Raw genomic sequence first — 144,179 nt, forward strand, 5'->3', positions numbered from 1 at the left:
GCATCGGAGAGGGAGGGAGTGGGCGGCGTGGTTCCAGGCGGCGGAGCGTGCGCGCGTGGGTGCGGCGGCTCGAAGCAGCGTCGGCATCAGGGCGGGCGAAGCAGCTGCGGCATCGGGGCGACGTGGGCATGGAGCGGCCCGGGATGCGGGGGCGGGTGTCGCAGCATCAGGGCGGGCGACGGCGGTGCCTGGCCGCGGCTGCCGGCGGCGCCTTGCGACGTGGACGCGGAGCGGGCCGGGGCGCAGGGGCGGGCGGAGCGGCATCAGGGCGGGCGGATCACAGTCGTGGCCGCATCGCCACCCACGCCGCCCGAATCCCTTGATCGAGAGCGGAGCCGACGTGGCCTAGGGTTTCCGAGCCAGTCCGGCGCTATGGTGGGCTGCTCTCGGGGCCCCCTACCCACCTGGATGACCGCTGCCGCCACGCAGGTCGACCTGTTTGTTGGCGTAACGCCTTCACGTCAGGGCTCGTCCTCTCCGTCCCCCTCTTCCTCGGGTCCCACTTGAAAGCTCTAGTTTGGTTTTGATGAATTGATAAAACCCTAAGTGCTAACCTTAGTTTATCAAGTGATCATGAGATAGGTAGCACATTCTAAGTGGTGAAAGCAAGTGAAGATCATGATATGATGATGGCGATGCCATGATGATGATCAAGTGCTTGAACTTGAAAAGAAGAAAGAGAAAAACAAAAGGCTCAAGGCAAATGTATAATTGGTAGGAGCCTATTTTATTTTGATGATCGAGACATTTAGTGAGTGTGATCATATTTAGGATCGATAGCCTGTACTATTAAGAGGGGTGAAACTCGTATCGAAATGCGGTTATCAAAGTGCTACTAGATATTTTAACTCATTACATATGCATTTAGGATCTAGTGGAGTGCTAACACCCTTGACAATGTTTGTGAAAATATGCTAACACATATGTACAAGGTGATACACTTGGTGGTTGGCACATTTGAGCAAGGGTAGGAACTTCACCGGTGGAGCGTCTGTCCGTTGAGTGCGGACAGTCCGAAGGTGCCACCAGGCACCCTAGACAGGAAAGACGAAGGTCACTAGAAGTGACCGGACGCTGGCCTCGGTTGGACCGGCGCGTCCGGTCAATAGAAGCTGCACAGACGCTGGCGTTGGTCTTCGACCGAACACAGACAGGGTGCGTCCGGTCCAGCTGACGTGGCAGCGCACAGGGGAGTCGCCGTGTGACCGAACGTTGGGTGTGTCTGGTCGAGCATGAACGGACGTGTCCGGTCGTGAAAAATCGTCTCTGGATGCTTACTGGAAATGACCGGACACCGGGGCTCAGCGTCCGGTCACTTTGAGCTGCTTGCGTCCTGGTCGTCATTTGACCATTGAGATCGGGCGATCAACATTTGAAGAGAGGGGACACGATGGCACGCATCGCGTGACCGGACGCTGAGGTCCAGCGTCCGGTCAATATGACCGGAAGCGTCCAGGTCACCCCGCTTGTGCCCAGTGAAGGGATACAACGGCTCTATTTCATGGGGGCTTCTATTTAAGCCCCATGGCCGACTCAAGCTCACTTCTCTTGGCCATCTGTATTGACATAGCAACCTTGTGAGCTTAGCCAAAGCCCTTTTCACTCATCTTCATCATTGATTCATCATCTTTATGAGATTAGGAGAAGAATCCTAAGTGCATTGCTTGAGTAGTTTGTATCCTAGAGGCACTTGGTATTCGTGTTTCGCTGTGGGATTCGCTTGTTACTCTTGGTGGTTGCCGCCACCTAGATAGCTTGGAGCAGCGAGGATCGTCGAGCGGAGGTTGGTGATTTTCTCCGGCTCCTGATCGTGGTGACTGTGAGGGGTTCTTGACCTTTCCTCGGTGGAGAGCCAAAATATACTCTAATGAATTGCTCAGTGGCTTGTGTGATCCTCATCTTGTATTGGTTGTGCGGCACCCTATTGAGAGTTTGGCGTGTGATGCCAATTAGCGCGTGAACCTCCAAGTGAGTGAATCGCCACAACGAGGAGTAGTTTGCCGGCAAGCAAGTGAACCTCGATAAAAAATCATTGTGTTCATCATTTGATTCCGAGGTGATTGGTCTTCATTGGTATTCATTCTTGTGATTGATTGGTTCACTCCTCGACACGATGGTATAAACAATTTGCTCACTCTCTTTATATTACCGCAAACTAGTTGTCAAGCTCTTTAGTGCAGTTAGTTGTGAGAGCTTGTTAGTTTGGTTAGTGTGGCTCTTTGGTTAGCCTTTGAGAGCACACTGACTTAGTGTAGCAACATAGCTATTGTGTAAATAGAAACTATATAAATTAGAATTGTGGTAGGTGGCTTGCAATTTTAGTAGGCTAGCGCAACACTTGCTTCGCCTCATAATTGTCTAATCGGTTTGTTAAGTGTTGTTGTAGAAATTTTTATTAGGCTATTCACCCCCCTCTAGCCATTAGGACCTTTCAAGTGGTATCAGAGCCGAGGTCACCGTGATTTGAGGCTTAACAACCTTCGATGTAAAAATGGCTCAAATCAACAACACCAAAAAGCCACCCCAATTTGATGGCACAAATTATCCATATTAGAAATCAAAGATGACCACACATATCAAGTCAATCAATAGAAGAGTGTGGAAGGTGGTAGAAACCAAAATTGAGATTGATGATCCGAAGAATCCCACCGTGGCCGAAGAAGTGCTTCTCCAAAACTAATGACATTGCTCTAAGTGCCATTCATGATGCAATTGAATGAGAGAATATTTGAGCAAATCAAGAATATTGAGATGGCTCATGAGGCTTGGAAGAAGTTGGTAGAATCATTTGAAGGCACTCAAGTCGTGAAGGGATGCAAAGGCATACATTCTCAAAGAGAAGTTTGCAAGCTTCAAGATGAAGGAGGATGAGAGTGTGCCGAAGATGTTTCATAGGCTTCAAGTGCTTGTCAATGATCTCAAAGTACTTGGAGAAGAGGTGAAGGACAAGGACTTCTTTCACAAGTTCTTGAGATGCTTGCCTTCAAGATTTGGCACATTAGTCACTATTCTAGTGAGAAGTGATTTGGACACCATGACACCAAACCAATTGCTTGGGAGATATAATGACCGATGATACATATAGAGATGATGATGAGAAGTAAGAAAAGAAGGAGAAGAAAGATGACAAGAAGGATGAGAAAAAGAAGAGTGTGGTATTCAAGGCCACATCATCCAAGGGACAAGGCAAAGCTAGATACATCAAGTGAAGATGATGGTTCATGGGATGATGATGATGATGAGAAGATGGCTCTCTTTTGTCAAGAAATTTGGCAAGTTTATGATGAAGAAAGGGATACCATGCTAGAAAAAAGAAATCTTCATCCAAGAACAAGGAAGAGTCAAGAAGGTGCTTCAAATGTGGAAAGCAAAGATCATCTTGTTGCTCAATGTCCATACAATAGCGACAATGATGATGACAACAAGAAGAACAAGAAGAAGGACAAGAAGGAAAAGAAAGAGAAGAAGGACAAGATGACCTTCAAGAAGAAGAAGGGTGGTTCATATGTGGTCACTTGGGATAGTGATGCTTCCTCAAGTGATGATGATGATAGTGATGATGACAAGACCACCAAGAAGAAGGCACTTACAAGCATTGCAATCAATGAGAAGCATTCTCTCTTCGACACTCCATCATGCTTCATGACTAAGGCCACTAAGTTACAAAATTGTGATGATAGAAGTGATGAGGAACATGATAATGAAAATGAAAATGAAAGTGATAGTGATGATGATGAACCTACTAAGGATGAACTATTTGACATGCTAGAAGATGCTAAAGAACACTTTGATATCAAGAGAAGGGAATACAAAAGCTTGTATAAGGAACTAAAAGCCCTTAAGCAAGCCTTTGATGAGCTCAATGTATCTCATGAGAGGCTAGAGGAAGCCCATGAGAAGCATGGCAAGGCTCACAAAAAGTTTGAAAAGGCTAATTCCTCTTTGCTTGATGAGCAAAATAAAAAGAAGCATGTTGAAACTTGCAATAGTAGGCTTAACTTGTGATATAATTGATGAATCATTATCTATACCTATCATTGTTGCTCCCTGCTAACCCTTCTTGTAGTACTTCTACTTCCACCTCATCTAGTAGTGATGGTCTCACTTGTGATACCTCACTAATGGTTGAGAATGAGAACCTCAAGAAGGAGGTCAATAAGCTCACTCACACCTTGGCTAAGGCCTATGGTGGTGAGGACCGCTTGCTTATGTGCTTGGTAGCCAAAGAGCTTCTCTCTACAAAGAGGGATTGGGCTATACCTCCAAGAAAAGCAAGGCGGCCTTTGCTCCTCACAAGACTAGTTTTGTGAAGAACAATGGTCGGTTTTGCACTAGTTACAAGCAAGTTGGTCATGTAGAGCAAAAGTGCATGAACAAGAAGTCACAAGCTAATGTATCCTCCATTAAGCTTGATTCTTTCTATGTACTTACCAAAGGTGTAAATGGTGTAAAGGCTAAGTTCATTGGTAAACCATGGATGGGCTCAAAGAAGAAAGTCATTTGGGATACCAAAGAGCTTAGTGACTAACCTTCAAGGACCCTAAGCAAGTTTGGGTACCTAAAAAGTAATTGATCTTCTTTTATAGGTCAATTACAAAGCCGAAGGAAGGCATTGAGTTCTTGATAGTGGGTGCACTCAACACATGACCGGTGATGCAAGAATGTTCAACTCAATCAACACCAATGGCAATGATGGTTATGATAGTATCACATTTGGTGACAATAGCAAAGGCAATGTCAAAGGACTTGGTAAGATTGCAATATCAAATGACATGAGCATATCCAATGTGTTGCTAGTAGAGAGCTTAAACTTTAATTTGCTATCCGTGGCTCAATTGTGTGATCTTGGATTCAAATACATATTTAGGGGTAGATGATGTAGAAATCATAAGTGTAGATGGCTCTAACTTGATCTTCAAAGGCTTTAGATATGAGAATCTATACTTGGTTGATTTCAATGCTAGTGAAGCTAAATTATCCACATGTTTGTTCACTAAGTTTAGCATGGGTTGGTTATGGCATAGAAGGCTTGGTCATGTTGGAATGAAACAATTAAATAGATTGGTTAAGCATGACTTGGTTAGAGGCTTGAAAGATATTGTGTTTGAGAAGGATAAGCTTTGTAGCTCTTAGTCAAGCCGACAAACAAGTTGGAAACATCCATCCTAAGAAAAGCATGATGAGCACTAGTAAAGCATTTGAGTTATTACACATGGATTTGTTTGGACCAACACAATACACTAGCATTGGTGGCAACAAATATTGCTTTGTGATAGTGGATGATTATACTAGATATATATGGGTATTCTTTCTAGTGGACAAAAGTGATGTATTTGCAATATTCAAATCATTTGTCAAGGGCATTCACAATGAGTTTGAAACAACCATCAAGAGAGTTAGAAGTGACAATGGTAGTGAGTTCAAGAACACTAGAATTGATGAGTTATGTGATGAATTTGGAATTAGACATTAATTCTCGGCCAAGTATACTCCACAATCAAATGGCCTTGTTGAGAGGAAGAATAGAACACTCATTGATATGGCAAGGTCTATGCTTAGTAAGTACAATGTGAGTCAATCTTTTTGGGCCAAAGCTATCAACACTGGCTTGCTATTATAGCCACCTGTCTCTATTGTCACCCATTGAAAGAGAAGACATCATATGAGCTCTTGAATGGTAGAAAGCCCAACATTACATATTTTTAGGTCTTTGGTTGCAAATGCTATATTTTGAAGAAAGACACTAGATTGGGCAAGTTTGACAAGAAATGTGATGAAGGATTCCTACTTGGATACTCAACCACTAGCAAAGCATATAGAGTTTGGAATTTGAATAGTGGCACTCTTGAGGAAGTTCACGATGTTGAATTTGATGAAACTAAGGGTTCACAAGTAGAGAATGAGAACTTGGAAGATGTTAGAGGCATTCAACTTTCAAATGCCATGAAGAACATAGATATTGACGAATTGAGACCTAGGCAAGTGAATGATGATGAAGATGATCAAGTACAAGTGCTCTCTAACTCAAATGTGCAAGATGATACAAATCAAGCTAGTATAAGTGGCTCTCATGATAATGAACAAGATCAAGTGGCTAGTACATTATCTCAACCTAATGATTAAGCAAGTGCAAGCAATCAAGTTCTAATCCTCCAACCAACCAATGTTGCAAGGGATCATCCATTGGACACTATCATTGGTGATATTTCAAGAGGTGTGCAAACTAGATCAAGATTAGCTTCATTTTGTGAGCATTTCTCATTTGTGTCATCCTATTGAACCAAAGAAGATAGATGAAGCATTAAAGGATGTTGATTGGATGAATGCTATGCATGAAGAATTGAATAACTTCACAAGAAATCAAGCATGGGAATTAATAGAGAGACCAAAGGGACACAATGTGATTGGAACCAAATGGGTCTTTAGAAACAAGCAAGATCAAGATGGGATAGTAGTAAGGAACAAAGCAAGATTGGTAGTACAAGAATATACACAAGTTGAAGGTCTTGACTTTGGAGAAACATATGCCCCGGTTGCTAGATTGAAAGCAATTAGAATCTTGCTAGCCTATGCTTGTGCCCACAACATCAAACTCTATCAAATGGATGTTAAGAGTGCTATTTCTCAATGGTTACATCAATGAAGAAGTATATGTTGAGCAACCTCCCGGTTTTAAAGATGACAAGAAGCCCGACCATGTGTACAAGTTGAAGAAGGCATTGTATGGCTTGAAGCAAGCACCTAGAGTATGGTATGAGAGATTGAGGGACTTCCTACTCTCTAAAGGGTTCATGATGGGCAAGGTTGACACCACCCTTTTCATTCAAGAAGATTAGAAAAGATTTATTTGTATTACAAATCTATGTTGATGATATCATATTTGGATCAACCAATCAAGACTTTTGTGATAAGTTTGGAAAGATGATGGCTAATGAGTTTGAGATGTCCATGATTGGAAAGTTGAGTTACTTCCTTGGTCTTCAAATCAAGCAATTGAAGAATGGTATATTTGTGAGTCAAGGCAAGTATATCAAGGACATGATCAAGAAGTTTGGCATGAGTGATAGCAAAGCCATTAGTACACCAATGGGAATAAATGGTAACTTAGATAGTGATGCAAGTGGAAATATGGTGGATCAAAATTTATATTGGTCTATGATTGGAAGCCTACTCTATGTGACCGCATCAAGGCCGGATGTCATGTTTAGTATGTGCATGTGTGCAAGATTTCAATTCTCACCAAGAGAAAGTCATTTGAAGGCTACAAAGAGAATATTGAGGTACTTGAAGCATACACAAAATGTTGGTTTGTGGTATCCAAAAGGAGCAAAGTTTGAGCTAGTTGGTTACTTTGACTTGGATCATGCGGGATGCAAGGTTGAAAGGAAGAGCACATCGGGCACATATCAATTGTTGGGAAGATCACTTGTTTTATGGTCATCAAAGAAGCAAAATAGTATTGCATTATCAACCGCCGAAGCCGAATAAATATCCGTCGATAGTTGTTGTGCACAAATACTTTAGATGAAGGCCACTTTGAGTGACTTTGAAATCAAGTTCAAGAAAGTGACATTGCTATGTGACAATGAGAGTGCAATCAAGTTGACCAACAATCTGGTTCAACATGCAAGAACAAAGCACATTGATGTCCGCCACCATTTCATAAGAAATCACCAACAAAAAGAGGATATTTGCATTGAGAGTGTAGGCATCGAAGATCAACTTGCCGATATATTCACCAAGCCATTGGATGAGAAAAAGGTTTTGCAAGCTAAGGAATGAGTTGAACATATTAGATTTCTCAAATATGTGTTGATGCAACCCCACTCATATGACATGTCTTATATTAATAAGCTCATTCATGAAAATCAAATGATTTTGATGATTGTATGGTACCACTATTGCTTCTATGCTTATTTTGATCTAGTGGTAGCATATGACATGTTTGTGGGCTTGTAAACCTAGTGTTTGATTAGAAAATGAGTTATAAGTGTTTAACTCAACATGGTACAAGATAACCCATATTTGGAGGTGTGAAGAAGCTTATCCTTGGATCAAACCGAGTTAAATATCTTTGGAAAATGATCTAGATTGGACTAAATTTGGAAAAATGATCCTCACCCCATTGATTGACATTGATAATCTCAACCTATCTAATATTTTAAATCTTTGTGGTCATTTGATGACAAAGGAGGAGAAATAGTGCACAAAGATAGACAACAAAGGGGAGAAAAACAAAGATATTAGTGTACTAAGATAATGAAAAGACAACAAAGGGGAAAAACTTGACATAGGGGGAGAGATACGACAAAGGAAAGGGGATCAATTAAAATTTTAAGCACACAAGTAGGGGGAGCAAGCTCATGCATTTGAATGGTGCATTTGAATGTGCATTTCATATGTTTGCTTGCATGGCACAAGTTTCAAATTTCAATATCCATGCTTGTATGGTGTATGCTAGTTATAGGTTTGAATGATGAAATGAAAAAACTAGCATGTATAGGATATCTAATGATTTGATTTCCAAGTGTTTTCAAGTGGTATCAAGCTAACCATGGTGCTAAGGATGGTATAATGGTGCACTCCGATTGGTATCACGCTTCAAAGGTCCATCTTTTATACCTTAACATTATTTGGTAGACATTGTCTCCTATATTTCCTATCTAAGGATATGTGCAAGCTTCAATCCAAACTCTTAGCACATATGTAGGGGGAGCAATTGCTACCATGTGGAGTTCATGAAACTTGTCCATATCCTTTTACACATAGTAAATATGGTTGGACAAGCAACATGGATTCAATTGAATTTCAATTCATATCTTTGTGAAAGGGTTGTTATCAATTACCAAAAAGAGGTAGATTGAAAGCTCTAGTTTGGTTTTAGGTGAATTGATGAAATCCCTAAGTGCTAACCTAGTTTATTAAGTGATCATGAGATAGGTAGCACATTCCAAGATGTGAAGCAAGTGAAGATCATGACATGATGATGGCGATGCCATGGTGATGATCAAGTGCTTGGATTTGAAAAGAAGAAAGAGAAAAACAAAAGGCTCAAGGCAAAGGTATAATTGATAGGAGCCATTTTGTTTTGGTGATCGAGACATTTAGTGAGTGTGATCACATTTAGGATCGATAGCCATACTATTAAGAGAGGTGAAACTCGTATCGAAATACGGTTATCAAAGTACCACTAGATGCTTTAACTCGTTGCATATGCATTTAGGATCTAGTGGAGTGCTAACACCCTTGACAATGTTTGTGAAAATATGCTAACATATGTGCACAAGGTGATACACTTGGTGGTTGACATATTTGAGCAATGGTAGGAAACTTCACCGGCAGAGTGTCCGTCCAGTTGAGTGTGGACAGTCCTAAGGTGCCACCAGGCACCCTAGATAGAAAAGATGAAGGTCACTGAAAGTGATCGGACGCTGGCCTCGATTGGACCGGCATGTCCGGTCAATAGAAGCTACACAAACGCTGGCGTCAGTCTTTGACCGGACATTGGGTCACCTGTGACCGGACGCGGATAGGGTGCGTCTGGTCTAGCTGACGTGGCAGGGCACAGGAGAGTCACCATGTGACCGGACGCTGGGTGTGTCCGGTCGAGCATGACCAGACGCATCCGGTCGTGAAAAATCATCTCTGGATGCTTACTGGAAACGACCGAACGCTGGGGCTCAGCGTCCGGTCACTTTGAGCTGCTGCGTCTGGTCGTCATTTGACCGTTGAGATCAGGCGATCAACATTTGAAGAGAGGGGACACGTGGCATGCATCGCGTGATCAGACGCTGAGGTTCAGCGTCCGGTCAATATGACCGGAGCGTCTGGTCACCCCGCTTGTGCCTAGTGAAGGGGTACAATGGCTCTATTTCATGGGGCTTATATTTAAACCCCATGGCCGGCTCAAGCTCACTCTCTTGGCTATTTGCATTGACATAGCAACCTTGTGAGCTTAGCCAAAGCCCTCCCACTCATCTCCATCATTGATTCATCATCTTTGTGAGATTAGGAGAGAATCCAAGTGCATTGCTTAAGTGTTTGCATCTACAGGCACTTGGTATTCATGTTTCGCTGTGGGATTCGCTTGTTACTCTTGGTGGTTGCCACCACCTAGACGGCTTAGAGCAGGGAGGATCATCGAGCGGAAGTTGGTGATTATCTCCGGCTCCGATCGTGGTGATTGTGAGGGGTTCTTGACCTTTTCTCGGCGGAGAGCCAAAATGTACTCTAGTGAATTGCTCGTGGCTTGTGTGATCCTCATCTTGTGTTGGTTGTGCGGCACCCTATTGAGGGTTTGGCGTGTGATGCCAATTAGCGTGTGAACCTTCAAGTCAGTGAATCGCCACAACGAGGAGTAGCTTGCCGGCAAGCAAGTGAACCTCAGTAAAAAATCATTGTGTTCATCATTTGATTCCGAGGTGATTGGTCTTCATTGGTATTCATTCTTGTGATTGATTGGTTCACTCCTCGACACGGCGGTATAAACAATTTGCTCACTCTCTTTACATTACCGCAAACTAGTTGTCAAGCTCTTTAGTGTAGTTAGTTGTGAGAGCTTGTTAGTTTGGTTAGTGTGGCTCTTTGGTTAGCCTTTGAGAGAGCACTAACTTAGTGTAGCAACATAGCTATTATGTGAATAGAAACTATATAAACTAGAATTAGTGGTAGGTGGCTTGCAATTTTAGTAGGCTAGCGTAACACTTGTTTCGTCTCATAATTGTCTAACCGGTTTGTTAAGTATTGTTGTAGAAATTTTTATTAGGCTATTCACGCCCCTCTAGCCATTAGGACCTTTCATCACTCCGGCTGCAGGGGCGAACCAGGAGCTCAGGATGTTTCGAGCGCGTGCTCTCTGCCGCCAGTGCCGCCTTCGTCTCAGCTATCATCGTCAACCCTCTAGATGTCGCCAAGGTCTGTTCCCCAGGGCACTCACTCCCTCACTCACTTAGGACTCTCCTCCTCCCCCGAGAGTGTTTGTGTGCATCCGCTTCGGCGTCTAACGCGTTTCCTGTGTCTCGATGCAGACGAGGTTGCAGGCCCAGGCGGTAGGGGGGCTATACCACCAGCCTGCCTAGATGGTGGCGCTTGGCCCAGACGCGTGGTTTGAATTTGACAGTAGCTAACTCAGTGGCTGATCTCTACTTCGAGTGCCAGCGTGTAGGTTTTGTATTTTGGGTGACTAGATCAGTGAGGAATCCAAAATGGAGCTTGTGTTTATAGATGTCTATGTGTAGTGCTAGGCTGCTGTCATGGTCCCTGTGGGATTGGCCAAGTCAATGGTGTGATCCAAATGTTTGTAGCTATGTTCATCTGCCAGCTATTGTCGTTTTGCTTGTTTGGCATGCAAATTTTAGGACATGGTTTTTGTTATTTTCATGCTTGTCCAGGAAGGCGGGTAAGGAATGACATGGATTGGTTTATGTTTGTGCTAGTGATCAGTGGGCTGCTCAACTAACCCGAACCGGGTGCATTGCGTAGACTCTTCTTAGTTCATGTCCTTCAACTGCTTGTTCAACAAGTAGGTTTGGATACTTGGTTAGTTCGTCAGGGGTGTTCAGTTATTGCACAATGCGGGATTTGGCTGCATTTTGTTACTTTTTGGTAGATATACTGATTATGTTATTTATCTTGCTATAAGACCACTGGGTACTAACTGTAGTGCTGATTGTTAGGATGAGGTATGTGATGATTCTGGCCATGCAACCAATTTTAGGACTTGTGTGTGTAGACAACCCATTTTTTAGTTGATATAGATGGTGTTGATTTCTTAGTTAAAGCTATCGTCTTTGATGACCTCGCTTGTTTTTATTGGAAAACTACAATGCCTTTTATGTTACAACAAAATTTCATTTCTAAAAATGTTGTTGGTGGTACTGTGTTAGTTGTCAACAGTCCAATTCTGTGGCAGAACCGCCTGAAATAGCACACTTACGGAGGCGCTCGTCTTCCACCAGACACTAAGCACCCCGAAAGCGAGCTACGACGAGCGGTGTCCGCCGGGCACACCCCGAGGGAGAACCCGAAAGATCCATATTTTTCCCAAGGATCCAATAATGAGAACGAGTTACAACACAAGTCCATTTCATACATCAGAGTTTCTTAAAAAGTACATTATTACAATACCAAATACTAGAGTGTGGAATGAGAAACAGCGGAATTTAAAAATATACATCTAGCGATAGGGACGAGGATCCGTCTGAGCCCACCAGAAGAATCCTCCACACAAGGTACTTCTCAAGCACCACCTGCAACAGGGGTAAATAAACCCTGAGTACACAATGTACTCACAAGACTTACCCGATGAGAATAATTTCCCGACTCCAAGGAATTTGATAAGCTTTATGGTTTGTTGGTTTGCTTTAGCAGAAAGCAATACTAATAGTGAGTCCTTATTTATGTATTATTATTATCAGCCATATTAAGTTATCATCTAGCCAGTCTATATAAGCACTTGTTCTACTTTCAAGCAAGAGTTGAGCAATCAGTTCTGTTCTTCTCCTTTCCACTTTCAGTTCTTACTACGGTGCTAAACACGAGACAAGCCGTACCTGATCTCCCGGCGATTCATGAATCAATATGCCCAGCTGGGTGCCCCAAAAACACACGCCCCGCTTGTACCCTAAGCACAAGCAGGACTAACCCATCACTCTCCTATCCTGGGTGTCTAGGTCCCCATCCAAACTTGGACTCCAAGCCCCCACTCCTAAGTCTTGGACTCAGTGTGGTGCAAGGACCTCCACCATCCTCGCCTCCAATTAGTCGGTTCGGAAAGAGCCGGATCCGCGATAAGAGAGCAACAAGTCTTCTCTGCGTCCATACCCAAGTATGCGCTCGGGACAATAAATCTGTGACTTGCCCACGATGCCTTATGCAACGACCGGTACTTAATTGACATAGACAGGGAAAAAAGTGTAACCGAGCTATGCCCTGTTGGCCGCAGGACACAACCCCTCACACCCACCAATACCCAAACCATATCCCTGCCCGGTCACCATTTACCTTTCCATCATTTTATCATGAGTGATCATATTTCATCACCTATGTGCGAGTAACGGCAGGTTACTCACGCTACCGATATCCTGAGCATAGCAGTTACTCGACCTGTACTAGTAGGACTCATTGGTAGATATATTTATGCAGGTAGTTTCCATAAAATGCCTATAACTTAAATGCACATCACATATATATATTCAGTAATCATAAAAATATGGGTTATGCACCGGGGCTTGCCTTGGGCAGGTGCCGGGTCAGCAAGGTCAGTACCAATAGGCTCCTAGGCTTCCTCGATAACGTCGTCGTATTCTGGCTCACCGATGGGCACGAAGTATACCCGTTCGTGATCTACATGAAATGATGATGCAATGCTTAGGAATATAACAACAACAACTCTTAAAATAACAGTACATCGATTTAACTAATAAGCTAGTGCTACCGACAACGAGGCTAAACTATCTGATAACAAGTTTGAAATATGACATTCGTTATTATTAAAGCAACTACCGATATTCTTACTCCTAATACTGACTTACGATATATTCGATAAAGCAAGTGTAATAACTACTTTATTTAGCAACCCATTCTAAGGCTATAAAATTTACAGCAAGTACCTAATATCCTATTGAACCTACTGTAAAATTTTCAAAGCTAAAACTATTGCCGATTTGCCACAAGAATTCCTACAATTATTAATCTACCTAATACTAAGTTTTCTAATTAGAATTTATGAGCCAATACCCGCCACAGTTAATTGCATTCTAACTGTACTAACAAGCAGATGATATTTTTGCGAACCTAACAAAATTTGTCTCACGATTTTTGGACAACTATGCAATTTACTACGATTTATTGAAGTTGGATTCATAACTAAAATAAATAAACATGTCTATTCTCTGGAATTTAAGAACCCGAAATCTGGCCTCGCTGCCCAACACGCGCTGGTTCGGCCCATCCTGCCCGCGCGCGCCAGCAGACCACCGCGCGGCCCACATGGAGGCACGGCCTAGTCGGCCAACGGCCCACGACAGGGGAAGGCCTACGCACGCTGACAGTTTCGTGGAAACGCCCCCGAACTACTTGACATTTACCGCGAGTGCTAAGACACTATTTACCCAGTCTAGGCTTTTACAGATACGCCCTCCGAACTACTTGTCCTCTCACTGGCAACACCCCTGTGGCCACCCGTGCACACCGGCACGACGGGGCTGGCACCGGCGACCCACGCCGGCCACCCCATGCCCCCTCCCAAAATAACGAGCTGAATCTCACCTATGCGCGAACACAAGTGCAGAGCGGAGACAACTCGCACCAGGACGTCGCAGCAGGCTCGGACCACGATGGTGGGCACCCTGCAAGCACGGCGACGCCGTTCCAGTGAACGTCAGCATGGCCGGGGCAAAGCAAGTAGCAGACGAGCACCAGTGACTCACCACGAAACCGAAAGACACGATGACTTGACCGGAGATGGCTCAGGCCGAGCCGGCCACGTGCGTGTGATGTGGTGCGGCGGAGCACGGCAATGGCACGGCTATGCCAGGGGCTGCTCTATGGTGGTAGGGCCTAGGCTGTGGCGAGCATGGTGACAATCAACTGGAGGAGAGGCTAATGGCGTGAGGAATTGGGCCGAGCTGCCTTGGTTGCTTGGTTAGCCGACGGCGCAAGACACCATGGTCTTATGGACTCAGTAAGCGGCGATTCAAAATTGGAGCACAGGACCGAACTACAGACGGCGAGGTGGGGTCGGTAGGGCTGCGGCTATCTGGCGGAGTCGAACATGTGGTCAATTTGAATCCAGACGCCGCTACCTCGGTGAATTTGATAGAAGCGTCTCGGCGACCATGGAGACAGCGGAGGCAGGGGGGTCCTATCATGGTTTGGCTTGGTCCATCTGCGGTGTCAACGCAACGAGCCAACACACCACTACAGGTGACAGCGGGACATGCGGGACATGCCCTAGACGGCTGTCCACACGGCCATTGCGGTAAGACGACGAGGCACGGCATGGTGCCACCGCAGCGGGTAGCGCCAGACAATTGACGCAGTGTGATGCGACACGGAGGGGATGGCAGAGCAGACGAACGTCCTTCGAGCGAGCAGCCAAGGGAAATCAGCGGTCAGTACCGGGCGTGGCCGCTGGCGACATGAATGCGGGACCCGGTGCACCTACGGCCAAAGCGAGGTAGGGCAAGGTTCGGTAGAGTTTGGTCGACGGCCTGGGCGTAGCACAACAGCCGGTGAGATGACCCACGCGCCAACGAGGCAGCAAATGGCCAAGGCAAGAGCGCAGGGTCAGTGCGCGTCGTCGTCACAGCGGCATGAGGACGAGGACTGCGCCTCGGCGTGCAGTGCGAGCCAGCCGTGGCGATAGGCGAGCAGCAGCGGCAGTCATGGCCGACAGTGAAGGCAGACGGCCTTGGCGCGCAGTGCCAGAGCCATGCGCGTGCATCGGTGGGGCGGTGGGACGTGGCGGGCACGGCAGTGCGCTGGCAAACCAACAGCGTGCCAGGCCAGTGGTGACCGTGCCCAGTGCCAACTCAAGTGATGTGCACGCTTTTTAAAGTAAGTAGAAAACTTGTTTGCAAAGCTACGAACGCCAAACTACTTGTTCGATGCGCAAGAGGGTACATCAAGCTATCAATCGCAGTAGTGACATTGCGCTATTTCCTAAGCCGATCGTTCTACAAAACTGGCCAAAGTCAGCTTCGTCGACCTTCTTTCAAGCCTACACGAATGGGCGTCGTTCCCAACGGTTTCGCGTTGAACCCCAAATCCGGCCTACTCGATGTTCTAACCAGCTATCCTAGTCCGCGATCGCACACATTCCATCGCCGTTAGCCAAACGTTCTATAGCATTTTTATTGCGACAACAATTCGATCAGAATACTAAACAGTATTATATGAAACGTAACCTTTGTCTCATGTTTCGTATGAATGTTTCAAGTGCCGAACATCGATTTATAATTCATGTCATACACATATGCACCTAATCATGATGCTCATGAAATGTTTAGCAAAACAGTGCAATGTAACACCGAGGGTGTTACAAATTCCATCCTCACGGCTTTAACCCTCAAACTAGTGTATTAGACTTGAGGATTGTTGCTGATGTGTTTTCAGTGTTTCCAGATCCTATCTGAATTCAGATGCTCTCCTTCATGCACACGTGGTCTCGTATTAGGAAGTGAGCCAGTTTGTCCTCCTGATTGCTTCCAGTACAAGGGAACACTTGATGTATTCTTGAAAGTGGTCAGAGGAAGAGAATCAGGAGAGAGCAGCAGTTAGCCAAGTCATAGTTGTATTGGTGTACTTATTTGTTGATGTAATCATTACTAACCAACCTGTTCAATGCTTTTCAGAGGGAGGGGAACAGGAGGACGAACAGAAGGAAGGATAGCTAGTTTGTTAGGTCTCTAGGTGGTCCTTGAATGAGATGGATGTAGCTTTTATGCACATGTTTACATGTTGCAGACTTGTTTCTTTTGTGGATATGTTGACATGGTGCAGTTGCTTTTGTGGACATGTGACATGGTGTAGACTTGTAGCTTTTGTGGACATGTTTTTTTTCACAACTTTTGTGGACATGTTGACATGTTGTATGGTAGACTTTGAAATGCTGTGGTTCTCCATGATTTTTCTTATGTGTTTTATATGTGCTTCATATTGTTGTCATGATGCTAGCAAAATATAGCAAAGGTGCTGCCAAAATTTTGAATATTTATCAATATTAAATCTGAGTTCAAATAATTGCAAGTTGTGCCAAATATGTTTGACCAAATTTAATCAATTGTCAGCATACAATAAAAATGCCTAATTCTAAATCAGGGTAAAATCACAATTAGGCATAACAAACAGGGGCAAAATCGCATGAGCATTCATGTCCTTTTGTACAAAGTTTAACACAGTTAGGGGTGGATGACGGAGCAGGAGCAAAGTGGTGCTTCGTTTTGAAATTATAGGGGTAAATTCACAAAGCCAAAAAAATAGTGGCAAAATCACAATTTCGATACAAAATAAGGATAAAAACGCAAGAGTCCCTTAATTTTAATATGTACTAGTTCCTGACATCCCATTCAAGTGTTGCACTTTTATGGTTTGCAACTAGAAAAACATTATAGTATCTACAGATTGCTGTTTTGTTTGAAAGCAAAATATGTTTGGTAAAGCCATGTGCAAACGATTAACAGAAGTTAGCCGGTGGGGCTCTCCAACGGGGCGTTTTGTGTTGTGTCACAAGGACAATGAATTGTTTCCTCATCAAGAAAAAAGGACAAGGAGCTGTTAAGTTGGCACCAAAGCTCGGTTGGATTTGATTTGAGTCGTCTCAGCTCACGGATAGGAAATTCTCACAATTTCAGCCGGCATTCACTGTACGCGTATGAAAAACACTGTTTACGCTCTCGCAAATTCCTCTAAATTCATCCATATTCCTCTAAATTCCTTCAAGCGAATAGGGCACAAAGAAGAAAGTCCCAAACCAACCTTTTTCTTTTCTCCTCCACTTCCGGTTTGTACCCACAGACAGTCAGTCCCATGTCCCACATAAAGAATTCAATTGCAAAAATTCGTGAAAGTGTTGCCTTTTGGACAGCCACACCTAAAAGAGTAAAGAAATTTGAAGAGATTGCTAAGCATGTCAAGGTCAAAACTGAACACAAATTAGGTCTTGACTGTAAAACTATGTGGAATTCTACCTACAAGATGCTTAGTATTGCTTTACCTTACAAGGCTGTTTTTAACCGTGCAACACGTGTTGAGAAGCTATTTGATTGTGCTCCTAGTGAAGAAGAATGGGAATTTGCTAGGGAAGTGGCTGGTAGGCTCAAGTTGTTTAATGACATTACTGAAATATTTTCTGGAACAAATTATGTGACTGCAAATATTCAACTCCTAAAAATTTGTGAGGCTAAAGAGCAGATTAGACAGTGGGCTGTTTGTGGCAATCCTATTATAGAGCAAATGTCATTTGAAATGATAGTGAAATTTGATAAGTACTGGAAGGAGATTCAAGGACCAATGGGCTTGGCCACTATTCTTGATCCTCGGTTTAAGACTGATTTCTTGGTTGGGTTTCTTGAGACCCTTACTGGTCAGTCACATTTAGAGTGTTTAGAGAAAGTTAGTGAGGTGAAAATCTCTCTATATGAATTGATGAAGGATTATGAAGTGGAAGAGGATGAAGATAACACAGAATCAACAGCTGCTTCACTTGTAAATTCAGGTGTTCTATCTACAATTAGTCCACGAGTTGCTAGTAGGAGACCAACAGCAGTAAGATTCAAATCTGAGCTAGATAGGTACTTGGATGATGAGTTGGTCCCAATCAACACTGAAAACTTCAATATTCTTGATTGGTGGAAGGTGGCTGGGACACGTTATCCCACATTGAGGAAGATTGCAAGAGATATTTATGCTATTCTAGTTACTACAGTTGCATCTGAATCTGCTTTTAGCACAAGTGGAAGGGTCCTTAGTGAGCATCGCAGCCGGCTTACTCCAGAGATATTGGAGGCCTTAATGTGTTCACAAGATTGGCTTCGAAACAAATACAAAGATTTATAAGTTGTTCTAATTATATATCATTATGAACACATTTTTCTATTATCATGATTGCTAATTCATGTTTTGCAATTGTTTTTTAGGTGACAATGAAGAAACAGCCACCTTTTGGACTTGTCTTCAAGAGATACAAGATGGCGTTGAGGTATTATTTGAAAATTGTTAATTGATAATGCATTGTAACTCTTTTTGTTGCCACAAAATTGAGGATCTATATATCTATTGACTATTGTTGCTTGCTGTATGCAGGGACTTGCACTCCTGTGAGTTTGAAGCTGGAGCTGTTCTTTTGGCAAGGCTGAACTTTATGACGGCCAAGGGCCAACTAGAGGTGGACTACAGATGGCAACGGAGAATTTATGAATTTGTCCTGTGCCTACTATGTTTGTTCTTGTGTGTATGTGCCTGTGTGTATGCTTATGTACTGGACACCTAGACCTGGATGCCTGGACAGTGAACACCTGTGTTGGCGTGTGTTGCTGGAACTATGTTGCTAGATTCATTAGACTAATGAGTATTCCAGGATTTATAAATCTGTGATCTTTTATAAATCTATGAACCTTTGCTAGATTTATGCAAGTGTGAATCTGTGAACCTTGCAAGATTTATGCATGTGTGTGTTGCTGTATGCGGGGACGGGGATCCCCGCAGGGACAAAATCCCCACCAGGGATCGGGGATGGTGGAGGAAGGCTCCCCGTGGTTGTTCGCAGGGACGAGGACGGAGAAAATTCCCCCCGCGGGGACAGGGATTGTGGCTTATTCCCCGACGGGGAATTCTCGTTGCCATCTTTAGTCCCACACATTCTCTCTCTCCAACGACCAATGTATGTCTGCCTGCCTATCTCGATTTGTTTACTTAATATAAATTACTTATTATTTTGCAATCAGTCACTTTATTATCAATAGTTAAAGACGAGCGCCGCATGAAGACGGGAAGGTGTGGTAGAAAAGCTGGATTTCCATCTCCTTGTTGTTGGTTATGTTCAGTTGTTGATTGAGATTTGAGAGGAGGGGAGTAGAGTACTAGGGCCTTGTTTAGATTGCAAATTTTTGCAATCTGGATATGGTAGCACGTTTCATTTGTATTTGACAAACTTTGTTTGATTATGAACTAACTAGGCTCAAAAGATTCGTCTCGTGATTTACAACCAAACTGTACAATTAATTATTTTTTTATCTACATTTAATGTTCCATACATGCGTCCAAAAATTAATATGATGAAGAGATATTAAAAAAATTTAGAATTTGGAGGTGATCTAAACCGGGCCTAGAGTGAGAAGGTGGGCGTGGAATTTTTTCCTCCAACCATGTCGTTCATGTAGTCATGTCCACCAACACGCTAATCTAGTACTACTAGATCGATCCTTCCTGCTAGTAACAGTAACAGCAGCAGAAGCTGAAGCAGAAGCAGCGCAGCTGCTTTGGGTTTGGGGGCGGGCGAAAAGGAGCAGCTAGCTGCTGCTGCTGCCTTGCTCCCTTTCCCTCCCTGCGCCTGCGGTGGCGGTGCCTGCGAGATAGGGGGGCCGGAGGACCTCGCAAGCCAACTTCCATGGCTGACGCCTTCTCCGCCGCCGCCGCTGCTCTCCTCCTCCACGTGCACTTCCACCTGCTCCGCTTCCTCTCGCCGTCCGCTGCGCAGCCTGGTGAGCCGCCCTGCCGTTCCCATCCATCCCCCATTCTCTTCTCCAAAGATTCGTTTTTTTCTTGTTGTTTTGTTTACGGCGGCGCCGCCCTTTCTCTACCCAGCTTTACGCATTCATACTCATAGCCAATGTCATGGGTGCGAAATGTTCCAGCTTCTCCAGGAGATTTGCGAAATTGCAAGCAGATGAATGTGCATATCCACCACACTGACCCCCTGTTTGATTTTGGGGTCCCCTTAATTAGGCCTCGTTTAGTTCTAGGTGTAAAGTTTTGGGTGTCACATTAGGTGTCACGTGGAGTGTTCGGATACTAATAAAAAAACAAATTACAGAATCCGTCGGTAAACCGCGGGACGAATTTATTAAGCCTAATTAATCCGTCATTAGCACATGTGTTACTGTATCACTTTATTGTCAATTTATGGACTAATTAGGCTTAAAAGATTCGTCTCGCAAAGTAGTCGCAATCTGTGCAATTAGTTATTTTTTTAGTCTATATTTAATACTCCATACATGTGTCCAAACATTCGATGGGATAGGGTGTAAGCTTTTGGAGGAGGAACTAAACAAGGCCTTAGTTAGTTTGCATTCCATAAATGATACTAGTAGTAAATCTAAGCTAACGGAGTAAGCAACTAGCTTGGGGACTTGTGTGTTCTACTAAATATAAACCTCACCATCTTTAATTCAATTTGCCCCTTCCCATCCTGCCCCTGCAGGTTTCATCAGCTTGGACTGCAGGGGAGCTCGTGATCACACAGATGCCATCGGGATCCAGTGGACCTCCGACGCCACCTTCGTCTCCGGCGGCGGCCAGACCGCGCAGCTGCTGGTCCAAAACGGCCTGCAGCAGACCCAGCAGCAGCTGACCACCGTGCGCTACTTCCCCGCGGACAACAGGAAGTACTGCTACACCATGAACGTCAGGAACCGGATGCGCTACCTCGTCAGGGCCACTTTCCTCTACGGCAACTTCGACAACAGCAATGTCTACCCAAAGTTCGACATCTCCATCTGCGCGTCTCCCTGGTCCACCATTGTCGTCGACGACGCCACCACCCCCGTCGTTGAGGAAGCCATTATCTTGGCTGCTGCTCCCACGCTCAGTGTCTGTCTCTCCAATGCCAGCACGGGACAGCCCTTCATCTCTACTCTCGAGCTTCGACAGTTTAACGGATCGCTCTACTACACCACTGATGAGACACGCTTCTTTCTTGGACTGTCTGCGAGGATAAATTTTGGCGCAGAAAGCAATGATTCAGTGAGGTACTAACACTGCACAACTCCGTCCATACTCATGCCTTTACATTGTACATAGGCTTCACACCTGGCCACAGTTATAAAATAGAATTCTATGTTAATTAAAAAAATATAAACTTGAGTTATAACCAGAACTGCATTTTGTTTCATGCAAACAAATAACAGAAGAGTGTTCCTTTTCTTGTTCCACAGATACCCTGATGATTCATTTGATAGAATCTGGGAATCTGATTCTGTGAGGAGAGCAAATTACCTTGTTGATGTTGCTCCAGGGACTGAAAGAATATCAACTACAAAACCCATATTCGTCGGTACCAATGAAGAACCTCCTGAAAAGGTCATGCAAACAGCAGTAGTTGGCCAGGATGGGTCCTTGAACTACCGCCTTGATTTGGAAGGTTTCCCAGCAAATGCTTGGGAAGTCTCATATTTTGCAGAAATTGAAGATCTGGCACCAAATGAAATGAGGAAATTTAAGTTAGAGGTCCCATGGCATGCCAGCACTCAGTAAACCAACTGTTGACGTGGAGGACAATGCTCAAGGGAAATATCGTTTGTATGAACCAGGCTACACGAATTTGACACTTCCGTTTGTTTTCTCGTTTGGGTTCAGGAAGACGAATGATTCTTCAAAGGGACCTATTTTGAACGCCCTGGAGATTTACAAATATGTCCAAATTACTATGGGATCACAAGATGGTAAGCAAATTGTGCACGGTTTTGCTACCTTTTCTTTTTCCTAGCTGCAACAACCCCTTATGTTTCTGAATAAGAAATCCACTTTGGGACTGAATTGGTGTATGCAACATTGACAGCAAATATCATGGCCAGCATGGTATCACGATATTCACAGGAAGGTTGGGCACAAGAGGGTGGTGATCCGTGCTTACCAGCATCATGGTCCTGGGTGCAATGCAGTTCAAAAGCTTCTCCAAGGGTATTCTCAATGTATGACAACCATGTCATTCTGCCCTCAATTTTTTGCCTTCCTTGATGAAATAGTATTTGACACCTAATAATTTTTTTTTTCTTGCAGCACATTGTCTGGGAAGAATATCACAGGAAGTATCCCTGTGGAACTGACAAAGTTATCAGGGCTGGTTGAGCTGTAAGGACTGAGTACTTTATTTTTATCTTGTCTAAGTATTTGGCTTATATTGTCTGATCAACTTATGTCGGTTAATGCAGAAGGCTTGATGGTAATTCGTTTTCTGGCCAAATTCCTGATTTCAGCGAATGCCGTAATTTGCAGTATATGTGAGTTTCCAGTTTTTTTGATAATATGTTATTCTGAAACGATTCTACTAATATACGGTGCTTTTCTTCATTCTAGTCACCTTGAGAACAATCAGTTAACTGGTGAATTGCCATCTTCTTTGGGAGATCTACCTAACCTGAAAGAGTTGTAAGTTAAACATCCTTGTGTGCACCTTGTCTTAATCTCTAGACTTTGGAGATCACTGTATAGTATTTCTTCAATTTATTTTCCTTTGACTTTTTAAATTTGTATTCAATTCTTACATTTTTTTCTGCTCAAGAAACAAAAAGACAAATTGATGTTAGTGATTTAGGCTTTTTGATGTGAGTACATCTGTGTGAGGATCTTTATGGAATAAAAGTACCGCTCTTATTATGAACTAAAACTTATGCAGGTATGTTCAAAACAACGAGCTGTCTGGGCAGGTTCCAAAAGCACTTTTCAAGAGAAGCATTATTTTGAAGTTAGTATCCTGTCCTTAAAGTAGACTATTAATTTCAGATCATGCTTTTGAATACTAATGTGGCTTGAAAGCCTTCACTCTTCAGTGACATCAAAATGCTTACATATGTAGATCAAATAGCTATGCTGTTCTTAGAATGGTCGCATGACTTCCATATGTTCTAAATTGTTACATGCCTGCAGCTTCTCAGGCAACAGTGTCCTTCACATAGTAAGCAATGGCATTAGCCACACCATAATAATTGTTATATGTGTGGTGATTAGAGCAATTGTCTTACTGGGTGTTACTATTGTATGCTATTTCATTACATGTAGGAGAAAGAAGAAATCTCATGAAGGTACACACTCTTTAGCTCAATTGACATATCTGATATTATGCTAGGGCATGCAGTGATTCTTTTGCCATCTCCAGACACTGTTGTTATTGCAGCACCAGCAAAAAAACTTGGTTCATATTTTAGTGAAGTAGCTACAGAATCAGCACACAGATTTTCTTTCTCTGAAATTGAAGATGCTACTGACAAATTTGAGAGAAGAATTGGCTCTGGAGGCTTTGGCATAGTATACTATGGGAAGTTGGCTGATGGGAGAGAGATTGCAGCCAGACTTCTCACAAATGACTCCTATCAGGGAATCCGAGAATTCTTGAACGAGGTTTGTTCTCATACTTCACCACATTTGTTAAAAATATTTGCATAACCGGATAAACCCTTCTGTATATTTTTATGCAATTTTCAATTATGTCAGCCTGAAATATGGACCTTAGTGTTCTTGCATATATATAGCTGACTAACATCTTATTTCAGGTGACATTGCTTTCCAGAATACATCATAGACACCTGGTTACATTCCTTGGTTACAGTCAGCAAGATGGCAAAAACATATTAGTGTACGAGTTCATGCATAATGGGACACTAAAAGAGCACCTTCGTGGTAAGTCCACATCCAACTGGTGGTAAATCTACGTTGTATGATCAAAGACAAACTGTCAGTAGGTGGATAGTTATTCTGCCACAAGTTTTGTTTCTGGTATATAACTTAAAAGAATGCTTCTGTTGTACTGTTGATTTTATTTTACATCTTTTGGAACTGCAGAGCATTCACAAATGCTTAATTAACTGAATTCAAACATGAAGTTAGATCAGATTCTGCTTAATGATAGACAGGCTTTTGTGTATGACAGATAACTCTAGTTTAGCTCTCAATTGTGATTCAACCCTAGCAGCAACATTAAGTGTTAGATGATAGCACCCCATGGTCAATAGAGAAAACATATTTTTCGCAAAAAAAAAAAAAGAGAAAACATATACAAATGAGGGTAAACTTTTGGTGGTGTTTCACAGGAGCTGATAATGTAAAGATGACTAGCTGGCTGAAGCGTCTTGAGATTGCAGAAGATTCTGCAAGAGGTTTGTGGTCTGCTGGTTTCACAATTCACTAATTGTATATTGAATATGGAGAAATTAGCCACACCAGGGTTCTGATTCTGAATGTGAAATGGCAAAAATCAGGTATAGAGTATCTGCACACAGGATGCTCCCCAACAATCATCCATAGAGACCTGAAGAGCAGCAACATTCTCCTAGACAAGAACATGAGAGCAAAAGTTGCAGACTTTGGGCTATCGAAACCTGCAGTGGATGGGTCTCATGTGTCAAGTATAGTTCGAGGAACAGTGGGATACCTGGACCCAGAGTAAGGCCAAGCAATCTGACTGAGGTGTTTTGTATCATTCTGTTTCATCTTCTCTTACATTCGATTTTGTTCTGGTGTGGTTAGGTACTATATCTCGCAGCAGCTGACAGAGTAGAGCGACATCTACAGCTTCTGCTGGAGCTCATCTCTGGCCATGAACCAATCTCGAATGACAACTTTGGGCTCAACTGCCGTAACATTGTAGCGTGGGTAAGAAGAGAATAGTACTAGCATCAGTTTTGCTTCCTGTTCCATCAGTGACGTTTCTGCTGAAGCAAAAGCAATGGATGTAAAAACTGAAGTAAACGGATGAACCTGGCAGGCCCGATCGCACATCGAGAGCGGGAACATCCACGCCATCGTTGATGAATCGTTGGACAGAGGCTATGACCTGCAGTCGGTGTGGAAGATCGCGGAGGTGGCGATAATGTGTGTGAAGCCCAAGGGTGCGCAGAGGCCTCCCATCTCGGAGGTGCTCAAGGAGATCCAGGACGCCATTGCCATCGAGCGGGGACCCCAGGAGATGCAGCGCTCTATCATCCAGCAGCAGTTGCTCGTGTCCAACAGCAACAGGTCCATGGGTGGTGCCTCGTCGTCCGCGAACAACAATTCAGGTAGTACTTGGAGCAGAACGGAGCATCCTTCGACGAGCTGCTCATGCGGCCGGGTCTCAGATGAGATGAGAATATTGCAGCAATCCTCAGCCTTATTTGTATGTATGTATGTATGTATATGTACCTACGTATGTATGGACTATGGGTTTCCAGTCTTGAGTCCGTTTCATTCAGGTAGCTACCTACTCATAGATTGAGAACCACTAAGTTGTATGTAGAGGAAACCATCTAGCTCGAGAACCACCCAGTCCCTGAGCTGTATGTAACGCGTAAGGATTTATTATGTTTAGCTAACTGGGGACTAAGGGAACAAAGTTTTGGCAGGCAAATCGAAGCATAGTGTTTGTTTTTAAGAAATGTTAGGGGATTTTTTTTTGTTTTTTGTTGAAACAAATGAAGTAATGCTAGCAAATAAACCAGTGCAGTATCGTATATTATTATACCATGGGTAACACTGACAGATTATGACTTTCCTGTAAACCGTCACCTCAATTCCCTTAATTAACATAAACTCAATTCCCTGTGCAAAACGCATGTACTCGCCAGTCAACTACCAAGTTAATACAGCCACCGATCACCAAGTTACTACAAACACCGACCAAAATCATCATGTACAGACACGAGAAATCAAACTGCCATCAAGCCAAGCCCACCTAAGCTTCTGTCACACTACACCACATTATAGACATCTCTCTATCTATTTCAGCTTCAGCTGCTTTGTTCTTCTCGGCACATAATCTTTCTTTTCACTCAAGCTTCTCAAATCACAGAGGAGAATGAACCTGATCATCAACAAATAAACCAAAAGGAAGCTCAGTTTTCAACTTGTTTGTGCACCAGTACATAAAACACCTGCTCTCACTAACAAAAAAAAAACTAAATGGCATGCATACCTGGTAATTTCAAATGGCTGGACCAAAACTCAGGTTCATTTTGATCAATTCCAATAGCAATAAATACTCGTGTACCAGCTCATAAGCACAACACCGTTATCCACCTCATGTATACTATGTGTTGTGCAATCAATTACTTCCACAAAATGCCCCAAGTTAGAACATGTCAGCTCAAAGTCACACATTATCCCAGTAGACAATCACATTCCAAAGGCTCTGTTATAGATATCATTTGAACCCAGCATGTGCAACTTGTTCGCTTCACTTGGATATAATATCCTCGACATGTCTGACATAGGGGTGTTATTCCCTTGTCTCGAATCACTCCACCCATCCCAGTGACCATTTCTAACCTGTGAGTTTCTGGGTTGTTGAGGAATTTGCACATAAGGGGATACAGGACCATGGTTCTGAGCTAAAAATCTGGATACCAGGTAATTATCATTCATATGGTTCAAGCCATCCTGCATAGGGTCTGTGAATCTCAGGTTTTGATGAGACTGCACATTTGGCTGTACATGTAACTGAAACCTTGGATCGCTACTTGCTGGCTGCGACTGTGCTTGAAAAGCAGGAGAATTTTTCATCTCCAGCCCTGAATCGCCAATTCCAGGCATCAGCCCTTTGCCCACAGCCAATATAGCAGGATCATCAAACTCCATATCACTTTCGTGCCTTCCAAACTGAGATTGGTAATGATTACTGTTGCCACCCAAAACAGTATCCCGGAGAAGATTGTCTGTGAAGAACCGCAAAAGGCATGAGAAATCAAACTAGTTATAGGAAAATAAGAAAAAATACTGAGACAGGAAACAAACTTTGGTATGTTGAGCCATATGACTGATTAGACCCATCCTGTGATGAAAATCCAGAAGAAAATGCAGAAGGAAATCTAGAAGGGGGATTAGGGCCATCCTGTGATGGAAGTCCAGAAGAAAATGCAGAAGGGAACCTAGAAGAGGTATTAGGTCCATCCTGAGATGAAAATCCAGAAGAAAATAGAGAAGGCAGTCTAGTAGGGGGCTTAGACACTTCCTGAGCTGAAATTCCAGAAGAAAATGCAGAAGGGAAACTAGGAAGGGGGATAGACCCATCATGAGACGAAATTCCAGAAGGAAACCCAGGAGTGGGGTTCAAACTATCCTGGGATGGAAATGCAGAAGAAAATCCAGGAGGGGGGACTCTTGCTGATGCTGAAAATCCTGGGGGTGCAGATATTTTAGACCTCGATGTACCTGAGAAAGCAAATTCTTCGTAAGCACATAAACTTATCACTGGTAAACATAAAAATCACATAATAAGCACCAACAGATCAACAATCTATTTGCATGAGTCAGAATATCTTTACCAATACTGAATGAAAAATAAGTGCAGCACACAGAAATAAGTTCATTCAATTACAGTACCTATCATTCAATTTTTTTTTTTTTGCGATTTACAGTACCTATCATTCTGCTCAGTCAGGCAAAGTAGTGAAAAGGTATCATAGTACTCACCAGCAGTTGCCATATCTAATACACCAAGAGAGTTGCTATTGGAAAAATCATTTTCCAGAGATTGGAATGCAAGGCCATTCTGGTAAATATTTCCTCGAGAATTCTGGGGCAGCAAACTGAAATTCTGCTCAGTACCAGTACCACAGTTTCTGACAGATGAATCTAACAAGTTTCCTTGGTTATCCTGTCTAGCAAATGAAAATCTGGACTCTTTGCTCCCAGTTCCTGATTTCCATGAAGGCGCAGTGAAATGGACATCATTATTTTCAGATTCCCTAAGCATCCTAACAAAATTGTTAGCAGTCGAATATGAATCATCCCACGGATTAAACTCTGACGACAACATATCAGAAATTATTCTGCTCTCATCCTTATTTACGCTTATGGTCTTGTCAAAACTTCCTATACTATCTGAACCCATTGCTCTATGCTGATGACTTCCTATTCCAGGATGTCCAGAAACATTACCATGTGTATATACAGTCCCTAGCCCATCTTGACCTCCATTTGGCAAGACATAAGTGTTATTTATTGAAGAAGAAAACCCCGTCTGTGAAGCAGCTCTAGTGCCAATCGTCAATGCAGGGTTACTTTCTGTATCATTCCACAACAAATTATCCAATGTACTAGGAAATTGGGCAAATGACGAATATGATGGTTGCTTTGAACCATCCAGTAGTCTACTATGAAGTTTGTCAGTGAGCATTGAAGAATCTACTATATCATTTAAAGGAGTCACACTACAATTTTGCAGCTCTGAACTCCAATCAAGACACTTATCAGAACTATATTGACAAGATAGAATAGTATCCTTATTTTCTGAAGGTAAGACGAGCTCATCAAGATTGATATGAGATTGGTCTTTGTCAAAATTCTGATCCATGGGCACATCAACAGATGTGCATGGCATTACATCTGATTGTTGATTTCCTGCCATACTCTGAATATCATTGTTGCCACCTAAGTTTACTGAAGATATTTGAGCAGATAGCTTCTCCATGTCAGTGTTCCTGGATCCAATATCCTCCAATATTTTCTCCCCAGCAGCATGACTAGATTGGCAGTCTACGACATTTGAAGTAGGGCTTTTGGGAGTAATATTGGTAAATGAGTGGTCACCATCACTCGTACTTACATCTGATTTAGATATTGCTATACTTGATACAAAATCTGAAGGACTTTTGCTGGTAATATTGTTCATTGTTATGTCTTTCTTAGATAAAACCAGTGGCTTAGATGCTGGATGGGTTAGCTCGCCATTTTCATTTGCAACTTGATTTTCATCGCTTCCTTTTGACATCCCATCTGATACTACAATGTCATGGTCATTCCAAGCTGAAGGTATTGTCGAGAAATCTATGTCCAGTGATGATAGAGCTTGTGTTTCCTTTGAAATACCAGGCTTATACGGCTGCAAGGTTTTAGACTCTTTTTCTGACACTTGCTGTCCTTCAGACATTTTTGTTGCTGTACTTGTATCATCATTCCACGAAGAGGGTGTTTTTGTACTGGAAATTACTGAAGAACTTGAAAATGGATTACTCTGTGATTCTGATTTAGGTTTTGTATGAGATTGTGATGATGTCGCCCCAGTAACTGTTGCCCTGGCATTCAAATCACGCTGCCCCCTGCACATAAAAAAGGGGGAAAAATCAGTAACACAGTCCTCAGCTTCAATGCATAGCAAAAAGGTAGCAGAAGACTTTTAGAGGAACCATACCATGAGGCAGCTGGTGGAAGTGTGGACCTCCCAGAACTACTGTTTGGAGGTGAAAGTCTGGGCTGGTTGGTGGTATTCTGCACAGATGGTGGCCAGTTAATGGAGTATGTAAGCCAAAACATGATGAAATATCAGCGATTAAACCTAGACTAGAAAGCAGCATTAAGTTTTAAAAAATGGCACGTCTTCCAATGCACTTTGAATTTTCAGCATAGAGAACATACAAGTGTTCCATTCTTGAATGTATGCTTGGCTGAAACCACCGCACTGTAAGAGAAATCATCTCCTGGAGGAGGCAACACAGTGCCTGTACGTCTTTGTGAAACACTAGATGCCATCTGGGGGACTCTAGTCCTGACAGGAATGTAGAAGAGTGAATGAAAAGTAGCAATTGAAACTATCAAAATTGTTTTAACACAAAGTTCATCAAAGCAGTACTTTAATAATATAATAAAACATCCACATTGAAGCACGCATACTTTTTTCTAAATCAACTTACAAAGAACACCAACAGCTTATACATAATAAAATTTGACAAAGGGATGAGTTCATCAAAGCAACACTTAATATAATACGCATCCACATTGAAGAAGACACATTTTTGTAAATAAACCCACAGAGAACACCAACAGCTTATACATAGTAAGACTTTGCTTGTATGGCTTCAAGGGACTAACTATTATATCCAAAAGTGGAAAATAATTTTTTTTTCAAAAAGGCAATGTGAGTACAAGTAGTTTAGACAGAGAAGGAAAGTGATAGCCAGGACTAGCACATGACTTAGGGCTAAAATGGATAAGGAAGCAGAACAAGAAACTAAGGTTCCACAACATATGTTAAAATAGCTCAGTACTACCTCGTATATGCTGAGATGATCTCATCTTTAGTAAAACTATCCTCCTGACCGCCTACATCATGCAAATAGAGACAATCTGGATTCCCACATGTCTGAGAAAAGACAAGAAACATTCAGGATAAGTGAATAGGGTAGTAGAGTAAGTACCAAGTAAATGAAGATATCAGAACGAAGCAACAATTGTACCATGTTTCGCAGCCATGCATGGCAATACTTCGTGGTACCAAAGCATGCCCTGCAACAGTCAACAACCATTTGAGTTACTATGTTGTGCAAAACTTAAAGAAGAGAACAAAGTATAGAAACTCACCTTAACACTTTCCCTTCCAAGACAAAATTGTGTACAGCTTGAATACACCGGATGGCCTCTTCTTCTTTGGCATAAGTAATATACCTGTACACATTTGACAAGAATCCATCATTGCTTAAGCAAGAGCAGAAATTTTGTATCTAACTCTTACACAAAGAGAACCCTCCCTACCGTCACAAATAAGACGTCCACAGTCAATAACGTATACCTTTGACTGCTAGTTTCCATTGCTTGCAATAATTACAAAGTACAGAAATATCATAACATTATGCAACTACTATTCAAGACAGATATGCTCATTTCATTTTCACATATTCAATCTAACTATGTCAAGAGGTGTTGATGATCAATGTTTAAATACTTAAGACTGCACACAGCGTGTCGGGTATCGATATTAGGGATACCCAAAGCAAGGAAGTTAGCGCCCACGCTGACTTCCACGGATGACTCGAGACGTATTAAAAGGTCTCGCCCGACCCCAAGGCCGCGGGCTCCGTCTCGCCCGACCCCGAGGACGCGGGTTCCGTCTCGCTCTCGCCAAACCCCTTGGGTGCAGGCTTCGTCTCGCCCGACCTCGAGGCCACAGGCTCCGTCTCGCCTGACCCCTTGGGTGCGGGCTCCGTCTCGTCCGACCCTAAGGACGCGGTTTCCGTCTCGCCCAACCTCGAGGACGCAGGTTCCGTCTCGTCCGACGGGGACCCATAACGCCGCCAACCACTCTAGGTCTAAGCGTATGGGCCTGGGTCAAAACTCTGACGCCAGGGAAGAGGCTGGCACGTCTCGATGTAACCCGTGGCCATGACGGGCCATACCTAGGGATTCACATCAAGAACAGTGTCGGGCGTGCCGGTGCTGTTCAGTCTAATCCTCGTACGAACGCTGACAGGCGCGTCAGTTCACCACGACGTCCGCCGGGAGGAGTGGAACGCCATGACTGGCAGATGACGCCTGCGCATGGCGCCAGTGACGAACAGGGCCACGACATGGAGCAGTCCCTGTTGACATCTACAGGATCGGCGGGACCCGCATGAAGGAGAGGAAGGGCCTGGCAACCCTGGAAGCCTTCTCTCTCTCGTTCTTCTCCTTTTCCTGCTCTGTAACCCGCGCTTTCCCTTCGCCTATAAAAGAGGAAGCGGGACGCCCCATGAAAGGGGAGAACTGAACACAAGAGCATGACACGAGCACACGGCTGAGCGGCAAGCGAGCTCTCAGCACCCGTTCACTCCTTCCACCAGAGACTTGGGATCCTCTCCCTCTTTCGCCTGTTTGTAACCCCTACTGCAAACCAAGTGCCGGTAATACGAGCAGTAGCGAACTGGACGTAGGGACGTTCCGCCCGAACCAGTATAAACCCTTGTGTCCTCCGAGCACACCAACCGAGCCAAACGCGCAAATACAAATTTACTCGTCCGTGGTCCGAGAACACCGACATAGCGCAAAAGATCACTTATCTGTGACTCGAGGGAATAACTTGTTGCGACAACGTGCAAATAACACCAATGGTTCTTAAACAGTTTAGGACCATGATTACTATATCCTCAACAAATCAGTAGGTAGCATAATCTCTTTAGGGAAAAACTAATTGGTTCATGTAACAGCATGTACATATAAGGATAGCTAAACCAAGGAGTAACAGCAACATATCAACACATGCAAGAATTATGTAGATAACGTAAAGATGAGGAACAGTGTGTGTTCTAGAAGACTAGAACTCTAATTTCACATGTTCTTTAACAAAGAGACCACTCAAATACAATCCATATTAGACGTGTTGCAAGCATGCAAATTTTAATATACACAGCAATTTCTACACTAGAAAAAAAAAGCACCCTAACTCCATTTTGGTTAATGCCTTAATGACAATCCCTAATTCAGTTATGTTTAATTATAAACAATGCATGTTTCTGGCACATGTACAGCAATGTTGTGACTAGAGTTCGAACAAGTGATGGAGACACGGATGACTTCCCGATTAGGATAGGACTACATCAAGGGTCAGCTTTGAGCCCTTATTTGTTTGCTTTAGTGATGGATGAGGTCACAAGGGACATACAAGGGGACATCCCTTGGTGTATGCTTTTCGCGGACGATGTAGTGCTAGTTGATGAAAGCCGGACAGGAGTGAATCAGAAACTGGAGTTATGGCGGGAGACTTTGGAGTCCAAAGGTTTTAGACTTAGTAGAACTAAAACTGAGTATATGAGATGTGACTTCGGCACTACTACTCGGGAGGAGGAAGATGTTAGTTTGGAAGGTAAGTAGTGCCTAGGAAGGATACCTTTCGATATTTAGGATCAATGCTACAGAGGGACGGGGATATTGATGAAGATGTTAGCCATAGAATCAAAGCAGGGTGGATGAAGTGGCGGCAAGCGTCTGGTGTCCTATGTGACAAAAGGGTACCACAGAAGCTAAAAGGCAAGTTTTATAGGACGGCGATTAGACCTGCTATGTTGTATGGTGCAGAATGTTGGCCTACGAAAAGACGACATATTCAACAGCTAAGTGTCGCGGAAATGCGTATGTTGCGTTGGATTTGCGGTCATACAAGAAGGGATCGAGTTCGGAACGATGATATACGTGAGAGATTAGGGGTAGCGCCAATTGAAGAAAAGCTTGTCCAACACCGGTTGAGATGGTTTGGACATGTGCAACGGAGACCTCCAGATGCACCGGTGCGTAGTAGAATCCTAAGTCAGGATGGTAACGTGAAGAGAGGCAGAGGAAGACCGAAGTTGACTTGGATAGAGGCAATAAAAGGAGACTTGAAAGGTTGAAATATACCCAAAGACTTAGCCTTAGATAGGAGTGCTTGGAAGACAGCTATTCACGTGCCTGAACCTTGATTGCTTCTGTTGGGTTTCAACTCTAGCCTACCCCAACTTGTTTAGGACTTAAAGGCTTTGTTGTTGTTGTTGTTGTTGCTGCATGTTTCTGGCATAACACATTTTCTCTTCTTTTCTTCTTTTTGAGGCATGCATAACACAGTTTCAGAATACATCCAGACACTTCCTTGGGATTTCCAAGAGAAATCACCCAGAAACAAAAAAGCACATCCTAGGAAAACAATATAAAGTACTCAACAACAACAACAACAACATAGTCTTTCAGTCCCAAGCAAGTTGAGGTAGGCTAGAGTTGAAACACACCAAGAGTTCCAAGTCACGGTTCAGGCACTTCAATAGCTGCTTTCCAAGCACTCCTATTCAAACATAGATCTCTAGATATATCCCAAGCTTTCAAATATCTTTTTATTGCCTCCCCCCATGTCAATTTCGGTCTTCCTCTACCTCTCCTCGTATTATTAGCTTGGCTTAGGACTCCACAATGCACTGGTGCCTCTGGAGATCTCCTTTGAACATGGCCAAACCACTTCAACCGATGCTGGACAAGCTTTTCTTCAATTGGTGCTACCCCTAGGCGGTCACGTATATCATCGTTCCGAATTCGGTCCATTCTTGTGTGACCACAAATCCATCGCAACATACGCATTTCTGCAACACTCAGTTGTTGAACATGTCGAATCTTTGTAGGCTAACATTCTGCTCCATACAACATAGCCGGTCTAATCGCTGTTCTATAAAACTTGCCTTTTAGCTTCTGTGGTACCCTCTTGTCACAGAGAATGCTAGAAGCTTGCCGCCACTTGATCCACACTACTTTGATTCTATGGCTAACGTCCGCATCAATATCTCCATCCCTCTGTAGGATCGATCCCAGATACTGAAAGGTATCCTTCTTAGGCACTACTTGACCTTCCAAACTCACATCTCCCTCCTCCTGTGCAGCTCCGCCAAAGTCGCATCTCATGTATTCAGTTTTAGTTCTGCTCAATCTAAAACCTTTAGACTCAAGGATCTGCCGCCATAACTCTAGTTTTCTATTTACTCAAGGATCTGTCGCCATAACATACACCAAGGGATATCCCCTTGTATGTTCCTGGTAACCTCATCCATTACCAAGGCAAAGAGATACGGGCTTAAGGCTGACCCTTGATGAAGTCCAATTTTAATCGGGAAGTAATCTGTATTACCATCGTTTGTTCGAACACTAGTCACAACATTGTTGTACATGTCCTTGATGAGGGTTACGTACTTTGATGGGACTTTATGTTTGTCCAAAGCCCACCACATAATATTTATATCTTGTTCTAACCGCTGTGTCCACTAACTCTCTTAACTTACCCGTAAGGGACCCTACATTCCAGCTACCTAAACGGATCATAGTTGGCTCGACTAGCTTCCTTACCCTTCGCACCCGCCGAGGTAGGTGTGAGACCCTTGCTCATTTTGCACCACACCCGAGCACCGATGTGGCACGCCACTAAGGATGCGATGACCTAATCCTTGCTCACTTGACATCGTGCCCAGATCGCGACACGGCGCGTCACGGGGGTGACGACCCGACCCTTGCTCATTTAACACCATACCCGGGTTCCAACATGGCGCGTCGCTAAGAGGGTTACGCCCCAACGGGATTCTTTTGGGTTTCATCTCCATAAAAGTGGCTAAGTTTTTACATTGGCTCGCCACACCTAACACAACCCTCCTCCTTTACCAGGGTTTAGGACCTGCTATGCTGAGACACAAAAAACGCCCCACCATACACTTTATTAAGAGATGAGTTTCATCTATATCTGCACATGCAGGATTGGGTTCTGAGCTTAGCCCAGAAACAGATACCTTGCATCTATATGATTTTTTGAATTTCACGCCAATAATACAATACATATCCTAATGTTGGCCATGAGGATACAAATGTTACTTTCAAGCAGTTATGCAAATCCGTAAATCACACTGCTAAGTAATTCAGATTAAACTTAAATGACTGAGCTACTTGCAAGGATATGGACATAATATCACATTTTCACCGAGATCACTAGAAAACCACATAATAACAAGATTGAAGTCTGAATTTACTTTCTTATAATACCAATGGTCCAGTATTACAAGGAAGCATTAGAAACTTGAAACATAAGATTGCATAGAAAGTGGATAATTATTTGATATACCATTAGGCTAATTGACCAGTACTGAAAGTAGAAATCTAACTGTATATGAAGTATGAACAGATCATGTGTTAGTCGCTGAATTCTCACTCTTGGTAGTAGCAGAATTCTTACTCTCATCGAGAGAGGATGACACTAGGAGTTGGGGCAATTTCCTGGTTTATTTCTCACACAAACTCACACAAATGCCATGCCAACCCGAGGGGTTAGAGATACATATTTATAGGCTGCTAGCCAGCCAAGCATATGCCAAGATGCTAGTCTAAGATGTTGTCCTCTAGATGCTAGTCTAAGATGCTGTCCTAGATGTTGTCCTATGCTGTCCTAAAAACAGACCATGCAGCCACAAAGACCATATGACCAGCACAGCCCCACAAAGACCAGCACATGAGACTTATCCCATCATTCTCCCCCTAAGTCTTGTGCGTCGTCTTGTGGGAAAGTTGAACCATCCCGGTCCTAGAGCAGAGCTCAAGGAACTTGATCCTCCCAAGGGGCTTGGTGAGCAGGTCCGCAAGCTGGTCCTTGGTGTTGATGTAGCTCGCCTTGATGCACCCTTCCTCCAAACAGCCTCGGATGAAGTGGTACCTCACCCGGATGTGCTTGCTGCGTTCATGGAAGACGGGGTTCTTTGCCAGGGCCAGAGCGGACTTGCTGTCCACCCTGAGCTCCACCGCTCTAGTGTCTCTGCCGAGGAGATCAAGCAGTCGAGCGAGCCAGAGCGCTTAAGTCGAAGCGGTGGAGGCCGCTATGTACTCGGCCTCGCAGCTGGACAGGGCCACCACCTGCTGCTTGACCGACTGCCAGCTAACGAGGCACTTGCCGAGGAAGAAGAGGATCCCGCTCGTGCTCTTGCTGGTGTCGATGTCGCCGGCGTGGTCGCTGTCGCTATACCCGACGAAGTGTGCCGCCCCAGGGCACCTAGGGTAGCAGAGGTCGTGGTCGAGAGTCCCCGCAACGTAGCGGATGATCCTCTTCACAGCCTGCTGGTGCTCCGTTGTCGGTCGCTGCATGAACTGACTAACGTAGCCGACGGAGAATGCCAAGTTCGGCCGTGTGTGGGCGAGGTAGCGAAGGCTCCCCACAAGACGCTGGTAGTGCGTAGCGTCCACCTCCTCCGTCGTGCTGTCGCGGCTCAGCTTCAGCCTCTCCTCCATCGGAGTGAGAGCTGGGTTGCAGTCGGTGAGCCCAGCTAGCTCAACGACGCGCTTGGCATAGGCTGTCTATCGAAGCGTGATCCCGGAGTCATCCTGGTGCACCTCGATTCCCAGGTAGAAAGAGAGAGGCCCCAGGTCACTCATCTGAAAGGTGACCTTCATCTCTTCCTTGAATGCCGCCACCTCCGCATCCTTGGTGCCGGTGATCACCAAGTCGTCAACGTAGACACCCACCAGCAGGGCATTTCCTCCACTGCCCCGTCGGTAGATGGCCGCCTCGTGCGGGCTTTGCTCGAAGCCCATCCCCTTTAGCGTGGAATCCAGCTTGGCATTCCACGCCCTCGGTGCCTGCCGCAAGCCATAGAGGGCCTTGCGCAGGCGGAGCACCATGCCCTCCTTACCGGGGATCGCAAGTCCCGGTGGCTGGTGCACGTAGACCTCCTCCTTCAAGTCGCCGTTAAAGAACGCCGACTTGACGTCCATGTGATGAACACGCCAGCCCTCCTGGGCAGCTAGCGCAAGGAGGAGTCGCACGGACTCCATCCGTGCCACGGGAGCGAAGGCGTCGTCGAAGTCGAACCCCTTCTGCTGCACGAAACCTCGTGCCACCAAGCGAGCCTTGTGCTTGACGATGGCGCCGGCTTCATCCCTCTTCAGCTTGTACACCCACTTAAGGGTGATCGCGCGGTGACCACGAGGAAGGTCAGCAAGCTCCCAGGTGCGGTTCTTCTCGACCGCATCCATCTCCAACTGCATCGCGGCGCGCCATGCCGCGTGTCTCTCGGCCTCTGCAAACGACCGAGGCTCGCCGTCTTCACACGCAAGGTGCAACTGCGCCTCCAGGTCGTGAGGCACCAGTCCCGGCACCGGTTGGTCGCCGAGAAGGTTCTCTCCATCATACGGTACCGCAACGGCTCGCCGTCGTGGTACACGTCGATGCCCTCCTCGTCGTGAGAGAGCGGAGTAGCGAGTCCAACCGGGCTGTGCTCGACACGAGCTGGTGTTGAAGTAGACGCGCCCGGAGAGGTGCCTGTCGGTGCTGGAGTGCGTGGCGATGCCGGCTGTGGTGGAGCCAGCGAATAACTCATCGCAGCCGGGGTCCTGGCTGGAGAGCGTGGTGTTGTCGCAGTAGCAGGCGCCGGGGTCGGTGGAGGCTCGGGGACTGGGGTAGACGCGCTCGCCGAAGAAGAGCTGCCTACTCCCCCAGCTCCCTCGAAGTGGACGTACTCGACAGTGAAGTCGTCGTACGTCGGAGCCGAGCCGTCGTCCACCGCCTTGTCCCACGCCGATCCTCGCCCTTCGTCGAACACAACGTCGCGCGCCGTGCGCACACGCTGTGTCTTTGGGTCGAGGATGCGGTAGGCCTTCGAGCCCTCCGCGTAGCCGATGAACACTCCCGGAGTGCTCCTGTCGTCGAGCTTGCTGATGTGGCCAAGCTCCTTGGCGAACGCGAGGCAGCCGAATACCCGCAAGTGGGAGACCGCCGGCTTGCGCCCTTGCCAAGCCTCGTACGACGTCCTGCCATCGAGCGCCTTGGTAGGCGAGCGGTTGAGGATGTAGACGGCCGACACCACCGCCTCTCCCCAGAAGACAGCCGGCATCCCCCTCTGCTTGAGAAGGGCCCGAGCCATCCCCACAACCATCTGGTTGCGCCGCTCGACGACGCCGTTCAGCTGCGGGCTGTACGGCGCGGAGTAGTGGCGCTGAATGCCCTCATCAGCGCAGTACGACGCGAATTCAGCCGCCGTGAATTCGCCGCCGTTGTCGGTGCGCAGCACGCGCAGCTTGCGGCCGCACTCCGCCTCCGCAGCAGCCTGCGCGCGCCTGACGGCGTCCGCAGCCTCTCCCTTGCCGCCGAGGACCATCACCCACATGTAGCGGGAGAGGTCGTCGACGAGCAGCAGGAAGTAGCGTCGTCCTCCCAGTGTGGCCGGTGTCACCGGGCCACACAAGTCCCCGTGCACAAGCTCCAGCCTCTCCTAGGCTCGAAAGCTCGCCCGCTGGGGAAAGGGGAGTCGCCTCTGCTTCGTCAACACGCAGACGTCGCAGAGCTGCTCCACATGGTCGAGGCACGGCAGGCCTCGCACCATCTCCGTGGCACTGAGCCGCTTCAGGGCCTCGAAGTGAAGGTGCCTGAAACGATCGTGCCACTGCCACGCCTCGTCGTCCCGACGAGCAGCGAGGCAGAGGGGTTGTGCCACCTGCACGTTAAGGACGTAGAGTCGATTTGCGCTTCTGGATACCTTGGCAAGAAGGCGACGACGGCGATCCCAAATCCTCATGACTCCATCCTCAACCACCACGTGCGAACCGTTCTCATCCAGCTGTCCCAAACTGATGATGGAGTTCCTCAACGCGGGGATGTAGTAGACTCCGGTGAGCAGCCTGTGCTCACCAGACACGGCGGTGACGGAGCCGACGCCCTTGATCTCCACGCCGGAGGCATCCCCAAACTTGACGGAGCCTCGGACGCTAGAGTCAAGCTCGGTGAAGAACTCCCGTCGACCGGTCATGTGATGGGTGGCGCCGGTGTCGAGGCACCACCCATCAGTCTTGTCATTGCCGGAGCTGTCGCCGATGAGGGCGTGTGCTTTTGGCTCATCAAGGTGGAGGAGAGCCGCTGCGGCCGGTGCCGCTGGAGGTAGCTCGATGCTTGCATGTGCCATGAACAAAGCCGGCTCCTCCTCCGCCTGTGCGACGTGGGCCTGGCCGCATCGTGGCTGTCGACAGTCCTTGGCCCAATGGCCAAGCTGGCCGCAGTTGCGGTAGGCGTCGTCTCGTGCCGGCTTGTGCTTGCCGGCGGCGCCGCCCTGGGCGCCTCTGCGGGCATCACCCTCGGCACGTCCTCGCGCCCCGGCCTGGGCGTCTCTGCGCGCCTTACGCGGCTTGCCGCGCTTGCGGCCGCCTGTCACGGAAGAAGGCTCCCCCTTCTTCCGGTCACCTTGGCAGGCATCCCACTGCTCTCGAGTGAGAAGGAGCTTCCCGCCAGTGGTGATGGGCCCCGAGAGACTGTGGCTCATCGCTGTCGAGGACCTTGAGGCGACCTATCGCCTCCTCGATTGACATCGTGGAGAGATCTAGCAGAGACTCGATCGAGCGGGCCATCTGCTTGTACTTCTCGGGGACACATCGGAAGAGCTTTTTGACAGCTCTCTCCTCGCCGTAGGTGTCATCGCCGAACTGCACCATCTTCTGTAGCAGAGTGTTGAGACGGAGAGCAAAGTCATCAACATCCTCACCTGGCTTGAAGGCCAGGTTCTCCCACTCCTTGCGAAGTGCCTGCAGTGTGGACTTGCGGGCGCGGTCGCTGCCGATGCGTGCGGCAGCGATGGCGTCCCAAGCCTCCTTGGCAGTCCGCTTGCTGGTAAGCGAGAACTGCATCTCGGGCGGGACTGCAGCGATGAGGGCATCCAGCGCCCGTCGATCTAGATCGTAGTCGACGTCGACGTACCGGACTGCCTCCCACATGTGTCGCACCTGGAGCTTTACCCTCATCACCGCAGCCCACTCGACGTAGTTGGTCTTGGTGAGGGTAGGCCACCCACCGCCAGGACCGACGTCCCTGACAACAGCCTGGAGCCCGTGGTAACCACGGTACCGATCCGGGGAGAGAGAGCCGCGCTGCCTGTGAAGGCCACGCTCTCCATCGACCCGTCGGTACCGATCCGGGGAGAGAGAGCCACGCTGCCTGTGAAGGCCGCGCTCTCCATCGACCCGTCCGCCACCGCCGTGCGCGCCTCCTCCAGGAGCGCCACCGCCGTGCGCGCCTCCTCCAGGAGCACCACCGCCGTGCGCGCCTTCTCCAGGAGCGCCGTCGGCGCGTCCGCGCCTGTCTAGGCTGCCGCCGCGCTAGTGGGCGTGCGCAGCTGCCCACTGCGCCGCCCGCGCTCGCGCTGCCTCCCTTCCCAACAGCTTGAGGTCAGCGTCGGCGGTGTCGTCAGCAGAAACGGAGCTACTGATGCTGCCGCGCAGAGCCTCGACCTCCGCCGCCGCCGCCGCTTCCGCCTCCGCTCTGGCTGCTGCCAGCCTCGACGCCCTTGCCGCCGCCGCAGCGGTCTCTGCCACCGCTCGCTCGCGTTCCTCTGCCGCGGCAAGTTCGGCCTCCTGCCGACGCCGCGTGCTCGAGGCGACCGAGCGCTGAGACTGCCCTGCGGACATGACGCGCTACCAGGGGGCTGCTGCGTGGGGAGAGGGCTGCTTCAGACGAGCTGCTGCTCGTTTGCGCAGAGGGAGATGAGTGAGCAGGAGAGGTCGGAGCTGCTGCTGCTCCTAGCTGGGGCTGTTGCGAGGCTAGAAAAGAAGATGAGCAGGAGATGCTCAGGCTACAAGATAATACGGCTCTGATACCACTTGTTAGTCGCTGAATTCTCACTCTTAGTAGTAGCAGAATTCTTACTCTCATCGAGAGAGGGTGACACTAGGAGTTGGGGTAATTTTCTGGTTTATTTCTCACACAAACTCACACAAATGTCATGCCAACCCGAGAGGTTGGGGATACATATTTATAGGCTGCTAGTTAGCCAAGCATATGCCAAGATGCTAGTCTAAGATGCTATCCTCTAGATGCTAGTCTAAGATGCTGTCCTATGCTATCCTAAAAACAGACCATGCAGCCACAAAGACCATGTGACCAGCACAGCCCCACAAAGACCAGCACATGAGACTTATCCCATCATCATGCATGTACAACGTACGGTTCAGAGAGACATACACACTAATATTGCTGTTTGCTGATGCCTGAGAGGGAGGCCCAGTCGGACGGGAAACTGAAACCTTCAAAACTTTCCCATATTGACCAAAGTATTCCCTGCGCTCAAGTACCTAAACAAGAAATAATAGTAGAGTTGGTATGAGAAGTAAAATTTAAACATATGACACACAACTTGGACAAATCTGGATGTGAACTCACGCTCTCATTGCATAAATGCGCAGGTAGCCCAATTATGTACACCAGATTTCTCTGGATAACCCTGACACTAGCCAGATGTTTCTTAGATTCTACGGTTGACATTGCTGTTGGTGGTGGTGCTGCCTTTGGCTTAACCTTTTGGGTCTTGTGCTTCTTCTCTGCATTTTTCTCTGCCGCTGTCCTGCTTCCATCATCAATGTAAAGGTAAGTTTGAGATACCTAGTGGCAAGGTCAGCTTTCACAGATGGCTCTACCTATTCTTATTTCCCATGATATATAAAAGGGTAATCAATCGCAAATATTGTCGTCAGTATGTTGAAGTAAAACAGAAATTGATTGTTAAGAAGAGAAGCATTGTGACAGACCTGTCACAAGTGGCAGCCATCTTGACGATCCTGTCCTTGTCATAGCGTGTGCGGCATGCAGGGCAGCGGCCCTCTGTTTCCTCCTTCTCAGCCATGTCTATGATGTGGTGCCAGCACCAAACACAAATCTGCAGAGTTAAGTGGCAGTTATTATTAGATGATGGTGCACAGCACAGGCAAGGCGGGCTGCAATCTGATTGATATGATAGGATAGGATACGGTAGGAGGAGGATCCGTAGACATACATCGTAGCCGCATTTGCATGGCTTGAGCTGCTGGTCAGTGATGTCCATCTCCTCGGCACAGAGCGGGCAGGTGCGGTCGCCATCGTCGCTCATGGTCGTCCTGGTGGATTGGAAGTCAGCCAGCGTGAGGAGAAACAACCACCCAAGTCCCAAGTATTATGCATGTGGAAGAATAAGAAGACGGCCCAGACTCGAACAGATAAGACATGAATCAATCAATCCTTAAGGTACAGTATCAGGAACTTGAGATCCCAAATATCGGGGCACTTCACAGGATAAACTGATACATGGGAGACTGATTGAAGTGTAGAAGACACAGAGGGCATCGAACGTTGCCCGATTCTAACAAATCAGCCATCCAACTTTAAATCTATCGGCAGAAACATATGACAGTCCTAAATTCCACCGGATTGCTCTGCTACGGGGATACACGACGGAGTAATATTAACAACAGCAATGATGATTACAGAAGAAGAGGACGGGGCGGCGAAATCGCCATGAGATTGTAGTGAATCGAGCCAAAAAGAGGAAGTGGAGTAGCGGGAAGGAGAGGAACTCACATTGGAGGGCGGGCCGGGGGTCTCCGATTGCACGATTCGCGGGAGCGGCAGGGAACCCTAGAGGGAGAGGGAGGAGTGGGCGATTGAGATGGCGACGGCGGCGGCGGCGGGATCAAGCAGGAGAGCGAGCGGATTCAAGGTCGGATGGCTGGGCTCCGACTTGTTCCTTGTGGTTGGGGTGCGCGGGCGCTGTGGACACGGAGGAGGAGGAGGGGGGCGATGCGGTGTGCCTACGATGTGCCTCTGCCTGCGCCTGCCGGGTGTGGAGGAAGAAGGGAGGGAGGGACACAGGGCTGCGCCTGCGTGGTGGGATCCTCTGTGGCCTTCCTTCGCTGTGCACCACCGCATTCATCCTTCCACCTTCCTCCGCTACAGTTCTTTTACATGGTCACATTCCATACACATGGTTATTACTTGTTATTACAGTTAAAAATTAGCCTAAATTAGCTATGATCCGATAGCTAGTTTGCTAACAACTAGTTGAAAACTTAGCTAGAAAGACTAAGCTAACTTTGGCTAAATTTTAGCTAGCTAGCAATTATCTTATCCCTTGTATCCAAAGCCCTAACACTGATTCAAACATAATGATATGGTAGATCATAAGACGAAGCCCACTAAAATCTTGCTCATATATGAACGAGATGAACAGGATGATAAAGATACAATGCCAAAAATAATGGAGAGGACACATGAGAGCAGAGCCGGCAACAATGGCGACTCTTTGCCCTAGGTAGTTGGAAGATATGGTAAGACGAAGAAGAAGATGATGTTAGGACCACACATGTTCGGATGGAGATTATTGGCATCATGATATCTTGACATTGGAGATTGTTATTGGATCCTTGATGGCTCTCTTAGATCCAATGGTAAATTGTTGACGACCAAAAGTAGCTAAAATACGAAGGAGGACTTCATGGCAATGTTCTTGGTAGTAAAGCAATAGAAAAAGGTATTTGGATCATTGAATTTGGATTGGAGATTGTTATTGGATCCTTGATGGCTCTCTTAGATCCAATGGTAAATTGTTGACAACCAAAAGTAGCTAAAATACGAAGAGGACTTCATGGCAATGTTCTTGGTAGTAAATCAATAGAAAAAGGTATTTGGATAATTGAATTTGGAGTTTGGAAAGCAAAAAGGGAAAAGGAGCAGCACCCAGGCCTAGAAAACCGGCATGGCTGGCTTCCTGCCGAGGCTACCCTACCGCCTATGCCTGGCCTAACAAAATTGGCCTGGTTTTCTTATCCCGGCCCGAACTAATTTGTTTCCAAATCGGTTTTGGATCTATTTTTGGTACGATTTGGACTTGTTTTCTACTGAGATAGGACCACCCCATCTATATAAACAAGAGGATCAGGGCCATTTGAGGGAACCAACATCCAATTGACTTTTTTACATCTACTAGCAAATGTTTGCCCGTGCATTGTAACAGGAGAAAATTTAAACGGGTACTAAGACATGCGAGAACATCTCAAATGACAACTCAAGTGAAGTGTTCTTCCTAGCCAAATTGTATGCATGTCTTTCTTGACACGCCAATCAAATAAATTTTCTATTTCTTCCATTATTGTCAACTTCCAAGGATTGTTCCCGGGGATGATAGTTGACATCAATGGCATTGCCACATGATGTGCTTAGCACAGCCGGTTTACCACCTTAAGGACCTTCTAGTCATTTGAAAAAGTTGCCTATGTCATGCTAATGGTTAATTTCATTAATTCTCCTCCTCTTCATGTACTAACAGATTGTTATGGTGTTGGATCACTGTTGTAAGGTGCTCTTTTGATCAGGGCAGGCAATGACAATGCTAGTGCCAATAGTTAGGGATACAAATATTTGTTTGGTTGGTGGGGTGACGTATGAGGGGACAATGCTATAGGGCGTCAATACTGGTGCTTTGATTTTTCTTGACTCCACGAGCGTGAAGGGATCTAATAGCGCTTAGAGGGGGTATAGGGGAGCAGTGTTCTATAAGGCTAGATCAGTCCATGGTGTGATTTTTTACAAGCTGAGCCATCCAAGGGCAAACAAACATTATGACTGCAACAGCTGGTTCAAATAGACAAACCAAACATCTTCCATGTTGTTATGTAGGAAAAGATTTATTACACAACATGAGGATTGCCTTAACGTGATGGTATGAAAGTTTTATCTTGTTCATGAGATCTTTGTTCAAAGTCTGATTTGATATGGTATTATCTTTTTATATATTATTTTACTACACATTGTGCTCTAAGAGTAGGAGTTGGAGTTCCAAGTGCACGAGGGTATAGAATACCGAGTCGAAAAAGAGAAAGAAAAAATGGACTCTAGCTCACGATGAACAGAATGGGTATAGAATACCGAGTCAAAAAAAAGAATCTAGCTCGTGGTAAACAGAATAGGAGCACGAGGGAACATAATATATACCGAGTCAAAAAAGAAAAAGGAAACATAATCATGGTCACATTAAATAAAATAGAAAAAAGGAAAAAAAAGATATAGAAGTAAGACAAGATTTTTTCTAACCCGAATCGAAAAAAAAGAAAAAGGAGAAAATATAATCCTGGTCACGTTAAACAAAATAGGAAAAAGGGAAAAAGATATAGAAGTAAGATAAAATTTTGTCTAGGCTTTATGATACAAGGTAGCGGAACTATATGATCCATGGATCCAAATCCCAACAAAACTTCATCTTCATCTTCTTCATCACTTGAACTCTCATACTCAAGTCTTGCTTTGCCCTTATCTTGACTAGCTTTGAATGCTAAATCTTTTTCTTTCTTCTTAGTAGAGGATGAGCCATCTTGAGGTGTGATGTGCATGTACATCTCATGAGCATTGATCTTTTCCAAGATTTGTGTCGGTGTAGCAGTGGAAAGATTACCTTGATGTAGCACGGTCATAATATGCCCATATTTGTCAATGGGAAGGACACTCAAGATCTTTCTCACAACGTCGGATGGTGACATTTGAGTAAGTCCAAGCCCATTGACTTCCTCTACAAGAACATTCAAACGTGAATACATTTCATTAGCACATTCTTTAGGAAGCATTTCAAAAGAGTTGAGCTTTTTCATGACAAGATGATAGCGTTCCTCACGCTCACTCTTTGTTCCCTCATGGAGCGCACAAACGTCTGACCATAGTGCATGGGCATCTTTGTGGTTCTTTACACGGTTGAACACATCTTTGCAAAGGCCTCTAAAGATGGTGTTGTGAGCCTTTGTATTCCATTTTTCATAGTTCACTTCATCGCCTTGAAGTTGTGCAGGATTCCTAGGTCTTGGGAAGCCATGTGAGGCGGCTCTAAGTATTCTAACGTCTAGAGCTTCTAGGTACGCCTCCATGCGAATTTTTCAATATGGAAAATCATCCCCCTCGAAGATAGGAGGGGGTACATCCCCGTGAGACATCTTGCTCTAAGCAGTTAAGCTTAAAAACGTGAGCACGAGGCTTCGATACCAATTGAAAGGATCAAGATGCCCAAGAGGGAGGGGTGAATTGGGCTAATTCTAAATTTTCTTGCAATAATTAAATCATATGGTTAGCCCAATTAACCCCTTGTGCTTAGAAAGTGTTTCTAATGTTCTATCGCACAAATAGACTTGCAACCTAAGTTCCAATCATACTCTAGCATGGCAATTCTAGGAATATAAATGACAAGAATTGAATTGCTCAAAGTAATATTCAAAGTAAATGCTCAAAGTAAAGAGAGGAGAGGAAACGCGGTGATGTTTTGCCGAGGTATCGGAGAGTCGCCACTCCCCACTAGTCCTCATTGGAGCACCCGCGCAAGGGTGTAGCTCCCTCTTGATCCGCGCAAGGATCAAGTGCTCTCTACGGGTTGATTCTTTGGCACTCCGTCGCGGTGAATCACCCACAACCACTCACAAATTGAGTTGGGTCATCCACAAGCTCCGCCGGATGATCACCAAGCTCCCAATCACTACCAAGCCGTCTAGGTGATGGCAATCACCAAGAGTAACAAACATGAACTCTCACTTAACCACGACAAGCCTAATGAGAACGGTGGATGCACACTTTGCTACTCTTGCTTCACTAATGAGGCTTCTCTCTTGGATTCTTAAATCTCAATCACCTCACTAGGACCTTGCTCTTCTTGGCACTCACAAACGTGTTTCTCAGCTGTTGGAATGAGCAAAAGTAACTCCACACACGAGTGGAGCTTCTATTTATAACATGGGTTGAAACACGAACCGTTATGTGCCTCTACGGGGTGACCGGACGCTCCGGTCATGTTGACCGGACGCTCCGGTCAGTTCAACCCGCACACCAATATTTAAGTGTTGACCGGACGCTAGCAGGGTCCGATCACCACTGACCGGACGCGTCCGATCGCAAATATCCCTCACTGAAACCTTACTGTACTCGACCGGACGCTGAACCCCCAGGATCCGGTCAGTACTGACCGGACGCGTCCGGTCACAGAATTCCTTCTCTGGAACCTTATTGGAGTCGACCGGACGCTGGTCCTTAGCATCCGGTCACTCGACCACACAGCGTCCGGTCGTGCCAGACGCAATCTCCTTGGTCAAATGAACTGATTGGACCCTGCGGCCAGCGTCCGGTCGCACCGGAGCCAGCGTCCGGTCAGTATTTGACCCTCCATTCACTTCCAACTCCCGATCATATGTGAATGAAGTTTGCTCCATAGGATCTAAGGGCTTTGTTGGAGCTACTTAGTGCTAGACTTAGCAAGTGTGCACCACACCTAACTCACTATACTCACCTAGGTCAAGCTACCCATCCATACCCCCCTTAATAGTATGGTCAAAGGAAAAAACAAAGTCCTAAACTACTCTGAGTGTCTCTCCAACTCCAATCGACACTTAGAACTAGTCATCCTTAACCTTGTCGTCCATCCTTTAAAAACCAAAACGATTTCTATCGTAGGGGCATGACATCCATGATTGCCCAATCGATCTCTATTATCATGACCTAACTTAATTGCCTCTGCAAAACACACGTTAGTCATAGTAATCTTGTATTGTCATTAATCACCAAAACCCATCTAGGGGCCTAGATGCTTTCACGGGCCTAACGCGCATCAATTATAAATTTACTAGCTGGTGTTTATTCAAAACATCGACAATTAGCTTACGCATTGTGCCTCTTTTATAGTACGGCTTTTCCTATACTCAAATTCAATATAAAAAATAATTTAAACCTTATTTGAGTTTGAAGCCATCTACATTTATAATTGGGGGCACCTCCATTTCGTGTAGCACCCTCGAATATAAATTCCCTGCTTGTTAACTCGATAAATCTCATTAGTTCTCTAATTGCGTGGTCATTATCACCAAAACCCACAGTTAAGGCTTGATTGCACTTTCACTATTGTTATAGGAAAACTCAGCTAAAGTCAAGCATTTGTCCCACTTTTCTGGATAAGAGATGACACAAGCCCTCAACATATCCTCAAGTACCTGATTGACTCTTTCTGTCTGACACTCAGTTTGCGGATGATAAGCTGAACTTCTAAGGAGACGAGTACCAAGATATTTCTGGAGTTGTGCTGCGTCCGCAAGCACTGGTGCTCCATCATCGAAGCCCGGCGCCTCCTCCGCGCTGACCTCCTCCCTCTCCGCCTCGACGCCTTCTTCTGCATCTCCCTCGACCTCATCGACCGGATGACCTATTTCTTCGCACGCCCCTCGACGACGCGCCGAATCCTGGGGGGCAGCCGCCTCGACTTCATACAAGAAGACTACTATGGTATGGAAGTGGAGGATCACTGCAATGGTCTGCTCTTGGTGTGTGAGTGTGACATGGTAGTCAACCCTGCCACACGGCAATGGGCTAACTTGCCTACCTCCCCGGAACCATACATTGGCGACATGCTTGGTGGGGTAAGGGTCTGGGCCGGGACGACGACGGATCAGGATCAGGAGAACGACGACCACCACTTGTTGTATTCAAGCTTTTACCTTGTGTACGATCCCATGGCGGAGTCGCTGCAGCACTTCTAGGTATTTCTTATCCCCTTACTAGCCCGTGATCTGGGCAATCGGGAAAACGTCACCATCGACATTGAGGAGCAAGAATGGCCACCATCGACATTGAGAATCCACGTCTTCTCGTCGAGATGGAGGTGGGAGGAGAGGTTCTGGGTCCGCCAGGGGGAGCCTGCCGGGACCATGGCCGATATGCTGCAATCCGATTGCTGGGACCGCAAGGCCGTATATTTCCGGGGAGCACTCTATGTGCATTGTCAAAATGATTCTATCATGAGGTAACTAACTAACTAGTAGGCATCGACGTTTCATCTAGTATTATTATTATTATTGTTGTTGTATTATTATTATTATTATTATCATCATCATCATCATCATTGTACGACTGCATGCTATATATATGATTCATTATTTGCTCAATCTAGTGCTAATTAAGCACACATGCATATATATTCATGCTTTTTGTAATTAATTAATTGCAGTATAGCCTTGTCCAATGACAAGTACCAAATGATGAAATCTCCAGCAACAGGCGACAAACTTGGTGAGGGTGCTACCTTTTATTTGGGAAAATCAGAGAAAGGGGTACACTCTGCGTTACTTTATTGGGTCGACTGTGGTCGCTGCCCCCAGTTTCGAGTCTGGTTCCTTAAGGAGGAAGAAGAAGAAGAAAATGATCACATTCACATGGAGTGGGTGTTGAAGACTAACATCAGCCTTCCACCGCTGCTTGCAAATAGACGTCCTCTTCTTCACAGCGGCTTTGCTGATGATGAATGGAGGATCATCCGTGACTATAATAACAAGGAGGAAGTACCACCTGTTGCTGCACATGGCGACGACGAGTTTGCTGATGATGATGATGAATGGGACTTTGACAATGCTGATATTGTCCTCGATGAAGCCAAAGATAATAAGCTCACTGAAGCAGACGGGCACTACCCTGTTGATTTCCTCGGATTTCATCCTTACAAAGAGATTGTCTTCTTTTGCGTACCATCTGGGACAATATCTTATAATTTGAATACCTCAAAGTTTCAACAGTTGGGCGGACGTATACATATACCAGTGGGCATGAGAACCTGTTTCCCATACACGCCATGTTGGATAAGGGGATTATTTGAAAACAGTTGATATAAGTGGCCTGTATCGAATATATTTAGACTCTGTTTATTTGGAGATAAGCATGTAAGGGATGTTGACCCCCCGGCACTTGCTTATAAGTATGCATGTAATAATCAGAGTGCACATACATCTTCAACTTTATTTTGTCTAATAAATTATCTTTTGGTCATGCATATTTTGCTTTCATTTTTATTTTATTTTTTTGGCAGAAAACAAATATCTCTAGATCACTGCGTGCATCTCGCACAAAGTTAAAGGCGCACTTAAGTAGCTACGAGCTGGACACAACAACAACAACAACAAAGCCTTTTAAGTCCCAAACAAATTGAAGTAGGCTAGAGTTGAAACCCAGCAGAAGTAATCAGGTTCAGGCACGTGAATAGCTACGAGCCGGACACCTTTTTAAAAATAAAAAAACGGTGGACTATTATTTTAGTTACTAATTGAATGCACGTTGTTTCAATTCAATCGAAAATAGAGTCACAGTACCAAATAGTAATTGATTTTATAGGGGCGGATCCACATATCTGGCCAGCCAACAGAGTTCCTAGGCTCAGCCCGGCCCTTGGTGCTTGTCTTCCCAGCCCCTTCAATTCAATTCGTGCTATATATTAGCTAGCATCAGCAATGAATGATTAACGATGAAGACAAGTGTGTTTTGCCCTTGCTTCCTACGGAGTACAGTGCTGTACAGTACAATTCTACATGCGCACCCTAATATATGCATTACACAATACAGTTGGACTGGATGAAGCATGCATCTGAGTAAGCCAATGACAAGGAAACACGCTGTTGGACTGGCAGCGCATGAGCGATAGATGCACTGAAACGGCGTGCCAATCTTATCGGATCAAGTCCACCCATAGTTCAACAAACTTTAATACTTGATTTGTTTTGTTCGTTACAAGACACCATTTCTCTAATATAACAGCAATCCAAGCATCGTACCACCACAAATGAGTGGTATACAAATTACAGGATACAGTGTCAGTCAAGCAACCAGCTCCAAAGCCTTGTTGCTCGTCACTCGGCGCCATCCCCTGAATGCCTGCAAAGGCACACCATACATTAATCACAGTGTTCTCGGCCAAAAAGCAATTGCATTGGACACACATTATGATGGAGGGGCAATTAATCAATCGATCCCCACCTACCTCCAAGATGTTGGCAGATTCCGAGATTTCCGGTCTAACTGGACACTTTCTAGAGCAGCCGATGCCCGCAGCACCTCTTCAGATATATCATCGGCATCGTATCTCCAGTTGTACTCATCTTTCCTTGTGTTATTGGAAGCTGAAGATCCCCCTCTGCGATCTGAAAGCAAACGTACCAAGTGGATTTGTTTCAGAATTCGGAACAACACATCTACGTACCATAAACTGAAACGATTACATAGCAGTGCACAAACCTGATACCTGCGACGAAGAGATTGGCCTGGCAATTTCAAAGTACTATATGTTACACTCACATCCAAATATCTAATGCCAAAAACAAATAGCTGTGCATATTTACAACGGCACAGCAGTATGGCATCATGCTTACCTCCCCATAGGAGGCAGGCTCCCAACTGACGCTGATGGTGGCCTCCTCATGCTCCGATGTTCAGCGTTTAGCGATGGATCAGACTCTGAACTCATCATCCTCCTGCCGCCCATCCTTGTTTGAGACAAATTCTGAACAAAACAACATATTTAGATGACCAAAGCATGCTGTAGAAAACCAAAACTTTTAAGCTAGAGCATATTGACTATATTTGGAGGTTAATAATAAATAAACTTGTTATTAATAAAGTATAAGGACAGTGAAAGCCAAGCTGGGAAAAAAAATCAAATTTTGTGTGTGCAGTGAACTAAAGGTCATAGGCAGAAAGCAGCATAAATGCAGCTCATACCCCAAGCACCACAGACCATCAAAAGGAGACCTTGAGTACAGGCCTTGCATCAATAAGTTGAGATTGGAAAATTATATGTAAGCAGATCTCAGTACAATGATAATGACAATGCATTGTAAATATAAATCCCATGCATGCAGTGCAAGACAACTGACCAAACTCAGAAAAGAGTATATCAATTTTTATCCATTCTGGTTATTCTTAGAATCATTCTATACATTCTGACAATGCTTGGGTCTTGATAAACCTATCTCCTTAAGCTTCCAGAATAAGAACACCTACTTTTTGTTCTAAGGCAATACCTTGATGAGTATTGTAGTTGTGGCAAACAATCTAATTTTTTGGACAGTTTGATTAAGCAAGACACCAATAGTATGAAGGATTATTGCTCACAACTCAATATACTACCTTTTCTACATAGCGAACATAATGCATAAGAGGATTCCATACTACTGTAACAAATAGCTGGCTATAGACATTTAGTTGCAGAGTTCTCATAAGGCTAATACCTGGCTAAAACAGGCTAAAATGAATGTGGGTACAAATAGTGGTGTAGTGCCTAAAACAGCTATAGCTGGCTACAGCGGCAGCTATTGCCAGAGATTTGTTACCTTGATCCATACAGGACTACACAGTTTTCTGGGGAAAAAAGAATTGGCTACATTACCCCAAAAGCTTTCCCCCTTTTTTTGTCTTTACTGGGAAACATAAAGAAACAAAAGGATGATTTTTGCTTCTGCTAATGATCACACGAGAGATAAACCTCATATTTCAGATAACCTTCGAGAACGTCTAAAAGCATTGGACCACTTTCAGCACTCCTGCTCCCTTCAGCTCCACTTTTGTTAGAAAAGTCTTTCAGTTCATTCTTACAGAAGTCCTTGGGCTGATTTAAAAACAAAACCGGGAAACATTAATGGATGTTGATTCCCGAAATGCAAAAATGAAATATCAGGAACAGTCACCACTTACCAGGTTACACTCTGGCAAGTAAACTTTCATTGTGTGACTTAGTTGCGCCCACTCCAAGTATTCGCATACAAGTGCAGTTAGTAACCTACCTGCAAGCAACAGAATTCCTAGAATGTAAAACATTCCATGTTATGTGCAGCTTGCAAAACACATGGCTAAACTTAGTACTGAAAATCATTTTAAGGCCAGCACAACAACCTTAAACATTTGAGATATCCTTGATCGGACTTAAAAACAACAAAATACATTATGGAAATGGTTCTTTGAATTATCACCAGTGCAGAAGCATTCAAATCCAAAGACTCATGCTAGTCATCAATCAGGAGAGAAAAAATGTGTATCTTTCAGGTTTAGTCCTAAATTGCTTGCTAAAAAATGGCATAATTTCCAGCAGGGAAAAGATTATCATGCAGCAGAATATCAACCTTTGTCCTTCTCGAATATTTCAGAACAGTAGTATAAATTTCTACAGGTCAGTATATGAGAGAAAAGGTGTATATGCGTAGCAGCATTAGAGACAAGCTTCTCTTGATTTCTTTTGTTTTGATAATGCATCAGAGACAAAGCTTTGGCTTCTGCAGACATATTTGAAACAACTGATTAGCCAGCACATTCAAAGGGTAAGGCAAACCTGAAGGTGAAGCATGCAGTTGCTTAGCTCGGTCATTACAGCTACCAAGCAAAGCAGGATTCCTGCCATCATCATTCTCCACCACCCGATCCTCCTCTTCAATGGCTTCAAACACGCTTGCTCTTAGCTCAGCCTAGTCATGCAGCCAGAAACATCATCAGGAAAGGTGGCGGAAGTATGTGTATTCAATGGACCATAGCATGCTTTCAACATATAAAAAGATAGAAACCTGCGCTAACTGTATTTATCTATGTTACACATAAATAGTTTCTTTTGTCCACCCGCCCCCCCCCCCCCCCCCCCCCCCCCCCAAAAAAAAAAAATATCTCTCTCTCTCTAGAGAAACTGTTGTCACTTACAGTAAGATTCCCTGGCATCATACCATCAGAGTCGAATCTCAAAAAAAGCACTGATAAGTTTAGGTGTAATAGTCACAACACAACATGAAAAAGAAGATTTCCAGTAACACAGACGTGTTTCCTCCTAACGACTGTGCCAAGAATGAGCACACCAATTGGTAATGACAACTAGACCAACAAAATAATACAAGGTTAGTCTTTTCTTCAGCAATGTGCGAGCATCCTCATATGCTCCAAACGAGTTTCACCAAAATGAGCACACGAATTGGTAATGGCAACTAGAACAACAAAAATGGACCAGGTGAAAAAAAAAACTTTCTTGAGCAATGTGTGAGCATTCTTTCATATTCCTAAACAAGAACCTACCCAATAGCGCCAGGGTGCTCAGAATGTGCACATTAGGAATTGAAAAAAAAATGCGCGGATTTAGGAAGGAAATTGGCAAATTGCAGAAGCGGAGGTGTAGATCCCCAGACCAGAGAGGGAGGAAAAGCTAGATCCGTGGGGCGTGGTGGAGGCACCGGATCAATGGAGGGATTGGGGAAATGAAGAAGTGGGAAGTACGAACCCTAATCTTGGCGAGGACACCCTTCTTCTCAAGGGTGCGGGTGACGAGCGTCTTGAGTTCCATCATCTCCCGGGCGTAATCGTCCATCCCCGCCTGAAATGAAGTCTGGGGATGGCGAGTGGGAGCACGGAGGAGCGGAGGGAGCAGGAGCAGGAGCAGGCAGTTCTCCTCAAATCTCCTCAAAGAGAGAGAGAGGAGAGGGAGATCGAAGATGAACACGACAACGCCAGAGGTTGGGGAACGGGGTAGGCTAAAGGTTGACTGACAGGTGGGCCCAATAATTTTAGCTTTTTATTTCGTTATTATTATACTTATTATATATCATATAAACAAAAAGAATTCACCAAACTTTTTTTTAAAGTACGAGTCTATTTGTCCAATTTACAACTTCACCTTTTTTAATTAATTAAAACAGTTTACTTATATACACCGTTTGCATTTTATTATATAGCCTACTAGAACATTTATTGTTCAAATGGTATCCATAAATTATGGATGATTTCAAAAACATAAATGAAATCTAACGAGTTATGATCTACACAACAAAAACATTTTTATGACAGATATAAAGGCACTTCCCCTAAAAAAAATATAAAGGCACTTTAGATATTGATACAAACACTCATGTTGAATTCGCATTAACCATCTGCCTAAAAAATAACGAACATATCATTTTCTCGAAAGAAAATACTTTACGCACAGTCCATGTGTGCAACCGCCTACCATCACCAAGTGAACATAGCATTTTAGATATTGATACAAACGTTTATGTTGAACATTTATTGCAAAATGAACTCGCACTTAAGTGTAGCTATAAGCCATTGATTTCCTAATTACACCAAAGATGGTTGCCCTTATTTTATTTACATCTCTAAGTCACTCTGACACTTTGACATAACCAACTATAGGATTCACCGTTCATATAGGTCAATGCCAATTGCATGCTCTTTGATCTCCTAGTCTACCCTTATTTCAGAACATGATAACTTGCTTTGGTTGGCTTCCATGTCTACCCAGGGTCTTCCCCAGTCAAGCTAAACTTATTGAAAGAAATCAACTCCATCTTATAAACAAATTAATATATTTCCAAGAACTCACTTTGTTTTTCTATTTACGGACACAACAATGTCTAGATGCGAGCATGTCAGCAAGATTTAACAGCAAACTAACAACAGAATGACATTACATATTTATATTTGAGTTTACCTTCGTGCACTAGGTCCAAGAGGTAGTCTATCATTGTTTTGTAGTCTCCTATTTTATCTGAGTTCACCTACTTCTGGAGCTAGAACCCTCGTAGGGAAAGATCCTTTCAGAACATATATTACATTGTGTTAAGGAATTTTTAGATATAAACAATATCATATAACACAACTGAAACTCACTATCTCTTGAATACAACATGAAACCATCCATAAAATAGTTTGTTTGATGGTTTTTTCTCCCGTTACAACGCAAGGGCATACATGTTTGCTAGAGAGAGATATTTTAGACCCACATGCATATTGCAATCGTAGAAATAATATACACACACAATCTTATTTTCATTACACCCGCATGCATAAAGATGGATTGAGATTATTAATTAGTCCATAACATACATTATTGTTCTTATCTATGTCACATTCATGTATAGACAAACATGCATCTTCATCATCTAATATTTTATTTTTGGCTTCCTTTGAGCAAATTAGCATGTAGCTTCATAGATCAATGCATGTTTAGAACATATCAGTGTGAGCTGCATCAGGAGGAGGCAGTGTCTCTCCTGTGGCCTCCAATAATGTATCTTGCAGGGGAGCCTCTAATTCTGGGGGCGTGGTGGCACGAACTAGAGCCCAGTTTATGCCACGGAAGAAGGGGTGTTGTTTGATCTCCATGGCGCCCCCGTAGGAACCTAGCCTATTTGTAGGGTCCCGGTGTAGCAACCGGTATATCAACTGTCTTGCCGCAAGGCTCACCTACAATTAACATATATATACATCACAAACACTTGCTGCAAGGCTCACCTACTAGAATAAATGCTTTTATTATTACCTGTATGCTCGCAGGAAATATGATATCCTTGTGCAGAATATTAGCAAAGGTCCTTTGTCTTGTCTTCCCTCTGAATGGTGTATAACCATACAACATCTCATATAGAAGAATTCCTAATCCAACAAATAGGGAGAATACTCATTATTATATAGTGGTGTGTATCATACATGTTTCCTTTAGCACAAGATTAGTTACCTAGCGCCCACCAATCCACAGCACTTGTATGGCCGGCTCCGGTAATAATCTCCTACAACATGCATACAAGGATTGATGCCACAAATGATGATGACTATCACACATGTCAAATAGAGACAAGAAATGAAAATGTTGGGAAAATCACATAAATAGAGCGAAGTAACAACATATATATACATACTGGTGCAATGTACTCCTCTGTACCAACAAAAGAATTTGATGCTCGCATTGGTTCAGCAAAGAATATGGGATTGCTCCTGCTCTTCCTTCTCTTTTTCTTCTTATCATCTTCTGGAAGAAACACCTATCAAACAACAAGAATACTCATGAAATGCAACCAAGAAAATAGACTAACAAGTTAAAATAATAGTCATGAAACTATCCAATAAGGTTATTAATGAAGTGACATTACCTGTGGTCGGCAGGATGTCAAGCAAGACAAATCAAAGTCTGTCAGGGAAATGTGCCCATCTCTTTGAAGTAAAATGTTCTCTGGCTTTAAGTCTCTGTAGATTATACCTAAGAAAAAAAGAATAGGGGGAGCAAATGCTTAGAAATAGTAAACATCTCAAGTTTCTCTAGTAAAATGTGATGAATAAGTGCAAGGAACCCTTCCACCCTTTGTCTTCTAAGGAAGCCTACCACTTTCATGAATGGTTAAATTCTTATCTAAAATTATCCCTGGGTATAATTGATCGAAGAAGGAAGACCGAACCGAACTAACCAAGACCGAGATCGAAGTGACCAAGATCGAAGTTTTCGCTCACTAGTTTGGTCCTGATTTCATACTACCTGAACATTTTAGTGTTAGTTCAGTTATGTGCCTCGGGTAATCGAACTAACCGAAAATTTGCTTGGGTTGTGTTGACATAATGTGTACTTTAGACTATTGTTAGTAATATAATATTTATTCTAATGGGTTTATATCAACCATCACTCTTATCACTTTGTTTAATCTATAAGTCGTATTGTTATTTTTGCCTTGAAATAGAAAAAATTTTTGCTAAAACTTGCTACAAATTATGTTATTTAGTAGCTATTTTGTCTAGTCCGGTTAGTTCGGTCATGACCGAGACTGAACCGAACTAACCGAGATTGAACTTGCTCGGTCATGAGTTCTAGAACTAACCAATCGGTCTCCATTTTTAGATGATCGAACTTTTGAAAAGACTGAGGAACCGATCAGTTCGGTTTGGTCAGACCGAACATCTAGGCCTACCTAAAACAATCTTTCGAGATGTTGGCAGATAATTACTATTGGTCAAGCGAAACAATATGGTTATCGAATATTGGGTTGTGTTTGACTACCCACTACATGCATGCTATCGACCACCACCAAAGAGAATTTCATTCATATAATTGGTATGGCATATATGACTACCTTGGCAATGTAGGTATTCAAGTGCCGTGACCACTTCTGCAGCATAGAACCTACAATAATCATGGACAATTACATCAAACAATACTTCTTGGTTTCTTTATCCAACTACCAATTATATTATGTAACAACAAACAAATTAAGGATCATAGTAGCACATCAATGACAATCGAGAAGCATAAAGAGTTTTCACTAAATCTAAGCAAAAGAAACAATTTCAATATCAATACCCACCTAACCGCGTCTTCCTTTAGAACCTTCATAGGTTGTCTATCGAGGAGCATAAAGAGTTCCCCGCCAGCATAATAGTCGGTAATAAGACATACATGTGTCTTTGTCTGCAACATATATATGACATTGAGATGATAGTCATCCACAAAAGTATAATAAAATCAAGGAGAACAAACATTAACAACTCTGACATCATATTAATATATTACAAAGTTTCATTATGCAGCAAACCTGAAATGATGCATACAATGTTGGAAGGAATGGGTGGTCCAACATATCCAAGATTTGTCGTTCAGCGGTAGCTCTATGGACCTAGAGGTATAATAGACAAATCAGATGAGAAAGAAACAATTAAAGGTGGAAGTAACTAAAATGTCATGTGTGATGAAATCTGTTACTCATACCTTGTTTCGGTTAAGCATGACACTTTTATCCATAGCTTTCATGGCAAAGTATTCACCTGTGCCAAGCAACTCCACCAGATGGACACTACAATTCAACAACAACTCACATGTTTACTATTTAAAACGTATATGGGAAATGAAAATTAGAAAGGAGTATGTCTACTGGATTCATGAGTCATTACTATACTTGAAACTATAATAGAGAAGTACTTACCTGCCAGTGTCACCAGATCCTAAGGGTCTTACTGGTCTAAAATGTTTCAAATCGATGCTTTCACCATTCTCAAGAACCTACAAGAAAAAAATTGCATGAACCATCTAGGAGATTTCTAAAAAAATGTCATATGTGCTTGTTTCCAATGGTTTCCAAATTAGGCATATAATATTGTATAGACTACCTAATTCTATGGAAGAATGCATGCCAATTGCTTTCTCAAGTGTCTCATGATTGTTCCCTTTCATGTAGTGGGCTCATAAATTGCATGTAAGTATCTATGTTGTGAACTGTGTATAACATACCTTTTGGATGGCTCTCCATGATGCGGTATCCTTCATATGTGGCTTTGGCAAGACTGGTTTTGAGTGATTAGCCCATAGATCCTCTGGTCTCTGAATATAACCATAAATTTCTATTAGAAGTGCCTAGTAATACTTAATTTCATATTATACAAAATTAATATTTTTTTAGACAAACCAAATTAGCATCCGGAAGTTCCTTTGCAGCCTCATCAATATTCTCCGCAGTTTTCTTAACCTGGTACATGAATAATTCAAGTTAATGTGCATAAGACAACTATGTTTTCCAACAAAGAAATTTAGAAAGTAAGGTACACAAAATTTAGTTGTCAAAATCACTTTTTGCAAACTAAAACACAAAAGAAGTCAATTAAGGAGGGAATTCATCAGAGCATTAAAGAACTAACCTTAAAGATGCCATCTATGGAACTTTACCACTACTCTATGAGTCCCAGTGTTGATCATTATGGTTTAAGAGATATAAATCTTTAATGACGCTTAGATGATGCTAAATGCTAATAAACATTGCAAGTACTACACTTTGGATGGCTTGCATTTATAACATAGAAGTCACGATAAAGTTGTTTGGCATTGTATTCTCAATTTTTTTCCAGATATTTGTGAGACCAAGCCCATATATGCTAGTCGCCAGTAAGGTAGAAACAAACCAGCATGGCACCATCTTTTGCAGCAGCATCTCGAACACGCTCAGTTCCATCCAACTGAACCCCAATGAAGTATTGAACATCACCCTAATCAACCATCAAATTGGATGCTTCTCAAATCACATGAAATAGTTCCAAACCAAATATCTAGGTAAAAAAGTTTCATATCTCTTATTACGGTACCTTCTGATCACGCATAGGTTGCAAGTGAAAGAGGTTCCAGAATTTTTTACCTGCTCAAAACCACAAGAAATTTTAGTTGGATTCATTACTATAGGAAAAAAACATTTGCACATTATTAGCCTCTATATGCCTGTAGTACTAATGCAGTAACAGAACACTAGAGTGATGTACTATTATAAATGTTTGGGGTATAGAAATTGCATCATGATCTTACAAGAACATGGAAGCATGTGAAGAGTATGTACCACTCTTTGTATAATTTATCAGCTGAACGGTAATTTCTGTTTGGTTATCTATGGCATCTCTTATCTTCTTTACTGTCCCACGGTCAGTTTCAGGCCCTTGAAGAAACCTACAAGGGAAGCATATATAGGTGAAGGGATTCATTAAATCATTAGTCACTGTAATATGTAGTTTATGAACAGTTGAAAGCAATGAATTTAGGTAATATTTAATGTCATAATTTACCTGCAATTTCTTCCCAATATTTCTTCGCGTGAATACTCTGTCAGTCGTAAAAAGCTATCCGATGCAAAAATCTGTGACATTCACCCGAAAATATAATGATGTAGTTCAATGGAAGGTTGATATCTATGTTGATAGAAAGAAAAGAACAATGATGTTAAAGGTAGAAGATATACGAGTTTTTGTCTTACAATTGGATTATCCGGTAACCTCGGGTCAGTGATGACAAAATTCTTTTCAATACGTTCAAGCGTAGTAGCCAAATCTATACCCCTTCTCATTTCTTTCCTCCTAAAATCATCATCAAAGCTTTCTGGTCTCTCATCATCGCTATCAAGTAGCGTATCTTCCCTTGGTTTTAGAATGTTCTTCTCCACATTTCCATGACCCATACCAATAAGACTGCATGCACAAACGAATTAAATGTGAGAACAAATGCAAAACTAATAGAGACTCTACAAGGAAACTTTGAAATAAAGCAAATGCTATGATTATATCATGTGGTTTATTATCATACCCCATAAAGGAACGCAAACCAGATTTCCTGGTCTTATTCCCTCCTTCAGGCACTTCACTAATTTTTTGTAGAGAGTTTCTCGTTCCACTCCGTGAGTTACGGCGGGATCCACTTTCGGAGCTTCTCTTGCCGGGTACTTCATCACCTGAAAGCACATCTCCTGATTCCTGTGATTTCCTTTTTAAGGTATTGTTTCTTGATTCTGACAATGACCGTGGATCCTTCAGGGCAAGTAGAAGCTCCGAGACTGAGCTACGGGCATGATCCTTCTGTCTTGCTGCAAAGAATATTATTGTTTTCACAGTCGAGCAAGGTAAAACCTTTTTTTTTTTGAAAAGTAAGCAAGACTACTAGTAGTAATAGTACCATCATATTTGATGAGTGACTCTGGCAATCCATTTGGGCGAAGAGCTGTATCCTTGCTACCTTCTGTGTACTTACTCACTTCCACTTGCATCCTGTGACACATTGCACACCAAGGTTTGTAATAATAATAACTATAAAGTGGCATGATGATACATATATATGATGAAAAAGCTGACCCAATGAACTTGAGGACCCTGCCATCCTCATCCTTGATGGGGGCAACGGTTAGGAGGTTCCAGAATGGTGTACCATCCTTCTTGTAGTTGAGAATACGACCACAGTAATTTGACCCAGCTGCGAGAGCCTGCCTGATCTTCGAAATCTCTACGGGGTCGGTCCCAGAACCTTGAAGGAAGCGGCTGCAGTTGAGAGATGGTGGAGGCATAAGTGCAGTGCGTACTAAATTGAATTGGATTGGCATGGAATAGAATAGAATAGAATGAAATGGAATTGAAATCGACGAACCAGTTCCTTCCGACGACCTCATTGGAGGAGTAACCAGTCATGTTGAAGAATCCAGCACTGGCGTAGAGGATGGGGTGGCCAGGGCGGGTGGCATCGGACACGACGAAGGTCTGTTGGAACGCAGAGAGTGCGGCGCGGAGCTCCTCCGACACTCGGGGGAGCGCTCTACCAGCGGCGACCCTCTCGTCGATGGAGTTTCCACTCTCGCTGGTGCGGTTGGAGCCGCCGGAGGGGCGGGCGACGACGCCCTGGGGGCGGCCGGTGTGCTCGTCGGTCTGGAGGACAAGGCCCCACTCGGCGGCCCTCTGTGTCGCCCGACCCACGTCAGCATCCTCATCATCCCCGGCGAGGCTAGGATGGGAAGCAACTGCAGGAGGGAGGAGGAATGGGGAGGTGGTCGCCTGATTTGAAGCGGCGGCAGCGGAGTCTGGATTGAAGACTTCGAGGGATCCGCGGGAGTCACGCGGAAGTCCTGCACCACACGAGATTAATTAGTGTTGTTCATCCACCACATGAAAATTCATAAATACTAATGCCATCTCTCTTCTCATTAAGATATCTATATTATTTATGATACAAACACATGTCTAGCAAAAAGTAGCGCTAGGAGAGGCTTTGCACAAACGAGGTACAATAATTTGATTTTTATGTATATGTCCGGATTATGTAAAATTAAGGTCTATGTCGTCTATCTAGTAGTAGTGACGATTTTCATGTGAGCATTGCGTTTAATGATGGAAAAGAAAAACCATATGTTTAGGTCGTTGCTAGCTCTCTGGATAGGTTTGGGTGTTTGTCAGTTGGATGCACATATTTGCAGGTGCGTGCATGATGTATGCATATGTAAAGTTAGCTCGATCAGGTAACTATAATAATGCTGGTCGGAATTTTTTCCATCCCTCTATCCGTCTCTGTCCATGCAACAAAGCTATGTATTCGGTTGCAATGCACAAGTATATTTTCTAGTTAAAAAGAATAAATAAAGGAGAGAGATGCTTGTTGATGGATGTATTTTTGAGAAAGCTAAGGAAAAAAAAAAGGCATGCAGCAGGATCAAACAAATTGTACAAGATAGAGTAAAGATGGAAAGGATGTATGCATATGTAAAGACGAAAAAAAGCAGATGGGTGCATGTGAGAAAGACAGCAGTACTCACATGCATGCTCAGGTAGATACTAGTACTCCGTAACAAATTATTAGAGAAAGGAACGTAATTATATGTGGATGGTAGTTGGCCGATGTCCTCCAATCCAAGTTAAGTCGCGCACACATGTGAGAAGCAATGAATTTAGTGGATGCTTGACTGCGTGGCCGGCCGGCTGCGTAACTGACTGGCCGGGTCCATATATTGGATGATGGATCGGATAAGGAAGAATTTTCAGAACCAATCAAAAGAAAAGCTAGCTAGCGCTATCTGTAGTAGTACCAAATTTATATATTCTGAAGGGAAAAAGGGGATGAATCTAGCTGACGATCAATGTTAATACATCTATAATAAATATCGCAATATTATGATTATTAATCTATCTAAATTAAGTTAGCATGCAGGAGTATATATTCTGCTATGAGTACTCATATATTACGTACTAAATCCATTCCAAATCATAGTTCGTTTGATTTTTTTTATCCCAAGTTTGACCACTCGTCTTATTCAAAAATTTATGCAAAATATCACTTCTTTTATTGTGGCTTGCTTTATTAACAAAAGTTCTTCAAGAATGACTTAAATTTAACTATGTTTATACAAATTTTTTGAATAAAACGAGTGATCAAACTTAAGATTAAAAAAGTCAAATGAACTATAATTTAGAACGGATAGAGTACTTTCGTAAAACTAGTATAGTTTTGTATAGCTAGCTTCGCTAGAGCTGAAAGTAAATTGCTACTCCCTCGATTGTGAATTGTAAGGCGTTTCAAATTACCACTTTGTATATCTACCGTGTGTGGTAGTCAAAACGACATAATTTAGAGCCGATGGAGTAGAGTAGAGCAGCTTGCGGAGGGGAAAGGATCATGTTACAGATAGATGCATAAAACTTTTTTTTTTTGACACCGAGTTTAACTACTCATCTTATTCAAAAATTTGTGTAAAATATCACTTGTTTTGTCGTAGCTTGCTTTATTAATAAAAGTTCTTTAAGAATGACTGAAATTTAACTATGTTTGTACAAATTTTTTGAATAAGACAGGTAGTCAAACTTGAGGTAAAAAAAAAAAAAATCAAGCGTCTTATAATTTGGGAAGGAGGTAATACTATCTATTTATTACATTAGAGGTATGCTAGAATTCTCAGATAGATGCATCACCAACAAGCAAACGAAGCGATTAATAATAAACTAATCAGTACACAGTATATAGCTAGAGTAGTGCGTATAGTATAGCATGTACAAAAGGAGTAAAGTAATCCAGAGTATATACGTATGCATGTACAGTGTATGTATGTATGTATACATATATATACGTGTATATAGTAGGTACGTACCTTTGAAAGCCATTGATAGATGTAGCTAGATACTAGTTGTTTACTTGCTTGTTGTTCCGGTGGGTGGTGAGCGGATGCTGATGGATATGGATCGACCGGAGCAGGAGCAGGAGCAGGAGCAAGCAGCAAGGCTGCCCTGCCGGCGGCACTCGTCGCTCGTCGTCGGTGAGATACTACTCCGATCCGCCCGCGCCCGGCGTCTGCTGCTGGTGTGCTATATATATAGGATCGGAATCGGAGCAGATTGGAGCACCTTGCTAGCTTAATAATTGCTGATTGCTTGGATTGGGATGGCGATGCGACGGCCCCGCAACTATATATTAGTGGAGCTGAGGAGTGCTACTGTATGTGCTGCTGCTGATGAACATCTATCTATCCCCATCCCCATGGAAGGCCATGTGCAGCGAGCGAGCGAGCGAGCGATATCATATCCGGCCGGCCGTATGGGCATGGCTATGGCATGGAGGAAGACATGAAAGCACAGCTAATAGCTGGGAGTGGGAGCTCAACCTTACCAAATATAATTGCAGCAAGCTAGCATATGCAATACGGACGTAAATTCTCTCCTCTTAGCATATGCATCACGACGACAGTGATATGGAGGATGCAACTAGATGGCCCTGCCCTGCCCATGAGAGCACGCTAAGAGCGAAAGGAAGGCATCAGATCTGAGGCCCGTGCCTAGCTGAAACCGAGAACAAGGCCGAGAAGCAGATAAATAATATCTCCATCGGGGTCCATCCAGCACAGCAGTGAGTGACCATCAGTGGGGCCCTTTTCTTCCTTCCTGTTCTCTCTACTCTAGGGCAGAAAGCAAACCACACTTGTTGCTTGTTACTCTCGCTAAGTAGATAAACGACATTTCAATTCGCCAGAAACTATTTAGTCCTATATTAAAATTACAACCGGGACTAAAGGAAGCCTATGACCTTTAGTCTCGGTTTATAATACAAACCGAGACTAATTTCATCATTTAGTCCCGGTTACAACGGTCACCAAGGCATATCAGTGTGGGAGGCTTTAGTCCGATTTAAGATTTCTAGTCTCGGTTTGAGACATGAACCCGGACTAAAGGTATCTTTAGTACTGGGTTGTATCTCAAAAACCGGGACTAAAGGTACCTCCAGAGTGAATTTAAAAGGAAAACATACCTTGCCTATGTTAGATGTACGGTGGAGTTAAGATGGCACCACGTGCAAGGACTAAAGCGTGGGAGGTCTTGAGTTTGAATCTCCACAACCCACCTTTTTTTACTCAATAAAGCCGAGACTAAAAATTGAGACATTTAGTAACGATTACATGATTAAAGGGGGTTGGGAACCGGGAAAGTCTGTTTCTCCCTTTAGTCCTGATTACGTAGTCTCGGTTCCCAAAACCAGGGCTAAAGGGGGATGGGAACCGGGACTAAAGGTTGTTTCTCCTGTAGTGTCTCCGTTCCAAACCTTAAGTCGTTCGCTACATATCTGCATATACATTATGTATATGAATCTATAAAAATCAAAACGATTTGTAGTTTGGAATAGAGATAGTATTTTCTTTTGCTACTAGATCACCTAGTTCTATATTACGTATCTATCTAGGTATTATCTACTCGTTTATATATCTAGACATGAGATTGTTTAATCCTTCCAACCTCATAGATCTGCACCCCACGTGTTTCAACTTTGAACCCCGGCCCACTTCATCATTATATTCATTCAGAGCTCCTTCAGCACATAATAACCTAATAATAATCGTCTTCTTCTTAATATACTATATCTGCATGTATCAAAACACGTGCGCATGCATGCTTCACAAGTAAGTACGTAACAGAGAAATAGATTATATTAGGCCTCAGTAACCATGTGGATGGAGAGGGATTGAAGAGGATTTTGACTATTAATGGATTTAATCCCCCCCCTTAAGGTCTGTTGGTTTGATAAAAAAAAAAACAAAAGGGATTGAGGCAGAATTAAATCCCCTACGAGTCATCCCCCTCAATAATCCCAAGATTTTGAGGACAGACGGACAGGCCCTTACGGGGGGAGGTGCTACCTGCTATGTGCTATGCACCTCAAAACTAAACAGGGAGTTTTGATCCAATCACAGCCCTTCGTAGCGACAAAGACATGTGGGCGATCATACGATGGAGATGGAGGATCTTTTGTGCTTGTTTAGGGAATAAGGTGGTCCATCATCTACTTATTTTTTTTGGTTTGGTTTATGGAATAGAATAGATTGATGTATCGTCATGTCATTCCTCGCAAGCTAATAATTAGTACCAGTACAAGGAATGGAGTCATTCCACTAAATTTGAGGAATGAACTCATGATACGCCACATCATCTAGGACCGAGTGGCTCGTTAAACTAAACACACCCTTAGACACTAGACATACACAGGCACGTACCTGCAAACCCACCCATACACGTCGTACCCCGATTTAGTGGAACAGTCTAGAGACTTAATTAGTGAAGTCACCATAGTCCCATAATTAAGCACATCATGGTTCAAGTGCAGGCTGCTTACCACCGAATAAAAGTGTTGTTTCTACATGTCAGAAGTTTCCCCTTGTACTAGTTAGAGCGAGCCTAATGACCGCGGCGCATTGCCATACGTGTCAGAAGTTTCGCCGAACAAAAGGACAAAGGAAAAGAGAAACGAGGTTCCTTGGCGCTTCTCTAGCTGAGCTAATCACGTAATCCCACGCAAAAAATTGTTGCCTTTGGCAGATGAGAGGGAGGATAGAAAAGGAAGCACGGAATGGATGAATACTAAGAATTATATATTAAATTAGTTGTAGACAAGGAGGCTATTGTTATATGGTTTGTTTTTTTAAGACTTGTCTTATAGCCAAATACTTATTGGACTTGCCTTTAACAAAGGAAACCGACGAGATGTAGAAATTGCCTTTGCAAGTTGTAGAAAAAGTACTGGTACAAAGATTTCTAATCTCTAAAGAAAAGGATTGGAAGAACCAGTATTGTTAATTGTGTGAACTTTGGGGTATGTGCTTTGGACTGGAAAGAAATAAACACGGTCACAAGGTTTTCCGTTTGGAGGAATAGAGAGAGACGAATGAAAGCAAACGGAATGAACAAGTGTTTGTAATAGAAAAATTGATTACACTAAGTTAGGCAATCAATAAGAAGCATAGTTTGAATAAATAATTAGAACAATAGATAACTGAGTATGCTATACCTATATCTATACCTAATACTAAAGGGGCAAAATTTCCGCCACCAAATTTTTTTTTGCCAACCTACTAATCCGCCTCGGTCTCGTCATCGCCTCCTCCCTCCGCCCGGAAGACCGTCATCTGGCTGGCGACCAAAGAACGAGAAGGAGGTGAGGGAGGGATTAGAAACAAATAACGGGGTTCCAGATGCAAAGATACTAGAGACAAAGAAATAGTGGAAGGGCTTAAACGGGTTTAGAAACAAATTTAGGGTTCCTAATGCAAAACTTCCTTTTTTTTTTCTTTTTTCGCTTGGGCCTGCTGTGGTGGGTCTCGGATTCGGCCCCAGGCTCGGCTGGCTGCGCAGTGGTCTTGGCCAAAGCCTATGGCCTAGCCGCACATTTTCCATCCTTTTTTGTTTTCTTTTCTTTTAAACCAGTTGAGAATTCTGAAAATCATACAAAATTATAGAAAAATCCAAAAAAAATACCAAACCACTCGCTTTAACTAGGGCTACACAGTAAACATATAATATCATATGTTTTAGTATAAATATTTTATTGTATCTATAGGTCTATACTTTTATGTAATTAATTTTCTTAATTTTTTACGCATTGTAGATCTACCTATACCTAATTATATGTATATTAAAGAACCAAAATTTCAACCTCTTTTTTGGGCCACCATCCCCTAACTACCCGATAGCATAGCTTCTTTCGTCCGGACTTATTAACCCATGCTCATGTGAGTTAGAACAGCTCACATCTAGCGCGATACGGAGTCTGATTCCAAGAAGTATTGGGTTGCGTATATAATGCGGACTCATATGCCATGCTTATACGAGTTAGAACAACTCATGTCTAAAGATGATCAAGTTGAATGTGAACCAATGATGACAGCTTAAACTTGGTCCGGGTAATTGGAGGGTCGCCAGAGGCCACATCCAGTCGCAGCCAGTGGCTAGCTGACGCGGCTGGGGACAGCCCTAGGGAAGCAAGCGCCGGCTAGGTGCAATTGCAACACCCACCCTAACCCCAAATGGTGCGGACACATGTCGCCAATCAGTAGCTGGTGGCAAGTTGACAGTGGCCGTGCTTGACCTGAATCGATATAAGGAGCTAGGACAAAGAAAGTACACACATGACGAAAAAAACCGGAGAGAGGAGGAAACAACTTGCTACTGAATATGGAAAGTTAGTTGGAGAAGAATTTTAACAACTTTTTATTTGTAACTCGGTGAGTGTGAAAATTGTCTCTGCTCGTGCCACCGGCAATGTAATAGATTATTCTTCCGTAGCGACGCACGTGCATATTTGCTAATATTTAGTATATGTATAATTTAATGTGACAAAAAGAAGAAGGGAGCTCTCTCTCCCTCCTCGGTCGGGGAATTCAAATGCAACTCGAAAGAGGGGGTGGGGCCCAGGCCCCTTCAGTTCCGTTGGAATCCGAGGGTGTGTGGTGCGGGGCCCAAGAAGCAAGTCCTCGGCTCGTCTGGACTGCCTACTGGGTGCCGCGTGCGTGCCTCCCGGCGGGCCAGGGGCAGGGCTTTCAAAATCAATCGGAGTCAGTCGATTCCCCTCGTCACCTCTTGCGCTCCTCTCCCTGCGTTTCATTTCATCAATCATCCATGGAGGCTTCCACCCCCACCCATCGCCGAGGCGGAGCCCCCGCCGACTACGCCGCCATGACCCCCTCCCCCTCCTTCCCCCACACGCCCAGGAGCGGCGCCTCTTCCTCCGCCCACAAGCCCCCCACAAGCAGGCACCGGGATCGGGCCCCCCTCCTCTTCAACGGCAACGGTAACAGCAGCATCAACGCTGCCCAGCAGGCCGCTCAGCAGCAGCAAACCTCCACCTCCACCACCACCACCACCACCACCTCCTCCTCCTCCAAGGGGTCCGGATCCGGAGGCGTTAACGTCCAGGTCCTCCTCAGATGCAGGTACATTAATTTTTTTAACCATAATAATATCCACTGCTTCCTAATTACAGTAATCAATACTACTTCCTCCTACCTATGCATGCATCTACGTACTATACTAGCGTTTCTATAGACAGCCCCATGATCAACCGATAGATCACCAGTGGAGTATGTGCTTTACTGTACTTATCTATGCTTTTCCAGTACATGTCACTGTCTGATCAATCCACCAATACAATGCCTATCAATTAATCCACTGTATCATTTATTTTACTCATGATCACTACTCATCGATTCAACGTCACTGCATCCTATTCCTAGGCCACTGAGCGAGGAGGAACGCCGCGTCGGCACTCCTGTTGTGGTCACTTGCAATGACTAGAGACGGGAGGTTTTAGTTGCCCAGAACATCGCTAACAAGCAAATTGATCGCACCTTTGCGTTCGACAAGGTAACTCATGCCAACTATTTTATTTCCCTTTACCACTTCCACTTGTTGATCACTGCCACATGACAACCAGGCATTCACTTGATTGATTCATCACTCAGTAACCAATCGAAACATGTAGGTGTTCGGACCAAAATCGCAACAGCAGGATATCTTCAACCATGCTGTTGTGCCACTTGTCAGTGAGGTTTTGGACGGTTACAATTGCACAATATTTGCATATGGTCAGACTGGAACTGGCAAAACATACACCATGGAAGGTGGAGGAGGCAAATCACTGGTAAATTTTTATTTTATTTATGTATTCACATGCTACACATGTTCCTCAATTCTGATGCAGTTAGTTTGCTGCCTCAACTGAGGTCATAACTCCACTCCACCTGCATTTCTGTAGAACGGTGACCTCCCATCTGATGCCGGTGTTATTCCAAGGGCTGTTAAGCGCATATTCGACATCCTTGAGGCACAGAGTGCAGAGTACAGCATGAAGGTTTCTTTCCTTGAGTTGTACAACGAGGAGCTCACTGATCTTCTAGCCCCGGAGGAATCTAAATTCTCTGATGACAAGTCCAAGAAGCCTATGGCACTCATGGAGGATGGCAAGGGAGGAGTCTTTGTTAGAGGGCTCGAGGAAGAACTAGTTTCTTCAGCTGCCGAGATCTACAGGATACTGGAGAGAGGCTCTGCAAAGAGAAAAACTGCTGAAACTCTTCTCAACAAGCAAAGCAGTCGCTCACACTCTATTTTCTCTATCACCATCCATATTAAGGAATGCACACCTGAGGGTGAGGAAATGATCAAGTGTGGAAAGCTTAATCTCGTTGACCTTGCTGGCTCTGAAAACATATCTAGGTCCGGTGCTAGAGACGTAAGTTTTTTTTTGGGAGCTCCTGTTTCCTTTTCCACTTCATCACTAAATACCATGATCAAGCTGCGCACAAGTGAAGAATACTTACATAGATGCCATCTGTTTTTATAGGGGCGAGCTCGCGAAGCAGGAGAAATTAACAAGAGTCTGCTTACACTTGGACGTGTCATTAATACTCTTGTTGAGCACTCTGGACACATACCATACAGGTCAATCAAACACTAGCTGTTCAGACTGTTCATTGAGGCTGTTCAGGCATCTGAAATTTGGCTGCTATTCATGCAGGGATAGCAAGTTAACAAGATTGTTAAGGGATTCCTTGGGAGGGAAGACAAAGACTTGCATCATAGCGACCATCGCACCTTCAGTACACTGCCTTGAGGAGACGCTAAGCACCCTGGATTACGCGCATCGTGCAAAACACATCAAGAATAAGCCAGAGGTTCTGCTTTTTTTATTATCAAATTATCATTGATTGCAATGTAAACTTTCTCATGGATAACTGATTTTAATAACTTGCCCATGATTTCCAGGTCAATCAAAAGATGATGAAATCTGCGCTCATCAAAGATTTATACTTTGAAATAGACCGTCTCAAGCAAGGTATCCTTTTCTTCTTACAAACATTTAACACTGCTTATACTTATTGTTGAGAACTTCAGAAAAATACAACAGGACCATTCTCCCATCCAAGCATGTGAGTTAATCTTGTGCTCTTGAAATAAAGTTGGGTTGAATATTAGCTGATTCTGGGAAACATGGTTACTGCTGGATGAATCTTACTATAGAATCCACCAAATGTGCTTAATGCTTCATTGCATCTGATTCATCTCCTCTATTGTCAGAATTGTTTGACACCATGTACATGAACACTCTTAACAATATAACAATTGCTGAGTTTAACTATACATGAACATCTATGCCATCAAATTGTTTACCACATTCTTCCAGTTCTTTGAAAAATGCAGAGACCACGGATGCACATCTGTAAGTGCATAGTCTAGATGAGGTATTTCTAGATTTTAGTTCTTCATTGTAGATACACTAAAATCTGCGATCATTATCTGTATATTATTGTTCATCAATTTTATTTTTCTGAAAAGCCAGATACTTCAAGCTAGTATAGTTACTAAATTGGGTTCCGCTTTTTGAACAGAACTATATGCTGCAAGGGAGAAAAATGGTGTTTATATTCCAAGGGAACAATACTTAGCAGATGAAGCTGAAAAGAAGGTACTTACTCCCTTCATCGCTTATGGCATATTAGATTGTGCATATTCTTCTATAGCATGACAGAGGAATTCTTCAGGCTATGTCAGAGAAACTGGATCGTTTGGAGCTTATTTTGGAATCAAAAGATAAGGTATGCCTTTAGTTCAGTTAGAGGATTTGTATCTTGCTGAAAAAAATAATGCTATAATTCGGAATCTGTAATTGTACCAGCAATTAGAAGAGCTTCAAGGACTCTATGATTCTCAAAAAGTTCTGAGTGCAGATCTAAGTGATCAACTTCAGACATTACAGGTATGTGTGCTGTATACTTATATTGTCATATTTCTATCATATAATTGAATTATAATGTTTGTATTTACAACTTCTCATCTTTTTTGCAGAAAAGAATGAAGGAAACAGAGTGCACCCTAGCGGATCTTGAAGCAAAATACATGAAGGCAAATAATACTATTAAGGAGAAGCAATATTTGATAGAAAATCTTCTTAAATCAGGTTAGAATTTGCCCCTTCAAGGCAAAGCTTATCATAATGAAGACTTCATTGATTTCTATATGAGTTTGCATATGAAATGTGTTGCATAGGCTTAATTAAGCATTTGACAAGGTTCTCTAGCTTGCTGTGTACAGAATGCATGTGAGGAAAATACTAAAATACTTTTTGTTTCATTCCATTTTGCCTTGATACAGCTGCACCGTGTTATTTTCATACTTGCAGAAAATTTTCAGATTTTTGGCTGAGGTGATTGTGCTTACCATTTCTCTTACGTCCTTTCCTTTTTAAATGTCTTCAGAAAAAGTTCTTGTTGGTGAAGCACAAAGACTCCAATCAGAGCTGGAGAATACAGCAGGGGATCTATATGGGCTATTTTCAAAATTAGGTCTGCCTCCATTTCTCTTTCTCCCTCCCTCTTTCCTTTCTCAATTTAAATATTCATATTCATTCTTCGTATCGATTTTCAGAAAGGAAGGAAAAGATTGAAGATACAAATAGAAGTACAATTCAACATTTCCATTCCCAGCTGACTCAAGACATTAGTGTCTTGCATAGAACAGTCTCAACCTCGGTTTCTCAACAGGAGAGTCAACTAAAATCACTTGAAGAGGAGATGCAATCTTTTGTCACCTCAAAGGGCAAGGTGCACCAAAAAGCAAACATGTGGTTATCAGTTCATTCTTTGCCTGTATAAGTCTAACAATGCCGCATTTTCTTAGGTTGCTGGAGGACTTCGAGAGCATGTAAGAAAGCTCAAAGAGAGCTTCAATTCTAGGATAGCAAAATTGCATGGTTTTGCAAATGAGCTCAAGCATAAATCTGTGTTGAGCTTTGAAAATCTTAATTCGCAAGTTATCACACACACATCTGGCCTTGAGGATGTAAGTGTACTTAATTATCTTGAAATCCTCATACTATGCTCATCATCTTTATTTTTATTCCCTGTTTTTGTAAACACATACTGAGAATTCTTTGGTTGCAGTGCATGAAGGGCCTGTTGGTTGATGCTGACCAAATACTCGTTGCACTACAAAATGGGCTTTCTCAGCAAGAAGTGAACTTTGCTACATTTATTGAGCAGCAGCATGAGGTTCATTATTTATTACAAAATGCTAAATTTTTGCCCATTTATTAAGCTCATATTGTTGATTACAGTAGTATAAGAAAAAGTTGCACTTACAGGGGCTCTCTAGAAATTTGGAGAGAACAAAGTCTGTTTCGACAACTACAATGAATTTCTTCAAAACTATAGATTCCCATGCATTGGAGCTCATAAAGATTTTGGAAGAATCAGAGATGGAACATCAAAAGCAACTCTTCCAGCTTCAGAAGAAGTTTGAGGTAATCTTCTTTTGCAGCTGTAAGTTTCTCATTAGTCTGCAAGGATCTATTTGTATGATTTGTTATCTGATGACATGAAATGGATTCAGGCCTTTGTTGCTGATGAAGAGAAGTACTTGATGGAGAAGGTCGCAGGGTTACTTACAGAATCGAATGCTAGAAAGAAAAATATGGTATATTTTATTCACTTCAATATCTGGAGGATGCCTAATAATGTATAGGTCACTACTGTGTGGCCCTTTGTTGTCATAAACCAATGCATATGTGCATACTGTTATTTGGTCATCCTAGTCAAATATCTTCAGAGAAACATCTACTTGTGCAACAGCTTAAAACCAACTACTGAGCTGACTGAGTGACATATGTGTGTCATTTTACCAGGTTCAAGATGATATATGCAGCCTCAATAGGACTGCTTCTGAGCGTTCAAACAATTTACAAACTGAAACTACCAAGCTTCATGATTTTACATCTTCTATGAAAGAGAAATGGGAAGCCTACATGAAGAGAACTGAAGAGGCATTCCAACAAAATGTATCATCTATTGAACAGAAACGATGCTTCTTGGCAGGGAATTTGCAGCAGTGTTAAGTTGTCTATCTCAATAGTTAAATTGTTGATTTCATGAGAATCTTAGAACATGGAAACTAACACATATGATTTATTCTATAGCAAGGGAAGTGTAGAATCATGTTTAGAACAATGGGTTACTGCACAAAATTTGGTGTTGGCGCTTGGAAGAAACAATGCAGAAGCCATCGGTTCAGTCATAAGGTAATTGATACTGACAATTGAAGTTTGTTTTGTTGGATAAATAGTTTGAAGAGAAGCAACTTGAACTTGTTGTAAGCTAAACATATGTGCATCCTTCGAATGAAGTGCTGGGAATGAGGTGAGCAGCCAACTGGATGCAAGATTTTCATCTGCTGCCACTGCTGGATTTGAAGATAGTGACATTTCAAGCAAATCCCTTCTTAGTTCTATTGATGGTACTATTTCCGCACAGTGGGACATCTTTCTTTTTCCCAGCACATGCATTTTCTGTTGTCTAAAATTTCCTGCAAATTGCTGATTTCTTTGCCAGATTCATTAAAATTAGACCATGGTATTTGCGACAATGTGAAATCCATCGTGATGACATCCAGAACAGAACTTCATGACTTGGAACATGGTCACTATGAGAAGACAAAAGTAATAACAGGGAATGCCGATAGATCTCTGGGAGATGATTATAAGGTTAGCAATATTAGTCTGCTGGGCATATATATATGCACATATATGTAGTTGTTTGTTTACCTGTTGAAGCATGATGGTTCCTTAGTATTCTAATATCAAAATCTGTGTTTTATGGACCAGGTGGGTGAAGCAACTTGTTCAACACCGAGAATGCGTGAGATCAACATTTCGGATAGCCAATTGATCAGGGAGTTGGTAACCCCACTTGAAGATCTCGTGAAGGCATTTTGGGACAGTAGAACACCGACGAAGCTTGCTATAAATGGAAACGGGAAGCAGCAGTTGGCAGGGTCGACGACACCCGAATCACAGAGAGCCCCTCTTGCCGCGATAAACTAGGGGCATCATTGTTGTATAGACAAAGTTTCAGGTGGCGGTGTCTTGGAATTGAACCATTAAAATCTGCAGTTGGAAGATCAATGCTTTCTGGAGCCTGCTAGGTGTGGTCAAGTAATATTGATCAAGAAGGTTGAGAGAAGTTAATGGTAAAGGTCTCTCTGTTTGTATGCATATTTTGTTCAAGGTGTTAGATGTATGTATGTGTCTTCAGATTCATCCGATGTATGACAGATACTAGCAGGCTGTGCACTATTGAATGGAATCATATACATGAGGACCGGAGTAGACTGTAGAAGTGCTCCACTCCAAAATATAAAAAGGCGTACCCAGTGCAGATAGCTCCCGCTCTGTGCGGGGTCTGGGGAAGGGTGTCAGTGGCAAGTCTTACCCTCGCCTATGCAATACGAGGAGACCGCGACTCGAACCCGGGACCTTCCAATCATAGGCGGTAAGACTCTACAGCTTGCACTAGACCCGCCCTTCGCTCCACTCCAAAATATGATAATACTAAAAAAAATGTCGTCGTTTGACGAGCTTCAGAGTGAATCAAGCACTGATACGTAGCCAGCCTTGTATCCATTTTTTTCACTCTTGATTTCAACAGAGATTGCGTAGTTACCTTCCTCTGGAGTTAAACTTAGGAGACACTAATAACTGGATAAGTCGAACAACCACCACATGCAGTTGGTGGTGGCTAACATGTATATTTGGTTGTTAACACCTTGAACTCTAGTAGTGATGAGACTTCTGTTGATACGCTAGCCAGTAGCCTAGCATCATATCATGCATGTGAGATCTGCTACTGCATTCTTGGGAGAAATTAATTATGTAAGTTACAAAGAAAGAAGACATGAAAGAAAATCCAATGGGATTATATTGTCACCACTAGTACAATAGCTGCGGGACAGCATCCTATTGCAAGCTTGCAATCGATCCATCTCTCCCCTCTCGACCGGAGAGCTACCTATACCTAGAAGAAACTACTGCAAGTATCGTATCGATCATTGGGTGAGAGCTACATATACTTGTAATAATACTATCTATGGATACTAGAGCACATTTGCCAATCCCCCCATAACCGGTGTCTTTGTCTCTTTTAATATGTTTCCTCTTATGCCTCTCCATGAATTAAAATCTCACGTTCTTTTTTATTATTGTTTTCATGCACTCTGTTGGACCTTAACAGTTGATGAAACAAACATGCATAATCTATTAGGATGTTTGGTTTGAGGAAAGGAAATCTGGATGATGTGAAGCATGATCATCTCTCAAATTCAGTGAAATGACCTCATTTCTTGTACCTATATTGTCAAATAAGTTAGTGCCGGATCAACTCATTTCATCCCACAAGTGAAAAAAAATAAGTGAGAAGATGATAGACTACTTCATGTCTCCATTCCTTAAACCAAACAACCCCATATGTTCTTCCCTCCCATATCTGCCAGAACCTGAGTCTGACACCATCACACCAATGATGTTCATCCCTCCTCCCATGTCCGTTGCTGCTACCTAAGCGGGCAGTTAGAAGTCTAGTCGGATCTAAGGGCAGTGGCGGTGGCAAGCTGTACATCATCATCATCCTCGACTCCTTTCTCTTGTGCTAGTGTTGACGGTTATCGATGTTGCTTGCATATGTGAGATGGCTAGCTTGGCCATAGGCTTGGTAATGTTTAAATCCATTGTCCTGAGAGTCGGACCTAATCTCACCCATGGTTGGTTGGATGGATCTATACCGTAATGGGTAGAGAGTCCTCACTCCTGACTTATGTGGCAAACGGTGACACTACATTTCACTACTACAAAAACGATTTGTAGCAATGCCTCCTTTTTTTAGGGGCGCCCCTACAAATGCCTCCCAAATAAGCCGTCCCTACAAATCCATTTGTAGGGGCTGCTGATGTTATTAGCCGTCTCTACAAATAGTCCGATTTGTAGGGGCGGCTCTATATCTAGCGCCCCTACAAATCAGATTTGTAAAGGCGGCTCAATATTGAGCCGCCCCTACAAATAGACGCCGAATATTAAAAATTAAGCACTGAAATTTAATTTTTTTCAAACGATCTTGGATGGAGAAATGACCAAAATAAAAGTTGTAGATCTCGAAAAGTTATGAAACTTTGTTGTTTACAACTTTTTTATTTGAAATCATTTACTACTTCAAAATGCTGTTTGAAATTCAATTTTGAAATTGACGAAGAACTATAATTTCTCTTTTTAATCTCTGGCTAAAACTTGTAACTAGTCTTTCTTCCTCATACCGGCCAACTTCAAATTTGATGATTTATTTCTTAAAAATTTCTAAAATCATGCTCTATCAAATTATTATGTTCTTACATCTATTATTTTATCTATCTTTTCATGTGATTGTGTTTTATCTGTTTGAATTTTGAATTTCAAAAATGGCAACTTCAAATGTCATTTTAAAATATTAAATGATTTCAAATGAAAAAGTCATGAACATAAAAGTTGTAGAACTCATCAATATCTACAACTTTTATTTTAGTCATTTCTTCATATGACAAAGTGGTACTAACATTGTTACCACTATGTCGGATCAACAAATGATCAAAATAAAAGTTGTAGATCTTGAAAAGTTATAGAACTTTGTAGTTGACAACTTTTTAATTTGAATCAATTTTGTCAACGTTAACTACATTTGAATTTCTCAAATTTGAAATTTAATTTTTTTTCAAACGACCTCGGATGGAGAAACAACCAAAATGAAAGTTATAGATCTCGAAAAGTTATGAAACTTTGTAGCTGACAACTTTTTGATTTGAAATCATCTTATCAACAAAAACTATGTTTGAATTTTTTAAAATTTGAAATTTAAAATTTTTAAACGACGTTGGATGGATAAACAGAAAAACGAAAGTTGTAGATCTCGAAAAGTTATGAAACTTTGTAGTTGACAACTTTTTGATTTGAATTCATCTTGTCATGGAAAACTACGTTTGAATTTCTCAAATTTGAAATTCAAATTTTGTAAACGACCTCGGATGGAGAAATTACCGAAATAAAAGTTGTAGATCTTGAAAAGTTATAAAACTTTGTAGTTGACAACCTTTTCATTTGAGTTCGTTTAGGGCCTCAAACAATCAATTTATACTCGGTTTTGTATAATATGTGGGGAACTAAAATGCAATATGGACACAAGTGAGTGTGATGTGCAGTGGTAGAGGAAGGTACACGCGAGGGGGAGGTCCCGGGTTCAAATCCCGCCGGCTACGAAGAGCGCAATTTTCGCGCAAAAAATGCCGCGATTTGCGACTTCGATGAGCGGGCAGGTGGCTGACCGGTGGGGGCCCGATTTCATGAAATTTCAAAAATTGATTTGTAGGGACGGGTTTGTCAGCCACCCCTACAAATCAGCGATTTATAGCCACCCCTTCGTAGGGGCGGCTGGCAAAACCGCCCTACAAATGGTGGCTGACATAGTGTTTGTGTATAATGTGTGGCTGACTGGGCTGCTAGGTTAGCTACGCGTGACATAAGTGTGTCGGTCATGCTTGGCCATTGCCCTTTCCGCCCCTACAAATGGTGGCTGGCGTAGTGTTTGTGTATAATGTGTGGCTGACTGGGCTGCTAGGTCAGCTACACGTGACATAAGTGTGTCGGTATGCTTGGCCATTGCGCTTTCTCATGCTGTGCAGGGGTGGTGCGGCTATGGTGGAACCACATAGGGTTGTTGTGACTGTCGTTCAATGCTACACTTCGTTGTGGCATGGTAGCTAAGCGATGGCTATGTGCGTCTACTTTGGGTGTGGCTTGGCTAGCGACAAAAGTTGGTTGTAAGTTGTGTGTATTCTTTTGGACCGGGTTTTCACTAACGAAGTGGATCCTTACTTATTTATATTCTTCTTCTCTTATGAAAACTTGTACAAAAAATAAAATCTCTTCTTCTCAAGGAGATTGAGATGTAACAGATCATTCTAGAGAAAAACATAACTTTTGGATTTGTGTATTCACGGTACCAACAAGGTCACATACATATTTTGTTAAATGAAATGTAAAAGATATAAAACAACAAAGTCATTGAGAAGGAAATAAACTGCAGATGCAGGCACTTTTATGTTTAAATCATGTATGTAGAAGACTAGTACACGAATGTTGTCTTGTGTACATCAGACTCATGGATAGATACGCACATCGATTGATCAGGAAATAAACAACGAGCAGAGGAAATATATAAAAGAAAAGTTATATATAAATTAAAGCGAAAGGCAATATCAAATTTCTTTCTAGTAAAAGAAAATCCCGTGCAGAGATGTATATAATGTTAACTAGCAGAAAGGAAAAAAAGCAATGACATATATAATAATATAAATTAAAGCGAGCAGCATCTACTCATGCATCTATCTATCTATCTATGACTGGCAGCTGTAGTGATGATCAGCTATACTGATGGAGGAGACTCCAGGGTAGGCGGCCAGCATCTTGTCGTCGTCGGCACAGAGCTCTGCTAGGTTGATGCCCTCCTCCTGCACTGCCGGCCACCACTCTGGTGCGGCTGTTGTTGCCGGCGACTCTGACTCTGACTCTGACTGATGTGCTGCTGCTGGGACATGGACATGGTGGTCTGCAACGGCATCCGCCTCCGTGTAGTCGCCGCCGTTGCGCGCGAAGCGGCCCTTCACCCGTGGACGACTGTCTGCGAGTGTCTTCCTGCACGCGTACTGCGCCACCATTCATTTGCATATGTTAGAGGAAGCAGCTATACCAATATGCATGGATATATATGTTGCAGCAGGCAGACCGTGATCTTCTTTTGGAAGTTGCGTTGGTTGCGCTTGCTCCGGTACTTGTCGATGCGCTCCCGCCTCTCCTCCGCACTGTACCTAGTTGCCGCTGCCGCCCCCACCCTCTGCTCCTCCTCCCGGTCCCGGACGATGAGATCTCCTGTGCTCAACGCCCGGCGAAACGGGGAGGACGTTGCTGCAGCCATGCCGGACGACGACGTCGTCGGGGACAGGTGGGGGGTGGCGTGCAGCTGGCTGGCCATGGGTGGAGGAACAATGGCAGGGGCGGGCTGCGAATAGTAATGAGACATGTAGCTCGACGGCGGTGGCAGCGGCGATGGAGAAGGCAGGAATGCTCCTCCACTGGCAAGTAAGGCGTCTGGCCGAGAGGAAAAGATGGCATCACTACCTTTGAGCTCACCATCAACGCAATAACAAGAGGAATTGGCCCAGTGATGGTGTTGCTGATACATGGCTGTGGCCTATGGGTGCTGCTAATGTATGTATCTCGATCGGTAGTATGTGGTGACAGCTGACAGGCAGGCAGGCCCTCTTGGGTTTTATAGACTTGAACAAACACATGCAACAGGAGGAGATGGAGACCAACATACATACATACACAATGAGCCATGTACAGGTGCTAGTGCTGCATCCACGGCTAGCTGCCACAACCTAACAAAAGTAAGCTGGTGCGCATACCACAATGCAGGCAGGAATTCTCCATGCTATGCACCAAGGAATTGGATCAATGCAGCTAGCACCAAAACCACAATGCATGTGTACGTTCTGACAATGAGAATCTCAATAGATTGTGAGCACAGCACATAAACAACACCAAAGCTGGAAATCGGAAATGATTAAGGAAAATAGTGCTCATGATTCTATCTATATTTCTATTCAAGGAGACATGAGTAAGTTGGAGATATCGCCTATATATACCTTTTCGGTTCCACTGATATCCTTAAAATGATACTCCCATCCCATATGCATGCCCTGTGCTGCTGTTACACCAGGACAGACATGCTCAACTTGCAGTTGACCACACCGCAACTAAGGGAAAGGACCTACCACTACCACTCCATGTATGGGTCCAGGTTCTGGGGAGAGAATCAACATGCAAAATATTTGCCTGATTCTAGCATCCCCCATCATTCCCTAATCAGAGTAATGTGATGCATGGACACATATGCAAAGGTAAGCAACCCATGCAGTTAGTTCATTTACATCCAGATTTGGAGAAACAAAGATCATTGCAAAGGAAGCTCACCGAATGATGATCGCAATTAAATGCAAAAGCATCCTTGAAAAGACTTGTGTCCCTACAAAGTCCACCGCACTGGCTCTCATATGATGAGCTTCCAAAATCAGAAGTGACATCTCCCAAGATTTTTGGTGGGGTAGGTAGAAATGGTATGATACCGCTTTTGAATAATGCAGCCTACAGCAAGGCTGAGCCCACAAGAATCAGTTTTGTTTCGAGCAACTACTGGGCACAAGTTTCCTGCTATTGACCCAGGACGCTGTTTTCAGTTGGCAATTGGTTGGTAAAATCACTGGAGTGTCCTCACACCAATCGCAGCACTCCCTGCTCCTATTGTGGCCACAGCTTCTCGTGAATCCCTACAGTAGCCCACTCAAGAATTGTGTATCACGTTGACATAGCCATATGCCCTGACGACTTGAAGTGGCCTTAGCCAACCGACAAGATAAAGTCAAAGGGCACCATAGATCTATTGTCCATTGACATGAGCCAAATTGCTTGTGTACACCACAATTCTTACGACTTCCTTTTACATGCAACCTGCATCGATTTCAAGACACCAAAGCAACCACACATTAAACCATTGACACTTCACTGCATAGAAAGAGAAATACAAGTATTTCATAAGCCAATGCCTCTTTGTCAAGCAACACATCAACGAATCATTCATGTAAGATAATGAAAACAAGTGGGGTGATAGGATATAGCGCGCAGTTCTCCTAGATTTTCCTTTTCTTCTACTAGGTCAACTATAAGAATAGTCACACCACTATAGCATGAGTGGTGATGAAATGATTGTTTAGTTGATGTGCACGGAGAATTTATTGACAGACTACATAGATACACAACTATTGAAATAATTGGTATTCAAGTACAGAGAAGTTCATTTAATTAACTCCAATAGGATGCCTAATATAAAATTGGAAATCACTATTCAAATGAAATGAAGTTAAGAATAACCAACCGGCCATTTCAAATGTAATAACTTTTAGCTGAAGGAGGCCACATAGATGGAGGCTGATAAGACCTCCCGTTCTGGTGGGATGTGTCATATGGAGGAAAGGTTTTGGTCCTGCCCCAAATCTTCCTCCAGGTGCAAGTGTAGGGTATGGTTTTTTACCACGATCATGGTCTCTAGAAACTTTTCACATCAAATAGAAGCATGGTCATTTCATGGTTCATGTGCTATGCTGTAATAGCTAACTAGTTATAGTGGAATCTCATACCATTAAAATAGGATATTGCTGTTTGGCCTCCAAAAATAATGCTATCAACTGTTACTGCATCCAAAATCAGGAAACAAATGCTTTCGAAAAGCCACAGCAATGCTAGCGGAGCTTACTGTACTTTATCTGCGCTTATCTTAACTTCCCTTCCAATACAGTCTATCTTTAAAGAGAAAATTTTTAGTAGTTCATGTTTAATCCCTAAACTACATCCATAGAATACTAAGTAGAAATGAAAGAAAACAAGAAATATGCACATCCAACTCAATCTTTCCAGAGGCATTTGAGTACAGTATAGCTGGTTCATCTTGTAGTTGATTTGCTATACTATGGCAACATGGGAGCACCATATGCTACAATGTCTGTTTACAATAATTTATAATTTTGCAGGCTCCGCCGTGCCAGGTACTAAAATGAGATTACATTTTGTATAATTTTTTTTGGTGATGAATCCAGTTTTAGTAACCATTGCTTCATATTATTTCAAGGCAATCACTACAAAACATAACATTTCTACTGCTTCAGTATTGTTAGGTATAGAGGATATCAGGATGAGTAGGAATAACATAATGCTACTTCAGAGAGCCTACAAAGCCTAAGAATAACATAATGGCCATACATGGTGGTCACGTGCAGGTTTATTGTCAGTTAAGAAAGGAAGAAGCTGCTAAAATTGAGGTGCTATATGTAAGGTGTTTCAAGGCTAGACATGCAAACACTTTCAAATGGGTTTTCTTTTAGTTACATATGCATACACCAACATTGATGATTATACACATTTGTTAGTGTAGAGCATCCTGTAATAAGGATCTAGCAACAAATGCCAACAATTTCTATTTCAACAAGAATATATGAAATCATGTTTCACAGGCAGTGAAGAATTAAGCGTCAGATAGGATTGAGCTAATAGTTTAATATCCTCCTAATTTCAGCATTAGCATGACATAACATTTCATGAGCAAACATGCAACCAACTGTTTCTGTTCCATTTACAATAAAGTCAACAATACTTGGTAAGAATGTAACTACCTAATAAGAATAAAATTAATGCAGAATTACTAAGCCTGCTACGTGGAGTTCTAAGCCAAGCTAATAATATGAGGAGAGGTAGAAGAAGGCCGAAATTAACATGGGGGAGGCAATAAAAAGATATTTGAATGCTTGGGATATACCTAGAGATCTATGTTTGAATAGGAGTACTTGGAAAGCAGCTATTGAAGTACCTGAACCGTGACTTGGAGCTCTTGGTGGGTTTCAACTCTAGCCTACCCCAATTTGCTTGGGACTGAAAGGCTATGTTGTTGTTGTTGTCATTTATTTATTCGGTAAAACAGTAATGTGTGTGTTTTGCTTGATAACATAGGATCTGACCGCTTCTGTGAGGCACTTAAGAAGCTTGAGAAACACTATGATATTGCTGTCAATATTCAAGGAGTTGTTTAAGGAGATCACACAACTTCTGACCTTGGAGAACTTTAGGTTAAGAGTTAACTGGCTAGCCTTTATTTTCTTTTGTATGCATTGATCTGATGTCATTATTATCATGACTTTTAGCTGTTTTCGGATTGCTCATCGAGTGATTTCTGCTTTTTGCTTTGTTATATTAGGCCAATTTTAAAGACATGAATAACTAAAGAGGCTGTAGATGGGCTTCACAAGAAGTTTTGATGATTTAGGAACTTTACAGACCAAGCTTGAAAATCAGGATCTGGTACATGGGATCTTTGTTGTTTCCTTTGCATGGTGTCTTTTTTTATGACGTTTTCTGCTCGATTCGCTTGTTGCTCATCTTCAGTGGGTTAATATTCTTTCCCTTATGATACAGACTTTTGCTTGCAAAGTAGAGGCTGACAGTATGCTTTGGTTTTGCAGACGTTTCTGAGAATTGCATAACTGCATAACCTTAATAGGGAGTTCCATTTTGTGGGATCACCACAAATTTGCAATTCTCAGAAACAGTCGAATAACTTAGGTTATGCTTCGACAAAGAATAGTAGGTGAGTTACCCACTTTTTTTCCCCTTGAACAACTTCCGACAAATATTACGGCCATAAGTAGAACCAATGACCGTTGTAGACATATTACCACCAAAGCAGATATGTAAATATTGTTCCTACATGACTGAAATTTCGTTAACTAAAATTTGGATGTTTCTGAAAAATTTTATGTCCTATGTATATAATATGCTGAACAACCACTCCAAGTGATGATAAAATTAAAAGGACTACTTAAGTTATATTGGTTTCACAATGTTTGGTTATTGTAGATAAAATATATAACACTAAGATTGCATTAGAGTGGACGTTCCTATTTTTGAAAAATTGTCTCATGGACCATAAGCATAAAGCCTGTTTAAGTGATTCGCAAAGATGCTGGAATATAAAATGTTAAATCAGATGCTGCATGTCATATCTCACTCCAAACTTAAGCTTTGCTAATTCTATCCGTCATCATGCAGTAAGCTGCTAAGCAAAGGCACTGGATCTGGCAGCATGAACACATGTATGACGAGCACAAGTGATGCTGAGGGGTCTGCAATATGGGTAGTGCAATGATCGAAGACTCTGAATGAACATCAGCATGCATAAAGTTGCTAATAGTCGATATCAACTCTTTCAGTACTATGGTCATCAAACCAGCTAAGTTGTAAATGACAAGTCTTATGCTGCAAAGAGGAAACTGTCTTTTGGTTGTTTTAATTTGCATGTTTGAATGTTATCGTAGCGTTACCACGGTAAAAAAAATATTGTTGTTTTCTTCTTCTTCATGTTTGAATAGGAGTGGTTGGAAAGCAGCTATTGAAGTGTCTGAACCGTGACTTGGGGCTCTTGGTGGGTTTCAACTCTAGCCTACCCTAACTTGCTTGAGACTGAAAGGCTATGTTGTTGTTGTTGTTGTACTAAGCCTGCTACGTGAAAAAAGATAAATTAGATTGTTACTGCAACTTTGCACATTTGCGAAACAGTAAAACCAACACTAGTTTTCCTTGACCTATATTTCTATTTATTTCCAGAACCATACTATCAGTCAATGGTCAAACCTAAAACATATCTACTGCAATATTCACCAGATTTCATGAGCTTGTGTATTAAACGTAGTGAGCCAGGTGGAACTGGATGGTATCCCGATCGAGGTGTGGAGATGCCTCAAGGACATAGCTATAGTATGGCTAACCAAGCTGTTCAACCATATTTTTTGATCGAAGAAGATGCCTGACGAGTGGAGGAGAAGTATATTGGTACCGATCTACAAGAATAAAGGGGATATTCAAAGTTATACTAATTACCGGGGAATTAAATTGATGAGCCATGCTATGAAGCTATGGGAGAGAGTTATCGAGCATCGCTTGAGAGCAATAACGCGGGTCTCTATGAACCAATTTGGTTTCATGCCCGGAAGGTCAACCATGGAAGCCATTTTCTTAATAAGACAAGTTATGGAGCGGTATAGGGAGAAGAAGAGGAACCTACACATGGTTTTTATTGACTTGGAGAAGGCTTATGATAAAATACCAAGGAATGTTATGTGGTGGGCTTTGGACAAACATAAAGTCCCAACGAAGTACTGAAAGGTCCTAATATGGCTAGAGGGGGGTGAATAGCCTATTTAAAAATCTACAAATCAACTAGAGCAATTTGATTAGTATGACAAATAGCGTAATGCAAACTTGTTCTAGCTCTACAAGGGTTGCAAGTCACCTATCCAACAATTCTAGTTGCAATGATTACTTAGGCACCCAAACTTGCTATGTAACTACTCACTAAGAGCTCTCAATCTTGCTACTCTAAAGAGCTCAACTAAATGAATATAAATAATAAAGTAAGCTCTTAATTCTAATTACACTAAAGAGCTTGTATCAACTAGTTTGCAAGAGTGTAAATAAGTGAGTAGGGTGATTATACCGCCGTGTCAACTCGTTTTCACTTCTAACTTCTTCACCCTTGCTCCAATGTGCCAACCCCAAGAATTTGCATCCGGCGCAATAGAAAATAGGCATTCCATTTTCCCGAAAGCGCCAAATCCCGCCGAGCTTGTGAGGCGGGAGGGAGAGAGGGACCCAAACCCATCTCAACCCTGCAAACACCACCTTCTTTGTAAATGTGCCAACACCAAGTGTATCACCTTGTGCACATGTGTTAGCATATTTTCACAAACATTTTCAAGGGTGTTAGCACTCCACTAGATCCTAAATGCATATGCAATGAGTTAGAGCATCTAGTGGCACTTTGATAACCGCATTTCGATACGAGTTTCACCCCTCTTAATAGTACGGCTATCAATCCTAAATGTGATCATACTCTCTAAGTGTCTTGATCACCAAAACAAAATAGCTCCTATGGTTTATACCTTTGCCTTGAGCTTTTTGTTTTTCTCTTTCTTCTTTCCAAGTCCAAGCACTTAATCATCATCATGGTATCATCATCATCATGCTATGATCTTCATTTGCTTCATCACTTGGAGTGTGCTACCTATCTCATGATCACTTGATAAACTAGGTTAGCACTTAGGGTTTCATCAATTCACCAAAACCAAACTAGAGCTTTCAAGTACGTCGGGCTCATTAAGGACATGTACAACAATGTTGTGACTAGTGTTCGAACAAGTGATGGAGACACGGATGACTTTCCGATTAGGATAGGACTACATCAAGGGTCAGCTTTGAGCCCTTATCTGTTTGCCTTAATGATGGATGAGGTCACAAGGGACATACAAGGGGACATCCTTTGGTGTATGCTTTTCGCGGACGATGCAGTGCTAGTTGATGAAAGCCGGACATGAGTGAATCAGAAACTGGAGTTGTGGCGGGAGACTTTAGAGTCCAAAGGTTTTAGACTCAGTAGAACTAAAACTGAGTATATGAGATGTGACTTCGGCACTACTACTCGGGAGGAGGAAGATATTAGTTTGGAAGGTCAAGTAGTGTCCAGGAAGGATACCTTTCGATATTTAGGATCAATACTACAGAGAGACGGGGATATTGATGAAGATGTTAGCCATAGAATCAAAGCAGGGTGAATGAAGTGACGCCAAGCATCTAGTGTCTTATGTGACAAAAGGGTACCACATAAGCTAAAATGTAAGTTTTATAGGACGATGATTAGACCTGCTATGTTGTATGGTGCAGAATGTTGGCTTACGAAAAGACAACATGTTCAACAGATAAGTGTCGCGGAAATGCATATGTTGCGTTGAATTTGTGGTTATACAAGAAAGGATCGAGTTCGGAACGATGATATACGTGATAAATTAGGGGTAGCACCAATTGAAGAAAAGCTTATCCAACACCGGTTGAGATGGTTTGGACATGTCCAACGGAGACCTCCAGAGGCACCGGTGCGTAGTAGAATGCTAAGCCAGGATAGTAACGTGAAAAGAGGCAGAGGAAGACTGAAGTTGACTTAGTAGAGGCAATAAAAGGAAACTTGAAAGGATAGAATATACCCAAAGACTTAGCCTTAGATAGGAGTGATTGAAAAATAGCTATTCACGTGCCTGAACCTTAATTGCTTCTGTTGGGTTTCAACTCTAGTCTACCCCAACTTGTTTGGGACTTAAAGGCTTTGTTGTTGTTGTAGCCAGGTGGAACTGCCAGTCCCATTAGTCATTGGTCAGATCAGTATATATCTTAATTTGTCCAAGGTTAATTTGATCAAAGTCACCAAACATGAAAGTAGGAACCAAAAGGAGAGTTTTACTATACAAAACATGAAAGTTGAGATTTGTAGTGGCATCGGGGAAAGTTAGACCTAGGTTACATATGGACGAACCAAAAAAGAAAATTTTCCACCTTTCAGGTATGTCTCTGTTTTCCATATGTACAATACAACTGATTGGTAAATGGATTTCCATTTCAGATCAAAACTTTAAAATGAGATTTCTTGATCTTCCCTTGTTACATAATGATTCAGGGATGGTATTTGACAGCAAACTCCTGTCAGAGTGAAATAAAACCTCATGCACGTTTGATCAGTCCTCTTACTTTGCATATTTTCTTCTTGAAACAAACGGACCGAAGGAAGCCCAAGAAAGGAAGATAAGCTGGATGGTGCGGCCTTAGTTTATGTCTTCGCTTTTCTGCAAAAGTAATAATAATTTAGACTTGTTTAGAAGATAGATATAATATGAACTTATTTTTTGTGTTCTACAGAATCAAATCCTTTTCACGAAACAAGAAGATAAACCCTCTAGGCCTCTCCAAAAGGAATTTTACTCTATAACAAAATATGTAAATGAGGCAAGGAACAAGGAGTATCCTTCTGATTGCCTTTCCCTTATAAAAGAAAGATGACAGAAACCCCATTGTATCATCTCAAGAAACTAGAGAATTAACATAGAAAAAAAAGGTATGCAACACAAAACGGCAGTATGCACCGTAAATAAATGAAACAACTCTGAATATTAAAGAGTAGAAAGATTAGGAGTGTTCCAAATTAAAAAAAAAAAGATTAGTCAAGGCATCATATCTTACCTGATATGACTGTGGACATCCCAGCCTTACCACTTGGATAAGGACATTTTAGAAGTAGCTCATGCGTTTTAGCAATACTTTTATCCAAAGAAGCATTTATGTCCTTAGAATTCTGTTCTTTCAGCTCATCACTTTCACAGTTTGCACCAGTGCTTCTTGTATGAATAGTTGAGCTGATCTCCTGACCATGGGACGTAGGTTCCACTGAAATAGATGTTCTTGTTTTTGTGTCAATGGATTCTGCTTCATTTTCCACAGTTTGTACTATGTTTTCATCCCTACTTTGCTCTACTTTTCCCTCCATAACTTTCGTCTGAATTATAACATCCCTGCATAATTCATGACTTGAGTAAAATGAAAGATCAGATGGTGCCTCGTCATCTACCCCACATGGGGGACACTCCAGTGGTTCTGAAGTACCTCTGCAAGCCTCATTATCAGCTTGCATTCCATTATACCTGTCTGAATCCTTGTCCTCAGGCCAAACATCAGCACCAGAAGAAATTTCATGAACCTCACACCATAGGTGCAATCAGTGTGATATTTCATATAAGACTTATCATTAGCTAGGATTTCACTAGAGTGACTTGGCCCCTGATGCTCAAGACTAGTACCAGAAAACTCTATGCCATGGGGAAGAGCATAACATGCTAGCTTCGTACTAGTATCAGAGGTTGAAAGAATATTGTCACTGACAACGAGTTTTGGCCTACATGATTCTATTGTATCTACTTCCATTGCATCCTGCACGAATTCAACATGTTTGGCGATAATTTTCGGGTCAGCAAAACAACCTGTACCAGGCTGCACAAAAGGATTCACAAAAACTTCATTGTTTTCAGCCTTCTCAAGTATAGCATTCTGATAATTGAAAGATGCTGGCAAGATAGATTGGCCACAATCTGTCAGGACTTCAGTTCTGTCAACTTGTAGTGTCTCTTCTTGAGTTTCAGATGGGATTTAACCTTGATCACTAGGTTGTTCTGACAGTTTAGCAATGACACACATCAGGACTGTGAGGTTTTTCATGTGACCCTTCTATTACACCACATATGGGTGAACCAGGAAGTTCATCAAAGTTGGAAGAAGGTCCCAGCTGATTTGCTCCTACTTCAGATGATACAGAATTCCAACCAATCCAATCAGCAAACTTGAATTTTGTTGAAGTCAACTCTTCATTTGGTAATAGTCTGTCAACTCTAATTGTTTCTTTGTAAAAGTGTTTCTTCCTCATAGCCTTCAAAACAAGTGACCTGACAATGAGAAAAATGGCACAAAATCGCATCACAATGCAAGCAACATTTGCTGTCTTTTTAAATGGAAAATAGGTAGCGTAAATTGACAGAATGGCCAGTTCCAGGTTGCAATCAGAGAGCTGAAACTAAATAAAACAAAAAGCTGCTATATTTTAACAGCAAAAGATGCTCTTTGCACAGGGGTTACTGCACGAGCCAAAACTAACCCAATCAGTAGCATAAATTGACAGAATGGCTGGCTACCATGCATGATTTCTGAGACAAGGGGCTTGGCAAATGAATAGCTCACCTGCAGTTTGTGGACATAGCAGCTTTTGCTCGGTCGATGGGAATGGCAAGTAAATAAGCAGATAGGTTTATGACATCATAGGGGCCTCTGATCTGGGAAGCAGTATGAGCAGCGCTTGAGATGATGAGATTTTTTCCTTTAGTCCAGTCCACCAAAAGCTGAAAATGGAATGTATTATTATAGATATATAAAAGTTGTATGTACCATATGGTGTCTGAAAATAGGTGATCTTCTCAAAGAGAGAGAGGCGTTATCACAAAGGGAAAACAATGTTGGGTCTTTGGGTAGGAGTAGAATAACATTGACCTTGACTTCAGCTATCAGGTTCCTCTTGCAATTGACGTCAGTAGAAATGAGTGGGGAGTAGGCAATCTCGAAATGCAGCCCCTTTTGCAGGGCAAGCTTGAGCATTGGGGGCTTGATGCGGAAGGGCAGCTTACCGTGGGAGGAGAAATCGATGGAGATGAGATCAAGGTGTTGAGCTGAGAGGGGTGCCTGACAGAGGTGATCGAATGCGGCCTGGGTGAGGGGGCGGGCTGCGACGAGGTCGTAGGTGCGGAGGAGGCGGGAGGCGGAGGGGGCGAGCGCGGAAGCGGTGGCAGCAGCTGAATCGAGGGAGAGGGTGATTCGGGTGTACTGGCGGAAGGGCTCGGAGGCGGGGGAGGCGAGGCGGCGGCGATGGAGAGCGGCGGAGGATGGGAGCGGGAGCAAGGAGAGGGGCGCGAAAAGCTCGGTGCGGCAGCGGTGGGAGTCGGCAAGGATGCCGCGGTGGAGGTGGTCGAGAGCGACGGCGGCGTAGCCGAGCTCGAGAGCGCGCGCCGTGGCGGCTAAGAGTTGGAGGCGGGAGGAGGAAGAGGAGTTGGAGTTGCCATCGCCTCCGTCACCGGAGGAGGAGGACGGGAGGAGGCTGAGGTCGTAGAAGAGGAGCGGCGCCGCCATCCCCGCCCTAACCAACAACTGCGGCGCGGAAAGGCCAGCCAACGAGAAGGGACGGAGTAAAGGAAGAAGACGAGACGAGTAGCATGGACTCGTTCGGCCCAGGAGCTCATTAACAACCACTAGGAGGAAGCAGGCCAGGCCCATAATAAAAACATTAGGTGCATTTTGTTTTGGGAAACGATAATGATACCATTAAGACACCCGGACGGGCGAACGCCTCTCTCCGCTTACTTTTGCATGCGCCGCTCGTTCAGTGATCATATCCGCTTGTCCCGTCCGCGCGCCTCTATGCTCACTGCATCGATTCCTCCCTGCGTCACCGTGCCCATCCGCCCACCCACTCCGTCTCGCTGCCGCCCGTCCTCCGCAGCGTCGCGCCCCCACCGCGCTGCGCGCCCATCTCCTGCGCCCTCCTATGTTCTGCCTCCCCGCATTGCCTCATCCGTGCCGCATTTCTCACCGGGCCCGGTCTACCTCGCCCGCCTCCACCGCGCTACCTCCTCGCTGCGGCCGACCCGCTCGCCGCAACCGCCTCCACCGAGCGGGCGAGCCGCGACCGCCTCCACTGAGCCGGCGAGCCTCCATAACGGATGCTCTAGCAAGCAAGCGAGGGGGACAAGATTTGTGTGACGTCGTGCCCACCGGCGAGTTGCCCGTGCCGCTGCCGCACAGCGAGGTCCATACGTCGCTATCAACCTCCACGTCGGCATGTCTCTATTCGTTCAAGCAAAGCCCATGTTGTAAGAGTATGTTTCAAGTATTTTAGATGTTTTATCTAGATGTTGCAAGTGTTTCATCTTGACGTTGTAAAAAGTAGACCAGAATATTGCACATGTTGTAGTAGTTATACACGTATGTTTCAAGTGTATGTTATAAATGTTTCATCTCATTTTCCAGACGTATATTTACAAGTATTTTATCTAGATGTTGCATATGCTTTCACACATATGAAGTATTTTTAGGTGTTTTTGCAAGTGTTTCAGACATATATGAAGTAGATATGGTGTTGCAGCCAGTGTTTCAGATGCATGTTTCATGTGTGTGGGGGTATTAACCCCCTATACCCTTACGGCTAGGCTTGGGCCGGCTCGGATCAGAGGATCCGGTCCACTAAAAGACGACATGTGGCCCGACCAACCTGTTCGGAGTCCCGCGCAAGGAGTCAAGACAGATTTGGCGATCAAGCAAGATTCTGGTCGGTTAGAATAGGAATCCTTATCCGGCCACCTATGGCAATTGTAACTGGCTAGGATTAGTTTCTAGATCTGTAACCCTGTCCCCCGAACTATATAAGGCGGGCAGGGGACCCCTCTAAAAACATCTCTTATTGACATACAATAATACAATCAGACACAGGACGTAGGCATTACGCCTTCTTGGCGGCCGAACCTAGATAAAACCTCATGTCTGTCTTGCGTCACCATCTTGTTTGTGGCTTACGCATCTGTCTGCCGACAATCTACTACCTTGGGCATACCCCTAGGTAGACTACCGACCATATTTCATCGACAGTGGCGCACCAGGTAGGGGGTGTGCGTACTGCTCTCTAAGCGAACAAGATGGTCATCATCCCCGGCTCCATGGCTACACCGAATGGCCTCACGTTCACCGTCGGTCAGATCACCTAGACCACCGGCTCCGATGACTTCATCGCCATGATCACGGAGGAGGCGCAGATTCAATCTGCGTCGACTGCTGCTTCACCTGCATCGGCTACGGCTCCGACCATGGTGGATACGGCTCCGACCACGGGGGATCTGGCTCCGACCACGGTGGATCTGGCTCCGACCACGGTAGATCTGGATCCGACCATGGTGGATCTGGCTTCGACCACGGTGGATCTGGCTCCGACCATGCCCGCATCGCCTTCAGCCACGCTGACAACCCGTCGTCCGCTTCCCCACTACAAAGGGAAGCAGATCGATAACACCGACCTGCTCGACTCCATCGATCGGGTTGGCACCAAACTCACTGAAACCCTAGCTCTGGTAAGTTCAATTCAAAGTCAACCTAATGAGCAGGTAACCGCTCCCCACAACAGATCTACCCGACCAGCTCGGGCCAGTCGTCCTGTACGACTTGGTACAGATCTCGTGGTCATATCTACTCCTGAAGGGCGCTCTGCTCGTCGCCGGCCAGCTTCTGCGATGGGTCTCTGGCTCTCCGAGTACAAAGCCTCGACGGGGAACTACCAGGCCCAGCCCTACGGCCTATGGAACGCTGCCTCCAACTACGCTTACAATATACAACGCTGCTTGGGTCTGCGTTCTGTACTCCGACCTCGGCCAAAGCCACGCAACTTCGTCAACATGGTCTGGATTGAGGATTATCAAGAAGGATCGGTCCACACAGTTCAAGAGGGTGGCTTAAGCTCCTCGTCCGGCACCGCATCTAATGCCTCTGTTCGCATCGAGCTCCAAAATCACGACGATGAAGGCATCGAATACGATCTGGATATCCCAGACCACGCCCCGGGATACCCGCGATTCTCGTCCTTCCCACCAAGGCAGGGAGACTTGATCAACGTTGTCAGTAATGACGAACCACCGGCAGTCGGCGAGACAGAGCAAGAAAGGCTGACACGCGAAGCACGTAATATTGATCGGTTTAATCGCCGACAAATCAAAGCCGAGGCGGAAGAGGAGGCACGACGCATAAGGGTCTAGCCACGCGACCTCAACAATGCCTTCGACAGGGTGGGGGACAAACAGGTCTTCAGGACTCCAAGCGCCAATGTAGCCATTGCTATGGCGACAATGCAGCGGCTACCCAATACCCTAGAAACCTAGGCAGTTCACGACGATATACAAGCTTACCTGACGGCTGCTATGGCCCAGACCGCAGAGATCGTAAATCAAGCCCGGGCTCCATCCATCTCAGTCGAGTCAAGCCACAGCTGCTAGTACTCAAGTCGCTCACAGCCACCCAACCAATGTGGCTCGCGTAACAACAACCCATCAGACAACCGTCAAGGCAGAAACAGTGGCCATGATGGTGGTCGGGATGACAACCACCGTCGGGAGGACAACCGCCGCGACGTTCGGGACGACAACCGCCGAGACAACCGCAATAATCGCCGTGAAAACCACGGTTGTAGGGCTAATCTGGATGGCAACCGAGATCGCCGTGATGGCAATAACGATCTCCGCCATTACCTCAGAGGACGTGATCTGCGTGATCGCATCAACCAGAGAGCCAACGATCGTGCATCCCACGAAAGCTATCGCCGTATGGAATATGATACTGCCCACGGCCCGCCGGGTTTGAAGCAGTTTACTCCGCACCTTCGCCAAGTCATATGGCCCAAGAACTTCAAGCTCGAAAAACTTCAGAAGTATGACGGCAAGGAGAACCCTGAATTATGGGTTATGCTATACGAAACCGCGTGTAGATCAGCCATGGCTAACGAGCACGTCATGTCTAACTACTTCCCAGTCGCTATTCGTCATGTAGGTCACCAATGGCTGGTCAGCTTGCCGGCAAACTACTTCGATTCTTGGTAGGAGCTCAAGCAGGCTTTCATCGACAACTTCATTGCAACTTGCGAGCAACTGGGAAATAAATACGATCTGCAACGGATTCAAGATCGGAAAGATGAGCCACTGCGCGAGTACGTCCGGTGTTTCTCGGAGATGCGCATCAAGGTCCCGTCAATCTCTGACAGCGAGGCAATCGAGGCTTTCATCACTGGCCTCCGCTTCCACGATGCCCTACGGGACAAGCTCCTCCACAAGAGACTCGAATCAGTCACAGCGCTCCTGGCCACCGCCAAGAAATATGCGGATGCCGACGACGCTAAAAAGATAATCATCAAAGAAGCAGCAAGGGTTCCACGCTCTGACCACCCCCCCACACCGCGACGACTACCATGGCAACCGTGGTCAGAACGACAATTTTGATCGCCGCAACCAGCACAACGACCCCCGCGACCCCCGCGACCCCCGCGACCACTGCGACCAACGTAATTAGCGGCGTAACCACCGTGACGATTACAGGGGCAAGCATGCTCGGGAAGACGACGGTGAGGTCAACACCATAAAAAAAGGTGGCAGACGTCGCAACTACGAAGAAGACTATGCCAAAGCATTGAAAGGGCCCTACCAGCTCCATCCCAAGTCAAACCATACCATGGAGAACTGCCGCGTTCTCAAGTCTATCTACACGCGTCAATAGGCTCCGGATACGTCCGATAAGCCTAACGACGTAGGGGAACAGCACAACGAGGACAACGATGATGAAGACGCAGATCCTCGTCACAAGTATGTCAAGCCAACCGATCACATGCACACCATCATTGGAGGCAAAGTGTCCATCGAGACCAAACAAGAACACAAGCTGCTCGCCCGCGCTTGCTTAAACGTGGCCAACACCGACAACCTCATCGCCGATTCGTGGCTCCCTCCTTGGTCTCACCGCGAGATCTCCTTCAGCAGAAAAGACCAATGGGCCGCAATACCTGAACCAGGATGTTTTCCCCTAGTCCTCGATCCTTGTATCAACAAGGTTCAGTTCGACAGGGTGCTGATTGATGGTGGCAGCTCCATCGATATACTATTTAAGAACAGTCTGCCAGCACTGAAGATAACCCAGGCGGATCTCAAGCCATACGAGGCACAGTTCTGGGGTGTTCTCCCTGGACAGAGCTCTACACCTCTCGGGCAGATCACGCTACCTGTGCAATTTGGGACCCCGGACCACTTCCGCACCGACTACGTCAACTTCGTGGTCGCTGACTTCGACGGCACCTACCATGCTATCCTGGGTCAACCATCGCTCACCAAGTTCATGGCCATACCTCATTACAGGTATCTGGTGCTAAAGATGTCTACCGAGAAAGGAGTTCTAACCCTCAGGGGCAATGTATACGCAGCTTATACCTGCGAGGACGACAGCTTCAAAATAGCAGAGGCTCACGACCTCTCTATTCGCATGGCCGAGACCATGCTCGACGCCAAGAAGACCTCGGCCGACCACCTGGAGATCCCAGAGCTCGAGGCTCCACGTAAGAACACCAAGTCCAAGGAGCACAAGGTGATCCAGCTGGTCGACGGCGATCCCAGCAAAACGGCCCTTATCGGGGCCAACCTGGATCCCAAATAGGAAGACACGCTCGTTAGGTTCTTGAGGAGCAACGTGGATGTGTTCGCATGGAAACCTGCTGACATGCCTGGTGTACCTCAGAACTTGATCGAGCACTCCTTGAATGTCAACGGCAAGGCCAAACCTATCAAGCAGAAGCTACAATGGTTCGCTCGTGATAAGAAGGAGGCGATTAGGGTAGAAGTTACACGGCTTTTGGTAGCCGAATTTATCAAAGAAGTGTATCATCTGGAGTGGTTAGCCAACCCGGTTCTTGTATGCAAAAAGAATAATGAATGGAGAATGTGTATTGATTACACTGATCTCAACAAACACTGCCCTAAGGACCCCTTCAGCTTACCTCGCATAGATGAGGTCGTAGATTCAACCGCCGGTTGCGAGCTGCTTTCGTTTCTCGATTGCTACTCTGGTTATCACCAGATCGCTCTCAAAAAGGATGACCAGATCAAGACATCTTTTATCACACCTTTTGGCGCCTACTGCTACACGACCATGTCGTTCGGGCTCAAGAGCGCCGGGGCTACATACCAATGCGCTATATAGGCCTACCTCAAAGACGAGATAAAAGACGACCTCATCGAGGCTTATGTTGATGATGTAGTTGTCAAAACCAAGGAAGCACATACCCTTGTTGACAACCTGGAACACACCTTTGTAGCCCTTAACACATTCCAATGGAAATTAAACCCAAAGAAGTGCATTTTTTTGTGTTCCTTCTGGCATACTACTTGACAACGTCGTCAGTCACGATGGCATATGCCCTAACCCAGAGAAAGTCAAAGCTATCTTGGACATGAAGCCACCCAAAAAGGTGAAGGATGTTTAGAAGCTTACCAGATGCATGGCCGCTCTCAGCCATTTCATATCAAGATTAGGCAAAAAGGGATTACCATTCTTTAAACTGCTCAAAGCATCCGAGAAGTTTGAGTGGTCAAAAGAAGCAGACGTTGCCTTCACACAGCTGAAACAATACCTTACGTCACCTCCTGTCCTCACTGCTCCCAGAGAAGACGAAACACTCCTGCTTTACATTGCGGCGACTAATCGAGTGGTCTCCACTACCATGGTGGTCGAGCGTGATGAGCCCATCCATGTCTACAAGGTACAACGACCAATTTATTTCATCAGTGAGGTACTCAATGAATCCAAGACCAGGTACCCATAGATTCAAAAATTGATCTACGCCATACTGATAACATCCCGAAAGTTGAAACATTACTTCGACGGATATCGTGTGGTGGTCATGACTGAGTACCCTCTACGAGACATCATTAGCAACAAGGATGCGAATGGGCGCATTGTCAAATGGGCAATGGAGCTATACCCCTTCTCCTTAGAGTTCACAAGCCATACTACAATCAAGTCTCAAGCACTCATTGATTTCATCATCGAGTGGACAGACTTAAGCACGCCTGCCTCTTAGGGGCCTGATGAATATTGGAAGATGTACTTCGATGGCTCTCTCAACATCGACGGTGTAGGAGCAGGAGTCCTTTTCATATCACCATCCAAGGAGCAGCTCCGGTACGTCCTCAGGATTTATTTCCCAGCATCTAATAATGCCGCCGAATACGAAGCATGCCTACATGGTTTGCGCATTGCGGTCGAGCTTGGTATTAAACATCTCTATGTCTATGGAGACTCGGCTTTGGTCATCAACCAACTCAACAAGGACTGGGACACGACCAGTGAAAAGATGGATGCATACTACAAATCGATCAGAAAGCTGGAAGGCAAGTTCTATGGCATCGAGTACACACACGTGGTCCGGGACAAAAATCAAGCAGCAGATGCACTGTCAAAGTTAGGATCATCCCAAGCCAAAGTCCCACATGGTGTATTCATCCAAGACCTGCTCGCGCCTTCCATCAAAGAGGAAGATCCCACGGTCGACAAGCCTCTAGACCAGCAATTGGTGGCTATGGTTTCGGCGTCGAGCACCACCGAGCCACCTCCGACCACTCATGAGCCTGACTGGAGAGTACCTTTCATCAAGTACCTAACAGATGGCAGCGGTTACACTAATCGGACAGAAAACAAGCGTCTGATGCGTCGCAGTAAGCAGTATCTGCTCGTCGATGGCAAGTTATGGCGCAAGAACGCAAAGGAGGAAATCTTGATGAAGTGTATAACCCAGGAGGATGGCAAACATCTCCTAGACCAAATCCACTCTGGCTCTTATGGCAACCACGCGGCCTCAAGAACGCTGGTCGGCAAGGCTTTCCGAGCAGGGTTCTATTGGCCGTCAGCGGTAGCCGATGTAGAGAAGCTAGTCCGCCATTGTGAGGGTTGTCAGTTCTTCGCCAAGAGAATCCACGTACCAGCACATGAGATCCAGACAATACCAGCCTCTTGGCCCTTTGCATGCTGGGGACTGGATATGATCGGACCCTTCAAACCGGCTCTATGGAAATTTACATGTGTCTTTGTGCTGATCGACAAATTTTCTAAGTGGATAGAGTACATGCCTCTAGTACAGGCATCCTCAGAAAAGGCTATCACGTTCCTCGACCAGGTCATCCACCACTTCGGCATACCCAACAGCATCATCACTGATCTGGGTACTCAGTTCACCGGGAACACTTTTTGGAACTTCTGCGATGAAAGGAGCATAGTAGTAAAATACGTCTCAGTGGCGCACCCTAGAGCTAATGGACACGTCGAGCGGGCAAACGGTATGATTTTGGACGCATTGAAGAAGAGGATGTACAGAGAAAATGATAAAGCTCCTAGAAGATGGCTCAAAGAGTTACCAGCCGTGGTCTAGGGCCTCAGAACTCAGCCTAGTCATAACACCAGCGTCTCACCATACTTTATGGTATACGGCACTGAGGTAGTCCTCCCAGCAAATATAGCTTTCAGATCAGCACGGGTAGAGAACTTTGACGAAGGCAAGGTCAATGAAGTACGGGAGCTAGAAGTGAATAGTACAGAAGAGAAGCGACTCGATTCTTGCATACGTACGGCCAAATACCTTGCTGTTTTGCGCAGGTACTACAACAAGAATGTTAAAGAGCGGTTCTTTGTGGTCGGGGACCTGGTCCTAAAGTAGAAGACGAATCAGGCTGGTGTCCATAAACTTGCAACTCCATGGGAAGGGCCCTTCATGATCAAGGAAGTCACACGACCAACGTCTTACAGGTTAGCTCACCTGGACAGTATGGACGTACCCAATTCATGGCACATCGACAAGCTTAGGCATTTCTATGCTTAACTACTAAGATATGTACTCCTCTTGTACTTTCGAATTAATTCAATAAAGCTATTATGATTTCTCCGACCACTCTGATGTGTCACTTTGAATTTTATGGTTATTCTAACTTAGCCAGTCAAAGCCGACCACCATTCCTTCCTGGGTTTTCGGAGCAGGCCCTGTCTTTGGTTCTCCCCAACGCGTGCATGGGATCCGCTCTCTATGCTATGGGTGATTGGCAGGTCCCCCCTGGTTTGACTTATCCGCGTCTACGTGTGCACAGGTCATGCACCCTCACACTCCAACCACGTGGCAAATCAGGGCCATACAAACTTTTCAGGATGACGTGTCGAGTAAACTGGTACAACTAAATAGAACGCTAACATGTTCTCACTTAGTTACACCAACACGGGTTTCAAGCTTAAATACGTTTTATACAAAACAAACAAGCTTATGATGATATACAGTTACGTTATTACAAGCTTGCCTAAAGAGGTATAAGTTTACAATAACATAACTATATCCTTCTTCTACAGCTCTAGCCTATCATGTTGGCTGGTCGGGTCATGCGGCACTTGCTGCTCGCTGCTTCCAACATCCTGCTCGAGTCTCAGGGACTCTTGTACTGGTCAAGCTGAGGAGGATGGCCCTGCTGCTGCTTGGCTGGTCGAGACCATAGGCTTCGCTGGTTGGCTCACAACTGATGGTGTTTCCAGCTAACTTATTGATGGCGTACCCTATACAGGTGCTGTCCCACCCCCACATAGGTTAATGTCACCAATTATCTTTGAAGACATGTCTAGCTGGGTCATCCAAAGCTCCTCAGCCTTGTCTGGATCTACCTCCTTCGGGTACCCAGCCTCTAGGCGCTTGAGATCGATCAGGGGGTAGTGGGCATGCACCATGCTTAGCACATGTGCGCCTATGTACTCACCCGCCTCCTTCATGAACTCTTAGAACCATCCCCATGCCTTTCAGCATCTCTCGACCAGTCCGAGCTGTGGTGTCCTTGGCACTTCCTCTGTAAGCGCTGGGTCGATAAGGTTGAGGATGGGCAAAATGCCAGTTGCCACTTCCTGGCACCGGTTCTTCCATGTGTCCTGATCCTCGGTGATCTCTAGGCATCGCGCCTTCTAGCCGTCATGATCTTTCATCACAGTTTCCAGATGCTTCTTGGCATTGACTTTTAAAACTGCAAACCACACAAGACATTAAAATATCACGCCATGACAAGATAAGGTGGGCAACAGAGTGAGCAAGGTGGTCTGGAACACTTATTTTTTAGTTCCTCCTTCATCTTGGTTGTGCGGTCCCAGAGTTGCGACTGGTCGTGTGCTAGTTTCTTGTTGTCCTCCTTTAGGCGACCACACTCTACGGCCACATGGCTATTCTCCTCTTGGAGATGGACTACTTTGGTTTCTAAGCCTACACTACAGCTGTTATTACCAACAATGCAACAACACGTGTCATGCACTTGTTGTGATAAAGTGATAACTTACTTGTTTTTTCCTGCTCTTTGTTACTGAGCTGGACGACCAGGTTCTGGTTCTGTGCCTCTTGTTCCGTCTTCTCTTGGTTGGCGGCTTCAAGTTGGTGGTGCAAGCGTTCCACCTTGGCCGCCAGTTCTTTGTTGCTTGCTATGATCCCCTCAATCTGGTCGAAGCACTTCTTTTGGTACCTTGCGGTCTTCATTAAGTCTTGCATGTAAAAAAGCTAAGTCAGACAGTTTGACTGGATAATAGGATCAAGTGGTCAAGCAAAATATACCTAGACTTCCGTCACCAGACATTTTGCCGCTCGTTCAACTTTCATGGTCTCTTTGACCTCTAGGATTTCCTCATGCACAACCCATTGGTCGTTCCACCAGCGCGACACATATACATGTTGTTGTTTGTCCTAGGGGTGGCCCAGGACCTCCTCTACTTCATCCTCTTCGGCCTCTTCTTTGAGTAGAGGTGTTGGTCCGAAGTTTGCAGTTTCTACGATCACTATGGCCTTCCCATGGGCCATAGCATCGGCAAATGTGCTCTGTGCCACCTCCGGCTGCTGCTCCTCGGTTGGGTCTGTTACTCTTGGTGCTGAAGTGCCCCCCTCAGTAGGGTTAGTGCTCGGAGCATCTGTACTTGGCTCGGCTCTCCCCTTGACCACTTGCTCGGGGACTGTGGTCTGGCCGCTCGTCTGCTGGGGTTCCAACGGACTTTCTGCTATAGGTTCCTCCATAGCCGGCTGCTAGGTAGTTTTCTCTGACACTGCTGGTGGAGCCACGCCGCTTCCGGCTAGTTGGTCGGGATTTTCGATGGACGACGACCTAATATATTTGAGATAAGTTCAAAAGACAACAGTATTCAAGATAAATTGTAAGCTTATATCAAGGTTACAAATACTTACAGCTCAGAACCATGGAATGATGTGGCGAAGGCACGTCTCTTCGACCGCGCCTGCTCCACATGCTCTGCGGGTGCCACCTGGTCTCCCTCTATGACCAGCATCGGCGCCGGAGACCGTTGCTCGACCCCTTTGCCACTTGTCCTCTGCACTGCAGTGGTCGGCGATGTGGGTTTATTTGGCACAGAGGAGCCACCTTGCTCCATCAACTCTAGTTGCCTCCTCTTTCAAGGGACGAGTCGAAAGATGTCTGCATCCTCTGTTTCATCATCTGACAATGTAAAGATCACTTGACGATGCTTGTTGGCCGCTGACTATTTCCCAGCAGCTCTGGTCGTTGTCTCCTCCCCAACTCCGAGCATGGCCTAGTCGATGTCTTGGATCCCGGCACTAGTCTAGGTGGTTGGGTCTGGTACTTGCGGCCAATCTACACTGGGGGGTGGAGACACATACACCGTTGCTCTATCATGACCATTAATCTGGGAAACACAAAGGAGATAACATAGTAAGTTTTTGTTATAACATAAAACTATGGGTACAAGGCAGAATGATTTACCTTTGGGGGAGGTCGGGTAAGCTTGAAAGCGTGCTCGATGTCGCTCAATCTGACATAATTTGGATCAGCTAAGTTAAATAGCTCTCCAATTCTGGCTTTGACTTTGACCTTGTTAAGCGCCTCTTGCCTGGTCCTCGTTGGATCTGTGCTACCTTGGTACTCGTAGCCAGGATGTACTCTCCTCTGGTAGGGCTAGATCCTTCGGCTGATGAAGTTTCCGACCATGCTCGGACCATTCAGTTTCCTCCATGGGATCATCCCAAGTAGTTCTTGGATCTGTTCCAGGTGCTCGGGCTTTTCTGACCAGCTGTTCTTTGTAACACCCCGGTGTTACGATCTTGTTAGCACTGCGATTTAGGCTTAAGAAAAATTTCCTAAACAAGTTTCTCGGATTTTAAAAATTAAATATTGCGTTTATGTTTAAAACACCATTTTTAGCAAACGATATTGAGCAAAAATAATTAAATAGCGCTTAAATATTTTGTCTCCATGGGTTAGTGCGAAGTACGAACTTTTGCGTGAAATAATTATTGGTGGGAGTTAATCGGATCGGACGATGCATAAACACATAATGTGATGAGACAAAGCATAGTATTCATTTAATATTTTTTTTACGTGACTTGGTTGGGTCTCCTGAGACGTACTGTCATGCTAGACTAAAAGTGTCTGCACTAGTGTAGTGTAGTACGTGTTCTATATATAATATGTAACTGTACTGTACTCATGTCATTATCACCCTATCTCTGGTCTATCCACCCGGCTCCTTTCCTGGCAGTAAAAATTTTGCATGTGGCGGCAGTGGTTTGCAGCGTCAACAGCCATCACGTCCTCTGCTCATCCCGGCCTTGCCCATCTCTGCTGTTTGCCCCTTGGATGCCCTGATGGCCGACCCGTGTAATGTCGTCGTCCCGCGTTTTCTCTATCTCACTCTCTCGGTGACTGCCCTGTCTTGTCTCTGCCTGTCCTCTGTGCTGCTGCTTTTCTTTTAATCAATGTCGCTGTCTATCGTGTCTCCTGCCATCCTTCTTTGCTTTCCTTTTTCTTCTACCAGGCCAGCAGCCGGAGCCGTCCTACCAACCGAGCATCTTGTTTTTCTTCCCTCCCGGCGCGCAGCTTTGCCCGCTGCTCCGCGGCACTTTCCCTCCAGTCGCGCCATGGTTGCGCGCCGAGCCGCCGCGACATCTGCTACCCCGCTGGGAACCGCACCGTCCCGGAGCCATCCGCGTCGCCCCCATGCGCCGCTCCATTCCCGACCCCGCTCGGCACCCCGGTGTCCACGCCGTCAATCGCCATCACGGGCCGGCGTCTCCACGCCGTGCCGGTGCTATGTGGCAGCGGTCGCGCCACCTTGGCATGCTCCCCGCGTGGACGCCGTGACCGCTCCGTCATCCGTGGCCGCGCCGACCCGCCTCTGCTATTTTGCCATCGCAAGGCTTGAGCAGGGCCTTGCTGGAGGTGCCCTGCGCATGCCCGGAGCCGTGGAGTCCTCCCTCGCCTACCACCGACGGCCACCGAGCGCCGGCGAGACAGCTGCCGTCGTCATCCCGCGGCCGTCCTTGTGCACGCGTGGTGGATGCTCCACCGGGTCCGTTCGGCCGAGCTGTTGCCGTCCTTGGGTGCGGCCAGGGCTGCTGTTGCTCCACGCGCCGTCCCACGACTGCATCGACACCGGCGAGCCGCTCCTTGGCCGACGGGTTTCTTCTCCCCCGCTGCTCTGCTCACGGCGCTGCTTCTTCCTGGTGCTCCTCCACCGAGCCTCGGAAGCACCGTCTCGGTCATCTCGCGTGGGAGCGCTACGTGAGCGCGCCTTTCGGCCCGCTGCTGCCGAGGTGTCCTCAATTCGCGCTGCTCGCCCGCTGCCCCGCTGAGCCGCTCCATTTCCATGTCCCGCGCACCTGGTTCGCCGGTGTCTGGGAGTCCGGCCTCACCGCCGTAGCAGCAGCGCCGAGCCATGGGGCCGTCCCGCCCTCGCCGGCCGCCTCGACCACAGTGACTCCATTGCCGGCCGGAGCGCCTCAGCTCCCCTGCTCCGAGCGCTCCGTTCCTAGAATGAGAAAGCAAGGTGAGGAAGGATATAAGTCCAAGCTGGAAATTTATGCGAGGCCTTTATTGCGAATACGTGAACCATTGGAATAGTACTGATTGTACTGCGGCGTGATTTAGTAGAATCTCAGGGGTCGTTTTGCAATTATTCCGCGCCATCAGCCACTGGGCCGTCTGCGCCACTACCGCGTGTTGGGCCGCCGTCTCCGCTGCTTGGGCCGACTGGTTGCCGCGCCTGTGGGTCGCCTGGCGGCCTGCTTCCGCGCTGCTGGCCTGGCCGCGCCGCTGGGCCGCGCAACGCTGTGGTCACCCGCCTGGGCCTGCCTGCTGCTGGGCCACCGCGCCCGCCTGGGCCATCATGCGCCGTCCGCCTGGACTATGGCTGACTGTGCGCGCCGTTGGGCCAAGGGATTGGCGCCAGCCCATTTCGACTTGTAGAGTAATTTCTAAGTTAGTCTAAAAAGGTAAACTTGTAAAATCAGTAGCAAATTGTGTAGTTGTCCAAAAATTACGAAACCAGTTTGGTTGAGTTCCTAAAATCATGATCCATCCAATAGTGTATTTTGTTCACATAGTTTGATGATATTCTTAGGAGCCATATAATTAATCTAAGATATTTAATATTGCAAAATATAAATTTGTAGGAACTTTCGTGACAAATTGGTAATAGTATTAGATCTGAAATCTTTATAGTAGGTTCCTAGCAATATTAGCGGCTCACCATAATTTTGTAGCTCTAGAATAATTAGTTGCTAGATAAATAATAATGTCCTATTGCGAATAAAGAAACACCGTTGGTTTATATAACTAAAAGAATTATTGAGAAATAATGCCTTGTTCGACAACATGGATACGTAGCTAAGTACGGTAGTAGTTAGAACTAGCCCGTTAACTTGAGAGGCGTAAAGCGTATTTATACGAGTCACGATTGCAGTCAATTAATTATATCTTTGCATGGCATTACATTGCATATCATAATAGGGACGTCGATGGATCACGGAGTCATCGGGAGTTGCTGGAGGAATGGTGCTTTTGGAGATCATGTCGCCATGATGGAAAGCTAACTTCTGATTATATCTTACCCAGGCAAGCCCCGGTGCATAACCCCTACTTTTCTGTAGTTTAAATTATATTTGTGCATTAAGTTTTGAGGAGTTGAATGAAACCCACTTGCATATATATATCTTTATCCTATGAGTCTTACTAGTATGACAGGATTGTGTAGATTGCTATGCTACAGGACTCCGGTAAAAGTCGAGTGATTGCCTGTCACTCGCGAGATATAGGAAATATGTTACTATATGATTATCACTTGGAATATATAAAATGGTGGGAAGGAAAATGGTGACCGGACAGGGATATGGTTTGGGTATTGGTGGGTGTAAGAAGTTGTGTCGCCGCGGAGGCGGGTCATAGCTTGGTTACACCGTTTTCCCTGTCTGGTCGATTAAGGACCGATCGTGCATATGACTCTAGGCAGGTCACAGACTTATTATCCCGAGCACATACTTGTGTATGGGCGCTTGGAAAGCTTGTTGCTCTCTTGTCGCGGATCCGGCTCTTTCCGGACCGACTGTCAGGGTTTTGTTTTGGTGGAGGAGGTCCTTGCGCCGCACTAAGTCCGGGACTCAGGGGCGGGGGCTTGGAGTCCTAGTTTGGACGGGGACCTGGACACCCGGGACAGGAGAGTGATGGGTCGGTCCTGCTTATGCCTGGGGTATAAGCGGGGCGTGTGTTTTCGGGGTACCCAGCTGGGGGCATTGATTCGCGAATCGCCGGAAAATCCGGTACGGCTTGTCTACGGTTTAGCATCGTAGTAAGAACTGAAAGATGAAAGATGGAAGATGGACAAAGGAAATCTGATTGCTTACCACTTGCTTGAAAGTAGCACAGGTGCTAATATAGAATGGTTAGTTAACGAACCAATGCAGCTATTAATAAAAATCAAATATAAAGACGCACACTTAATAATGCTTCCTGCAAATGCAATAAACCCACAAGCCAGATGGCCTTGCATATCCTTGGAGTCTTTTCTTTTCTCCTATCGGGTAAGTCTTGCTGAGTACAATTGAGTACTCAGGGTTTTAATCCCCCTGTTGCAGGTGACAGGTGGATGCTAGAGCTGACTCTTGTGTGTGGATACCTCCTGGTGGGCTCAGCGAGGATTCCTTTACGCTGCGATCGTAGTCTTTATTTATAACTCTCACTAAATGCTTTTATAAAAGAAAGTTTTACAATCGGTTGTCATAGTTGCTATATATCAATAACTCATCATGTCATTAATAGATGTTTATTTCCGCTGTAACTCTGTTCACATGTTCTATTCCGCTGTTAAATTAAATTGTTGATAACTATGATAATATGATTTCATTCCGCTGTTATATTAATAAATATTATATTCTGATGTTGTATTAAAAGTGATGTAAGAAATGGTTACGAATGATGTAAGCTTTATTCTCTCATTTGTGATCCTGATGGCAAAAATGTGGATTTTTGGGTTCTCCCCTGGGGTGTGCCCGACGGAACCAAGTAATTTAGTGTTCTCCCTCGAGTGCTTAGTGTCTAATGGAAGACAAGCACTCCTGTGAGGCATTAAATTAGGCGGTTCTGCCACATTCTTCTTCTCCGGAATGAATCCCACGGCGCATAGTGTGATCGTGTTCGGCTCTTCACGGATGTAGAACTACTTCTTGTACTAGTCATCCAACGATGTGTTCCAAGGGCAGTGCAAGTACTAGGCCTTCATCCCATCATACAGATTGAGGTACACACCTCCAGCTATCTTCGAGCCATCGCTTCCTTTCTTCCACAGACAGAAAAGATGGCGAAAGAAGTCGAAATGGGGCTGGAAGCCACCATATGCTTCGCAAAGATGAATGAAGGTGGAGACAAGAAGAATTGAGTTGGGATGCAGATTGCAAATCCCAATCTCGTAATACAAGCAGAGCCCCTGAAGGAAAGGGTGCACTAGAACCCCAAAACCCCGCTTGAAGAAATCTTCGAAAATCACAATCTCACCTGGTTGTGGATCGGGGTACCCTTCTTCTCCCAGTGTGCTTCATCCTGCGAGTGCCTTGTTGTGGAGTACTCCCATGATGACAAGGTCTTCGATGGTCTGCTCGTTGCTTCTTGACTTCCACCACTCCTTCGCCATGACTTCGGTTTTCTTCTGGGCATCACTCTTCGCCATAAATCTGCCCTTGCTGATGAAGGTGAATATGGTGGAGGGGTGATTGGTGATGATTTCGGAGGTATTCAGGTTGGCAAGAGGAAGAAGAAGGCTGCGGTGGCGAATGGTAATGGGGATCGGTAAAAAGTAACTTACTAGTTCTATATTATAAATAACCAAGAGTTCCGCCGTTTCGTCTGCCCGAGATTCTTAGGAGACGTGCGCACGCGCCGTAGATGGTTGTTTTCATAACCTTAAGATCTATGCCAATATATGCGCCTCTTCGTTACCAGTGTACGTGCCTCTTCATTGCTAGTGTGAGAGGGCCCACACTGATGCACCTCCTTACAGGTGCCAAGCGACTGTTTGCTTGAAAGGACAAGAAGGCAGTATGACGTGCTATACTCGTCTACTTTTTTGACCAGACTTGTCAGATTGGACTTGACAGAGTAAGGAGATAAATAAATACACCAAATAATAGTACAAGCGGCATTCGTTTCTTCGTTGCATGTCTTGTGCTCAGGGATGGTCCAGACCACTACCGTACTCAGGGACTGCCCAGACCACTACCGTGCTCGGGGACTGCCCAGACCACTACCGTGCTCAGGGACTACCCAAACCACTACCATGCTCGGGGACTACCTAGACCACTACCATGCTCGAGGACTGCCCCGACCACTACTATGCTCGGGGACTATTCCGAAGAATGCTCGGCGATTGCTCTCCTCGGCTACATGTGATTTTTACTCACATACAGTTGAGAGACATTTATTTAGACCTTGCTACAAGGCTTATACTTCATCTTCCAGCAAGCTCGGGGACTATATCGGTACGATGCACCTACCGGTGCATCTCGTATTGATTGTACAACGATTGGATTCTTAACTTCAGTAGAAATTCTTTTTAGACCCTGGCACCACGTGCCTGCGTCACCTACTACCAAGCTTGGTGACTAAGTGGGCACACTTCACCTTGTGGTGAATGTGTTTATTTAATCGACCCCTACGCTTTGACTGATTATCAGGATTACTATCGTGCTCGGGAACTGTCCTGACCACTGCTCGGAGACCGCTCTCCTTGGCTACATGTGATTTGTACTCACATACAGTTGAGAGACATTTATTTAGACCTTGCTACAAGGCTTATACTTTGCCTTCTAGCAAGCTTGGAGACTACATCGGTACGATGCACCTGCCGGTGCATCTCGTATTGCTTGTATTATGATTGGATTTTCAACTTGAATGGGAATTCTTTTTAGACCCTGGCACCACGTGCCTGCGTCACCTACTACCAGGCTCGGGGACTAAGTGGGCACACTTCACCTTGTGGTGAATGTGTTTATTTTATTGACCCCTACGCTCTGACTGTTGGCCATGACAACTACTATACAAGGGTCACTTACATTTCTTTTCAAAAATACAAGTGGGCACACTTGATCAGGAAAGAAATCTTTTTCTTTTTTCTTTAAGAGCACCATGCATTCTTCGGACAACTGGAATCTTCGGCTATAATCATGGTCTGCTACTCTGTACTGATCAGAATGCTGGCGCATTTGATTGGTCAATGTTTCAATCAGTTGAAAATGACATGAAGACGGATTGCATTAGTCAAAGGAGATCAAACGGCGTGTCGCAGCATAATTCATGGTGCTCGGGGACTAGCTATGGGGGTACTAACCCCTATACCCTTACGGCTAGGCTTGGGCTGGCTCGGATCAGAGGGTTCGGTCCACTAAAAGACGATGTGTGGCCCGACCAACCTATTCGGAGTCCCGCGCAAGGAGTCAAGACAGATTTGGCGATCAAGCAAGATCCTGGTCGGTTAGAATAGGAATCCTTATCCGGCCACCTATGGCAATTGTAACTGGCTAGGATTAGTTTCTAGATCTGTAACCCTGTCCCCTAGACTATATAAGGCAGGCAGGGGACCCCTCTAAAAAACATGTCTCATTGACATACAACAATACAATCAGACGTAGGACGTAGGTATTACGCCTTCTTGGCAGCTGAACCTAGATAAAACCTCGTGTCTGTCTTGCGTCACCATCTTGTTTGTGGCTTGCGCATCTGTCTGCTGATAATCTACTATCTTGGACATACCCCTAGGTAGACTGCGGACCATATTTCATCGATAATGTGTTTCGTATGCCTTCAAACATATGTGCAAGTGTTGCATCTGGATGGTTCAAAAGTAGATCGGGTGTTGCATCTCTATCCTTGCTTTTCTGCTGCCTCACCTTTGCCTCGATGTCTCCTTCTCTTAGCACCAGCTGGGCATCCGTCGCCCTTTCCCCTCTTCTGGATGCTGGCGTAGCCACCTGATGTAGTCACCTGCTATAGTTACTGGCTGCGTGGATGCACGTGAGAAGTGATGGGACACGAGCGGGGATTCCTCACATACAATCGGGCGGCATGGGCCCCACATAGGTGAGCATGGGATGCAGGTGCGTGGGGGGAGACAGAGTGTAGGCATGAGCATCTAGACATGGGCGTCCGTCCAGACGTCCGAGCCCTAGCACTGTCGTTTGGGAAAACTCGATTTGATCAACTAATACATGAGTTCAATTTGCCACTTATTTGGAAAATAAGGATGTTTAGACTCCCTAACTCTTAAGACCGTCTGATTTACCTCTGCGAGCGATTTTGAAAACGGTTTTCACTGATGTAGCACAATAGCCTTCTTACGTGGTGCCATGTAAGTGTCGACAAAATATGGCCGACAGTCTATCGAGGGGTATGCCCACGATAGTAGATGAATTGGTGGAGGTGCACAAGATACAAACTAGATGGTGACACAAGACGCAGAGACAACGATTTAGGCAGGTTCAGGCCGTCAGCTTGACATAATACCTTATGTCCTGTGTATTTGGTGGATTGTATATTGTGATCTGATGAAACCCTAGACTAAGTCCAGGATCCCAATGGTCATGTCGACTAGGGGACCTCTGTCCCTCCTTATATACTCTGGAGGGGTAAGATTATAAGGAAAGTATCCTAGTCAATATATGGTAGGATTACAATATCTGTAAGAGTCCTAACAAATCATATCTTCTAGATGCTTTGCGGTGTACGCCGACCAGTGTTGTGCGCCGCAAATCTTGATGTCGTGGGCTAGACCATCCCTATTGGTGCGGCCCATGTCTCTTGCCGTGGGTACCTGAGGTTATACCCCCCACGGTAAGTGACAAGGAAGATAAATTGGATTTACACAATAGTTCGAGGAGATCAATTAGATTTTTTTAAAAAATATTAAAAATATTTTTAAGAAATATCTAAAAAATAAATATGCATCTAATAATATAAATCTAATTTAATGCTAGAAAATTCATAAAAAACTATTTTAACTCCCTTTGGGCCCCTCCATTAGGAGGCCTATTTTTTGTGGGTAATAATTAAAGTGGGGATCCCCTAATTTACTTCAAAAGGAAAACATCCCAAGAATATGGAATTTGTTAATCGGTTAATTACATGTTGATACCCAATCTTCGTACACAACCCATTGAAATTAGTTTTGTCTGAAAAATCGAATCGACATATTTTTTCTTGACCGTACCGTACCATGATGCATACACAATCAAACTGACATATCTATCTCGCTAAAGAACAAGCACTGGTAGAGAACAGAGCTTTACTCCCGGTGGGAACCCCCTCTAGTCCTGGTTTCCCACCCGAGAGCAAGCATCCAGGACTAAAGGGGGGTCCTTTAGTCCCGGGTTAGGAACCGGGACTAAAGGAGGACCTTTAGTCCTGGTGGGTAACACCAACCGGGACTAAAGGTGCCTCCTGACATGCCACGATGGCCGGCACCTTTAGTCCTGGTTGGTAATACGAACCAGAACTAAAGGTTTTTTTTTTCTTTTTTCTTTTCTTTTCATTTTTTGTTTTCTTTTCAAAATAGGTTTTCGATGTCGTATTGTACGCTGCTAATTATACATTTATACACGCATATAGTATGTTTCGGTTCAAGCACAATGAACGTATTAAATCACACAATTCAAGCATATATATATATATATATATATATATATATATATATATATATATATATATATATTGCATTACAGTTGTTGTGATATAACAAGTTTCCTCTCATCCTCTAGCTTGGCTTCTATGGCAGTGTTGGGTCAAAGTAGAACTCGCCCTTGGAATCGATGACCTGCTCATTAAAAAATCTAGCTATAGACTCTTGAATTGCTTTGATTTGGTCTTGCCGTATGACCTTTTCCTCCAACCATCGAGCCTACAGGTTTGAATTAAAGGAAAATAAATTAATATATGTACATATATATATAAAGACATAGTAACACAATCAATAATAATAATTAAATGAATATATAGTGTATTTTTAACGTACTTTGAGTCTCTCTATAGGAGTTCTTTGGGAGACCACCTTGATAAACTTGCAAACATAGTAACCACAGTAGTTGTTCCCCTGTTCCTGCCTCAGACACCACTTTACGAGAAAAAAGATTTGTCATCCAATCTAGTGATCCGGTGAAAGCTATATGTTTAATTAATAAAGATGATGCGATTTTGGGGACTTACTTTCAAAGGGATTACATTCAGTGGCGCTTTGCATTTTCCCATGTGTTGCTTCTCAATAAAGGTTTTCCAAACACTGTCCAATAAAAAATTTGCCACGTCATCAGATATAGTTAATCATCATGTTTGTGTGTATATATAGTTGCTAGAGATACCGAAATTACCTCTGGATAATATCTATCATATCTTGGTAGTCCTGTTGTGGTTTTCTCATCGAGTCATAGATTATCAAGTGACTTTTCACCAGATCGATGTCCATCAATATCCAGTGATTGCTACATGTGTTTATAGGATATAACGCATAACACTCATTAATTAACTAGAATCAACATATGAGCCATTAAGGATGATCGACATTATTAACACTCAATTGAAGTTGTAGGGAAAGAGTATATCCTTCTTGTGGTGTTGGTTCACTAAGAAGTTCATGAGGTTACTCTCTGACTCAGACTTCCAATTAGTCTTTGGAGTAACTGGGTCTTTGAATACTATATGGGGATCAACAAAACCAATTTCATTGTAGCCTTCCTTTCTGAGCTCTGTCATTGTAAATCTGCATATATATAGTACTTGTTAGGATAATTTATATGCATATACACACATATGATGAGTTTAATAATAGATCGAAAGAATTATTACTTACAGGCAATAGCACCTAATGATAACTTTGTCCAGAGAGGTTAGGTGGCATAGTTGATGAAATTCTACAAAGTCAACATACATAACATCATCGCCACAGAACCAATGTTCGTCTCTAATTCTGACACCAACGCAGAAGTCTCCACCGGTAGATGCCTGCATGTACCACTTGTTTAGCAGGTACATTTGCGTCCCCAGATCAGATAAGGCTTGAGGGTTGTATAGACTCTGGCCTAGTATAAATTTTTTCTTCCAAATATCAACCTCCGCCGCACTGTCAATGTTTCCATCACCAAACATCTGGTAAAGGTCGAAACCAGTCTCATCAATAAATTCACCAAGGTGATCCAAATCGACATCCGAAGGTATGTTTGCCTGATGCATTAATCCTAAATTCGAACCATATTTATTACCAACAACTAGCAGGGGGACTGATTGGTGCGATTGTTGTCTAAGTTGGGCAACTCCTTTCCCTGCCCACTTCTTTTTCTATGCCGCCTCATTTGACTTGGTGAGAGTGCGGTCATAGTCCGTTAACGTTGATTTGGACGGCTTACGAGATTCCCGCTATTGTTGCTGGTAAGAAGCCACCTTTTTTCTTAGAATATCTAGAGCTACGAAGAAGTACGGTTTCTCCAGGTTTCTTCTTGCTTCTTGATTCTTTTTAAGTTTGTCATAGAATCTAGACATATCTTTTTTATATGCATCAGTTCCTTCTTCCTTCTTTTCAGATATTATTTTGGGAATAGCCCTTGGTTTCATGGTGGCTTTCTTTGTCGGTGGGGACTGGTTCTTTGTTTGCGGGGCTGGCCTCTTGCTAGCACTTGGCTTCTTGGTAGGCGAGGGTGGGGGAGGTGTTGGAGACCTCCTTGGAGGTGGTGGCAGCGGCGTTGGAGACCTCCTTGGAGGTGGCGGCTGCGGTGTTGGAGACCTCCTTGGAGATGGTGTGGATGCGGCCTTGCCTTCCAACACAATGTCATCGTATAGAGCACTATGATGATCTGGCAATTGAACAATTGGATTTAGGTTGGGGGAGGATCTGCTACAAAAAAAGGAATAACATATTATTATGAGCAGATTGTTAATTATTTAAGCCAATATAAATTAATGATGTAGTGTTTTCATCCGCACCTATGGCGAGGTAGTTCAGGAGGAGGTGGAGCCAACATCCCAGGAATGATGATGTAGCGCTTGCGCCATAGAATGAATGTCTTCTCTGCTTCTCCTAGAGTCTTCTCGCCATCACCTCCAGGAATGTCAGGAGGCAAATGACTAAAACGTTTTTTAGCTTTATCTACCGAGATGGTAGCATATCCTTCTTGGATTATATTCCCATGAATCCTTGGTGTCTTGGTTCGGTCGATAGGATTAACAAGACCGATAGCCACCTTGATTGTGGAATTCCCCTTCAGAATGTGTAGCTCACACGATGTACAAGGTTCAGTGACGTCATCCATAGGGAAGCGCAGTCCTATGTCCCCTTGATTTGGTATCTCCATGGAAGCACAGCTGCTTTTCAACTGAACTGATTGGCTAATGTTGATTCCTGACTCTGATGTCTGCTTGCTTGCACTCACTGCTATTTGCACTTGCCTTCTGATTTCCTCCTGCATTCTCGCTTCAAGGTTTTTTTTCCGCTCCTGTGCTTCACGCACCGCTTCCTCCAACCTCTGGAGCCATTGTGCCTCTTCTTCCTTCTTTCTCTGGCGGCTTCTATAGGAAGGTCTATCCTGAGGGAATCCATGCTCCCATGAGACACTTCCTTTGCCTCTAGTTCGGCCACCATGTTCAATAGTCTCGATGGCGTATGTCAGCTCATCCTTCTCTCTGTTGGGCCTGAACGCACCACTAGCAGTAGCTCTCTGAGCATAAAACAATCTTTCTGCTGCTTCTTGCAGTCTTGCGCCATAAATGCACTTCCCTGTCTCCTGGTCCAGTGTTCCCCCATGAGCGAAAAACCAATTCTTTGCACGCTCTCCCCACTCGAGTGATTTTGGTGTGATACCCTTGGTAAGAAGGTCTGCTTCCATTTTGTTCCACTTCTTAATGGTAGTCGGGTAGCCACCTGATCCCAAGTTATGGTGGTATGTCTTCTGTTGGGCATTACGTTGGTTCTTTATCACCTGACTCACACCCTCTTCCGACGTCTTGTACTGTACAAACTCATCCCAATAGGGCCTCTACTTTGAGATCGGGCCTAGGACAGTAAAATCTGGTGCTATGTTCTTCTTGACATACATCGTGTATAGGTGTTTCTTCCAAGTCTGAAACTGGGTGGCCATCTTCTTCATTGCCCAATCCCTAACTCGCTCCTTCAATTCATCACCATCTATTATATCATCATAACTATCTATTTGGAGTGTGAAATGTACCAAGACATCTTTCCAAATTAACGTCTTGTCACAATCGGAGACAAAACTGATATGAGGAGCATTGGTCTTCTTCTTCCATTTGCGGGTATTGATCGGGAGCCGGTCCCATACAAGGTAACCATGGTGGTGCACAAATTTCATTTTATTTGGCCCCCTCGGTTCGCCTGTATCCACATTGAACTCCGAGATGATGAAGCGGCCCTCCAATGGCTTTTTGGGACCTCGAACATTTTTACTCTTCATTGTAGTTGTTGATGTCGATCCAGAGGGCTACAAAACATAAACATTATTTTTAATGTCATGAGCACACATAAGACATATGATAATATATATAGCTAATAATAAAAAATATATACTTGGCCAATATGTTGTTGCTCATTTTGTTCAAGAGCTAAGTACTGACTCCCATCATCTGCATCCTCTTGAGTGCCAGTGTTGATCAAATTCATCATCAACTCCTCCTCATCCATGTTTCTCGGGTCGGCCATCTAGCTTCAAAAAACAAAACCAATATATAGTACATCAAATCTTTGCTTACATGCGTAAAATCTACGAACAATATGCATTATTAAATCTTGCCCCTTGGTCATGGATGCAATTCTAGGGCAGCGGTGCTCCGCCGTATAAACCCTAAACCCTAAACGAGTAGGTTTTGATGGGTGAAGGTTGGTTTGTATGATAAGAAAAATCAGAAAGCGAGTAGGTTTTGGCGGCGGTCCCGCCTAAAACAAAAGGGGGGCGTCGCTATGCATTAGGTTTTATTAAACAGAAAATAGCGAGCCTCACCTGAAAGAAAGGGGGCATCATTGTGCGTCAAGTTTCTGAGAACAATAAACGATGAGCCTCGCCTAAAAGAAAAGGGGGGCATTGCTGCAAACCAAAGTGACAACAAAATCGCACTACATCCTGACTCGTCGAGTAAACAGCTCCAAATAATGTTTACAATGATTGGAACCCTCGAAGAGGTTCACAACAACATGCCAAATTTACAACAAATACAACAACACACGTTACATCGATAAAAAATAGACATCAAGTCGACTCTTGGTGTTGGAACTCCCAAACATCGGGAGCATCCTCTTCAAAACACACCTCGCATGCCATATCCCTCGCCATCTCCATAACTGTATTTTCAAGCACACTCTGAACCACTTCATCTGCTACACCCTTCATAGACTCAGCTATATCATCCACAACCACCTGCAAACCAACCTTCACCCACCAAAAATGATTGAACAAGGGCAGCGGAACCCTAAACCCTAGGGCGAACAAGGGCGGCGGTGCTCCGCCATATAAACCCTAAACCCTAGGGCGAACGAGGACAGTGGTGCTCCGCCGTATAAACCCTAGGGCGAACGAGGGCGGTGGTGCTCCACCGTATAAACCCTAGGGCGAATGAGGGCGGCGGTGCTCCGCTGTATACATAGAAACGCATGGCGCTTATACATAGAAACGCATGGCGCTTATAGATGACGCGTATACACTGGAATTTTTTTTCTGTTCCTTTGGCGCTTTCTTTCTTATAATAGTTAGCGCGACAAAGAATAATGCCCGTCTGAATGCCGTGTGCAACATGCCATGAAAATTAGTTAAGTATACGTTTGGGTTTGTGATCGATACACACATTTGTTGACGTACGTACGTATGCAAACCAAAGTGACAACCAAAGTTTAATTTCAGTAGCTACTGTATCAATAGAGGAGCATGCACGTAGGAAAAGAAAACGTCAACAACAGTACGCACGGTTACCATGAGTGAACTTGCCTAAAACATGTGTTTCATGCATGGAGATGGAATAGGATCGGAGCAAGCACAGCGTGCTCCTCATCATCGATCTGTTGGTCACGGTGTAGCCTCTGGAGATAGAATGGAGCAAGCAGCGTACCTTGGGAATGGAGGAGAGGTCATCGGCGCGTGGGGTGGTGTGGGGACCGCAGACACAGGTGATGCAGTGGCGATGACCGACGTCAGGCGGGGTGGCAGCGGCGTCCTCAGTGTGGCGGGTCGAGTGGCGTGGGCGCAGGGGAGAGGAATCGGCGAAGAACGCAAGGAAGAAGATGGCACTGGTATATATATATGCCACGCCCCTTTACTCCCGGTGCCATCCCCCCACCAGGAGTAAAGGTCCTTTACTCCCGGTGCATGTTACCAACCGGGATTAAAGGTATACCTTTACTCCCGGTTGGTAACACGCATCGGGAGTAAAGGTTACTCCTGGTTGGTAATAAGCACCGGGAGTAAAGGTTTTTTTGGTGGGCCACGAAACTGTAGCCCACCTTTACTCCCGGGTGGGCTTCCAACCCAGGAGTAAAGGTGGGTTGCAGTTTCGTTTCCCGCGTGTTTTAAGCAAATTTTTTTAATAGAAATGCAATAGTCTTGTTAAATACATAGTAAATTAAATAAAAGGCATAAAATTATTTTGTTAAAAATATGGATTTTATTTTTCTTTATTGCACATAGGAAAAATCTATAACCTAACTTTTTTATTTTTTGTTACAATTATAAAACATAATGTAACTAATATTTATTATTTTGTTAATGCAAAAATATAGTGTTTAATTAAAATTATTAAAACTATTGTTTTTGGACAGGAAATTTGTTTTCACGTCATTTTAACGTTAATATTTTAATTTTTCATCACTCAATATCCTGATTTACCTTTTTGAGAGAGAAATCTCACCAAATCAAACATTGATTTAATTTGAAATATGACATAATAAACATCTAAATTCACAATTATTACATAATATCTCAAACACACACTACATTAAATCACTATATCATCAAGTGGGCACAGCAGTGAACTTCTTTACGTATGTCCCTTGGTTATGATCGTGTCGTAACCATGGAGTGCCCTCATCATTTACCAAGATGCTAGGGTCTTTGTTCACTTTGAAGGACGGAATTCGGTCATCCTTTTCATAATCTTCTGACATGTCCGACTTGTCCTCAATTCCCATGATGACTCTTATCCCTGAAAGAACTATGTGGCGCTTTGGCTCTTTGGTTGAGTCATTATCGTTTTTCGTTCTTTTTGGTTTGGTAGACATATCATTGACATAGAACACCTGATTCACATCCTTGGCAAGGACGAATGGTTCGTCTTTGTACCCAATATTACTAAGGTCTACTGTTGTTATTCCATACTCGTTGTCTACTGTTACCCCGCCTCCGGTCACCTTGACCCATTGGCACTTGAACAATGGGATCTTCAAAGTAGGTGCATATTCTAGTTCCCATATTTCATCTATGCGTCCATAATATGTCTGCTTATTCCCATTTGGGTATGTGGCATCTATGCGGACACCACTATTTTGGTTGGTACTCCTTTTATCTTGGGCTACTGTGTAGAATATGTTCCCATTTATCTCGTACCCTTTGTATGTGACGATATGCCATGATGGTTGCATAGCCAATAAATACAGTTGCTCATGGATGCTCTCATCACCACCTTGACATTTTTTTCGCAACCAACCACCGAAAGTTTCCATGTGCTTACGCATAATCCAAGCTTCAGTCTTCTCTGGAAACTCAGATCGTAAGAGATCCTTGTGTGTCTCAATATATGGATCTACCAAAGAGGAGTTCTATAGAACTATGTAGTGCGCTTTATTGAAATAATCATCATCCATACCAATATATGTTTTCCTCCCTAGTGTCCCCTTTCCGCTTAGTCTCCCCTTATGTCTCGATTCAGGAACACCAATCGAGTCAAGGTCGGGAATAAAGTCAACACAGAACTCAATGACCTCTTCTGTTCCATAGCCCTTGGCGATGCTTCCTTCTGGGCGAGCACAGTTGTGAACATATTTCTTCAGAACTCCCATAAATCTCTTTAAGGGGAACATGTCGTGTAGGAACACAGGACCGAGAATGAAAATCTCCTTGACTAGGTGAACTAGGAGGTGTGTCATGATATCAAAGAAGGAAGGAGGGAACACCAACTCAAAGCTAACGAGACATTGAACCACATCATTCTGTAGTTTAGCTAGATCAATTGGATCAATTGCCTTCTAAGAAATTGCACTGAGGAATGCACATAGCTTCATGGTGGCTAGACGTACATTTGGAGGTAGAATTCCTCTTAATGCAACTAGAAGTAATTGCATCATGAGAACGTGACAGTCATGGGACTTTAAGTTACAGAATTTCTTCTCTGGCATATTTATAATACCCTTTATATTCGAGGAGAATCCAGATGGTACCTTGATGTTGTTTAAGCATTCAAACATGATTTCCTTCTCTTTGCTTAGAGTGTAGCTGGCAGGACGTAAGTAATGGCGTCCATCATCTATCTTCTCTGAATGCAGGTTGTCTCTTTCTCTCAAACAACGCAGGTCCTATCGTGCTTCAAATGTGTCCTTAGGCTTTCCATACACACCCATGAAGCCTAGCAGGTTCACACAAAGATTCTTCGTCAGGTGCATCACATCGATCGAGCTGCGGACCTCTAGGACTTGTCAATTAGGTAGGTCCCAAAATATGGACATCTTCTTCCACATGGGTGCGTGACCGTTAGCGTCGTTCGAAACAAGTTGGCTTCCATGTCCTTTTCCAAAGATGACTTTCACATCATTGACCATATCGAGTATATCCTCACCGGTTCGATTGTGAGGCTTGGTCAGGTGGTCTGCCTTCCCTTTAAAATGCTTGCCTTTCTTTCTTACGGGGTGATTTGCAGGAAGAAATCGACGATGGCCAAGGTACACAACCTTTCGACATTTTTTCAAGAATACACCTCTAATATCACCGAAGCAGTGTGTGCATGCATTATATCCCTTGTTTGACTGTCCTGAAAGATTACTTAGAGTAGGCTAATCATTGATTGTTATGAACAACAATGCTCGCAGATCAAAGTGTTCCTGTTTGTACTCATCCCACACACATACACCTTCTTTATTCCACAAAATGAGAAGTTCATCAATAAGTGGTCTTAGGTACACATCGATGTCATTGCCAGGTTGCTTCGGGCCTTGGATGAGCACATGCATCATAATGAACTTCCGCTTCATACATAACCAAGGAGGAATGTTGTAGATACTTAGAGTAACAGGCCAAGTGCTATGACTACTGTTCTGCTCTCCAAAAGGATTGATACCATCTGTACTTAAAGCAAACCTTAAGTTTCTTGCATCATTTGCAAACTCCAGGAATTCTCTGTCGATTGCTCTCCACTGGGACCCATCAGCAGGGTGCCTCAACATATTGTCTACCTTACAGTCTTCTTTGTGCCATCGCAACAATTTTGCATGTTCTTTATTTCTGAACAGACGTTTCAAGCATGGTATTATAGGAGCATACCATATAACCTTGGTAGGGATTTTCTTCCACGGACGTTCACCCTCAACATCACCAGGGTCATCTCGCCTGATCTTATACCGTGATGCATGGCATACCGGGCATGCATCTATTTTCTCATACTCTTTGCCACGGTATAGGATGCAGTCATTAGGACATGCATGTATCTTCTCAATTTCTAGCCCCATAGGACAGACAACTTGTTTTGCTTCGTAGATAGTGGCGAGCAATTCATTGTCCTTCGGAAGCATCTTCTTTTGGATTTTTAGTAACTCTCCAAATCCCTTGTCAGATACACCATTCTTTGCCTTCCATTGCAGCAATTCTAGTGTGGTTCCCAACTTTTTTTGCCCTGCATCACAAGTTGGGTACAACAATTTGTTGTGATCTTCTAGCATCCGCTCGAACTTGATCTTCTCCTTTTCACTTTCACATTCTCTTTGTGCGTCACGAATGACCTGAGAAAGATCATCAGCCGGTTCATCTTCTGCGGCTACCTCTTCTTCAGCTTCTCCCATTGTAGTATCATTGAAGCACGCACCATCGGGAATAATATCATTGTCGTCCCATTGTTCTTCTTCACCTTCTTCCATTACAACACCGGTTTCTCCGTGCTTCGTCCAACAAATATAGTTTGGCATGAAACCTGACTTGAACAAGTGTGAATGAAGAGTCCTTGAGCAAGGATATTCCACCATATTCTTACATGTGGCACATGGGCAGCACATGAAACCGTCACGTTTATTTGCCTTGGCCGCACGTAACAAAGAATGCACGCCGTCAATGAACTCTTGGGAGCGGCGATCAGCATTATACATCCAATGCCAGCTCATCTGCATTACATGACATAAATACCATATTAAAACCTAGATCATAATTAATTATTTATACAACATGTGTGGCACCACAAAAGGTATAAATTTATGAAAGCATCGCTATAATGTAGACAATCCCAACTACCACTAAAAGAACTAAAGCTAAAATACATTTCAGGAGCACAAGGATTTCGCGACCAATCTCAACTAAAATAGACAGATCCCCCAATTGTGCAACATCTTTGGGCTTCTTCGGCTGGATCACTGCCTCATTAACCGCCGTATCTGCCTGTTGTGCAAGATATTTTTGCACGAGTTCAACATACTCTTCCTCTCAGTAGAAGCCTGAACATCGTCCACTGCCATCCCACTGAAATTAAAACAAAAAATTAGAACTTTAATCACAACCATCATGAAAATAGGTATAAACTAACCATAATCATTAAATACGATAAAATAACTCACATTGCGATCTGGACACTTGTAGAAGATACGATCCTTGTTGGGACCCTCCTTCTTCACTCGGTACTCCATCACAATCTTCATCTCATCACGACACTTGCCGCATGGAATGAGAGGGAGGCCCGGCCTAAGTCGCTTTGGAAACCCATGAGAGGCCGAGGACCCGAAAGCAGTTGCCATCTACTCATTTTTAATACACTATAAATTTCTCATTTTATAAACAAATAAAATTAAAAAACTATAAAATTATCTATATCTCTAAACAATGAAGCAGTTGCCATCTACTCTCTATACTCATTTTTTAATACACTATAAATTTCTCATTTTATAAACAAATAAAATTAAGAAACTATAAAATTATCTATATCTCTATACTCATTTTTTAATATACTATAGCTCAAAAACATGTTTTAATAAATAACCATCCGTACTAGTTGACCTTGCTTACGTGATCATCTCGGCGAGCATTTCTCCACCAGACGGCACCGTACTTGGTCAAGGAAGAGCTCTGATTCTATGAGGAAGGGAACACAGTCTTCCACGACCGTTGTTGCTCTCCCTCGTAGAATCAAAGCTCCTCCTTGATGTCCGTTACTGCTCGGTAGAGAACATGCTCGCCGAGCTAAACACGGTCCGCAAGTTCAACTAGTATGAATTTTCTATAATTTTCTAACTATTTTCTAAGTTTATATTTATATATATACTATATTTGGGTATGGTGATTGATAGACTACTGCGACGATATCAGGACATATGAATAAATAACCATCCGTACTAGTTGAACTTGCTTATGTGATCATCTCGGCGAGCATTTCTCCACCAGACGGCACCATACTTGGCCACGGAAGACCTCCAATTCTACGAGGAAGGGAACACGGTCTTCCACGACCGTTGCCGCTCTCCCTCATAGAATCAAAGCTCCTCCTTAACGTCTGTTATCGCTCAGCAGAGAACATGCTCGCCGAGCTGAACACGGTCCGCAAGTTCAACTAGTACGGATTTTCTATAATTTTCTAACTATTTTCTAAGTTTATATTTATATATATACTACGTTTGGGTACGGTGATTGACAGACTACTGCAATGATATCAGGACATGTGAATAAATAACCATCCGTACTAGTTGAACTTGCTTATGTGATCATCTCGGCGAGCATTTCTCCACCGGACGGCACTGTACTTAGCCACGAAAGAGCTCCGATTCTACGAGGAAGGAAACACGGTCTTCCACGACTGTTGCCGCTCTCCCTCGTAGAATCAAAGCTCCTCCTTGATGTCCATTATCACTCAGCAGAGAACATGCTCGCCGAGATAAACACGGTCCGCAAGTTCAACTAGTACGGATTTTCTATAATTTTCTAACTATTTTCTAAGTTTATATTTATATATATACTACGTTTGGGTACGATGATTGACATACTACTGCGATGATATCGGGACATGTGAATAAATAATCATCCGTACTAGTTGAACTTGCTTACGTGATCTTCTCGGCAAGCATTTCTTCACCGGACGGCACCGTACTTGGCCACGGAAGAGCTCCGATTCTACGAGGAAGGGAACATGGTCTTCCACGACCGTTGCCACTCTCCCTCGTAGAATCAAAGCTCCTCCTTGACGTCTATTGCCGCTTGGCAGAGAACATGCTCGCCGAGATGAACACGGTTCGCAAGTTCAACTAGTACGGATTTTCTATAATTTTCTAAGTTTATATTTATATATATACTATGTTTGGGTACGGTGATTGATAGACTACTGCGACGATATCAGGACATGTGAATAAATAACCATCCGTACTAGTTGAACTTGCTTACGTGATCATCTCGGTGAGCATTTCTCCACCGGACAGCACCGTACTTGGCCACAGAAGAGCTCCGATTCTACGAGGAAGGGAACACGGTCTTCCACGACCGTTGCTGCTCTCCCTCGTAGAATCAAAGCTCCTCCTTGACGTCCGTTACCGCTTGGCAGAGAACATGGTCACCGAGATGAACATGGTCCACAAGTTCAACTAGCTACTTTAACCTTCTTTCATGTAAATATGCAAGCCTGAAGTGATTTTGAGCTCAAATTGCTTACAAATGAAAAAACCACAATAAAGAACCATATATATATAGTGAACAAAATGAGATAAGACAATGGTGAAAAATGAGAGTATGAGATTGGTAACCTTTACAACTGAAGAATCGATGGAGGAATCGAAGAAATCGATGGAGGAATCGAAGAATGGATGGAGGAACAATGGAGGGAGGGAGGAAGCAAGAACACTAGTGCAGTGAGCTTCAAAATGCGCTGAGCTCGGGCTCGGGGAGGAAGAAGGAGACGATCGATATATAAAGGGGGGACCTTTAGTCCCGGTTGGTGGCTCCAACCAGGACTAAAGGTAACTTTCCAACCCTAGGCACAGCCATGGCCCGAGAGTAGACCTTTACTCCCGGTTGGAGCCACCAACCGGGAGTAAAAGTATACCTTTTAGTCCCAGTTGGTGGCTCCAACCGGGACTAAAGGTCCCTGCCATCTCTGTCTAGCGCAGTAGCTATTGGGCAGGGACCTTTAGTCCCGGTTGGAGCCACCAACCGGGGCTAAAGGTATCTCTAGTCCCGGGCGCAAAAAATTCCGGGACTAGAGCCCATTTTGGCTGAGGATCAAAGGTCTGTTCTCTACTAGTGAAGCAAGCTCAACTAACCAGAAGTGGGGTTTGATTACTAACAAAATGATCACACAACCCTTGCATTGCATAGATACTCCCCACCCAAATCAACACACAACCCTGTCCCACTGCTGATTGCTGAACCTCCCTCTCTTCCACCTTCAACTTCTATGTCCAATTGACGGAGGGAGCCTCCTTTTGTTATCTCATGGGGCAATTCTTTGCAAAGATAATTGTTGTACATTAGACCTTTTCTTTAGGAAATGCATATTTTTTTTACTTTCCCAGATGTTAACAAATTGATTGTTGATTAATCTCTCAACTCACAAATATAAGTTGTTTTTGGTATTGGCAAAGTACACAAGTGAAAGTTTTGACTAGCTAATTACTTGTATAAAATATGATATTATTGATAATGCAAAAAAGAATTACATATTTCTTCATAGCCCGTCTATTGAAATAACAACACTGACTTAGATCAACAATCTGATTGCCCTTTTTACTGATTTCCTTGTATTTACTACTGTTGGAAAACTGGGGGTTTCCAGCAGGTGGGGTACGGAAGACCTTCGCCCAGGCGGGTGCTTTAGGTGAAGGTATGTGAAATGGAAGGTCAGTCCAAGCTCAATCAGGGTTTCATTAATGTATTCACCAACCTCTTTTACATAGCATCCGGTTTCCCCTTTTATAGGGCACTGCTCGCTACTACTTCATGGTACAAATTTGTCCTTTGACAGCTAAGGTACATTCCAAGAATATCCTATCACTAGTACAAATCTTCAGGGGCATCCTAGGTCTTATCTACCTACACCACCTTTGCTTGTTGGGCCTTAGCCTCAGGCCCATGGAAGGCCCTTCTTTGATCTTGGGCCATAATGCTCTGAAGCCCCCTTTCTCTTAGGCGAAGACAGCATAGCCTCCGCCCAAGCCGCTAGGGCCTTTGCCTTCGCTCTCGAGTCTCCGCCTATGAACTCCTCCGAACATCTTCAGGGTCGTGCTCAGGCCTTTGTCCTACCAACGGCTAGTGGCGGAGGCCTTCATGTTGCTAGCAGAGGCCTTCTGGGTTTCTCCCCAAAACGTGCGCGGCCTCCTCTTGAATCACTAGGGTCTTCACTCCATCGTAGGCCCCACACGAAGGCTTCACCTAGCATCCCTGCAAAACACTTACACAAATGTTCTATAACACCCCAGTGTTAAGCATTGCATTTGACACATGCATTTCATGAGCACAAGCATCATCCAAGCATTCATGAACATGAGCATATGAAATTTCATCTCATTCTTATACATTGTCACATGAAATGTTGATTTATATATGTGTTTATGCTTGCAATCATGTATGACCAATGTATGAGATGGTTGTGAGGTCATGAAAACACCTTAGACACATCTAGGATGATAAATGGAACAAAGTTTGTATTCGTGACCTAGGCTAATTTTGCTTCTAAGTGTTGGTTTCATTTGAAATGCTATTTTCATGATAATAGTTTGACTAAAGTTGAACAGTAGCTTAGATTGTTTACATGATTGTGTGACCTAAATAATTGTTGTAGTACTTGACTAGGGTAACAACTTTTATTTTTGGGTCAAGGTCTAATTCAGTGCATAGCATGTTCAAAAACAGCTCACAAGTATCAACAAAATGTTGTTTTGAGACTTGCAAAATTTTCTGTGTTAAAACAATTTTTAGTTTCAAAGTACCTCACTTTGGAGTAGTGTAGTTTGTTAACTAGTGAGAATTAGATGATGGTTCTTAAAGAAAAGTTGGAGATCTCACGTAGCTCTACAATAGTTATTAAGGAAAATTTTGCCAATTCGCCACGGATTAGAAGTTATTGAGTCACTAAGTTGCACTGTCACTCGATTTCAGCGTACTAAACCGCGTGGATGCGCGCGGCGTCATTGCCGACTGGCCACAGGCTGTGGCTGTCATGTGATGGTTGCACACTAGCGTTGGCCCAGTCGGTCAGGCCAGCGCGGGCGCATAAATGCCGTGCCCCTACTGCTCACTCCACTCACCTGTTTTCACCTCCTCCCTCTCTCTAATTCTCCACAGCGCCATGTCGAGCTCGCCGTAGCACCACCACAGCTCCGGCATAGCTGCTCACCGCTGACATAGCCTCGTCGGTTGATTTGTCTCAGCCATAGCTACTCCACCATCACCTCCACCTCCTTGAATCACCAACACCACCTACCGACCATAGGTAGAGCAGCATTTGGAGATTCGCCACGCTCGCGCTCGTCGTGGCCCCACTGTTTCATGACACCGCATGCCTCCATCTCCTCTAGTCTAGTACTGCACTAGAGTCTAGATGCTTTGGCCGAATCTAGGGGTGACAATACCACCTGACGACGCCAGAACGAGTCACCGCTCCGTTCGCGTCCGGCAAGGCCGTCGTGGCACTCGAGCTCACCGCCATTAAGTTGGTTCACTGTCTCCCTCCTTTCTCTCATGCCTTAGGTCGAGTAACCCTAGACCTCGCTAGTGACATGATGGAGACCCTCCTTTCACCACCGTCTAGCTAGAACGGCATGAGCACCGCCGTGCTCCATGCGCTGCCGCATGGCCATGCATGCGGCCAAGCTCACCGATGCCACCTCGAACCCTCACCTGCACCATGTAGCTTCGCTAGGTCACCAGGATGGAGTAGCCATCCTTGCCTGAGTGTGCCATAGCCAGAGATGGCTAGCGAACTGCCGCCGTCCGCCTTGGCCGCCATCGAGCTTGCTCCGGTAAGCCACCGAGCCAACTAAGCCTACTAGTCGATGCACGTGGGTGAGATGAGTGCAGTGGTGAAGACGCTACCACCGGAGACCTCATCGTCGGTGAGTTCTCGCCGATCAGCGCCGTCCTCTATTTTGGTCTCGCTGACGGGTGGGTCCCCGTTGACCACAGGCCCTAGCTGTCAGTCAGATATGATTTGATTTTCTGGATTTATTTCACAGATTTGAATGCGTGTTTCAAAAATTTATATCTCAAGCTAGAAGTGTCCAATTTTGGTGAACCAAATTTTGTTGGATTCCTCATGAAGTGTAGTATGTAATAAAAATATGAGATACATTGTTTCTGGTATTTTCCTAGGAGAATAAAATATAGCTAGATAAATGCTTTTTAAATGGTTTCTATCTTGTAAATTGCATAACTTGAGCAAGGAAGGTGATAAATATGTGATTCCAATTTTGCTGATCTTGTGTTGACATGATCTAGCTAGAAAAAATATTAAACCTATAGTAAGCATACTTAAAATATGGTCTTCCTATTTAATCCTAATTAATTGCTAGTTTCTAGTGAAATTAATTGGGGTAAAAATACATAACATATGATCATGCAAATTTTACACAGTATTCTTATGCTTGGAGGAATGTAATAAAAATATTAAATCTATTTCTTGACACTTTTCACTATGCTAAACTATTTTTGCTAAAATAAGCCTATGTAACTTGTCATTTTTGTAGAGATAGTTATACCTATCCAAATGGCATTAAATTTATACAATAGACTATTAAGGACATTTTTAGGCTACTATAATTTTCTCAGAATTTATTAAGCACTAAAAATATTTATCCTTTAAACCATCTTATTATATAAGGAAATTAATAAATGGATATAAAGAAATTAGTTATGTTTGACCATGATGTTTTCTATGGTGCTTGTGATGCATATGAGATGTTGATGTTATTAGTTAGGCTTAAAGGCAATTGGTTGTATGCAACTAATTAATTATTGTTTTATAATTCAACTAGATGACTGCATATATAGTTTTGGTTGTGATGATAATTTCATGATGATATTGGTCTTTTCTATAAAACTTGTTAATAACAAAGTTGTATATAACCTACTTATCTCCCTTGTGTTAAATTTTCATAGTCATAGGCCTTATGGTTTAAGAGTTATGGCTGTTAGAAGTCTGTTGTCCGAAATGCTTGCTTTCTAGATAGATCTTAAGGATTGATTTGTTTGACCTAGATAACTGTTGAATCACATTAAGATGATTAAAAGAAAGTTGTAGGCAATTTTATAAGATTTCCAAAATGTCCACAACTATATTATTTTGATGTGTATAACTCTAGTTATACTCAAAATAAGTGGTTGCTGTCTTGTAGTCCAAAAAATGATTTACATAAGTGTTTGCTTAAGTTACTAGAGAAGAGATAAGCACCTACTCGGTAAAATACGATGCAACTTATTATTACTTTAATACAAAGCTGTTGAAAACACTTGGGAGGATGCATTCATCACATCATATCATATTATACATGTCATCATATATGCATTCGTGATATCTTATTTCATACTCATGCATATAGGATCGCCCAAAGAGATAACTCTCCTAGAGTTCAACGAAGAAGAGGAGGAGGATCAGTAGGAGACGCCTCAGGCCATAGCTCTAGGAGAAGAGGATCAAACTCTCAAAGATCTCCCTGAGTGCCCGGATCACCGGCCAACCTCTTTCCTCAAAGGCAAGCCCTGGAGCATTCTAAGTCTCCCATATTTTACAAAATATCACTTGAGTCATTTATGTTTGATGCATTATGTTATAAGAGTTGATTGGAAACACTTGATGCATAGAACTACCTTGTCTAGTTACATATATCTTTAACCCTGTGTAGGTCTAGGATCGAATATATGCTTAGCCATGCTTAGACTAGTAAAAGTCGGGTGATTTCCTATCACCTGCGAGATATAGGTAGATACCGAAGCACGGTTGGCTATATTTGCTATCGTGGAAAAGAACCATGGGGTAATGTAAATGGAGGCTGGGCAAAGTCTATGTGTAAGTTGACTCATGTAATTCTGTCTTTGCTAGTTAAGGACCGTACCGTTGTTGGTGCTTCTAACAAGATTGAACGCATGCCTCTCACTTAGCTAGCCGGATAACTTGTTTCGACCATAAAGCCGAGTAGCTCAACTCAGGCGGGGCCCTATTCTATAAAAGTGCACACTCTAGATGGTAGTAAGGATGTGCGGGGAGTCAAACGTGAGCCCAAGGGCAGGGTAGTCCTGATCATCCTGGTAGCTGGTCGTCCCTGATTGTGCGGCACTGGTTGAACCCATGAAATATGTACCTAAGTTGTACCAAAGGTGACCTAAGGCTACCATGGCTGGTAGACTTGGGTTTGTGTTAGGAATAAATTCCCAGCTGGTTGAAATCGATTTGAATCGCCGTCTCTCCTAGATAGTGAGAAACTTAGCTAGTCCCAACATCGTCATAACTATGTTATAGAATGTTATGGGTCGGATGAACATGGAATTACCACACCTGCTATGGTTACTATTGTATACTACTAAATAATGTACCACATGTTTGGCACAGGTTAGTTGCTAATCTAGATATGAATAGCTATAATTAATTTGATGACCAAATTATAATTGTACAACTGAATTAGTCGCTTTTTATGCAAAATGTTGTCAAGCTACCTCTACTTATAAAGCCTTGCATAATCCTTGGAGTCACTTTATTTTGGTTTATGATGGGTAAGTCTAGCTGAGTACTTTCTCGTACTCGGTGTTTTATTCTCATTGTTGCAGATGGTATAGTTTATCATGACTATTGCAAGAACTGCTTCTGTCTTGCTGTGGATGAAGAGTGAGACCTAGGCAGGCATCTCTTATTAATCCTTCTTATATGCTTTTGTGGGAGTGTGATCACGAGTTGGCACTGTATTTGAACTATAATGGTAGATTATAGTTTCAAACTTTAATTTGCTTCCGCTACTATTTACTAAACTTGGTTTGTAATAACCTTAATTCGTACTCTGATGAATGATCTGTATTTGTGAACCATATGTAACATGTGATATGTATGTTGAATCATGTACGATCTTAGTTGTATGTTGATGGTTCATCGAGACCTGTCATGGTACTTGACGGACTACCGGGTTTATATGGGCTCAAGTATGATAGTGCGACCGCTTGCGGGCTGCCATTGTACTTGTGCTCTTATAAATTGGTCGGTTCTGCTATAGCTGGCATCAGAGCAAGATTCAACATTAATTGGCACATGTGTATTTAAAACAAAGGTTTTGTTTTCCAAAACTAGTTTTTTGCAACTAATAGCTATATATATAGGTGTTTAAAAACCTAGAGTTTGAATCTAAAATGTGCCAGCGATCACTTCCTTTATGCCTAGTTAAGGACTTCAGGTGGCTAGTTAAGTACTAACTTGGCGGTCACTTCCTTTTGTTGTCCATATGGCGTGCTATTGTATGGATGTCATTCACTTGAGTGGTAATGTATGGATCAAATGCCTCTACGCCCAAGGTAAGATGTCAATCATCATCACAGTGGCATGACCGCAAGATGTGAGCGTGCGGTCTATGGGGAGAGTTAGCTTTGGTACCAAAGTGTATATATGCCTCATATATATATGGAAGTATTTAATTGTGGCTTAGCTTTGATACTGCTATATATGCATATTTATATGTATATATGGGGCGTATTTACTTTCGGGTAGCTTTGATATGGAAGTATATATATATGGGTATATATATGGAAGTATTTAGATTGCAACCTAGAGCCTAGATTTACATTCTGCATATATAATTGTGGGGTTGGGCTGAAATGAAATTCTTGTGCAGGTACACTAACATCAAAACATGTAGCCCGACTAGTTACGTTATATATGAGAGAACGTATGTATGCCACCGTGTATACCATTAGAAGTTTTAATTTTTCCTAAGTTTGTGAGGACGTACGGAACGTGCATGCATCATGATAAATCATTATTTCATACTTACATTATTCCTCCCCTTATAAATCTCTTACTTGGTTATGTAACTCTTATCCATTATAACTTTGTCTCACGAGAGTTGCACCATGTTGTTGGTACAGGTGGCAGCACCGGCTGGAAGTTAGAATTTCCTATTGATGTTTGGTACTCCTGCCTTACTTTGGAGAGTCTTGCAATATGCAGGGTATTATGAACCGCCCCTCTATTACTGGAATGAAGTATACCGAGAGGGACAACCATGGTATGAAGTTGTGGTAGAACCACTCGAAATAACACACCTCCGGAGGCGCTCCTCTTCCACCTGACACTAAGCACCCCGAAAGCAAGCTACATCGGGCGGATTTCGTCGAACACACCCTAAGGGAGAACTCGAATAATCCACATTTTTCCTCTAGGATCCAATAATGAGAACGAGTTTACAATACTTAGTCCATTTCATACAATCAGAGTTCTTAGAAATACATTATTATAGTACCAAATTCAAAGTGCAGAAATTAAACAGGGGAATGAAATAAACATCTATCGAGAATATACAAGGATCCATCTGTGCCCCCTAGAAGAATCCTTCACACAATGGCTACTCCTCAAGCTGCACCTGCAACAGGGGTAAATGAACCATGAGTACATAATGTACTCGTAAGACTTACCCGACTAGTGGGAATAATTTCCCGACTCCAAGGGATATGATAAGCTTTATGGTTTGCTGGGTTTCCTTTTTGTGGAAAGCAATACTTTAGTGCATCCTTATGTATGTTTATTATTAGCAGTCATGATTAGTTTATTATCTAACCATTCTATGTAAGCACATGTTCTACTTCCAAGCAAGAGTTGAGCAAACAGTTCCATTTCACCTCGTTTCATCTTTTAGTTCTTACGACGGTGCTAGACTGTAGACAAACCGTACCGGATCGCCCGACGATTCACAAATCAATGTGCCCAGCTAGGTACTCGAAACACATGTCCCGCTTGTACCCCAGGCATAAACAGGACCAACCCACCACTCTCCTATCATGGGGTCTAGGTCCCCGTCCAAACTTGGACTCCAAGCCCCTGCTCCTGAGTCCTGAACTTAGTGTGGTGCTTAGACCTCCACCATCCCCACCTCCAATCAGTCGGTCTGGAAAGAGCCAGAACCCACGATAAGAGAGAAACAAGCCTTCCTTACGCCCATACACAAGTATGTGTTCGGGATAATAAGTCTGTGACTTGCCTAGAACCCAATGCAACGGCCGGTCCTTAACCGACACAGACAGGGAAACAATGTAACCAAGCTATGCTCTGTTGGCCACAGGACATAACATCTTACACCCACCAATACCCAAACTATATTCCTACCCGGTCTCTATTTTCCTTTCACCATTTTATCATGAGTGATCATAATAATCACATATTGTGAGTAACGGTAGGTTACTCACGCTACCCAAAATCCTAAGCATAGTAGCTACTCGACCTATGCTAATAGGACTCATAGGTAGGTATATCTATGCATGTAGTTTCTATAAAATACCAATAACGTAAATGCACATCACATATATATATCCAGTGATCATTCCAAATAAAGGTTATGCACCGGGGCTTGCCTTGGGTAGGCGGGGTGTCAACAAAGTCAGCAACTGATGACTCTGGGGCTCCCTCCCGTACGAGAATCTCCTCCTTGTACTCTTTGATGATCTCCTTGTATTGTTGCTCACGCATAGGCACGAACTCTACCAACTCGTTATCTACATGCATGAAATGATGATGCAACACTTAGTAATACGGCAATAGCAACTCTTAAAATAAGAACACATCTATCAAGCTACTAAGCTAGCTCTACCGACTAAGACGCTAAGTTGCCTATCATTTCCACTAAATAGGTATGAAACATTTGATGTATTAACTTAGCAACTAAAGGCATTCTTACTCTTAATACCGATTTACTATATATATACTAAAACAAGGAGTAGTAGCTACCATATTTATCAACCTATTCTAAGGCTACAAAAATTATAGTGAGCACATAATGATCTAATGAACCTACTATAAAAATTTCATGGCTAAATCTATTACCAATTTGCCACAAAAATTCCTACAAATATTAAGCTAAATAATGCTAAGCTTTCCTAAATGAATTAATGAATCTAATATTATCATAGAAAATTGTAAACTAACTACACCAACAGATAGATCACATTTTTGTGAACCTAACAAATTTTGTTTCACTATTTTTGAACATCTATGCGAATTGATATTAACTTTTTAAAGTTCAGCTCAGAATGCAAAATATAAAACCATTTCTAATCCCTTAGAAAAAGAAAAGGGGTTGACGTGGCCCAATCAGCCCAACGGCCTACCGCAGCCCAAGCAGGGTGGGGTCACGCGCGACCGTAGGCCGGCCCAACCGCACGTGCTGGCAAACTTGCAAAAGGCCCCCGAGTAACTAAGAAACTATGCGAACCAACGCGGCACTATAGCAACGGAGAGGGATTTCGCACTAAGCTCCCTGATGTTATCATCTTTACAACTACGGAGTCCTTGGGCGTGCTACTGTGCATACGACGCACAGAGTGGCAGCGGCGTGGCACATAGTGGCTATGCCAGCCACAGTGATGGTTCGCCGATGGCCGGGAGGGGTCAGACATCTAAGCTAGGTCAGTGCAGATGCCTAGGTGGTGCTGGCGCAATTCACAGGGTAGCGCAGCACGGCCGACCACGGCGAAGGCCACAGCGGCATAGTTCACGGCGGCGGTGAAGCTACTCCAACAAGCATAGGCGACTACAGGGCCAACTGAGAGACGCTACAGCACCAGGGTCTTACCACGAGCAATGCCAAGTAGTGGTAGTGGTTTGGACAAGGCATGTAGGGTACCGAGGGGGTCACAGTGAAGCTATTGACGCGATTGGAGTGGGCGCTAAGGTTCTGAGGAAGGGTGGATTAGGGGGCGACACAGTTCGGTCTTAAGGTGGCCAGTGGTTGGGAAATCCCAAATTGGCGCTCGGTAGGGCCCGATCGTGGCAGCAGATGGCTTGGCGTGAAATTAGGCTCCCCATCCCTCCTCCGGCTCAAGCACTTACCGAGCGAATGACTAGGCGCTGTGAACTGGCTCGATGGGCGGAGGTGACGGAGGAGAGGCGTAGGCAGAGCTCGACCCGTCCCTATCTTGGCAGGATGCACATGGCGATACTGTGCGCACACGTGCGGCGCTACCACGCGACAATGCGTGCTATAATTGAGTTGGGCCACATGCAGTGACATTCAGGGGCAAGGCGACGGCACAGGCAGAGGCCATGTGCCGGCCGCAGCAGGCCAAGTGCGGCCACACACAATGTCATTCAAGGGCAAGGCACCAGCGCATGAGGCCATGCGCATGATGCAGTGGAGCAGAGCGGCCAGGCCCACCGACCCCTAGCGTCCCACCGAGCATAGCGGTGCGTGTGAGTGTGTGCGTGCTTGCGTGCGTGCATCACGTGCCTAGGCGCGGCAGCAGCGACGCGGAGCCTACGCGGTGGTGCACATGTTGGATGAGCCAGCACTATGGCACCGAGTGTTGAGGCACGGTGACCGCGCCCAGTCGCTGGAACCGGCCGGAAACATGCCATGCACGCTTTTTAAAGCGACCAGAAAAACCTAAAACGTTGATCTAATCTCCAAACCACCTATGCAATTCTTAAGAGGGCATGTTAAGCTACTAAAACAAGCCATGAAACCACACCACTCCTTAACCCAATTCTTCTACCAAAATTACCAAACCTAGCTTCGTCAAACCATTTTTCAAACTTATGAAATCGACTGTCTTGATCGGATTCACGTCAAATTCGATTTCCAAGCCATTAGGAATGTTAGCTAATGAATCCATTTTTCATCCGTAGGTATTTCATCGTCATCTATAAAGTTTGTACTTCAAACTTTATTAAAGTTTCATATATGCGTTCTATAGCATTTTCGCTTAATAAAAATTGGTTTCAAACCCTAAGTAATATAATGTGGCTATGAAATTAACTTTCGTTTCGCATTTCCGTTGATCGTTTCGAGTTACGAAATTTGATCTAAACACTATATCACATGCATTTACACATAAATATGATGCTCATGACTTGTTTTAGCAAAAGATTTGGGTGTTACAAATCTACCCCCCTAAAACAAAATCTCGCCCCGAGATTTCATGTGTCAAGTATGGGAAAAGAGATAAGAATTACATTTCAATATAAACAACTACCTCGATGAACCAGAAAGAAGGTGGGGGTAATGCATCAAGATATTTCTCTCTTGTTCCCATGTGGCTTCATCCTCCGAGTGGTTTTGCCACTGAACTTTGTAGAACTTCACCACATTATTTCTAGTCACTCTTTCCTTTTCATCCAAGATCTTGACAGGATGCTTAATATACGTCAAGTTAGGCTAGAGGAGAAGTCCTTCAATTTCTATAGCTTCATTAGGAACCTTCAAACATTTCTTCAACTGAGATACATGAAACACATTGTGTACCGTCGATAAAATATCTAGAAGCTGGTGACGATAAGCATCCGGGCCACACTGCTCCAAAACCTTGTAAGGGCCCACATATCGAGGGGCTAACTTGCCACAGACACCAAACTGATGCACCCCTCTCATAGGAGACACCTTGAGATACACATGATCCCCAACTACAAACTACAAAGGCCTTCTTCGCTTGTCCGCATAAGCCTTTTGTTGGCTCTAAGCTGCCTTCAAATGACTCTGAATAATACTGACTTGCTCTCGAGCTTCTTTGATGAAATCATGCCCAAAATATCCATGGTCTCCTACTTCAACCCAGTTAAGTGGTGTCCTACATGTCTTTCCATACAGAGCTTCAAAGGGTGCCATATGAATGCTTTCTTGATAGCTATTGTTGTAAGAAAACTCAGCTAATTCAAGCATTCATTCCACTTCTCAGGAAAAGAAATGGCACAAGCTCTCAACATATCCTCAAGTCCTTGATTTACCCTTTCTATTTGGCTATCAGTTTGTGGATGATAGGCTGAACTTCAGAGGAGACTAGTACCAAGACACTCCTGGAGTTGCTTCCAAAAGCGAGAGACAAAGACTGACCCTCTATCAGAGATGATAGTAAGAGGAACTCCATGCAGGGTCATAATCTAGTCAAAATACAACTTGGCATACTTTCTAGCTAAGTATCTAGTATCCACTAGAAGAAAATGAGTGGACTTGGTAAGGTGATCCACAATGACCTAGATGGAGTTATAGCCCTTGGACGTGTGGGGTAAACCCACAATGAAATCCATGGAAATATCTTCCCATTTCCAAACAGGGATAGGAAAAGGCTACAAATATCCCGGGGTACACATATGGTCTGCCTTAACTCTCCCACAAGTGTCATACTCCACGACGTACTTGGTGATATCCTGCTTCATATTGGACCACCAATATAAGTGGCGCAAATCATGGTACATCTTGTTACTGCCAGGATGGATAGACAACTTGGAATGATGAGCTTCATTTAAAATCTTCCTTCTAAGCTCCTCATTTGATGGAACCACCAATCTATTCTTGTACCTCACTACCCCTTGCTCATCAATACTAAACTGAGGACCACGCCATTCGGCAATTAGTTTCTTGATGTGAGGAATTTCTGAAGTGTCTTGCCTTTGCTCCATAATAATCTGCTCAAGTAAATCTGAGACTAAGGCAATGTGAGCTAGCACCTCAGTATGGTTGTGAGACAAAGGTGTTTCTTCAACCTAATACGACTTCTGGCTCAAAGCATCAGCTACCACATTAGCTTTTCTGGGGTGATAATGTACCTCCAAGTTATAATCCTTGATTAATTCCAACCATCTCCTTTGCCTCATATTTAACTCAGACTAAGTGAAGATATATTTGAGGCTCTTGTGATCTGTAAAAATATGTACCTTATTTCCCAACAAATAATGCCTCCAAATTTTTAGAGCATGCACCACACTAGTCAGCTCTAAATGATGGGTGGGATAATTCACCTCATGCTTTTTCAGCTGGCGTGAAGCATAAGCTATCACATGCCCATCCTACATAAGCACACATTCCAACCCTATCTTCGAGGCATCACAATATACATCAAAAGATCTGTCAATATCTAGTTGGGCAAGAACAGGAGCAGTGGTAAGAAATTTCTTCAAAGTTTGGAAGGCTTCTTCACAAGTCGGGCTCCACACAAACTTGGCATCTTTCTAGAGCAGCTTGGTCATCGGCTGAGCTATTTTGGAGAAGTCAGGAATGAAGCGCCGATAGTATGCAGCACGACCAAGGAACTAATGAATCTGGTGCACTGACTTAGGAGACTTCCAATTCAACACATCTTGCACCTTGCTTGGGTCTATAGAGATACCGTCAGGTGTCAAAACATGCCCCAAAAACTACACTCAATCTAACCAAAACTCACACTTACTGAATTTGGCATACAACTTGTGTTCCCTTAATTGAGTCAGTACTATCCGAAGGTGTTGGGCATGCTCTTCCTTGTTCTTGGAATATATCAAGATATCATCAATGAATGCCACTACAAACTTGTCCAACTCCGGCATGAAGACTGAATTCATGAGATACATGAAAAATGCAGGAGCATTGGTGAGGCCAAAAGACATGACTAGGTATTCATACAACCCATACCTAGTTGAAAAGGCTATCTTGGGTATATCTTGTGGTCTAATCTTGATTTGATGATAGCCTAAACGGTGATCAATCTTGGAGAACACCTTGGCACCAGCTAGTTGATCGAACAAAGTATCAATACGAGGTAAATGATACTTGTTCTTGATGGTTACCGCATTGAGAGGGTAGTAATCCACACACATCTGAAGAGTGCCATCCTTCTTCACAAAAATGGCTGGACAACCCCATGGTGAAGAGCTAGGATGGATGAATCCCTTTTCCAGCACCTCTTCTAACTACTTCTTCATTTCAGCCAATTCCTTTAGGGCCATGCGGTATGGGCACTGAGAGATAGGAGCAGTACCAGGTTCTAACTCAATGGAGAACTCCACATCTCTATCTGGTGGCAACCCAGGTAGATCTTCAGGAAAGACATCCGGGAACTCACATACCATAGGAATAGAGGCAAGATTAGGGGAAGCTTCAGCATGAGCAGCAACAGGTAAGGCCGGATCTAAGGGCATAAGAAGAGGCATCCTATCCTCAGAAGAAGGAAGCTGTAACTCAATAACTCTCTGCTTTAGATCCAAGACTACCCCATATACACGCAACCAGTTCATTCCTAGAATTACATCAATGCCTTGCCCAGGCAGCACCATGAACTGGAGACGGTAAGTGTGAGTGGCTAACACTAACCCAACTATATCCGTCTGAGTATTAACGCACAACTGCGCACCCGGAGTACTGATTCTATAGGCAAAAGGTATAGCCATAAGAGGTATATTGTGCCGGTGTGCAAATCCCATACTCATGAATGAATGTGATGCACCAGAATCAAACAACACATAAGCTGGATGGGAATCAATGGTAAACATACCAGCCATCACCGGTTCATTCTGCAATATTTTCTCAGCCTCCATGAAATTAACCTATCCAGAACGGCTTACTGGCACCTTCTTCTTGATAATTGTTTGCTTGATTAGATGAGAGTTAGCTAAGGGCTGAGTAGACTAGGTAGGCTGATTTTGTGGACACTACCGGGCATAGTGGCCTTCCTTGCCACACTTGAAACAAGCACCAGGCTTGTTCCCCTATCCTTGATGAGGTGGGACCTACTATCCCTAGGGCTACTGATGTTGCACCTACTGAGTAGGTGCACAATACTAAGTAGACGGTGCCTGATAGGTCTACTGAGGCTATCGAAATGAATGCCCACCCAAAGACTAATAGGACACCCGCCTGACAACCTGTACCTTCTAAGCATGGGGGTGACTAGAAGACATAGTAGCCACCCACTTGCGCTTTCACTTGGCCTGAGAGTCACGTTGCAGTCCCTCCATGACAATAGCAGCGTTCATCATAGCCCCAAAGGTCTGGTAGTTTCCTATATATAACTCCTTTTGTAGGCTGCAAGAGAGGCCACGATAGAAACAATCCCTCTTCTTCTTGTCTATATCAACATGAGTCCCAACATACTGTGACACATGGTTGAACTTGTTGACATAGTCCATCATGGATATGCTCCCTTGCCTCAGGTCCAGGAACTCTATCAACTTCCTGTTTAGAACACCAGCAGGAACGTAATACTCTCTGAAGGCCACAGTAAACTCCTGCTAGGTCACACGGTGATCCACCGGCTGCATGGCATTGAATGTGTCCCACCATGCACTAGCAGATCCCAACAGCTGTTGCACTGCAAAGCGCACCTTATGCTCCTCAGTTACGGTGAGTAGCAGAAACTTTTGCTTAAGAATATGAAGCCAATGCTCCGCATCTAGAGGCTCAGCAGTTGACGTGAACGTGGGTGGGTGCATCTTCAAGAAATCCTAATAAGAGTAGGGTCCCTCGGGACCGCAGGCACCACCCCTATTCCCACCATTTCCTCTGTGGCCTCTATGGGTGAAGCCACCAATAGCCTGTGCCAATAGCTCCATGGCATGGGCTAACTCATGACGAGCAGCCAACATCTCTGCCATTATCTCTGCATGAGTCATCGGAGGCTACGGTGGCAGAGGAGGAGGAGCTAGAAGTGGGGCCTCATGGCTCTCCCCGTTGTCGTGCTCATTGCCTTAGTCACTTTCACCTTGGCGTTCGCCAAGACCATGGCCCGCTCCAGCATTGGTGCTCCCGCGACCGGATCTCAAGTTCATTTGAAAACAGATAGGAACCAACCATTAAGGACAACCCTCCAGATCAGGAACAAGATATGATAAGACATTTATTAAAGCATTCTTTTTAGATCATCCTATCAATTTACTAATCCAAATTACACGTGTAGGGGAAGCTTAGTTTAAGCAAGATTATCCTTTTATGATGCATGCATCGGCCTATACGTTCACTCAAGCTAGATTATAGCGGCATTTGCAAGATTTTCAGCACATCGCACACTCACTTTCCATACGCTAGCGATTCTTACGTAGCGTAAGTTAGTGTACCTACAAAAGATTGATTAGATAAAACCAGTGCCGCTATCCTAGATAGATCATATTGCTAGGGCTTATACTTATTTACATAATTTATCGCATCCTAGCTTTCGCAACACATTGGTTGGTCAAATTTTAGGTTTTGGAAAAGAGTGATGAAACTCGTAGACTCATTATTGGCTCTAGTACCAATGGTGGCAGAACCGCTCGAAATAACACACCTTCGGAGGCGCTCATCTTTCACCAGACACTAAGCACCCCGAAAGCAAGCTACATCAGGCAGATTTCATCGAGCACACCCCAAGGGAGAACTCGAATAATCCACATTTTTCCTCCAGGATCCAATAATAAGAATGAGTTTACAATACTTAGTCCATTTCATACAATAAGAGTTCTTAGAAATACATTATTACAATACCAAATTCAGAGTACGGAAATTAAACAGCGGAATGAAATAAACATCTATCGAGAATATATAAGGATCCATCTATGCCCACCAGAAGAATCCTTCACACAACGGCTACTCCTCAAGCTGCACCTGCAATAGGGGTAAATGAACCCTGAGTACATAATGTACTCGTAAGACTTACCTGACTAGTGGGAATAATTTCTCGACTCCAAGGGATATGATAAGCTTTATGGTTTACTGGGTTTCCTCTTTGCGGAAAGCAATACTATTAGTGCATCCTTTTGTATGTTTATTATTAGTAGTCATGATTAGTTTATTATCTAACCATTCTATGTAAGCACATGTTCTACTTCCAAGCAAGAGTTGAGCAAACAATTCCATTTCACCTCCTTTCATCTTTCAGTTCTTACTACTGTGCTAGACTGTAGACAAGCCGTACCGGATCGCCCGATGATTCACAAATCAATGTGCCTAGCTGGGTACCCTAAAACACACGCCCCGCTTGTACCCCAGGCACAAACAGGACCAACCCACCACTCTCCTATCACAGGGTCTAGGTCCCCATCCAAACTTGGACTCGAAGCCCCCGCTCTTGAGTCCCGGACTTAGTGCGGTGCTTAGACCTCCACCATCCCCACCTCTAATCAGTAGGTCTGGAAAGAGCTAGAACCCACAACAAGAGAGCAACAAGCCTTCCCTGCACCCATACACAAGTATGTGTTTAGGATAATAAGTCTGTGACTTGCCTAGAACCCAATGCAACGGTTGGTCCTTAACCGACAGAGACAGAGAAACAGTGTAACCAAGCTATGCCCCGTTGGCTGTAGGACACAACCTCTTACACCCACCAATACCCAAACCATATCCCTGCCCGGTCTCCATTTTCCTTTCACCATTTTATCATGAGTGATCATAATACTCACCTATTGTGAGTAACGGTAGGTTACTCACGCTACCGAAAATCCTAAGCATAGCAGCTACTCGACCTATGCTAGTAGGACTCATAGGTATGTATATCTATGCATGTAGTTTCCATAAAATGCTTGTAACGTAAATGCACATCACATATATATCTAGTGATCATTCAAAATAAAGGTTATGCACCGAGGCTTGCCTTGGGTAGGCGGGGTGTCAACAAAGTCAGCAACTGATGGCTCTAGGGCTCCCTCCTGTACGAGAATCTCCTCCTCATACTCTTCGATGATCTCCTCATATTCTTGCCCACCCGCAGGTACGAACTCTACCAACTCGTTATCTACATGCATGAAATAATGATGCAACACTTAGTAATACGGCAATAGCAACTCTTAAAATAAGAACACATCTATCAAGCTACTAAGCTAGCTCTACCGACTAAGATGCTAAGTTGCCTATCATTTCCACTAAATAGGTATGAAACATTTCATGTATTAACTTAGCAACTAAAGGCATTCTTACTCTTAATACCGATTTACTATATATATACTAAAGCAAGGAGTACTAGCTACCATATGTATCAACCTATTCTAAGGCTACAAAAATTATAGTGAGCACATAATGATCTAATGAACCTACTATAAAAATTTCATGGCTAAATCTATTACCAATTTGCCACAAAAATTCCTACAAATATTAAGCTAAATAATGCTAAGCTTTCCTAAATGAATTAAAGAATCTAACATTATCATAGATAACTATAAACTAACTACACCAATAGATAGATCACATTTTTGTGAACCTAACAATTTTTTCACTATTTTTGGACATCTATGCGAATTGATATTAATTTTTTAAAGTTCAGCTTAGAATGCAAAATATAAAACCATTTCTAATCCCTTAGAAAAAGAAAAGTGGTTGACGCGGCCCAATCGGCCCAACGGCCTACCGCAGCCCAAGCAGGGCGCGGTCATGCGCGACCGCAGGCCAGCCCAACCGCACGCGCTGGCAAACTTGCCAAAAGGCCCCCTGAGTAACTAAAAAACTTTGCAAACCAACGCGACACTATAGCAGCAGAGAGGGATTTCACACTAAGCTCCCTGATGTTCTCATCTTTACAACTATAGAGTCCTTGGGTGTGCTACTGTGCATGCGATGCACAGAGTGGCGGAGGCACGGCACACAGCGGCTATGCAGGCCGCAGCGAGGGTTCGTTGATGGTCGGGAGGGGTCGGACATCTAAGCTAGATCAATGTAGATGCCTCGGTGGTGCTGGTGCAGTTCATGGGGTAGCGCAGCACGGCCAACCATGATGAAGGCCACAGCGGCACGGTTCACGGCAGCGGCGAAGCTATGTCGGCAAGTACAGGCGACTACAGGGCCAACTAAGAGACGCTATAGCACTAGGGTCTTACCACGAGCTCAAAAGGGGTGGTGGTTGAGGCGAAGAATACCCGAGACGAGCTAGCCATGAGCGGACCAAGTAGCTCAGCGGCGTCCCACCGTGGACACAACCACGACGGCAAGGCTAGGTAGTGGTAGTGGTTTGAACAAGGCACGTAGGGTACCGAGGGGGTCATAGTGAAGCTACTGATGCGATTGGAGTGGGCGCTAAGGTTCTGAGGAAGGGTGGATTTGGGGGCGACATAGTTCGGTCTTATGGTGGCCGGTGGTTGGGAGATCCCAAATTGGCACATGCACACGTGCGGCGCTACCACGCGACAACGCGTGCTATAAATGAGTCGGGCCACGCACAGTGACATTTAGGGGCAAGGCGACAGCATGAGCAAAGGCCATGGGCTAGCCATGGCAGGCCAAGTGTGGCCATGCACAGTGTCATTCAGGGGCAAGGCGACGGTGTGGTGACGGGACGTCGGCGGCGCAGCGGCGCAGGCGGACACAACGCAAGCGGCAAGCCATAGCCAGGTGGGGACGACCTAGACTAGCCAGCGCATGAGGTCATGCGTGCGATGCGGCGGAACAGAGCGGCCAGGCCTATCGGCCCCCAGCATCCCACCGAGCGTGGCGGTGTGCGTGAGTGCGTGCGTCACGTGCCTAGGTGCGGTAGCGGCGACATGGAGCCTGCGTGGCGGTGCACGCGTTGGACGAGCCGGCGCTGCGGCGCCAAGTGCCGAGGCATGGTGACCGCGCCCAGTCGCTAGAACCGGCCGGAAACGTGCCATGCACGCTTTTTAAAGCGACCAGAAAAACCTAAAACATTGATCTAATCGCCAAATCACCTATGCAATTCTTAAGAGGGCA

At 44.2% G+C, this 144,179-nt stretch overlaps 4 protein-coding genes and 4 pseudogenes across 7 annotated transcripts; 3 read left to right on the top strand and 5 right to left on the bottom strand.

Moving 5' to 3' along the window:
- The first annotated feature begins 19,902 nt into the window (after window positions 1-19,902).
- LOC136483399 (probable LRR receptor-like serine/threonine-protein kinase At1g67720) lies at window positions 19,903-25,840 on the top strand (annotated as a pseudogene).
- Window positions 25,841-25,895: 55 nt separating this feature from the next.
- On the bottom strand, window positions 25,896-43,269 carry LOC136483397 (hyphally regulated cell wall protein 3-like). 2 transcript variants are annotated; one of them, XM_066480454.1, is made up of 14 exons: window positions 43,010-43,269; window positions 42,450-42,549; window positions 42,205-42,332; window positions 41,840-42,020; window positions 41,642-41,751; window positions 30,766-30,849; window positions 30,642-30,690; window positions 30,456-30,547; window positions 29,824-29,953; window positions 29,600-29,676; window positions 27,880-29,507; window positions 27,202-27,618; window positions 26,384-27,122; window positions 25,896-26,272 (listed from the first exon to the last, which is right to left on the bottom strand). In XM_066480454.1, coding segments are annotated over exons 1-13 (3,537 nt in total). In that variant the 5' UTR covers window positions 43,012-43,269; the 3' UTR covers window positions 25,896-26,272; window positions 26,384-26,583. The 2 variants fall into 2 exon arrangements, with proteins under 2 accessions (XP_066336551.1, XP_066336549.1); XM_066480452.1 differs by having other exon boundaries at window positions 41,840-42,023.
- Window positions 43,098-50,100, top strand: LOC136479210 (uncharacterized; annotated as a pseudogene).
- A 765-nt stretch (window positions 50,101-50,865) lies between these two features.
- LOC136483401 (protein TONNEAU 1a-like) lies at window positions 50,866-54,786 on the bottom strand. 2 transcript variants are annotated; one of them, XM_066480458.1, is made up of 8 exons: window positions 54,513-54,786; window positions 53,586-53,718; window positions 52,955-53,043; window positions 52,746-52,868; window positions 51,634-51,764; window positions 51,507-51,525; window positions 51,246-51,405; window positions 50,866-51,139 (listed from the first exon to the last, which is right to left on the bottom strand). In XM_066480458.1, the coding sequence occupies exons 1-7, from the start codon at window positions 54,597-54,599 to the stop codon at window positions 51,295-51,297; spliced, it is 693 nt and encodes a 230-aa protein (XP_066336555.1). In that variant the 5' UTR covers window positions 54,600-54,786; the 3' UTR covers window positions 50,866-51,139; window positions 51,246-51,294. The 2 variants fall into 2 exon arrangements, with proteins under 2 accessions (XP_066336555.1, XP_066336554.1); XM_066480457.1 differs by having other exon boundaries at window positions 51,500-51,525; window positions 54,513-54,773.
- Window positions 54,787-55,836: 1,050 nt separating this feature from the next.
- Window positions 55,837-65,104, bottom strand: LOC136483400 (phototropin-1A-like). Of its 2 annotated transcripts, XM_066480455.1 has the most exons (22): window positions 64,417-65,103; window positions 61,935-62,406; window positions 61,646-61,828; window positions 61,470-61,561; window positions 61,104-61,380; window positions 60,778-60,988; window positions 60,590-60,660; window positions 60,367-60,473; window positions 60,122-60,171; window positions 59,942-60,025; window positions 59,452-59,511; window positions 59,277-59,366; window positions 58,972-59,048; window positions 58,758-58,842; window positions 58,585-58,665; window positions 58,357-58,460; window positions 58,126-58,175; window positions 57,157-57,263; window positions 56,926-57,048; window positions 56,745-56,796; window positions 56,550-56,662; window positions 55,837-56,473 (listed from the first exon to the last, which is right to left on the bottom strand). In XM_066480455.1, exons 1-22 carry the CDS (start codon window positions 64,427-64,429, stop codon window positions 56,234-56,236), a joined length of 2,742 nt encoding a protein of 913 aa, XP_066336552.1. In that variant the 5' UTR covers window positions 64,430-65,103; the 3' UTR covers window positions 55,837-56,233. The 2 variants fall into 2 exon arrangements, with proteins under 2 accessions (XP_066336552.1, XP_066336553.1); XM_066480456.1 differs by lacking the exons at window positions 55,837-56,473; window positions 56,550-56,662 and having other exon boundaries at window positions 56,745-56,838; window positions 64,417-65,104.
- A 4,083-nt stretch (window positions 65,105-69,187) lies between these two features.
- On the top strand, window positions 69,188-75,452 carry LOC136481334 (kinesin-like protein KIN-5A; annotated as a pseudogene).
- A 4,367-nt stretch (window positions 75,453-79,819) lies between these two features.
- LOC136479211 (zinc finger protein CO3-like) lies at window positions 79,820-80,454 on the bottom strand. The gene is made up of 2 exons (XM_066477146.1): window positions 80,209-80,454; window positions 79,820-80,128 (listed from the first exon to the last, which is right to left on the bottom strand). The coding sequence occupies exons 1-2, from the start codon at window positions 80,452-80,454 to the stop codon at window positions 79,820-79,822; spliced, it is 555 nt and encodes a 184-aa protein (XP_066333243.1).
- Window positions 80,316-91,692, bottom strand: LOC136481335 (uncharacterized; annotated as a pseudogene).
- Between the last annotated feature and the right edge of the window lie 52,487 nt (window positions 91,693-144,179).

This window comes from Miscanthus floridulus, chromosome 9, assembly GCF_019320115.1.
Source record: "Miscanthus floridulus cultivar M001 chromosome 9, ASM1932011v1, whole genome shotgun sequence".
Taxonomy (NCBI): domain Eukaryota; kingdom Viridiplantae; phylum Streptophyta; class Magnoliopsida; order Poales; family Poaceae; genus Miscanthus; species Miscanthus floridulus.

Bases quoted from the DNA above. Each gene is read 5' to 3' on its own strand.
- LOC136483397 (XM_066480452.1), bottom strand. The intron at 42,333-42,449 runs GTATGTCTACGG...TTAACTCTGCAG, and splicing joins CATGCAAATGCGGCTACGAT to ATTTGTGTTTGGTGCTGGCA. The intron at 27,619-27,879 runs GTGAGTACTATG...TTGCTTTCTCAG, and splicing joins ATTAGATATGGCAACTGCTG to GTACATCGAGGTCTAAAATA.
- LOC136483401 (XM_066480457.1), bottom strand. From the start codon at position 54,599: ATGGACGATTACGCCCGGGAGATGATGGAACTCAAGACGCTCGTCACC. The intron at 51,526-51,633 runs GTAAGCATGATG...TGAAATTGCCAG, and splicing joins AGCCTGCCTCCTATGGGGAG to GCCAATCTCTTCGTCGCAGG. The intron at 51,406-51,499 runs GTTTGTGCACTG...GTTTGCTTTCAG, and splicing joins CTCTTCGTCGCAGGTATCAG to ATCGCAGAGGGGGATCTTCA.
- LOC136483400 (XM_066480455.1), bottom strand. The intron at 60,172-60,366 runs GTACATACTCTT...GGTTTTGAGCAG, and splicing joins GATAAATTATACAAAGAGTG to GTAAAAAATTCTGGAACCTC. The intron at 59,512-59,941 runs GTTTGTTTCTAC...TTCATGTACCAG, and splicing joins CAAAAGATGGTGCCATGCTG to GTTAAGAAAACTGCGGAGAA.
- LOC136479211 (XM_066477146.1), bottom strand. From the start codon at position 80,454: ATGGCCAGCCAGCTGCACGCCACCCCCCACCTGTCCCCGACGACGTCG. The intron at 80,129-80,208 runs GTCTGCCTGCTG...ATGGTGGCGCAG, and splicing joins ACTTCCAAAAGAAGATCACG to TACGCGTGCAGGAAGACACT.